This window comes from Lathyrus oleraceus, chromosome 6 (genome assembly GCF_024323335.1).
Source record: "Lathyrus oleraceus cultivar Zhongwan6 chromosome 6, CAAS_Psat_ZW6_1.0, whole genome shotgun sequence".
NCBI lineage: Eukaryota > Viridiplantae > Streptophyta > Magnoliopsida > Fabales > Fabaceae > Lathyrus > Lathyrus oleraceus.
The window spans coordinates 444,271,770-444,415,948 of NC_066584.1; the positions used below are offsets into that span (position 1 = coordinate 444,271,770).

The window sequence follows — 144,179 nt, forward strand, 5'->3', positions numbered from 1 at the left end:
AAAACAAGTCAAAGGATGTGAGGTTTGTGCCCCAAGGAAACCCTAGTTCATCTGTGCACCATAATGCCTTGCTCTTGAAGCAACCTCAGCCCATGATCAAATACAATCAAGGGAAGTTCTTTAATTCTTCATTTAATGCATAGTTGAACTTATTTGAGTGTCCTCAATCATCAATTCATCAAGATATGAGTCATGGACTTGAGAAATTGATCAGTCAATTCATCTGACTATTCTGAAATGCATTGAGACCTAACGTTTTATGTGTTGGTCAAATGAAGATGGTTCCAAAAGCAAATATGTTCTTAAGGACAATATGAACAACTTTAATGTTCATCAAAAATTTATTTGAATCTTGGAAGGCCATCTCCCATTCCAATACATTATAGGCATTTTGACTGAAACCCTAATTTTCGGTCAACTTCCCAAGGGCATAACTCATTCATTTTTTATGATTTTGAGATGGGATCAAATGCATTGGAAAGCTTAAGATATTTACCTCAAATTTTATGTTGAACAAAATTTCAAAATCTCAAAGTAAATACATGTGATAATGCAAGACATTATAGGTCCTTTTGGGCCAAATGCATTAAAAGGCAAAAAAGTCCAACTTCAAGTGCCCATAACTTCTTCATCAAAAATCCAAATGATGCAAACTTTAAGTCCATTTTTATTGTCTTGAAAAGATATGTAACTTTGATGATGGAGGTGTTTTCATTTGAGGCTTGCATCATCAAAACAGAAGGGCTTGAACATTGGCCAAATTTAGAAACTTTGCCTTTACATGTTTTGCACCTTGCACTTTAAACTCCAATTTCACCCATTTCCTCACTTCAAATGGATTTTTTCCCAACATAACAATTGTTCCTTACATCAAAACCTTTCCAACCATTACTCACATGATCATATTTGGATTTGGCAATTGGTATTTTAGAAGAGGGGAAGTTTTTGGTTCAATTATGCATAACATGGTGAAACTTCATATGAAAGCAATTGGAGTGCAAACCACACATCCAAACCTTCTCCAAATCATTTCAACATCCATTTGAATTGGCTTTTGGGACCTCCATGCGCCTGTACAGGCCCATGCATGGAGGCCTTCAACTTTCATGCACACGAAATTCACCTTGCTTGCATCAGGTTTTGCTATAAATAGATGTGCATACCTTCATCATAAACCAACCTAAAGGCGCCTGAAACCCTGCTGAAGTGATTCCCCAACCTCACCAAAGAAGCTATTTCAATTTTTCTTCAAATTTTTCAGATCCAAAATTCAACTACATCTGGTTGAATCCTTGGATCTAAAGCTTCTAGACCTTCATCCTTTACTCCATTGATCTTCTGCTTTGGCAAAGGAAGCAAGGAATCAAGCTCAAGTTTCCAGAAATCAAGGTTGTTATGCAACTGGTTTTTCCTTCGAAACTCATTATGTATTGATCTATTTGATTGGATATTGTGTTGGCTGAAGTCCTCTCCATAGAGGCATCATTGTTGTGCATTCAATTTTCAAAATCTAACAAGTTCATGATGAACATCATCAAGCTTCAACCTCTGATTTCTCTCACTATGGGAATCTAGAGTAGAAGTGGATGGTACAGGGGTGATGTACATCACCCCAACTTTAATTTGATATATGGATCGTGCGTTTTAATTAAGGTTTGAAAACCTGCAAATGTCACCGGATTCTGACTTCTCACCGGAGAAGAAGGTGGCTCCGGTGGCCGTCTCCTTTCCAGATTGATTGTGAGCCACACAATGCGTTTTCCAGATTTGATCCTAGCGCTCCAATGTTATGACTTTTATTTAATATCTGTGTGGCTAATTTGACTGGAGTGTTTGGTGCGCGCGTATACCACAACCGTTTGAGGATCCAGCTCAATTAATGAGCTTAGATCCAATGCGTGTGGATTTTCCGTATTTTCCAATTTCTGATTTTATTTTCTTTATTTCCTTTTATTTCAAAAGTTCATATCTCTTTTATTATTGGTCCAAAAATTATGGGACCAATTGCATTCTTCTCCAAATAATTTCTAGTTTCAATTTCTGATTTTTAATATTTTTTATTTCATCATTTGATATTTTTTTGTGAATTTTCTCTTTTCTGGTTATTTTTAATTCATTTAAAATAGTTTTTGATATTCAAAAAATACAAAAAATATTTTCCTAATCTATTTGAATGATGATGGATCTATGAAAAATATTCTCATCAATTTTTTAATTGATTTGAGATTTTAGTTCAATTAGGTTATTTTTATTCATTTTTAATTGATTAAAAATAGTTTCTGACTTTTAAAAATGCTGAAATTTTTTGTCAAACTTTGTTTGACCTTGTTGAGCTTAGGATAAATTACTTGGACCTTTCAAGGTTGATTTGAAGTAATTTTGAAGTTTGACCTTTTCTTTTATTTTTAATTCAAGTTTACTTTAAATATTAAAAAATGCCAAAAATAGTTTATTCATTTCTTGACTCCCAATCTTCATCTCATTTCTCTTAAGATCAATATGATCTTAAGAGAGGAACTCCTTGTGTGGTTTTGATTCTTCATCCCTTCTTCTTTTTTTTACTTAGGTCAAACAATCAAAAACAGAAGTGAGATGAAGATTGGGAGTCAAGAAATGAATAAACTATTTTTGGCATTTTTTAATATTTAAAGTAAACTTGAATTAAAAATAAAAGAAAACGTCAAACTTCAAAATTACTTCAAATCAACCTTGAAAGGTCCAAGTAATTTATCATAAGTTCAACAAGGTCAAACAAAGTTTGACAAAAAATTTCAGCATTTTTAAAAGCCAGAAACTATTTTTAATCAATTAAAAATGAATAAAAATAACCTAATTGAACTAAAATCTCAAATAAATCTCAAATCAATTCAAAAATTGATGAGAATATTTTTCATAGATCCATCATCATTCAAATAGGTTAGGAAAATATTTTTGTATTCTTTGAATATCAAAAACTATTTAAAATGAATTAAAAATAACCAGAAAAGAGAAAATTCACAAAAAATATCAAATGACAAAATAAAAATTATTAAAAATCAGAAATAGAAACTAGAAATTATTTGGGAAATAATGCAATTGGTCCCATAATTTTTGGATAAAAAATGAGAGAGATATGATTTTTTGAAAATAATTGGAATTAAAGAAATTAAAATCAGAAATAAGAAATTAGAAAAAACAAGGAGCGTTGGATGACTTCATTAATTGACGTGGCAACATCCAATGGATCAGGAGCGCGCGCGTACCGTAGTCATTAGTCAACTGAGAAGTACAATGCATTAAATAAAGTCATAACATGGAACGGTCCAGATTAGGTCTGGAAACAAGATCGTGTGGCCAGGATTCGAATTGGAAATGATGAAGCCACCGGAGCCACCGTCTTCTCCAGTGAGCTTGGATTTTCCGGCCAAAATGCAGAAATCCAAACCTTAACCAAATCATGCGATCTATACATCATTAGAAAGCTGGGATGATGTACATCATCCCTATACCATCCATTTTCATTCTAGATTTCTATAGTTTGAGAAATCAGAAGTCGAAAAATCTGGTGTTCATCATGAACTCAATGAATTTCAAAAATTAAAAGCATAAACATGATGCCTCTATTGAGAGGACTACAGCCAACATAAAATCTAAGCCAATAGGTCAATGGATTAGGAGAATCGAAGAAAATACCAGTTGGAATGTAAGCTTGAGTTCTGGTAATTTGAACATGATGCCTTGCTTGCCTTGCTAAAACAGAAGTTCAATGAGATAAATGATGAAGGTTTAGAAGCATTAGATATGAGAATTCAACCAGATGAAGTTGAATTTCAGATCTGAAAAAAATGAGAAAAGTGAGCTTGCTTCTTTAGTGATGGCTATGGAAAGAATTCTGCAGCATTTCAGGTTGAATTAGGCGTATGAAATGAATGGAATAAGGTCTCTATTTATAGAGGAAATGGCAAGGAGAGTGTGAAATGATCCGTGTGCATGGCATGTGAAGCTTCATTGCATGGGCTTGCATGATCATGCACAAGGCCCAAAAACAATGCCAAATGAACTCTGAGCATCAGCCAAATGGAATTGGACGTGTGACTTGCAAGGCAATTGCTTATGCACCAAGTTTTGAAGTGAATTCCTCATTTGTACCTAAACATTCATCTCTTCGAAAATACCATTTAGCAAATCCAAACATAAGCATGTGGGTAATGGTTGGAAAGGTCTTTGTATAAGGAACAAATGTTATGTTGGACAAAAACTCATTTGAAGTGTGGAAATTTATGAATTTTGAGTTTAAAGTGTGATGTGCAAAACATGCCAAGGCAAGGTTTCTAAAATTGGCCAATTTTCAAGCCCTTCTGTTTTGATGATGCAAGCCTCAAATGGAAACACCTCCAACATCAAAGTTGTAGATCAGTTCAAGACACTCAAAATGGACTTAAAGTTTGAATCATTTGGATTTTTTATGAAAGAGTTATGGGCACTTGAAGTTGGACTTTTTTGACTTTTAATGCCTTTAGTCAAAAAGGACCTATAATGTCTTGCATTATCACATGTGTTTCCTTTGAGATTTTGAAATTTTGTTCAACATAACATTTGAATTAGACATCTTAAGATTTCCAATGCATTTTATCCCACCTCAAAATTATAAAAAATGAATGAGTTATGTCCTTGGAAAGTTGACCCACAATTAGGGTTTTAGTCAAAATGACCTATAATGTATTGGAATGGAAGATGGCTTTCCAAGCTTCAAAGCAATTTTTGATGAACATGAAAGTTGTTCATATTGTCCTTAAGAACATTCTTGATTTTGGAACCATCTCCATTTGACCAACACGTGAAAAGTTAGGTGTCAGTGCATTTCAAAATAGTCAGATGAATTGACTGATCAACTTCTCAAGTCCATGCCTCATATCTTGATGAATTGATGATTGAGGACACTCAAATAAGTTCAAATATGCATGAAATGATGAATTAAAGAACTTCCCTTGATTATATTTGACCATGGGCTGAGGTTGCTTCAGGAGCAAGGCATTATGGTGCACAGATGAATTAGGGTTTCCTTGAAGGACAAGACCTCAAGCCCTTTGATTTGCTTTGATCAAAATGATGAATTGAGGTACTAGGGAGGCACATTTGATGGGTGAGAGCTTTGGGAACCATTACCATGCTTACTATCATCTCCTCATGACCATATCTTTGTACCAATGATCTCCTAGAAGCTTTTGACCTTGTGATTGCTCAAGCTACAAACAAAAGATGTTAGTGACATATTTTTGTGCTTTTGGTTAGTAAATAAAAATGAGAAAGGCAATAATATACAATTCAAGCATTCTTGGTGATCTCAAACCACTCTCAAGAAGTCCCACCCAAAGTCAAAGGGAACCAAGATGCTAATGATCCTTGATGCAATGCAAATGCAATGTTATGATGCCATGAGGGATCTTAGGGCCAAAATTGGGGTCTTACAGATGCCCCTATTTAAGGTCATTCTAGCCGGAGAAGTGAAGGTTAAAATCTTTGTCTCGACGGGGTAGAATGGGCTTAAATAATAACAATGAGACGAAATTTGGTCCCTAAGAGACCTCATGATGCAGATGTATGTATGCAAATAGTACGAACTCTGTGGGGATATGTATCCACAAAGGAGAAAAGAAATCCGAAGAGATCAACAATCCATATGAGTAATACACTCACTAGGGATATAGAGACTCTGGGGGGAGTAAAGGGTGAAAATGCTTGAGCAGGTTACGACTCGAAACTTGGGGAATAGAATTCCAAAGGGAGTAAATCCAATGGAAAGACTCGAGCTGACTCGAAGGTGCATGTGTTGGGGAATATGCCAACACAGCAACACTATCCACAATGGATACTTCGGATAAAAATCCGGACTCAGGTGAGGATAATCCACTAAGGGACCTCATTGGGGTTATCCAAAAAAGGACTCTCCTGGGGAAACAACGGGATGAGGTATTACCGGTTACTGGGTAATAAGCTCAAAGAGACGTGTGATCTGATCACCGGTATAAGAGTGAAAGAACAACAAGCTCGGGAAGAATGAATATCTAAGACCGGTATAAGGGTGAGAGATATCAATCAACCAAATCATCTGAGGAAGACCTAAAAAGGTATATCTCTACTCAGGAAAATCTGACTCCACAGGGGACAAAAGTCATAATAGGGAGCAGAAGGAAGGAACACCAGGGATGCCGGTTACTGGGCATATAATAGGTGACCAACCAAAGCGTGAATTGGGGAATATTCCCAAAACACTCATCATCCAAAAAGAGGGTGAAAAGCAAACTCGATTAAGGGATGGACATTCGATTCCGCAACAGGGATACGAATCTTACTCGACTGGGGAAGAACAAGAGGCTTCGACCAAAGAGTGCATGAGATATATTATCTATTACCGTCAGAACATAGATAATACACTCGCATGGAAGATTATCCACAACCGGTTACAGGATAAATCGTCCGAGAAAGAAGGGCATCGGGATACCGGAACTAGGTATATAATGATGACCAATCAAAGGGAGCAACCAACATTACCGACGATCGGTAAATGAAAGAGGGATTGCTGGGGATAAAATTGCCTAATCAGAGAAATTATCCAAAAGAATGAGGGAATGTCAATACCGAATATTAGATAATGATAACCGTCAAAGAGGGATTACATCTACCGGATACTGGGTAGAAAACCACGGAAGAGTAATCGTCATCAACTAGGATGAACCACAAGGTTAACTCTACAAAGGGGAGAAAATAGGGTTTACAACTACCGGTATAAGGGTAGAAAACCACAGGCTCTGCCGGGGATAAGATGAATGATTACCGATTAATGAGTAATTATTCATTTATTCCGCAGGGAAACACAGGAAACAGCCACAAGAGGCCAATTTAGGATCAAACCAAAGAGGCAAACTGAATCAAGACTCTTCCTAATGAGGATATAACTCAATAGGGGAACCCATCCCAATATATGTGTTGGGAGGAAGCTAAAACAAACCTTCATCCACGAGGATATAACTCAGTGGGGAGTGTGGAAGGAAAGATAAATACTTTCTGCTTAAGGGGCTGACTCTATATTAAGGGATCAAACACCGACATCTGCTTGGGAAATATGTTATTAACTAGCAGGGAGATAACAAACAAAGGTATATGGAAAAAAATGCAATATGAATATCTGCATGTTTGGAAATATGCGCACATATGCGTGGTTTATGTATGATGAATGCTGACAAACAGACATTTCTGACACAAACAGCTCCAAAGGAGCAGGTACACAACCGTCTAGTACTACATCTCAAGAGAGAAAGCCCAAAATTCCAAGGGGAGTATCCAATCTGCCGGGGATCAGAGATATCAAGAAACAACAAGATCTCTGCAGGGGATCAATCATCAGTCATAGCTGGGGAAAAAAGTTCATTGCACAGGTAGAATCTGCCACATAAGCAACTCTACTGGGGGATCTATCCGAGGGTTAAAGGGATTCCGGGGGTCAACCACCAAGTACCGTACCCATCAAGGAGATTATATCCGCTGAGGAGGAAAGATCGCTACTCCGCTGAAGGGGAAAGTGGTGAACATCTCAACAAGCATACCACTCAGTAGGATAAACCATAAAAGGGGCTCCGGAGGAAGAAGATACAGTCATGCCAGAAATATGAACAAATGTCTTACCCTGTTGGAGATCATACGGGAGAGCACTGAGGATCTCCTAAGTATCTTTTTGTCATTGTGAATGTTCACTTTGTTTAAAAATAGGTTATATAAAATTCGTTTCTTCAAAACAATGATATTTTCTCAATTAAAACATGCAAAACATTTGTTGAAATAGAAACAAATAGGAGTGCAAATAATTGGATAAAGGCTCAAATTTATTTGATGGAATGGTAGTCTGCAAATGGCGAGACTCCATAGATCTTTACAAATTTGAAATTGGTGATATATATTGGAAAAGGGGTACATTGAACGTAATGACCATTTCTCCACCAATTCTGAATTCGATGTATTCGAAGCTTTGGTTGATGACGAATGAACAAGAATCTCTAACGGATGATAATTGTAGAACAAAATCTTGTCAGGATGCAGTTACTTGCCAAATCCCTAATTTTTGCCTAGATTGCCCTAGGGAGAGGTACTCAACCTAGCGGGATACAAATATTCATTTTTCAATGTCTCTAACTTTTGCCTGGACCACCCTTTCGGGTTTTCAATCCACCGAGACGCTCATTTTTGCCTAAGCCGCCCTTTCGGGTTTTCAACTTAGCGAGCTATTCTATTTTTATTTTTAGGCGAAGTATTTCTTGACTGCATCTGAGTTCACAAGACTCCTCCCCATCCATAGTTGTAAGCATTAAAGCACCGCCTGAAAAGGCTCTCTTAACAACATATGGACCTTCATAGTTTGAAGTCCACTTGCCCCTGGAATCGGGCGCGAAAGACAAGACTTTCTTGAGCACAAGGTCACCTTCTCGGAACACACGAGGCTTGACCTTCTTGTCAAAAGCTTTCTTCAATCTTTGCTGATATAATTGACCATGGCACATGGCCGTCAATCTCTTCTCTTCTATCAAACTCAGTTGGTCATAACAACTCTGAACCCATTCAACATCAGTCAACTTGGCTTCCATCAAGACTCTCATTGACGGGATCTCCACCTCTACTGGGAGTACAGCCTCCATGCCATAAACAAGAGAGAAAGGGGTTGCACCTGTTGAAGTGCGGAGAGACGTACGATATCCATGCAAAGAAAATGGAAGCATCTCATGCCAATCTTTATACGTGACAACCATCTTCTGGATAATTTTATTGATATTCTTATTAGCAGCTTCAACAACCCCGTTCATCTTGGGTCTATAAGGCGAAGAATTATGGTGTGCAATCTTGAACTCACTGCACAACTCTTTCATCATTTTGTTATTCAAGTTAGATCCATTATCAGTAATGATCTTATCTGGCACACCATAACGTCATATAAGGTGATTCCGGATGAACTTCACTACCACTTGTCTGGTCACATTTGCATATGACGCTGCTTCCACCCACTTGGTGAAGTAATCAATTACTACGAGAATGAATCTGTGTCCGTTGGACGCTTTGGGCTCTATCATGCCAATCATGTCAATTCCCCACATGGAGAAAGGCCATGGTGATGAAATCACATTCAGAAGTGTCGGAGGAATATGAATCTTATCTGCGTAAATCTGACACTTATGGCATTTCTTCACGTATTTGCAGCAGTCAGACTCCATTGTCAGCCAATAGTAGCCTGCTCTCAACATCTTTCTAGCCATGGCATGTCCATTAGAATGAGTACCATATGAACCCTCATGGACCTCAGTCATTAATAGGTCTGCTTCGTGTCTATCCACGCATCTGAGCAGGACCATGTCGAAATTTCTCTTATAAAGCACTTCGCCATTGAGGTAGAAACTGCCTGATAAATCTCCTCAAAGTCTTCCTATCTTTCACAGATGCCCTAGGCGGTAAACCTGGTTCTGAAGGAAACACTTGATGTCAAAATACCATGGTTTATCATCTTTCGCTTCTTCTACTGCAAATACATGAGCTGGTCTGTCTAAGCGCATCACAGTGATATTGGGGACTTTATTCCAAAGTTTTACCACAATCATTGAAGCAAGTGTAGCAAGGGCGTCTGCCATCCGATTCTCATCTCGAGGAATATGATGAAAGTCAACCTCAGTAAAGAATGTTGAAATCCTCCTCGCATAATCTCTATATGTAATGAGACCAGGCTGATTCGTCTCCCATTCACCCTTAATCTGATTGACAACGAGGGCCGAATCACCATAAACATCAAGATGCTTGATCCTTAGATCAATACATTCCTCCAATCCCATAATACAGGCCTCATATTCAGCCATATTATTCGTGCATTTGAAAGTTAGCCTTGTTGTAAAAGGAATATGTGTGCCCCGAGGAGTAATAATCACTGCCCCAATACCATTTCCATACTGATTTACATCACCATCAAATACCATACTCCATCTGGAACCAGGCTCTGGCCCTTCATCGAGTGTAGGCTCATCGCAATCTTTCATTTTCAAATACAGAATCTCCTCATCCGGGAAGTCATACTGAACTGACTGATAATCCTCAATCGCCTGATGTGCCAAATGGTCAGCCAAGATACTACCTTTAATAGCCTTCTGAGCTCGATACTCAATATCATACTCAGATAACAACATCTGCCAACGGCAAATCCTCCCTGTTAAAGCAAGCTTCTCGAAGATATACTTGATTGGATCCATTCTGGATATCAACCAAGTCGTTTGATTTATCATATACTGGCGTAAGCGCTTAGCAGCCCAAGCCAAGGCGCAATATGTCTTCTCAAGCATTGAATATCGAGACTCGCAATCAGTGAACTTCTTGCTCAAGTAGTAAATAGCATATTCCTTCTTTCCTGATTCGTCTTGCTCATCAAGGACACAACCCATTGACTCTTCAAGAACTGTCAGATACATGATCAAAGGTCTCCCTTCTACGGGCCGAGACAGGATTGGAGGTTCAGACAGATACTCTTTAATACTGTCGAAAGCTTTCTGGCAATCCTCGGTCCAATCATGAGACTGATCTTTCCGGAGGAGCTTGAATATCGGCGCACATGTGGCAGTCATGTGGGATATGAATCTGGAAATATAATTTAAGCTGCCAAGAAAACCTCGGACTTGCTTCTCAGTTTTGGGCGCAGGCATCTCTTGTATTGCTTTGACCTTTGTAGGATCAACCTCAATACCTCTTTCACTAACAATGAATCCCAATAACTTACTGGAACGGACTCCAAATGTACACTTGTTGGGATTCAGACGAAGCTTGTACTTCCTCAAACGCTGGAAAAGCTTCAACAAGTGCTCTACATGTTCAACTTCCGTTCTCGACTTAGCAATCATATCATCAACATATACCTCAATCTCCTTGTGCATCATATCATGAAATAAGGTGGTCATAGCTTGTTGATACGTGGCTCCGGCGTTCTTCAAACCGAAGGGCATCACTCGATAACAGAATGTTCCCCAAGGTGTGATGAATGTTGTCTTCTCCATATCCTCGGGTGCCATCGTGATCTGATTATATCCGGAAAATCCATCCGTAAATGAGAAGACATTGAATTTAGCTGTATTGTCTGCCAACATATCAATATGTGGTAGAGGAAAATCATCTTTCGGACTAGCTTTATTCAAGTCCCTATAGTCCACGCACATCCGGACTTTTCCATCTTTCTTAGGCACGGGCACAATATTGGCCACCCATTGAGGATATGTAGAAGTCACCAGAAACCCGACATCTATTTGCTTCTGAACCTCTTCTTTGATCTTCACTGCCATATCAGGATGAGTTCTTCTGAGCTTCTGCTTCACAGGCACGCACTCAGGCTTAAAGGGTAGGAAATGTTGCACAATATCAGTATCTAGACCTGGCATGTCTTCATATGACCAAGAAAAGAAGTCAACGTATTCTCGTAGCAATTCGATCAACCCCTTCTTAACAGATTCTTCAAGGAGTGCCCCGATCTTCACTTCTCGCACACAATCTTCAGACCCCAAGTTGACTGTTTCCAGATTCTCAAGATGCGGCTGAATGATCTTCTCTTCATGCTCAAGTAGACGGGTAATCTCATCAGGAATCTCTTCAACATCATCGTCTTCTGCCTCGAATACTGTAAGAGCAAACTGTCATACAACATACAATCATAGGTTTCGATGATGACAAGTGACCACCATGGATGAATCGGCAATGTCGATTCCACCTCTACAAAACAAATGCAACGTGTCACCTATCATATCCTTTTCATTGCTCATCTATACTGTTATATTTTGTACAACATATATGGATAAAGTGTGGTCATGACAAAAGGCATGAAAACCACAAAAATGTTATTTTTTGCAGATTTGCAGGGGATGAGTCGACCGTAGGGTCGGCGCATGACATAGTACATTCCCCACGGGTCAGCGCATGAACACATCGCTTTTCCCACGGGTCAGCGCACAAGATGCTTGTGTCGACCGCAGGGGTCAGCGCATGAACCACGGGTCAGCGCACGCCGACCTATGGTCGACGCATACTGAAGCATTTTTCAGTCTGACTAAAACTGCAGGCCATGCGTCGACGCATAGTCCTGCTATGGTCAACCGTTCGTGCGCAAATTCAGTTTTCTGATGTTTCCCACTCTGTTTGAAAAGTTGTTAAGTGGGTTGGTTGGTTGGTTACTATAAATAGAATTTCAAGTTACTTGTATTAAACAACATTTTGATTTTTGATTCAAGTGTTCAAAGAACAAGAAAAAGTGAAATAGGTGTCCAAGATTCTTCATCTTCATCTTCAACATCTCACAACACATCAACTACACACAACCATTTTTGAAGTGCTTTGTGATTGGCTAAAGGTGATAAGGTTTGAAGCCGTGATTGGGGAATCCGGTTCGGGTTGAAGCTTGTGATAGGTTTTTTCTTGAATAAAACCTTTAGGGTTTTGTCCTCCAAGATAGGTTTGATTTTGGGGGTTTTTGGACGAATTGCTTCATCAATTTTCAGCTGAGCGAAGGTGATTGAGAAGAGGAAGTCTTCATCAGTCTAGTAGCGGATTCAGTGATATTGAAGGGAAGAATTCGGGTTCGATTTGTTGTAGTTGAGATCAGCCGGGCCGAGGGTTTGAAGAACTGAGGGTTATTCAACAAAGGGGCTGGAATCGGAGGTCTATCAACAACAATCGAAGGACTTGATTCATCTTGAATCAAGGAACAAGGAGTGGAAGCAACATTCAGCGTCTTGAGAGTTCTGTTGTATATTTGCTTTGCAATCCTTGTATAAACGGTTAAATTCAACAGGTGATATCTATTAAATCATCTCAATTCTAGTTTTAGAATTGAGGGCAGACGTACCCCGAAGCGAGGACGGCGGGGGAACTGCCTCATCAAATCTTTGTCTTCTCTAATTTTCTGCATATTCGTTTTAGCTTTAAAATTAAGTGATTTTTGTATAAGCACTTTTATCAAACTTTGATATTAATTGAGTAAGAGGTTAGAACTCTGTTTTTGAATCCAAAGTACAGTAGTATAGTGTACTAGATTAATTGGAATCACTTACTCAACATAAATATCACTTGGAGCGTTTTACACACCAAGTGTTTGATAATTTGCCTAAACCAAAATTATCTTAGTTGTGTACCTAGTTTTTGGTTTGCTCCTTGAATCATTGGAACTAGGAATCCTAGTTAGTGAAACAAATCTTTGATAGAGTGACTAGTGTAGTGATTCTCATTCCACATTATCACTAATCCATAGGCTTGACGCATATCCGGTTTTCCAATAACAGTTTGTTTTAGACTATATTTTCCTCGGCCGCTTCCGCACTTAAAACAATTTTTCAAAACCAATTTTTAATTGGTAGCGCCAACTTATTTTTTAATTGGGATCTATTCAACCCCCCCCCCCCCCCCGGTTCTAGATCCGTGCCATAGTCTAACAAGTGGTATCAGGAGCTCCGGTTCACTCCGTGCTTCAAAATATAACTTTGATAGAAAATGGCTAACGAACCTAAATGGGCTTATAATAGAGCTCCCGTTTTCAATGGTGAAAATTATAGTTATTGGAAAGACTGTATGCGGGTGCAAATAAATTCCATAGATAGAAAAATATGGAACGTCATTCTCAATGGTCCAATTGAAATAACCATGATCAATGAGAATGATGAATTAGTGCCAAAGCCCGAAGCACAATGGACTGATGATGATGAAAGAAAATACAATTACGATTGGAAAGCCAAAAATATCCTAATCTCCTCACTAGGTGTAGATGAATATTATCGTGTATCCCATTGTCCTACTGCTAAGGCCATGTGGGATTCACTACAAATCGCCCATGAGGGGATGAACGATGTTAAGTTGGCAAGAATCAACACACTAACACAAGAGTTTGATCTCTTTTTCATGGAGCAAGGGGAAACCATTGCTGACATGCAAAAGAGATTTACTCATCTCATCAATTGATTACACTCATTAGGTAGGCCTATTTCCAATGATATTGCTACTAATAAGATCTTGAGATGTCTTAACAGGGAATGGCAGCCGAAAGTGACCGCCATCAAAGAAGCAAATGATTTTACCATATTAGACTTGACAACATTATTTGGCAAACTACAAGAGCACGAACAAGTACTCTTGAGCCTAGAACAACACGAAAAGAAAGAAAAGAAGGACAAAGCAAAGGTGAGTGAAAAGAAATCAATAGCTCTAAAGACTTCCTCCTCAAAGTCTCAAGCAAAAGAGCAAAGTGATTATTCCTCGAGCGACGAAGAAGAAGAGGACAAGAGCGAAGATATGGGGTTGTTCGTTAAACGTTACAATCGTTACGTGAGAAAGAATGGCATCCAACATTCCGAGAAGAACTTGGTAAACTTCCGGAAACAATCTAGGTACTCTAAAAATGATGACTCAAAAGGTAAAATGACTAGAGGGTCGTGCTATACGCGTGGAAAGCCCGGTCATTACAAACCGGACTGTCCGATGAACAAGAAGACAAAGGAAAATGAATCATACAAATCACACAAGAAATCATCAAAGCCAAGGAGAGCATACATAGCTTGGGAAAGCGATAGCGACTCCTCCGATGATGAAAGTTCTAGTGATGAAGATGAAAATGCAAACCTATGTCTCTCTGATCATCAAAAGAACAAAAAGAAACAGGTACGACATGCTAAATATGAAAAATCCTCTAGTATGTCTCATCATGAATTACAAGCTGCATTTGATACTTTACACTGTGAAGCTAAAGAGGCCTTTAAAAGGCTTGCCTCAAATAACAATTTTTTTACTCATTTAGAACAAAAAATTCGAGAATCCGAAAGGAAACTTGAGGCACTTAAGGCTTCTATAGTAGAAAGCACAAAAGCAGGTTGTGAGGACCTTAGAAGTAGAATGATGAACTTTAGGTGTGATACTTGTTATATTTGGCAAGGTGAAGTAAGAAACCTAAAGGCCAAACTTGACAAGGCTCTTGAGCCCAAGATTACCTTTGCTATCGATAAATCAAACTTTCGAAAAAGTATGGTTAATCCATATCAAAAATATAAATATGTTATAAAGGATGAAGATAGCAAAGGCAATCAAAATGTAAATTTCTCTTGTCTTTATTGTTGCAAGAAAGGTCACTCCATTGCTAAATGCAGGTTTAGGAGATTTTTAGTTCCTAAAGGCATTTATCAATGGCTGCCCAAATGCAACCATTTCGTTACTCACCATTCAGGACCCAATAAGCCATTGGGTACCTTCTCGTGTTAATTGCATTTCCATAGGTACAATGCCTCGAGACTACCGAGAGAAGATGGGTTCTCGACAGTGGATGCTCAAGGCATATGTCAGGAGACATATCACTCTTCATTGACTTCGTGGCTAAGAAGAAAGGATATGTAACCTATGGTGACAACAACCGTGGAGCAATACTTGGTAAAGGTAGTGTAGGTAACCCTTCTTCCACTACTATTTCTGATGTATTGCTTGTCGAAAGTCTTAAACACAATCTACTTAGCATCAGTCAATTATGCGACAAAGGATACAATGTATCGTTTTCAAAAGATTGTTACAAAATTGTACATAATGATGACAAGAAGAGTATGTTTAATGGCCTGCGAGTAAATAATGTCTATATGTTAGACTTGAACGAAGTATCGTTAACAAGTGACAAATGCCTTGTAACAATGAGTGAAGATTCATGGTTATGGCATAGGCGTTTAGCACATGTTAACTTTGACTTACTAAATAAAATAGTCTCAAAAGATCTAGTCCTAGGTCTCCCCAAAATAAAGTTCACCAAGGATCACCTTTGTGATGCTTGTCAAAAAGGGAAGCAAACGAGGATCTCATTTAAATCCAAAAATATTGTTTCAACAACGAGACCTCTCGAACTTCTTGATATGGATTTATTTGGGCCGTCTAGGATTAAAAGTCTAGGAGGAAATTATTACGGTTTCGTAATAGTGGATGATTTTTCTAGATTTTGTTGGACTATCTTTTTAGTAAGCAAGAGCGATACGTTCGCCGCCTTTGAAAGGTTTGCTAAGCTTTCCCAAAATAAATTAAATACAAACATTGTTTCAATTAGAAGCGACCATGGGGGTGAGTTCGAAAACCATTTATTTGAAGAATATTGCGGTAACCATGGTATTGATCATAACTTCTCTGCTCCACGTACTCCTCAACAAAATGGGGTTGTGGAGCGTAAAAATCAAATTTTGGAAGAATTGGGAAGAACAATGATTAACTAAAGTGGTTTACCGAAATATTTTTGGGCCGACGCCATTAGTACGGCTTGTTATGTTTTGAATAGGGTGCTCATTCGCCCCATTCTAAATAAAACACCGTATGAGCTTTTAAAAGGGCGAAAGCCAAATGTTTCTCACTTACATGTTTTCGATTGCAAATGTTTTGTATTTAAATAATGGAAAGGAAAACTTGGGCAAATTCGATTCCAAGGCCGACGAAGGTATCTTCCTCGGATACTCTCAATCGAGTAAAGCATATAGAATATATAACAAACGATTACTTGATGTGGAAGAGTCTGTACATGTCACTTTTGATGAATCCTATCCGAGAAACATCGGAAAAGGTAGTGTTATTCATGGTGCAGGTACATCTACGGAAGATATACTCAAGGGTGGCGAGCCGGGGATTGATCAACCCGACAAAGTCAAAGTTGAGGAGGATAAAAATGTACACCATGAGGAAACCGAGGTAGCTCATCCGCCTTCAAACGATGATCTCCCTCAAGCTTGGAAGTCTTCCAAAGACCATCCAATTGACAACATTCTCGGAGATATCTCAAAGGGTGTTACAACTCGATCGAAGCTAAGTAATTTCTGTTATCACTTCGCTTTCGTTTCACAAATAGAACCTAAAAACCCTAAAGAAGCCATACTCGATGAACACTGGTTTTTGTCAATGCAGGAGGAACTAAATCAGTTTACTAGAAATGAGGTTTGGGACCTTGTCCCTCCTCCGCGAGGTCATCGAGTAATCGGCACCCGATGGGTGTTTAGGAACAAGTTGGACGAAAACGGGGTAATAACCCGTAACAAGGCGCGTTTAGTCGCGCAAGGGTATAACCAAGAGGAAGGCATCGACTATGAGGAAACTTATGCGCCGGTTGCCCGACTCGAGGCTATACGCCTTCTCCTTGCCTTCGCTTGTGCGAAAGACTTTAAACTATTCCAAATGGATGTTAAAAGTGCGTTCCTTAACGGTCACATAAATGAAGAGGTCTACGTCGCACAACCTCCGGGTTTTGAATCTCATGAGTATCCCAATCATGTTTACAAACTAAAAAGGTCTTTATATGGTCTCAAACAAGCTCCTAGAGCTTGGTATGAGCGACTAAGTAAATTTTTGCTTGATCAAGGTTACTCAAGAGGAAATGTTGACACAACACTCTTCATTAAACGTAAAGGAAAGCACTTGATATTAGTACAAATTTATGTTGACGATATTATATTTGGGTCTACTAACATGAATCTCATGAGAGAATTTTCTGATCTTATGCAGGGTGAATTCGAGATGAGTATGATGGGGGAGCTCACATACTTTCTCGGTTTGCAAATTAAACAACTCAATGAAGGAACATTCGTGAGTCAAACAAAGTATTGTTTGGACCTTATCAAGAGATTTGACATGGCAAAAGCTAAGGCCATTGACACCCCCATGCCAACATGTGCAAACTTGAATAAAGATGAAAACGGTAAGTGTAACACCCCGATAAAAATAAGATAATTATTTAATTTAAGTTAATATTATATTTATTAATTTAATTAAATAATTGGAATTTTTGGATTATTATTATTATTATTGGAATAATAATTATTGGAAATATATATAAGTTGGAAATAAGAAAAAGAGTTCATTTTGGTAAATAAAGGTTTTCACGTGAAAACAGAGAAGCGGCAGAGAAGTGGAGAAAGGGCAAAGAGGCAGAGCAAGAGGAAGAAGGTTGGAGAAGAGAAGAGCTTGAGGCTAAAGGATTGCCGGATTAACTCAGGTAAGGGGGGTTTATCGTCGTTTAATGGGTATTATGGGTTAACATGTAATGGGTAGTGATGAACCGTTGAATTGACCCTAATTGGGATGTTGAATGCTGAAAAATTGTGTTGGATAAGTTGTGTTAAAGCTGTAATTGAATCTGTATTTGTGTGAGTTGTAATTTCCCGAACTATAGCTTTTTACGGAATCGGAATCGGAGGTCCGGAAGTCCTCCAACGGCAGAAAATGCGGAGAATTCTGCATTCTGCTTCGTGTTAGCGCAGGAACAGCTTTCTGTCTTGCGTTAACCGGTTAACCCAGGGTGTTAACCGGTTAACACTGTTATGAACTGTGAAAATATTGCTGTTTTGCTTGCGTTAACCGGTTAACCCAGGGCGTTAACCGGTTAACACTGTTGTGGTTTCTGAGAAATTGCTGTTCTGTCTGCGTTAACCGGTTAACCCAGGGCGTTAACCGGTTAACACTGTTAAGTTTTGGCAGGAAGCGTGTTTTGGTCTGCGTTAACCGGTTAACCCAGGGCGTTAACCGGTTAACACTGTTGAAAAGTGGGAAAATTGGTATTTAAATGTTGTGTACATATTTGATGGTTGGCCTATATCGGTATGTGATATAGTAGGGATTATTCCCCGTTGTTTTGAGTAGTATAGGTATTAGTAGAGTGTGCTAATACTGTGATTGATTAATTGGCATGACATGATATGATTATGTGATAAATATGCTGATGATGTGTGAAAGTATGCATAATGTTGTGAATGTATATATTATGCATGTGTTGGTGAATGGACTGTTTTATGGCTTAGAGTGTGAGCATATGTCCATTGTAGATTATTGTTGTTGATGTTGCATGCTAGGTGATTTGGCATAGCATAATGTGGCCTTTATGGTGGTAGCTAATTCCCATGGTGAGGAATTAGTGATGTTAGTCATTTGGACTGTTGTTGATGTTTGCATGCTAGGTGATTAGCGTGCATAGCATGGCCCTTGGGGTGGTAGCTAATTCCCATGGTGAGGAATTAGTGATGTGAGTCACTAGGTCTCAAATGAGTGGGACTAGTGAGCTTGGTAGCCGTACCTGGATTTGGTCGGTGAAGTTGAACTATATGTTCACGAATAGTCGGTACCGCATGCATGGAGTCTCATTGCATAATGTATGTATGACGTATAATATGAATGGATGTATTCCAATATTATACGTGTGTTTGTGGTTGTGTTGAGTATGTGTATGATCATGGGTGGATGTTGTCGTTGCTGAAGTTGTGATATGATTAGGGTGATGAAATGTATTATTTACTTAACATTACATGATATTTTATAATGCTTATTATATCGATTGAGGAACTCACCCTTACAACTATTTTTCAGGTAACGAGCAGTGATTGAGTAGAAGCTAGTGCTTGGAGTCTAGTGTAGTCTCCTTAGTGGGTCGTGCTCTGATAGATGTAACATCGGGACGGGATGTTTTACCTTGTTGAATAATTTTACATGTAATGTGTTACATGTTTTGAATGATCGATTTGATCTCTATCCGCTGTGTATTGTGCAATGCTTTATGTTTTGAATTAAATAATGAGCATGACTAAATATTATGGTGAATGGTGTGAAATGATTGTGTGACACCCTTAATTGCATAATTACTCTGATTGATATATTGCTATTTTGATTAAATATTTGGGGTATTTTAGAAGGGTGTTACATTAGTGGTATCAGAGCATAGCTGGTCGAGTCGAGTCGTAATTATTCTGTTTCCCCTGTACGGGATAGGTGTTGTGTAACCCTATCAGTACTTATTGTTTAGCTTGTTGGGTTTTCAGAATAGAGATGGCTGGAAGAGGTAGAGATGATGCTGCGATTGCTGAGGCTCTGGGTATGCTAGCTGGAGTACTTGGAAGGAATCCGAATGTTGCGGGAATGGGAGCTGCTCGTCAACTGAGTGAGTTCCAGAAGAACAATCCTCCAATGTTCAAGGGAGCATACGATCCAGATGGTGCTCAGAAGTGGTTGAAGGAGATCGAGAGGATCTTCCGAGTGACTGAGTGTGCCGATAACCAGAAGGTCAGGTTCGGTACGCATATGCTGTCAGAGGAAGCAGATGATTGGTGGGTTGCTGCCCGCACTGAGTTGGAAGTTGTTGGGAGTGCTGAGATCACTTGGGCTGTGTTCAGAGAGAGATTCCTGAGGAAGTACTTTCTAGAGGATGTCAGAGGAAAGAAAGAGATAGAGTTCTTGGAATTGAAGCAGGGCAATCGGTCTGTTACTGAGTATGCTGCCAAGTTCACAGAGCTGTCGAAGTATTACACTCCCTATGATGAGGCTACTGGGGAATTTTCGAAATGTGTGAAGTTTGAGAACGGGTTACGTCCCGAGATCAAGCAGGCTATTGGGTATCAACGGATTAGAGTGTTTTCTGATTTGGTTGACTGTTGCAGGATTTTTGAACAGGATACCAAAGCCAGAGCGGAGAGCTATCAGCAGAGGGTTGATAGGAAAGGCAAGAATCAGAATGATCGTGGGAAACCGTATGCAGCTGGCAAAGGTTTCCAGAGACAGAGTGGGATGAAGAGACCTAGTGGGGGAGACTCCAGTGCCCCTGCTAAGTGTTATAGATGTGGTCAGGCTGGACATCATTTCCATGAGTGTACCAGTGCTGAGAAGAAGTGTTTCAAGTGTGGAAAAGGTGGTCACTTGGCTGCAGAGTGCCGGTTGAAGACTGTGACTTGTTTCAACTGTGGAGAGGTGGGTCATATTAGCCCACAGTGTCCTAAGCCGAAGAAAGAGAACCAGTCGGGAGGCAAGGTCTTTGCTTTATCGGGTTCTGAGACTTCTGCAGATGATCGTTTGATCCGAGGTACGTGTTATATTAATGGCTTTCCTCTTGTAGCTATTATTGACACAGGTGCGACTCATTCCTTTATATCTTTGGATTGTGCTGTGAAACTTAAGTTAGAGATATCTGAGATGCATGGGAGTATGGTGATTGATACTCCTGCGAAGGGTTCAGTGACTACTACTTCAGTTTGTTTAAATTGTCCTTTGAGTATTTTTGGTAGAGACTTTGGGATGGACCTAGTGTGTCTTCCACTAGTGTAGATTGATGTTATTCTGGGTATGAACTGGTTGGTGTTTAACCGAGTCTATATCAATTGTTTTGATAAGACTGTGATTTTTCCTGAGATTGAGGAAGGAAAGAGTTTGTTTCTATCAGCAAGGCAGGTGAATGAGACAGTAGCAGATGGGGCAGAGTTGTTTATGCTGTTAGCGACTTTGGAGGCTAAAGATAAACTGGTGATTTGCGATCTAGCTGTGGTGTGTGATTTTCCTGATGTGTTTCCGGAAGAAGTGAATGAATTACCGCCAGAGCGTGAAGTTGAGTTCTCGATTGATTTGGTACCTGGTACTAGGCCGGTGTCGATGGCTCCGTACCGTATGTCTGCTGTTGAGTTAGCTGAATTGAAGAGTCAGCTGGAAGATCTGTTGGATAAGAAATTTATTCGTCCGAGTGTGTCACCGTGGGGTGCACCAGTGTTATTGGTTAAGAAGAAAGAAGGTACTATGAGGTTGTGTGTGGACTACAGGCAACTGAATAAAGTGACGATCAAGAATCGGTATCCTTTGCCGAGGATTGATGATTTGATGGATCAGTTGGTTGGTGCGAGTGTGTTCAGCAAAATAGATTTGAGATCGGGGTATCATCAGATACGTGTGAAAACTGAGGACATTCAGAAGACTGCTTTCAGAACAAGGTATGGACATTATGAGTATTCTGTAATGCCTTTTGGTGTGACTAATGCGCCTGGAGTATTTATGGAGTATATGAATAGGATTTTCCATCCGTATCTAGACAAGTTTGTTGTGGTGTTTATTGACGATATTTTGGTGTATTCGAAATCGGAAGAAGAGCATGCTGAACATTTGAGAGTGGTTTTAGAAGTTCTACGAGAAAAGAAGTTATTTGCTAAACTGTCAAAGTGTGAATTTTGGTTAGAAGAGGTTAGTTTTCTTGGTCATGTGATTTCAAGAGATGGTGTTGCTGTTGATCCTTCTAAGATAGAAGCGGTATCTAAGTGGGAAGCTCCGAAGTCAGTTTCTGAGATAAGGAGTTTTCTTGGACTTGCAGGTTATTATAGGAAATTCATTGAGGGATTTTCTAAGTTGGCGTTACCGTTGACGATGTTGACTAGGAAGGGGCAAGCGTTTGTTTGGGACTCAAAATGTGAAGAAGGTTTCCAAGAGTTAAAGAGAAGGTTGACTACTGCTCCTATTCTGATATTACCGAGTTCGTCGGAATCATTTGAGGTTTACTGTGATGCTTCATTGTTGGGTTTGGGTGGTGTGTTGATGCAGAACAAGCAGGTTATAGCTTATGCTTCGAGACAACTGAGGGTTCATGAGAGGAACTATCCGACACACGATTTAGAGTTGGCAGCCGTGGTATTTGTTCTGAAGTTATGGAGGCATTACTTGTACGGGTCAAGATTTGAGGTTTTCAGTGACCATAAAAGTTTAAAGTATTTGTTTGATCAGAAAGAGCTGAATATGAGACAGAGGAGATGGTTAGAGTTTCTTAAGGATTATGACTTTGGTTTGAATTACCATCCGGGTAAAGCAAACGTAGTGGCTGATGCATTGAGTCGGAAATCATTGCATATGTCTATGTTAATGGTTAAGGAATTGGATTTAATTGAGCAGTTTAGAGACTTGAGTTTGGTGTGTGAGAGTACTCACAATAGTGTTAGATTGGGAATATTGAAATTAACGAGTAGTATTCTGGATGAGATCAGAGAGGGTCAGAAATCCGATGTGCTTTTGGTTGATAAGTTGACTCTAGTGAATCAAGGTCAAGGTGGTGAATTCAGAGTTGATGAGAATGGTGTTTTGAAATTTGGTAATCGGGTGTGTATTCCGAATGTTACCGAACTTAAGAAGAGTATTCTTGAGGAAGGACATCGTAGTGGCTTGAGTATTCATCCTGGAGCTACGAAGATGTATCATGATTTGAAAAAGTTATTTTGGTGGCCGGGAATGAAGAGAGAAATTGCGAGTTTTGTTTATTCTTGTTTGACTTGTCAGAAGTCAAAGATTGAGCATCAGAAGCCGTCTGGGCTAATGCAACCGTTGGCTATTCCAGAGTGGAAGTGGGATAGTATCAGTATGGATTTTGTTTCGGGTTTACCGAGGACGATTAAGAATTTTGAAGCTATTTGGGTGATTGTTGACAGATTGACAAAATCGGCTCATTTCATTCCGATCAGAATGGATTATCCGTTAGAGAGATTAGCTGAGTTGTATATTGAGAAAATTGTAAGTTTGCATGGTATTCCGTCGAGTATTGTTTCGGACAGAGATCCTAGATTTACATCGAAGTTCTGGGAAGGTTTGCAGAGGGCTTTGGGAACTAAGCTGAGATTGAGTTTTGCATATCATCCGCAGACTGATGGTCAGACTGAGAGGACGATTCAATCATTGGAAGACCTTTTGAGGGCTTGTGTTTTGGAAAAGGGAGGTGCTTGGGATTGTTATTTACCTTTAATTGAGTTTACCTACAACAATAGTTTTCATTCGAGCATTGGTATGGCACCGTTTGAAGCTTTGTATGGTAGGAGATGTCGGACGCCTTTATGTTGGTATGAGTCCGGTGAGAGTGTTGTGGTTGGACCGGAGATTGTTCAACAGACTACGGAAAAGATTAAGGTGATTCAGGAGAAGATGAGAATTGCTCAGAGTCGTCAGAAGAGTTATCACGACAAGAGGAGGAAGTCACTTGAGTTTCAAGAGGGAGATCATGTGTTTCTTCGTGTCACTCCGATAACTGGGGTTGGGCGAGCTTTGAAGTCGAAGAAGCTGACACCTCGATTTATTGGTCCTTATCAGATTTTGGAGAGGATAGGGGAGGTAGCCTATCGTATCGCTTTACCGCCGTCACTTGCGAATTTGCATGAGGTTTTTCATGTGTCTCAGTTGAGGAGATACATTCATGATCCGTCGCATGTGGTCCAAGTAGATGATGTACAGGTGAGAGATAACCTGACTGTTGAAACATCACCTATGAGGATCGAGGATCGAGAGTTGAAACAGTTGCGGGGTAAAGAGATTGCTTTGGTAAAGGTAGCTTGGGGAGGACCAGCAGGTGGCAATGTGACTTGGGAACTTGAGAGTCAGATGAAGGAGTCCTATCCTGAGTTATTCGCTTGAGGTATGTTTTCGAGGACGAAAACTCTTTTAGTGGGGGAGAGTTGTAACACCCCGATAAAAATAAGATAACTATTTAATTTAAGTTAATATTATATTTATTAATTTAATTAAATAATTGGAATTTTTGGATTATTATTATTATTATTATTGGAATAATAATTATTGGAAATATATATAAGTTGGAAATAAGAAAAAGAGTTCATTTTGGTAAATAAAGGTTTTCACGTGAAAACAGAGAAGCGGCAGAGAAGTGGAGAAAGGGCAAAGAGGCAGAGCAAGAGGAAGAAGGTTGGAGAAGAGAAGAGCTTGAGGCTAAAGGATTGCCGGATTAACTCAGGTAAGGGGGGTTTATCGTCGTTTAATGGGTATTATGGGTTAACATGTAATGGGTAGTGATGAACCGTTGAATTGACCCTAATTGGGATGTTGAATGCTGAAAAATTGTGTTGGATAAGTTGTGTTAAAGCTGTAATTGTATCTGTATTTGTGTGAGTTGTAATTTCCCGAACGTATAGCTTTTTACGAAATCGGAATCGGAGGTCCGGAAGTCCTCCAACGGCGGAAAATACGGAGAATTCTGCATTCTGCTTCGTGTTAGCGCAGGAACAACTTTCTATCTTGCGTTAACCGGTTAACCCAGGGTGTTAACCGGTTAACACTGTTATGAACTGTGAAAATATTGCTGTTTTGCTTGCATTAACCGGTTAACCCAGGGCGTTAACCGGTTAACACTGTTGTGGTTTCTGAGAAATTGCTGTTCTGTCTGCGTTAACCGGTTAACCCAGGGCGTTAACCGGTTAACACTGTTAAGTTTTGGCAGGAAGCGTGTTTTGGTCTGCGTTAACCGGTTAACCCAGGGCGTTAACCGGTTAACACTGTTGAAAAGTGGGAAAATTGGTATTTAAATGTTGTGTACATATTTGATGGTTGGCCTATATCGGTATGTGATATAGTAGGGATTATTCCCCGTTGTTTTGAGTAGTATAGGTATTAGTAGAGTGTGTTAATACTGTGATTGATTAATTGGCATGACATGATATGATTATGTGATAAATATGCTGATGATGCGTGAAAGTATGCATAATGTTGTGAATGTATATATTATGCATGTGTTGGTGAATGGACTGTTTTATGGCTTAGAGTGTGAGCATATGTCCATTGTAGATTATTGTTGTTGATGTTGCATGCTAGGTGATTTGGCATAGCATAATGTGGCCTTTATGGTGGTAGCTAATTCCCATGGTGAGGAATTAGTGATGTTAGTCATTTGGACTGTTGTTGATGTTTGCATGCTAGGTGATTAGCGTGCATAGCATGGCCCTTGGGGTGGTAGCTAATTCCCATGGTGAGGAATTAGTGATGTGAGTCACTAGGTCTCAAATGAGTGGGACTAGTGAGCTTGGTAGCCGTACCTGGATTTGGTCGGTGAAGTTGAACTATATGTTCACGAATAGTCGGTACCGCATGCATGGAGTCTCATTGCATAATGTATGTATGACGTATAATATGAATGGATGTATTCCAATATTATACGTGTGTTTGTGGTTGTGTTGAGTATGTGTATGATCATGGGTGGATGTTGTCGTTGCTGAAGTTGTGATATGATTAGGGTGGTGAAATGTATTATATACTTAACATTACATGATATTTTATAATGCTTATTATATCGATTGAGGAACTCACCCTTACAACTATTTTTCAGGTAACGAGCAGTGATTGAGTAGAAGCTAGTGCTTGGAGTCTAGTGTAGTCTCCTTAGTGGGTCGTGCTCTGATAGATGTAACATCGGGACGGGATGTTTTACCTTGTTGAATAATTTTACATGTAATGTGTTACATGTTTTGAATGATCGATTTGATCTCTATCCGCTGTGTATTGTGCAATGCTTTATGTTTTGAATTAAATAATGAGCATGACTAAATATTATGGTGAATGGTGTGAAATGATTGTGTGACACCCTTAATTGCATAATTACTCTGATTGATATATTGCTATTTTGATTAAATATTTGGGGTATTTTAGAAGGGTGTTACAGTAAGGACGTAGAGGTAAAAAGGTATAGAGGTATGATTGGATCTCTTCTCTATCTTACTGCTTCTCGTCCCGACATTATGTTTAGCGTGTGTATGTGCGCAAGATACCAATCATGCCCCAAGGAATCCCATCTAAAAGCTGTCAAACGGATACTTCGATACCTATCCGGTACTCCGAAGTATGGACTATGGTATTCCAAAGGAAATGATTGCTCATTGGTAGGCTTCTCTGATTCCAATTTTTCCGGTTGCAAATCGGATAGGAAAAGCACTAGTGGCACTTGTCACTTATTTTCAAATTCTTTGGTCAGTTGGCATAGTGTCATACCCCGATTTTGGCCCTGAAAATTTTTCCCCATCAATCACTCGTTTGCATTCTTTCTTCATTCACCTTCATATCCTTCATTCATGTTCATGTTTACTATTTCATATTTTTTTACATTTTTCACTTTCCAAATTTACATTCATATTTTCTTCATTCGCATTGAAAAAATTCCATTCAATATTCAAGAATTTCCACATATTCATTCATATTTCAATTACGTCATTCATCCATCTACATGGCATGTGGATAAGGTATCTCATCACCAGAACACCGTTGAAGAAAAACACAATGAGTAAAGCAATGAAAACTTCTCTTCTTCTATCCTTTCTCATTATTTTCTCACACTTTGTGATTGAAATCCACGAAAAAACAAACAAGTTGGAACTCTTGACAGTCTTCACAAAGCAAAATACATAGGAAATTCAGAAATTGATAAGAGTGAATTTGAAGTACAAGAAATTGTGTAAGACATTGATGCCGTTGCTGATACTCAAAAGGGTTTCAAAGAGAATGATAGAATCAAAAAGCTTCCTGGTCAACCCTTTATGAAATTCTCTTAATTTGAAGGATCCTGAAATATTTAATACAGGGTGCAATATACTTAAACGTGTGTCCAACAGTGCACTTTGGCTCCTGAAATCTCCTGCAGCAGGCGAAATGAGACTGAGGGCATATGCTGCTGCACAAGGGGTGCACCGCCACCTAGAATGGTTATAGTGCAGCAATGCAGTCGTGATAAGGGTGTATTAGAAGTTCCATGCAACTACGCATCTCCGTCTAAAAAATCTCAACCTTCGAAGAATGTAATTGGCTTTTGTACTGCCGTTTTCATTGAACTTTTGGGGACTGTTGTGACTGTTGATGATGATATTGTCAAGAGAATACTTCCTTTTGTGGTCTCGGGTCTTCAGTCAAGTGTTAAGGGGCTTTCAGATCACAAGGCCAGTTCATTGATGACAGTTGGCTTACTTGGGAATAAAGTTGCATTGGCTTCTAAACTTTTGAATATTTTGATACGTTCAGTTGCCGAGGTTGCTCGGGAGGAGGCTAATGAGTTGATAGATCTTCATTGGTTTCGGTTGTCCCTTATTGCCTTAATCAATCTTGTCCGGTCCCAAAATGTTCAAATACTTCCAATAAAGGCCTTGGAGATTTTAAAGGAACTAAGGGATTTGCCAGGGGTTTTATTAGAATTGTCCAAGGAGTTCAACATTGAAAAGTTTCTTGTTGTTTTATCGGACTCCCTAATTGACTGCAGTTCTAAAGATGAATACTGCCAGCAGGCTTTGCTGTCCTTGATAGAAAAGGTCCCCATAAATGATTTTGTTCATCATGTGGTCACCAAAATCCTATCAACTTGTGTGAAACTATCGCAAAAGTTGATGACTCGATTTCTTTGATGTCAGCAGAATCGTCAGGCAATCGGCCGGATGATAGCATGATAAAGGATCTGTTTGTATTTTTTGCTTCCTCAAAGTTCAAACATGCATTCCATGAACACCTCCATTTCTTAGTTGCACAGTGCAGTGTATCACCTGCCCGCCTATTATCTAAGTTTTTCATAGATGAAGGTGTTCCTGCTGCAGTTCAGGTTGAAAGTCTTCAGTGCTATGCGTTTCTATGTAGTCTGTCGCAAGATAAATGGCAAACTGAACTTTTGGCCGAATTTCCTTCTATTCTCGTTCCATTGGCTGGTGATGATCAGACTGTAAGGGTTGCAAACTGATTGGAAAATACACAATCATCAAACCAAAGCTACCCTGCATAATTGAAGAAAATGAAAACGTGGATGAGATTGCTGGTACATTCCAACAAGGCATTGGTCCAGAAGGAATGAATGAGTCCTTAATTTAAGTAGTGATTCCAATACCGTTAATCATGCTACAGATGCCATAGAATGATTGAGTCCCATTGCAAGTTCAGTTGCCATAGTTTGATAATGTTGTTAGGAAGCTTGGTGTGAGAGCACAGTTTTGACTACGACCAAAAGCCATTCTGCATAAAACCGCCGAACCTGCAGAAACAGAACAAGTTAAAGGAAAATACCAAAAGTTCTTGCCGGTAGTAGAAGGAACAGGGATCGTATCATTGGAGAGAGGCAAACTTTTCTTGAACTTGTTGATTATATTTCAGCTGTGAATTCAAAGTTCAGTGAAGCGACAATGCAGGAGATCACTAAGATGGCAGCGGCAAAATTGTTTCGAACTCTACCGTGTTCGAATCATGATGGTAAGCTTGCGGAAGCATATGATCCTGAAGAAGAGGAACCTGCATTGGAACCGGCATGGAGCCATCTTGTATATTGGTGATTATAAAGAGGAGGCTTTTGTTAGCTTAGGGAATCTTAAAAATCTTGGTTTCAGAGAGCTCCAACATGCAACGGATAATTTCAGCTCCAAGAATATACTCGGTGCTGGAGGTTTTGGCAAAACTTATTGACGGGGGAAGAAACAAGGCTGCTACAGAGTTTTCAATCTCTTTTCTTCAAACCCTGCTCATTGACGAACCAAAAGTTGTTTCAGAACTTCACAATCTTATCGATGCTTTGGCAAAGCTTACTACAAAGCCTGGATACCCCGAATCGTTGCAACAACTCATTGAGATGATCAAGAATCCTGTTGCTTTATCTGCTAGTAATGCCGGAAAGGAAGATAAATTGAGGCTATCTAGAGACAATAAGGGTCCTAGTCTGCTAGTTGGAAACCGGGAAGAGTTAAATATTGTAGATTCTGCCAAACTTGATCCTGCTGGATTCCGTGAATAGGTGTCCAAGTTATTTGCTTAAAGGTATGGGATATGTGAACTTCCTGTTGCCATTAATAAATCAGCTACCCACTTCATCGTACAGTTGCATCAGAGTGGGCTGCTCAAGGGGTTTATGGGGATAACTGCTCTTATATGTATCAAGGTTATGGATATACACCATATGGAGCGTATGCTTCACCCAATTCCTCCTCTCCAATGTTTCAACATGATGGTCAGCTGTATGGGCTGCAACAATATCAGTATCCTTGTTCTTATTACAACTCTCCAACTTCTGCCGATGTGTTTGCTCCAAATAAAAACCAGTGTTGCACAATGGGAAATGTCAACTGCGGCTAATGCGGACCGTGTTCCTTCTAATGTTATGAATAATGGAAACTCTGTTGGCATATTCAAGGGTGATTGTACAAACCAAAGTGGGTTAGAGTCATTTCTGAGTACCTCGGAGAGGGACCACCATTGTATTTTGTTGTGAAAGACTACAATTACAGTTTGGAATCGAAACATACAAACCAGCTATGCTCCATTAGAAACTGTGATTCAAATTCTCTTTTAAATGAGCTGCTCATCTTGTGTTATAAGAAGTGATATCTAGAGCATCATTGGCACCGAAGTCAAGCTACACTGCCAAACCTGCTGCCTCATGGCTTGATGATTTCCTTGTATGGATATCACCTGAAGCTTTTAGTTGCTGTCGGAAATTCACAAATGACATTGTCCACGAGTCTTGACTACTTAAAGTCTGAGTTAGCAGTGTACACTGCTCAGTGTAAAGCACTAATTGATCAAAATAGTGTAACAATATCAAAGCTTAAGGAACACAAGAGTAGGACAGAAAATGTCAGCAATTCTTCTTGCTTGCGTGAAAGTGAGTGTCGGCTTAAGGTCGTAAGGCTGGGGCAGTTGATGGAAAGTGTTTGTAGAGATGGTGCAGGACTGTTTTTATCAAATGTAGAAGCTGAAGCCAAATGTATAGTTCTCCAAGGAAAATTGATTGAACTGGAAACTGCAATTACCTCATTGAAACAATTAAACCAACTTGAATGGAGTGCATGGAGCTATGAAATGCTTGGTTCTTCTCTCTGCCGATTTGGATGATAGAGTGGTCCCGACATTAATACCTGATTTGTTCCCAAGTTTGCTGACCATTGTATCCTCTCCGCAGATATATGATACATACATACGAACCAAGGCCCTTTCAATAGTCTATTCTTGCACATCTATGCTGGGGGCGATGAGTGGTGTTTATAATGCAGAAACAGGTTCTCTAGTAGTTCCTTTATTTAAACCATGGATGGAGCAATTTTCTTCTATGCTGGAAATTCCAGTTCAGTCTGAAAATCCAGATGATTGGAGCATCAGAATGAAGGTTCTGAAATGTTTGAATCAGTTTATTCAGAATTTCTCAAGTCTAATTAAAAGTGAATTTGAGGTTGTGTGGGACGATCTGTGTTGTGATCTAACTGCTAGTTTGAGTAAGCTGCTTGATGTCTCGGATAATACATTTTGGAGAACTGGATGGGTTCATTTCAGGGTGCAGCATCAAATGGCATTCATTTTCAATGGTCAAGGTAATAGATACATCACTACCTTTTAGAAGCAACAATCATAGTAAGATTTTGACTGTTAGTCCAATTGCTGTACCAACATCAAAGAGAGCTCAATTTTTCTGTTAAAAGTGTAAACCTAATGCACCCTGCCACAAGGTTAATGTGTGCTTTAGAAGGAAACTATCTGGTGTGTGAAGATGCTCATGAGTCAACAGATCAATACTCCAAAGAGCTTGATGAACTTCAGTGCATTCAGTTTTCATGTTCGGTCCCTGTGACGAATGGAAGAGGATTTATTGATATTGAGGACCAGGGCTTGAGTAGCAGCTTCTTTCCTTTCATAGTGGCAGAGGAGGATGTTTTCTCAGAGATTCGTGTGCTTGAGCCTTTACTTGAACTAAGTGAAACTGATCCAGATATTGAAGGGACTGGAAAAATTAAAGCCAAAAGTCGAGCTAGGGATTTCATTCATGAAATGGGCTGGCTTCTTCACAGAAGTCAATTGAAATATAGGATGTTCCACTTGAGCTCTGATGTAGATCTCTTTCCATTAGAACGGTTCACGTGGCTTATGGAGTTTTCCATGGACCATGATTGGTGTGCAGTGGTAAAAAAAAACTGTTGAATGTACTGCTTGATGAGACTGTGAACAAAGGAAATCACCTTACCCTGTATCAAGCACTGACAGAAATGGGCCTCCTTCACAAAGCCGTAAGGAGAAATAGCAAAGCAGTTAGTAGAGTTTGCTCCGAGAGAATGTTACGCTCCAAGTTTCGGGGTCCTTTTGAACATACTCTTTTCGATGCTGTTGTAATTGATGAAGTTGCCCAAGCTCTTGAGCCAGCTACTCTAATTCCTCTTCAGCTTTTAAAATCAAATGGAACCCAATGTATTATGGTTGGTGACCCAAAGCAGCTTCCTGCAACTGTCTTATCAAATGTTGCAAGTAAATTTCGTTATGAGTGCAGCATGTTTGGACGTTTACAAAAGGGGTGGGCATCCTGTTATTATGCTTACTGAACAGTATAGAATGCGTCCGGAGATATGCAAGTTTCCTTCGTCGCATTTCTATGACAACAAATTACTAAACGGTAGCCAAATGTCTAGCAAATCAGCACCATGTCATCAGACCGAGGGTCTTGGGCCTTACACATTCTACGATGTTGTTGACAGTCGGGAGGCTCATGAAGAAACTCTGGTGCAATGTCGCTTTGTAATGAATGTGAAGCTGATGTTGCGGTTGAAATACTAAGTTTTTCAAGAGAAGATACCCAGCTGAATTTATTGGTGGAAGAATTGGCATTATTACTCCATACAAATGGTAGAGAGGTCGATATATTGTTACTCTCTACGGTAAGAGCAGCTCAGTCAAGCAGTGCTACATCTCAATTAAGCTATTGGCTTTGTTGCTGGTATGAGACGGATGCGAACGGAAGCACCACGAGTACCTGAAAACCAACAGAATTTTAAAAGAATGAGCAAAAATAACTAGCAGTGAATAATCATTTACCGGTAGTAAAAATGCACAAGCAACAAAAATGAAACATTTTCACAGAAGAAGTACAAGCTACATGTTACCTTTTTAAGAATAAACACCAAAACAGGGTAGACAAACTGGCGACACCAAAAGCACTTCCAAGTTTGACATCCCTTTGGTCTCAGCGGCCAATTTAAAAGACCCTTGTAGTGTGACTATAAAAGAGATGCCACTGTTCATAAGGAGAGGGCTGAAAAACCCTAGTTTTTTTGGAGAGGATTGGCGGCTACCATTCAGAAAAGAAAAGGAGAGAATTGAAGGCAACGCTTGTCTACGTTCACTTGTCGAGCTCGCCGCAACCGGTTAGCTTCCTTTTCGAGCTTTATTTCTATTGTTTCGATTCTGCTTTGCATCCTTTTCGAGGAAACCATGGTTGTTTTCTGATTCGATTTCATCGAAGCCTCCATGTTTGATTTAACAATACCGTCGCCATGTTTGTTTGTGATGTTATCTGGCTGTTAAAATTGATGTTTCAAAATGGAAAGAAAAATATCGCTGGATGAAGATGAAAATGTTTATAAGAACCTGCTACTGTTTTTTTAACTTTGTGCTTTATTTAAGAGTTTGGTTCATTTTTATCTTATGTATTATTGCTTGAGGTCATACAACAAGGATGCTTGTATGGCTGAGTTGGTAAAGGGATGCTTTGGCAAACCCTTGGTCTTGGGTTCAATACTTGTGGGTGCCATATTTGATTTTATAGCATTTTTAATTTCTATTTCACATTTTGTTTTAATCACCTCATAATGTTTACCCTTTTATTTTATTTGAATTGTTAAACATCGATTTTAATTTATGGATTCAACGATTTCCATGTTGTTCATCCATGATTATTTTTATCGATATATTTATAGTATTTCGCCGCGTTTCGATTAATCGCATATGACATTTCAATTGTTGTCAACATGCGCAAACCGGCTTTGAGCACATTATTTAGGTTTTGTGTGTCCCTCAATTTCCATTCGTGCAAATCCCGATTTTATCCTTTTTTTTCGATTTAATTTTTAAAGTGTTTTGTAAATATAACTTGTTGTGTTATTTATTTTCTTCACATGGCTTACTCTTGGGCCTTCTTACAATGAGACAGTTCTCTTGCACTTACACTCATACATTGCATTATTTGTTGTTTGGGCCCGATTTAATTATTTCATGACTTTGAATCCCCATTTGACAAAATGTACCCCACTCCCCCGATGTGTAATAATTTTGTACTGTTTTATTTCTTTATTTGTTTGACTGTTTAGTTAGCGACTAACACAAGAATAAAATCAACCATTTCCAAAAATATCAAAAATAAGACTCGATCCAACGTCGAGTATTTTCTCAATAAACAAATCAATTCATTTCTTTTTCCCCATTCTATTCCATTCCTTTCAAACTTTCATCAAACGCTTGATCCAACGTCAAGCCATTTCTCATAATAAAAACTCAAAAAACATTAATTCCTATCTAAACACTTTTCAATAAGATGGAAGTGGAACGTGGTGTATACCGCGCACTCCTGAGATTAAGATTCGAGACGTATGCCTCGCCTATCTTAGCTCTCGCCATCATCCAAATTTCTCTTAAACGTCCATCAATACTTGATCTAGGGTCAAGTCATTTTCACAACAAAACTCAAAATACCTAATTCTTATTTAACACTTTTTCAATAAAGGTGGAAATGGAACATGGTGTATACCGCGCACTCCTGAGATTAAGATTCGAGGCGGATGCCTCACCTATCTTAGCTCTCGCCATCATTTAAAATTGTCAATGCGGTTTCTTCAAACCCTTTCTCAATCAAACCTCAAAAACACTTAATGCTTATTAAACATTTTTGCAAATAAGATGGAAATGGAACGTGGTGTATACCACGCACTCTTGAGACTAGGATTCGAGATGGATATCTCGCCGATCCTAGCTCTCGCCATCATCCAAATTTATCTATTCTATTTCTCTCAAACACTCATTCAAATCTTTCTCAATCGCTCATCAAATGCTTGATCTAATGTCAAGTCATTTTCATAACAAAAACTCAAAATACTTAATTCCTATCCAAACACCTTTCAATAAAGATGGAAATGGAACGTGGTGTATACCACGCACTCCTGAGATTAAGATTCGAGGCGGATGCCTCGCCTATCTTAGCTCTCGCCATCGTCTAAAATTTTCAATGCGGTTTCTTCAAACCCTTTCTCAATCAAATTCAAAAACACTTAATCCTTATTAAATACTTTTGCAAATAAGATGGAAATGGAACATGGTGGATACCACGCACTCCTGAGACTAGGATTCGAGATGGATATCTTGCTCATCCAAGTTCTCGCCATTATTCAAAACACATCAAACCAATCAATTTCTTTTTTCGCCGCAGTGCAATTGACCTCTTAAACCTTTTCACAAACGAAAGGTATTTTGTTTCAAAAGAATGCAAGGCAATGTTTCTCCACCTGTTTTGGGTAGTCCAACAATGTTTTCGTCGATTTGACACAAAGTAGCTTTCGCTAAAATCGACCAACAAACAAACATTTTTCTACCCAGAACTACGTAAGCCTTGATTTCTCTAATGAGATACGTAGGAGCAGGATTTGTAAATCTTGTCAGGCCCACTAATAAAAAACTTATGTTTAGTCTTTCGTCAAAAATCCAAAAACATTTCTTCTCTATCTATTCTTTCTTTCCCACCTAATAACTTGAAAAGCCTAACATTTAAACTAACACTAACGCGCACAACTGACCTAATGGTTCCCGTTGAGTACAACGGACGTGAGGGGTGCTAATACCTTCCCCTTGCGTAATCGACTCCCGAACCCTGATTTGGTTGCGACGACCATAATCATTGTTGTTCTTTCTTGGGTTTTATCGATATTTCCCCTTTCTTTTTTAGGAATAAATAAAGTTCGGTGGCGAATCTGTTCAGTCCATCATTGCGAGCGTGCGATCGCACTTCGCTTTAGGTCGTATTCCCATATTTTTCATTGAGGTACGACAGATGGCGACTCTGCTGGGGATCGAACCCAGAATCTCTGGTTGAGTCAAGCCTAGTTAGGACGTTTGTGTGCCTTTGTCTATTTAATTGTGTGGCTTTTCCTTATTTATTGCTTTTCATTATCTTTAATATTATATTGATATATTTGTTGAATATTGGTTCCACTGTGTTGGGTACTTGGGTATTTGATTGCAAACCATGTGGGAAAGACTCTACACCCGAGTCTAGAGTGAAAAAAACATAAGATAGGACGATGGTTGAGTAGTACGGACTCCCGAGGTGAATACTTTGTAAGAGTCGGTACGAGAACCTCACTTAGAGTAGATCCTTTTGCAAATATTGTCGCCCGAGGTGTATACCTCGTAAGCTTCGATGTTTCAAAGGGGTCAATGACTCTAAGAACCTTTTAGAATATTGAACCATTGGCCAACTAGAAATGATGGTTGCGTAGTATGGATTCCCGAGGTGGATACTTCGTAAGAATCGATACGAGAACCTCGCTCAGGATAGATTCCCTAGATGGAGTTGATGACCGGAAAGTATTTTCCGTAAGCGTCAAACAGTCTTTTGAATCCATGACTCTGAGTACCCTATCTAGAACCCAGTGGATGGTTGCGTAGTACGGACTCCCGAGGTGAATACTTCGTAAGAGTCGGTACGAGAACCTCACCCAGAATAGATTCCCTTGATAGAGTTGACGACCGGAAAGTATTTCCCGTAAGCGTCAAACATTCTTGTGAATCAATGACTCTGGGGATCCTTTGTAACAAAGCCCTAGATCATACCCGGTGAGAACCCCGTTTTGGGAAGCAATCAAATTTATCCATACCTCGGACCTTTGAACCTGTCCAAAAAAAAAACATTGCATCCATCCATTCATTGCATATGCATAAAAAGCAAAACTCTTGGTTTTTATCAAACAAAATGCATCCATACATGCATTCATACATTTTCCAAATAGAGTCTCATTCCGCCCTTTCTTCCCCCAGTTTCACGCTGAATTTTCAACACCAGTATAATACTCGCGCCAGAGCAAGACAGAGAATGGCTGAACAAGAACAAGAGAGCGCCTGAGTTAGAGCTGAACTAGATGAAATCAAGGGAGGCATGTCCCAGATGCGAGAAATGCTGCAAGCTTTAACCTTCAGGTTCGAGATTCCACAAGCGACCGTGATTTCAGAGACCACGGGCCCAGCAGTGGAAGTCCCACCTCAGAGGACGTTACCCTCAACCCTTCCTCCATATGGGCTACCCTATGATTTCGTCCCCCGAGCGGAGGTGGTGCACGAAATGGGGCAATCTGTCCAACAAGCTGTGCCATTACCAGTTTACACCGACGCACGTCCAGTCATCCATATTGTGGTTCCACCAGCCGCCTATGCTAGGCATGTTGCTCATTATGAAGATCAAAACCATATGTATCAGACTGTTGACTCAACTGTTGCTGGTGACGAAGTAAGGTTTGAGGACTTCAGGGAGGTAAAGGAGAACATGCAGCTCCTTGAGAAGAAATTCCGAGATCTAGAAGGAGACCACGTCTTTGGATCTGCTGCCAAAGAAATGTGCCTTGTATCCGGGTTGGTGATTCCAGCAAAATTCAAAACTCCGGACTTCGACAAATACAAGGGGCATACTTGTCCTAAAAGCCATCTCATCATGTATTACCGCAAAATGGCTGCACACGTGGAGGACGACAAGCTAATGATCCACTGTTTTCAGGACAACTTAAGTGGGGCTCCTTCCAAATGGTATCTAAGTCTGGATCATAATAGGATCAGGTGTTTCCAAGACCTGTCAGACGCGTTCATAAAACATTACAAATATAATATGGACATGGCGCCTGACAGAAGAGTGTTGCAGAGCATGTTTCAGCATGATAAGGAGTCCTTCAAAGAGTACGCTCAGAGATGGAGGGAGCTGGCTTCTCAAGTCAAACTACCTCTAGCTGAGAAGGAATTGGCTGAACTGTTCATCGACACTGTCCAACCCCAATTCTACGAGAAGATGGTTGGAAGTTCTTCTTTGGGATTCTCCGAGCTTGTTGCTATAGGAGCTCGTGTGGAATATGGTGTAAGGAATGGCAAACTGGCGGCTGTAGCTGGAACTTCAAACGCTAATCAAAAGAAGTTCTCTGGAGGGTTTCCCAGAAAGAAGGAAGGGGAAACAAATGATGTGACTGTTGGTCAGGGAAGAGCTCCTCCAAGAAGGAGACCACAACAATATCCACCTCAGCAGTATGTTCAACAACCAATTCCCTATCAACAACCCATGTATCCCGTCCAATACGCTCCTCAGCCGTACGTAGCCGCTGTGACGCCTGCATTGAATCAACAGCCTGCTCAGACTTATCAAGCGCCTCCAGCTTATCGACCAGCGTCGGTTCAACCACGTGCCGCGGCTCCTCCAGCTTATCAACAAGCACCAGCAGCTCCTGTTTATCAACAACCGAGAGCTCAAGCGCCGAGGCAAAATGCTCAAAACCAAAACAGAAGGCAAGGGGAGAGGGCGACCTTCAATCTAATCCCAATGTCGTACACTGAGCTTTATCCCTCCTTGTTGCAAAAGGGGTTGGTGGTTCCCAGACCATTGGGACCTCCACCTGATCGTCTTCCTCCATGGTACAATCCTAATGCACATTGTCCTTTTCATGAGGGTGCCCCCGGGCATGACCTAGAGGGTTGCTACGCTCTAAAGCATAGGATTCGGGAATTGATTGAGAGCAAGATCTTGTCTTTTAAGGACATGAGACCGAATGTGAAGAGAAATCCTCTTCCTCCCCATGGAGATCCTGCGGTGAACGCCATTGAAGATGCATCTACTGTTGTTATGGTTGAGAAGGTGGATGATGTAAAGACTCCTTTGGCAGCATTCCATGCCCGATTGCTGGAAGTTGGCCTGGTTAATGTTGATCATGACAATTGTGAAGAGTGTGCCACACACCCAAGAGGATGTCAGGTGGTACGAGACAATATCCAAAACTTGATGGATGAAGGAGTGCTTCAAATATCCAGTGCTGTGAAGAACGAGGATGTGTTGGTGATTGAACCTTGTTTCAATTTACCTGAACCAGTTGAAATCCCATATTATAGTGGTGGAGTGGTTCCAGTGAATAGTAAGTTGTCGCCTGTCGAGATATGTATGCCCACGCCTTTTCCATACGAGAGCACCAAGGTTGTGCCTTGGAAATATGAGATTACCGCTGTGGAAAAGGTGGTTGAAGGAAGTTCAGACGCTGAAGTGACAAAAGCTGTAGGTGAAGACGTCACCAATATTGCAGGAATGAGCAGAATGACCCGTAGCGGTCGAATCTATACGCCCGAATTCAACGTGACTCCTCAAGGGTCGGCCAAGGAATCAACAGTTGTAACTCCTGCTAAAGAACCCGAAGTGGTCCAATCCGAAGATGCTGTGGAATTCTTGAAGTTAATCAAGAGAAGTGACTACAAGGTTGTGGACCAGTTGCATTAAACGCCGTCTAAGATCTCTATTTTATCTCTGTTGTTGAATTCCCAAGCCCATAGGGAGGCTTTGTTGAAGGTGCTTGCTCAAGCTCATGTAACACAAAGCATAACAGTAGACCAGTTTGATGGAGTTGTGGCAAATATCTCAACTTGCAATACTTTGAGTTTCAGTGGAGAGGAATCACCTGAGGTTGGACAAAATCATAATCGTGCCCTCCATATCTCGGTAAAATGCAAAGATGATGCTTTGGCAAGAGTGTTGGTTGATACTGGATCTTCTTTGAATGTTATGCCAAAGAGAACACTCGCCAAATTATCTTATCAAGGACCAGCTATGAAGCCTAGTGCCTTGGTAGTGAAAGCTTTTGATGGTTCCAGGAGAACAGTGATTGGAGAGGTTGAATTACCCATATTGATTGGCCCTCATATATTCTCGATTAATTTCCAAGTCATGGATATTAATCCAGCGTATAGCTGCTTATTGGGGCGTCCCTGGATTCATGCTGCAGGGGCAGTTACCTCCACCTTACATCAGAAAATGAAGTTTGTAGTGGACAATCAATTAATCATCATTTCTGGAGAGGAGGACTTTGTGGTCAGTCACCTTTCATCCTTCAGATACATTGAGGCTGATGAGGACGCTTTGGAAACTTCTTTCCAAGCTCTTGAAATAGCCAATGCCACTTTTGTGGAAATGAAGGACCCTGTTGGGAAAGCTTGTTCGTCTTTGGCGTCTCTGAAAAGCGCAAAGTCTAGTATTGAAGGAGGAAACCATGAAGGTTGGGGTTAACTTATTGATATTCGTGAGAAGCATGATCGCTTTGGTCTGGGATATGTGCCTTCCGCTGCGAAAGGAGCCCGAGTCCCTACAAAGGACAACACTCAAAGCATCCAGGAAGTATTCCTCAGCACAGGATTCATCCATGGAGATCAAGTCAATGCAGTTGAAGATAGCACCACAAATGAAGATGAGCCATGTTTGGTTTACCGGTGTGAGACAGCTTTGAACAACTGGAAGGCGGTTGAGATCCCCGAAATTTTTCCTTTGTCAAAGTAATAATTGTTGTATTTTTTCCTTTCAAATCCTTAGCTCTGCCCAAGGCTAATGGATCACGTTGTAGGGCCCCTTTTTCATTTTCAAATAATCATTATCAATGAATGAAAGACATTTTGTTAAACTCTTTTTTCATTTACTGGGTTTTCTTATAAAAAAATGGCAATCTTTTCAAAAACAAAAAAATATTTCATTTATGCATTTTCTATTTTTACTTTTCTAAAAGAAATCAATCATTCAAACATGCAGAATAAATGATAACCCCGTTGAATCCAATGACTTTACTACCTCTCATAACTTTGACTCCCCTATCTACCAAGCGGAAGAAGAGGGTGAAGAAGATTGTTACATCCCCGACGAATTGGCAAGGCTGCTCGAGCACGAGTCCAAAGCCCTTCAGCCACATGAAGAACCAGTGGAAACAATCAACCTTGGCACAGAGGAAGAGAAGAAAGAAGTTAAAATTGGCACCACACTTGAAGCAAGTGTCAAGGAGAGATTGGTTAAGCTGCTACAAGAATATGTGGATGTATTTGCATGGTCATACCAGGATATGCCAGGTCTAGACACCGACATCGTTGAGCACGAGCTGCCACTTCAGCCAGATTGCCCGCCAGTAAAACAGAAACTCCGAAGAACGAGACCAGATATGGCTCTGAAGATTCGTGAAGAAGTCAAACGACCAGCAGTGGCGAAGTACCCACAATGGGTAGCTAATATTGTACCTGTGCCCAAAAAGGATGGTAAGGTGAGGATGTGTGTTGACTATAGGGATCTAAACAGAGCTAGTCCAAAAGACGATTTCCCTCTACCACACATTGATACTTTGGCAGACAACACTGCAATATTTGTTGTCTTCTCCTTTATGGATGGTTTTTCTGGATACAATCAAATCAAGATGGCTCCAGATGACCTGGAGAAGACCACTTTTATCACCCCTTGGGGCACTTTTTGCTACAAGGTAATGCCTTTCGGTCTCAAAAATGTTGGGGCAACTTACCAAAGAGCTATGGTCCCTCTTTTCCATGATATGATGCACAAGGAGATAGAGGTCTATGTTGACGACATGATCGCCAAATCTCAGAATGAAGAAGATCATATGAGCCATCTGAAGAAGCTGTTTGAATGCCTCATAAAGTTTAGATTACGATTAAACCCTGCAAAATGCACATTTGGTGTCCGTTCAGGGAAGTTGCTTGGTTTTATCGTTAGTCAACGAGGAATTGAGGTGGACCCTGACAAGGTCCGAGCTATACAAGAAATGCCTGCTCCATGCACCGAGCGAGAAGTTAGAGGTTTCCTTGGACGTTTGAATTACATCTCAAGGTTTATCTCACACATGACGGCCACGTGTGAGCCTATCTTGAAATTGCTTCGAAAAGATCAGGCTGTTGAATGGAATTCTGATTGTCAAAATGCTTTTGAGAAGATCCATCAATACTTGCAAGAGCCTCCTATTCTGATTCCACCTGTCCCAGGAAAGCCATTAATCATGTATATGACTGTGCTTGAAGGATCAATGGGATGCGTGCTGGGGCAACATGACGAAACTGGTCGGAAAGAACATGCTATTTACTATCTGAGTAAAAAGTTTACTGATTGTGAAAGTCGATATTCACTTTTGGAAAAGACTTGTTGCGCGCTAGCATGGGCCGCTCGTCGTTTGAGGCAATACATGATTTGCCATACTACTTTGTTGATCTCAAAAATGGATCCAATAAAGTATATCTTTGAGAAACCTGCCTTAACTGGAAGACTTGCCCGTTGGCAGATGCTTTTGTCAGAGTACGACATCCAATACGTAACCCAGAAGGCAATCAAGGGAAGTGTGTTAGCAGAGTATCTTGCTCACCAACCAGTTGAAGACTATCATCCATTAAAGTTTGATTTCCCCGATGAGGATATAATGGTGATAAAGGATTGTGAGACCCCAGGCCCAGATGAAGGACCAGAACCAGGGTCTCGATGGAAGCTCGCGTTCGATGGTTCTTCCAATTACAGTGGTCATGGTGTGGGAGCTATTTTGATGAATCCAAATGGTGGCTTTGCCCCTTTCACAGCAAGGTTGTGCTTTGATTGTACGAATAATGTCGCAGAATATGAAGCTTGTATCCTTGGTCTTGAAGCCGCAATTGATCTCCGAATCAAGATCCTTGAGGTGTATGGAGATTCAACCTTGGTGATCTATCAAGTCAAAGGTGAATGGGAGACCCGTGATGCGAAGCTGATCCCGTATCGTGCTCATGTTGTGAAGATGATAGAATACTTCGGCGATATCACTTTCCATCACATCCCAAGAGTAGAAAATCAAGTGGTTGACGCTTTGGCAACATTAGCATCAATGTACCAAGTCAGATTCCATAATGAAGCTCCACTTATTCGAATCGAACGAAGAGATGAGCCTGCCTACTATCAGCTGATTGAAGAAGAAACTGATGGTAAACCTTGGTTTCATGATATCAAGCGATATCTTTTAAGTCAAGAGTATCCAGAAGATGCTACACTGTTGGATAAGAAAACTCTGAGGAGGTTATCGTCCAAATTCTTTTTGAGCAATGATGTGCTTTACAAGAGAAACCATGACATGGTTCTGCTCAGATGTGTGGATAGACACGAAGCAGACATGTTAATCAAGGAGATTCATGAAGGATCCTTTGGAACCCATGCCAATGGACATGCCATGGCCAAAAGGATTTTGAGAGCTGGCTATTATTGGTTGACCATGGAATTCGATTGTTTCAGCTATGCTAGAAAATGTCATAAATGCCAAATTTATGCTGATAAGGTGCATGTACCGCCAACACTGTTGAATGTTTTAACATCACCTTAGCCTTTCTCAATGTGGGGCATCGACATGATTGGTGCTATAGAGTCGCCATCGATTACTTTACTAAATGGGTAGAGGCTGCTTCCTACGCCAATGTGACGAGACATGTGGTTGCTCGCTTTATCAAGAAGGAGATTATCTGCCGCTATGGAATTCCAAGCAAGATCATCACCGACAACGGTTCAAACTTGAACAACAAGACAATGACAGAATTATGTGAGAGTTTCAAGATTGACCACCATAATTCTTCTCCATATCGTCCAAAGATGAACGGTGCTGTTGAAGCTGCCAACAAAAATATCAAGAAGATCCTGCAAAAAATGGTGAAAACTTATAAGGATTGGCACGAGATGCTGCCCTTCGCTTTGCATGGATATCGGACCTCAGTCCGCACTTCAACAGGGGCAACCCCATTTTCCTTAGTGTATGGGATGGACGCAGTTCTCCCAGTTGAAGTAGAGATACCTTCAACGAGAATATTGATGGAAGCCAAGCTGGACAAAGCTGAATGGATCCAGAACAACTATGATCAACTTAACCTCATTGATGAGAAGCGTATGACCGCTCTGTGCCATGGACAATTGTACCAGCAACGAATCAAGAAGGCATTTGACAAAAAGGTCCATCCTCGAGAGTTCAAGGAAGGAGATCTCATGCTCAAGAAGATCTTGCCAGTACACAAAGATTCACGTGGGAAGTGGACTCCCAACTATGAAGGCCCATACGTTGTAAAGAGAGCATACTTTGGAGGTGCTCTATTCCTCACAACTATGTGTAGCACCTCAAATTTGCACCTCTCATTTTGTACATTCATTTTCATTGTAGGTCATTAACATTAACATTGTCCACTGCATAGCATTGCATTGTCCATTGCCTAGTGCAAGTCATCAGTCAAGACTAGTCAGGAGATCCAATTGTGCAAGCAAGCAAGTGCATTTCCTATTGAAGCAAAGCCCTAGGGTTGGTTCATTGAGTTCATGAGACCTAGGGATCATTTTGAAGTGGTTTGGCCAAAGGTTGGATGCTCAAAGCTCATTAGTCATTGCACAATGCATCTGAAACCCTAGAAAGTCAACCAAAGTCAACTGTGCATGAAATCATGGATTTGAAGGTGGGAGATGGTTAGAGAGGCCTCATTCATGTCCATACAAGTCTCATTTGACATTTCAAACATCAACAATGAAGAATTTGAGGTCAGAAGAGAAGTTTCCAAAAATAGTAAGTGACCTGTAATTTGAAATTGCCAAAAATGGAAAGGTTTTCTCCTCACGATTACATCATCAAGAAAGCTTCAAATTAAATTTTGTCCAACATGAAAGGTGTAGATCTTGCTCTCCCATTTCCAAAAAGTCCAAGAACATGAATTTCTCATGTGTGGTTGAAAAGTTATGGATCAATCATTGCCAAGTCAATTTGAACTTCAAGCTTGCATAACTTTTGAACCATAAGTCCAAATGAGATGGTTCTTTTTGTAACATTTCTATTTTGACATGAGCTATCTAAAACGTACATCAAAAACCATGCATTCTCATCACATAATTTTTTGATTTTTCACTTGATTTTTGGATGGAATTTTCAAATTTTAAAGTAATGCATTGCTTACACATTTCAACACTTCCATTGGCTTACAAATAGAATTTTGAGTGGATTTAGGCCCAATTTCGTGTACTGTTCCATTCATACCATGCATAGAGGTGGAAATATCAATTTTGCATAAACACTTGTTTTCACTAATTCCACTTACCAGATGGCTGAACATGATTAAGAACTTGATTAACAGATGATATATAAGTGAAACCCTAACAGATTTCATCATTAACACATCAAAATCTCAGATCTAGATCTATTTTGCAAAATCTCTTCAAACTTTTGCTCTCACTTTTCCTGCGAATTTCTTCACAAACATTGCTTGGTTCTTGATCAAATCATCCTCCACAAGCATTTTTGAACAAGGTTGAGGCAATATTTCAAGGATTTCGAGCTGTTTTGGGAACTGTTGAAGCTAGCATTCATCAATGGCAGTTGAGGATTTGAGCTGCATCAAGCACAATTGAGCATTGAACCTTCATCCATCACACTGTACAAGCATTGGAGAGCCGCTGTTTGGACTTTACAAGGCTTGAAAACAACAAATCCAGTTCTGCACTTCAATTAAGGTTAGAATTCGATCATCACCATTCATGAAATTAGGATATGCATGTGGTAGATCTTTGAATGTAGAATGCACTGAGCTTCGTATCGTGGAATTTCATCAAGAAATGAATGAGTTATGTCGAATCTAAGTTTAAAGTATGAATGTTCTTGCATGCGAATCTTTGAACCTAGGATGATTTAGCATAATCCAAGCCTCGATCCATGTTGTGTTTTGAAAGATGAAGCTAATGGTGTATTCATTTTTGATTTCTGGTACAATTGTTCTTGAGCGTATGAATCTGTGATGAACACGATGAACATCCTAGGGTTTTAGTTTCCAGATTGCTTTTGATCCAGCAGGCGCGCGTTTGCATGGATTTTCATGTTAATCTTCATGTAGTGGTACAGCGTGGCAGTTACATGGCGTCTTGATTGGTTCTCAGTCACTCACCTTGCCACCTCAACTTTAATGAAACGCGGCGTTTCATTGTAAACGCACTAGTTTCAAATCCCAACACACTTCGATTCCCCGCTCTGGACAGTTCAAACCATGCTTTAGCATTTTTGGTCATTATTTCCTCCATGTTCATGCTTTGTGCTTCATTGTTTTTTAATTTTTTCTCCATTTCAAAAATTCATAAGTCCATGAATAATTGTCCAAATGAGATGGGATTTTTTGCATGATGTCCCTCAAGATGTCTAGTATTTTATGGTTATTTTCTAAAAATTGTGCACGCATGGATTTTTATGTTGCTTAGGGAATGTATATACATGTGCTATCTTGTACCTTGGTTGCCATTTTGATCATGCAATGATGGATTTTAATCCAATGATTATGAAACTTTGCATGCTTAAACTAGACACCTTTAGGGATTATTTAGTATAGAGTTCGCATTTTTCTCATTTCTGGTTGTGGAGATATGCTTTGGTTAAGGTAGGTGTGACAATGTGTGTCACACCTTTGCTTGCTTGACTTGTGGATTTTCTTTGCCATGCCAATTCAATGCCAATTGATGTGATTTTTTTCATGATGCTACCTTTGGATGTTAGGATTGATTGTGAATTTTGGTAGAATTTTTGAATGTATTTCCAATTTGTTTGAGATTTTCTTTGCTGATTGGTCATGTTTGGACTCTTTGAGAGTCATGAACTTAGATGATTTGTGAAATGGTGGATGTTTATCATATGAACTTGAAATTTTGCACATGTTTTCTAGACACTTTGAAGTTTGTCTTGGCTTTGGTTTGATGTCCATATCATGTTTGGATTCTGTTTTAGGATTATGTTAAGATGATGCATCCAATTGTGCCTTGTTTGAGCTTGTTTGTGTATACCTTGCCTTTATGAATTTAATTGCCTTGCTTAAACTTGTCCAAATGCCTTGAAATTTGGTATGATGATCATGTTATGAGTGATGTTTAGCCATGATTTTTCTTGGGATTTATTGAGTCATTCTTGAGTTTATGTGGATTGGTTCATTCTGTTTGCTTCTATGAGCTTTCAAATTGCATGCCTTGCCATGTTTGCTTTATGAAATGAAATTGGTGTATGATATGAATGTGAGACTTTTTGGATGATGTTCCTAATTGATTGAGCTTGCTTCTTGTCAATTTTCATGTTCTGTTTTGGATTATTTCTCCCACTTTGACCCTAGGCCTTGTCCTAGTGGTTTGTGCTTATGGTTGAGTTGTGTTTTCAGGACAAGAAGCATATGGCCTTGAGGAATTGGTTCATTGGCTTGAGCTACCTATTTGATTGATGTTGATTAACATTGAGTTGTCTTGTAGGTGTATTAGCTCCTTTGAGTTGAGCTTGTGCTTCGCTTCCTGTGCTTTGATGCTTGTCTGTTTAATTGTGTACTGTTGACTGTTGACCACTAGTTTGTCTGTTTGACTTTTGTTGACTTGTATACTGATTGTGTTAGATTGTTTTCAGGTACCTTAGTTGCTATAGTTCCTTTGTGAACTTGCTTTTGCTTTGCTTGATAGCTTGAGCATTGAGGTATATTTTCTTTTCTCCATGTAGTCTGGAAGACCTGGCCTGTTATGTGGTCAGGCACCTGCCTGAAGTCCTCCTTAAGAGGCAATGTTTGTGATTGTTTATCTTTGTCCCCTGTACATATCAAAGACCTCCTAAGTGAAGAGGCATTGGCAGATACAAGAGATGTGTAGTCCATCTCCTGCTAATCAGTGAGTCATCCACTTTGCTCACACACCTTGTGTTGATGCATTGTGGATAATAGCTCAAGATCTTTGTTGTGTCAGTCATGTGGATAGAAGAGTTCCAACTTTCTGAACTCCCACACTTTCATTTGTCTGAAGCTCTCCCGGGCCAGGGATAAGAGCTGTGAGGCACACCCCTCACTTCCTATTTCATCTGCTTCACCCTAACTCTCAATGTTAGGGTTAAGAGCTAACATCACCCTGTTACAGTGGTTTGTTTGTCGAGGTTGATATGACCCCTCGACTAAAACCTAACCTTGATTGAGCCAACTGATTGCATATAGTGTGTGCTATTTGTGCTTGTGTGTTTGTGTTTTTTTAGTTTAGCTTGCTTCCTGTGCAAGTTAGGATTAGTTTGGCTTGCTTCCTGTGCAAGTCATGTTTAGGTTAGCTTGCTTCCTGTGCAAGTTAGATAGCAACCTTAACATAGGGCTATGATGCATGACAACTTCTAGGCTCGAGTCGTAGTCTCCCTAGTAGTTTGTGTCTCCCTTTGTATCTGGTTAGGCTAGTCCTTTGTCCCTGCGTAGGGGAACTACGTCGCCATGATCCTCATACCAGATGAGGTACGTAGGCAGGAGATGAGCTGATCTCTCCAGGCGCCCTTTTTGTTTTGTTTGTGTGAGTTGTTTCTCCTTTTCTGGTTGGAGTCCGATGTAAGTCCAGCGATTGGCATTCGGTTTCCATGTTGGAGTCCGACGTAAGTCCAGCGATTGGCAGTTGGTTTCCAGTGTGTGTTTATTGGTTCGGAGTCTGATGTAAGTCCAGCGATTGGCATTCGGTTTCCATGTTTGCCTGTTTTGTGTGGAGTTTGACGTAAGTCCAGCGATTGGCAGTCGGTTTCCTGTGTGGTTTTGTTTGGCGTGCGTTAGCCGAGCTACGAGTGCTCTGATTCTTCTTTAGTCCGAGAAGATACGTATGCATAGGATGCGACATCCTAGCGAGCACGTTTTCCCCTGTCCCGAACTACGTCGACTCTGATGTCTGTTCCTGACAGACTACGTAGGCCCAGGATGCGATATCCTGCCGAGTTAGTTTCTTTTGTCTTTCCTGTGTCTCCTTTCAGCCAGTGTTTGATGTTTGAGCAGTGTTTAGCAACCTTTATCCTTCCTTTTGTGCGTGGATCCCGTCGAGTACGACGGATGCGTAGGGGTGCTAATACCTTCCCTTCGCATAACCGACTCCCGATCCCATCTCTCTTTGGTCGCGAGACCATGTCTTTTCCAGGTTTACTTCGAGCGTTTCCTTTCTCTCTTTTGGGATAAATAACGCACGGTGGCGGCTCTGTTGTCTCTTTTTCCCGCCGGTTTTTCGCGTAATGCGACAGCTGGCGACTCTGCTGGGGACAAAGAGAAGTTGACCTCTTGCTGGTCCATCTTCCCTAAGCGAGTCTCTCCTAGCGCTCTCTAGGTTAGGGTTTTGGTTGCTTTTGCTGTTTTATTTATTGCATTCATTTATTTATTGTTTGCATTTATGTTTGCATTTATGTTTGTATTCATTCATATTCATCTGTTCATCTGGCTGGCTGGTTGTCTGTTTCTCTCTGTTGGGGTGGGAGTTACATGAGGTAAAAGGCCCAATACCCAGGCCATGAGTGAAATCTAGGATACTTAGGAATATAGTGATTCATGGGAAGCGGGTGGTATTGCGCCACTTAGCGGAACATTGATATCACGAGCAGTTCAGACCCTGATAGGATATTATCGTTACATACTTCGGGTGTGTATATGATGATATTCTATGAAAGGTTATTTATGCTGCGTTTCTCTCGACCTTACCCTGGCCTAGATGACACCCGTGAGTGGGGAGGGAATGATCATTATTACAGGTACAGTTGGTGACTTGTTGGTGACTTGTGATCCTGTTGGTGACTATGGGTTCAGATGACAGTTTCTCATATGACTTTGGGTTTCAGATGAATTGTGGTTCCGAGTTTAAGCCGAAGCTTCGATCCTGTGTTCTGAGATACACAGCCAACCAGTCTTGTCTGCATCATTTGCATCATAGCATGTTTATTTTCAAAAAAATAAGCAATAAAAAAAAAGAATTGAAAAAAGAGAAAAAAGAAAAGCTAATCTCTGCATGCATATCATTTCTCAGGTACATTCTAGAGTCTATTAACTGATAGAGATGGCAACGGTCCCAGAGTTGAAGCGGAAGACTTGCTCCTACAGCTTTTGTCATACCCCGATTTTGGTCCTGAATGTTTTATGTTTTTTATTTTTGTTTAGCATGCTTGGCCTAACCTTACTTTGGTTTTATATGAGGATTGGTCTTGATCCAAAGTCATGGTGTTGTTCATGTGATTGTTAATGCACATATGGTCTTGGTCATCCGAACAACCAACCTTCTTGTGTCACAAGCCAATTGCCCATCATGCCACTTGATTCATGAATATCCCTTTCAAATCCTAATCTTATACCATCATTTCATGGCCTTGTTAAGACACACTACCAGTCAAGTCATGTTCTTTTCAAAGTCAAGCACTCAAGTCATAAAATAAACCAATTGTAAAACAAATTTCAAACCATTTCAATTCATTTCACATCATTCTAAACCATCACATTTGATTCTACATAAGAAAAAAGGGTACAAGTCTTGACAGTTTTGACCAATTGTTGACTTTGGTCAACAGTTGACTTTTTGGTCAACATTGACCAAAGTCACACAAAACCCAAAAGCCTTAATTTTCACCACAATCATCAATCATTTATCCATTTACAAGAAAAATGCAAATAAAATTGAATTTTAACCAATTGTTGACTTTGGTCAACAGTTGACTTTTTGGTCAACTTTGACCAAAGTCAACCCTATGCCATTGGTCATCCCTAATCACTAAGTGACTGGACATAACTCTCATTCCATTATCCATGTCCATCTTATCTTTGGTTTAACCACTTGTGCTTGGCTTCTTCACTTTAATGTCAACATGGTCACACCTTGAACCTTTGGAATCTTGCTTTGCCAATTAACTTCCATCATGCTGCATTTGCCCTGCTATACCAACCTGCTGCAACGCCTAACCTGCACAGACCAAAGTCATAACCAACATTAAGGTAAATCCATGAAGTGTTGCTAATATGCCATGACCTAAAACCATAAGTGTTGTCAATGGCCAAGCATAAACCTGCTGTGAGCATGAGCCAGCAGGACCCAATTCAAAGGTTTTAACCAAACTTCTCACTCTAAGATCACGAGAAGAACGATGGATTCTCATGATAATCATTCAGCTAGAGTTCATCAAACTACAACCTGCAAAACAACAGCACCCCACACACACAGAAGCAAACCGCAACAGTAACTAACATGTCGGAGAATTCAGTACAGAGTTTATTTCATAACTTTGAGAAAGTTGCAAATTTTGTTCAACATCACGTATCTAATTTCATAGGCCATCATATCCAGTCATCAGGAACCTCTGGTATAGGCTTTGTCAATGCCTCCATCAAAGCCCCATTTGTGAAAACTACATCTTCTGTACAACCACGTGATCCTGTTGTCAAAGGTAAGTCCTCTACCCTTGTGACTAAAGAAGACCTTGGAAGGGCTACATGGACTTTTCTTCACACTCTTGCTGCTCAGTATCCAGACAATCCTACAAGACAACAGAAGAAAGATGTAAAAGAACTGGTACAGATCTTGTCTCGAATGTACCCTTGCAGTGAATGTGCAAATCATTTTAAAGAAGTTCTTAGATCAAATCCTGTACAGTCGGGGTCACATGCTGAATTTTCTCAGTGGCTATGTCATGTGCATAATGTTGTCAATAGAAGCATCGGCAAACCAATTTCCTGCATGAAAAGGTCATGGCGGAATTCTTCAAGAATTAATTCATGAATTGTTCGACCCTTTAGCTTCCCTCAAAATGGTGATGGAACAGTATCAATCCAAACATTCCTGCAGCATACAAAAGAACAACCAGCGCAACCAATAGTTTGCCTGCAAGAGGACCAACCAAGTTTCACTTACCATCCTCATCAACACATTTAACATTGCCTTGCAAACACCCTGCAGGAACAAGCAAACATGTCTGCAACCATCAAACCTGGACAGGTCAAGTGCACATCATGCCGCAAACACCTAGCATACAAATGGCATCCAAGAAACATTCAACCATGCATCATCCAGCATATACTCAGACCAGGAACAATTGCATCATGTGGTACTACAAAACATACTGCACAAATACATCATCATAATACTACACCAAGTTAAATATGTAAGCTCAGTCTTGAAACTTAGCCCACTTTGCATGTTGATTAACAACCAGAGGCATACACAAAATCCACAAGCCATGCTTACCTGCAAGTAAACAAACCAAAAGTCTGTAGCAAGATTCATGCAAATATCCCAACAAAGCAGTCAACAGTTAATGCAAGCCATGTGATTGCATCCCACTTAAGCCAGAACAATGCCAATTATGCCACACAATAAGCCAAAGAGTCATACCTGCATAAGACATGGCAATGCTAACACCCTAAAACCAACTGGATAACCAGCCTTAAGCCAAGTGAGCATGTTGCAACATATTGTCAATATCCTGCAGAACAGGATACCAGGCATGACCAAACACCAAGCCTATTCACATCAACTTTTGACCATTACCAATGCATCATAACAATTCGTATAATACAAGCATGGTAATGGGTTCCAAACAGATAGCATTGCAAACCTCCACAAGTCAGAATCCACAGCAGAATCCGTAGCAGAGCTTGGCTCACAAAAACTCAATATGTCAAAGCACCTACATGATACACCACTAGATAAGATGCCATTGGCAGGTTTGCTAGCATCGTATAATCCTCCAACATCAACCAAACCGCAACATCTTCAAGTATTCAAAACAATCTGCAAAAGTGATTTGTCTGGTTCATTTGGCGGTGAACTCTGCAGGATTAGTGTCTGTTGTAGAGTAGGTAAAACATGCAGAACTTCCTTCAACTGATGTTATGCAGTAACAAACCAATGGCAGGCTCTGGTTATTCAAAAGCTTGAAAATGAACAAATTTGATTGGGACCATCCACTCCACTTGTAACCAATTTTCACTGCGTTAAAAGAAAAACAGCAAGGCAGTTAAATTCCAGAAAAAAATCCCAAAATGGAATAGAGATAAAATTCAAAGAGAAAGTATGAGTCCATATTACCGTTTCTAGTCTAGCATCAAACAGGCAATTTGATTCTGAGAACACCCAAAGCGCTTTGCAGAGTTACTCTTCTGGAACACAAAAAACACCAATTGAAACCCTAGCTGCAGAAATATAAAAGGAGAAGCGAATCAGGAATTGAGGACAGAAAAAAACTTGGAGGCGAAAATCTCAAACAAAAACCCTAAAATCCCAAAATCGGATACCTGGATTGGGAGGCCAACTTCTTCACGCCTTTCACCGCCGCCGTGACACTTTGTGAGAATTTCTTTCCTTTTTCCTTTTATCATTTTCATGTATTTGTTGATAGATTCGGTGAGAGTGATGAGAGTAGAGAGTCTCGTCTGAGAGAGAGCGATTGAGTGAGAGAGGTACGGTTGAGAGAATAATTTTGGTTGGAGTTTGTGAGAGTGGCGCGATTGAGAGAGGGTTTCGTTGAGAGGAACGTGAGGTCGCGTGTGAGAGAGATTTCGTTAAGAGATTGAAAGAAGCGTGAGAGAGAGGAGCGTTTGAGAGATTGGAAGAGAACGAGGACGAGGGTCTGTTAGTTGGTTTCCATTTTCCTTTTTTTTTAAATTTATTTTTAAATAAAGATAAACATTGAAACAATAAAAATTTTATGTTTTAAATTTCCTAAGTTTTCATTTGATAATATTTTCATTTAATATATTACATTAACATTTTTTGATTCCCAATTTACTAGCCTCTAGAACCCAACAGCCAAGCGGTTGGGTTTATTAGGATAGTCCAACAGACTTTTTTTTTATTTTAGTTTTTTATTCTAATGTTTAATCTATTTTGGTTTATATATTTAAAGTAGCATCAAAATAATAAATAACCATGAGTGGTCTGGTGGAGAGGGGTGGTTTCTAAGGTCTTTAGTGTAGTGGGTTCGATACTCGTATTGAGCATTTTATTTCTTTCAGCATTTGCATTTTATTTTCTTTTAGCATTTTATTTTATGTTTATGTTTTTATTATACTCATGGTTGATCTGCTTTCTTTTAATTTCATCATTCATTCAAAGCCATTTTTAAACTATAAAAGTCATATTTTTCTCGATTTAATATCGAGCCCTTTTTTCCACACCCTTGTAAGTCGATTGCTTTTTAAGCATCGCCATCAACCTCACATAGCTTACTCTTGGGCTTTCTTACAATGAGTCGGTTCTCTTGCACTTACACTCATATTTCGCATCATTTTGTTGTTAGGGCCCGATTTAATTATTTCATGTTTTTTGACAACCCCCATTCATAACAAATGTATCCCTCTCCCATGAAATGTATAATATTTATTCTTTCATTCTTTATTCATCTGTAAATACAAGAATTAAAGTGAACATTCGATAACCATTTCAAAGCAAGATCAAAACCTCGATCGAACGTCGAGTAATCATTTTTCAAAACCTAACAGAACCAGCACGTATTCATCCCCTTTTGTAAGTCGATTGCTTTATGCGTCGCCATCAACCTTGTAAGTCGATTGCTTCATGCATCGCCATCTACCCTTATCCCTAACACTTCTCCTCGCTCCATTCGTCAGCTCTTGTTCCGATTAGGTACCACCCATTAGATAGAACCCTTTGTATGATAACATAGGTAAGATTCCCATATCCTTTTGTATGATAACATAAGTAGGATTCCCATATTCTTTTGTATGATAACATAGGTAGAATTCCCATATTCTTTGCATGCTAACATTAGGTAGATATTCCCACTTGTAAATCCTAAACACTTAAATACATATTGCATGACAACTCTAGGGCAGAGCTTCCCCCACTTCTAGACCTTTCTGAGCGTCTCCGATCTTGTGGCATGTAGTCCGTTCTATTGCAAAGAGGTAACTGCCTAAGACTTGATTCAGCGAGCTGCGACACCTACTGCTAGGACGTGAACACATCGCCCACTCTCCTTTGACACAACTGGTGTCCTCCTTTTGTAAGTCCATATTCAGATGGCAATCCCTATGTAGCCGAACTACGGCAACTCTGATTCTCATGTTCAGATGAGATACGTAGGCACAAGATGCGAGGTCTTGCCGAGTTTGATTAACGACTAACAACTAATCCTTGTTTGCTTTCGCCCTTATTGCGATCCTTTCTCTCGCCCTCGTTGCGATCGAGACCTTCCTTTTCTCTTGCCCTAGTTGCAATCGAGACCTTTGTTCCCGTAGTTAGCTGAACTACGTTTTGCTCTGATTCCCATTCCCGATGAGATACGTAGGCATAAGACGCGACGTCTTAGCGAGCACACATCTCTTTCACCCCTAGGTAGCCGAGCTACGAAGACTCTGATTCTCATATTCATATGAGATACGTATGCAATGGATGTGATATCTATGCGAGTCGTTTTTCTCTTGACCCTTTTAGTAAATAGTACATTAGATAAACACACACCCTTTAGACAAGAACAACAAGAGTGGATCCCGTAGAGTACTACGGATGCGTAGGGGTGCTAATACCTTCCCTTCGCATAATCGACTCCCGAACCCAAGATTTGGTTGCGAGACCTTGTATTTCCCTTTCCTTTCGCATAATCGACTCCCGAACCCAAGATTTGGTTGCGACTCTTCTGTCATCTTTTTCTTTCGCCGGTTGTTTTTTTCGCACCCTTGTATTTTTCAGGTTGCGACAGCTGGAGACTCTGCTGCGGACCCGGTTTCCCTAAGCGAGTCCCTCCTAGCTTTTGTAGGTTTCTTGTTTGTTGAGTGTTTATTCTTTTGTACAGTTATTTATTTCCAAGCATTTATCTACTTTATTCTTTTGCATTGTGTACATATCATTGTTGTGTCTGTTGGCTCTGTGGGATTGTCTGTTTGTTGGGATGAGATATTTTATGAGAGATAAGCCCACTACCCAGGCTTTGAGTGTACACATAGGTGTTAGTGTGGATAGTCATGAGGCTTGCGTGGCATGTTGCTATGTTAAGTTGTTCATGAGACCCACATTCCAGACGAGGTTTCTATTGGATATATTTTGTCCTATGGGTGTTCCATAACGACAGATATTCCTTTAGAAATCGTCGACTCTGGTGACCATTTCCCGAGAACTCAGTCGAGGTCTCTCCTCCGAGATGCGTTTAGGTCAGCTCTGGTGGGCGCATTCTCGCTGCTCAATCCGAGGACCCTGAGACTGGGAACTTGCTTTAGGATATCCTGTTGAGGGGAGTCAGCGGAGGTCTTTTATCCCGTAATAATGCCAAACCTTCAGTGGTAAACGTATTATTCTCGACTGAAGGGCTGAAGCTGACAAACTTCTGTTCTTAGAACCTACCAGTGAGGGGCGGGCTAAATTCAGGGAACCTTAACCTCCAACCAACCCGGTTTTCTGGAGCAGAGTTTTGATCTTATATTATATTCTTCAGTGGGTTTTCTCTTCAGACAGTGCAACCCGACAGATGTTCAAGCAGATACAGCAGTCCTGATTTCCATGTCACTGCATTGCATCACATCATTCTGCATTCATATCATTTAACACATGTTTATCCATTTCTAAGGGGTTTACATCTTCTTCTTGATTCCGGTCGGGGTTTTATGGTTCTCCAGAGATGGATATTGGCAGAAAGAGACACGTCGCTTACAAGTTTCCAGTGGTTTGTTTGGAGCCTATTCAACAACTGATGAAGTTAATGAATCACGATTCTCTAGAAGGATTCCGGAAGGAGTACGGTTTGATTCTAAGTTTCATCACAGTTCTTTCCAAGAATCAACATGATGCTCTCTTTACACTGCTGCAGTTCTATGACCCTCCATTGAGGTGTTTCACATTCCCGGATTATATTTTGGTCCCTACTTTGGAGGAGATTGCCAGTTTTCTCAGAGTTCCTATCAAGTCACAGTTGTTGTTCTATAGTTCTGAGTTTCTGCCCGATCTCAGCATGGTTGCTTCGGCCACATATTTGGGGAAATCAGTCTTGAAGGCTAACATGTGTCAGAAGGGAGGAGTCAGTGGTTTTCATTTGAGTTTCTTACTGGGAGAACCAAAGAAGAAACTTGAAGATGGTGACCAGAGGGGTTTCAATGCTGTGTTGGCTCTTTGTGTGTATGGGATTGTCCTGTTCCCTAATGTTGCCAAATTTGTGGACATGGACGCAATACGCCTCTTCGTGTTGGGAAATCCGGTGCCGACCTTGCTAGGAGAGTTCTTTCATTCAGTGCACCACAGAAATGAGAATAGAAAAGGAGGGTTGTTGAATTGTTGTGCGCCTTTGTTTCATAAGTGGTTCAGATCTCACCTACCCAAATCAGGAGCGTTCGTTGATGTCGAGGACTCGTTGAGTTGGTCGAAGAGATTGATGGGGTTGAGAGCTGAAGATATTTCTTGGTGGTCTGACCGGAGCTTGCTTCGGGCGGATATTATTCACAGTTGTGGGAACTTCCCAAATGTACCGTTGGTAGGAAGAAGAGGAGGAATCAACTATAATCCTTCTCTAGCAGTCAGACAGTTTGGATATGCTTTAAGAACTCCGCCTTTGGAAAAGGATGTGGAAGAATCTCTGTTTTTCCATTCTTCGCCTGATTTAACTGTATCCCGTAAGGCAGCTGAGGCCTGGCTCAAGGTGATCAAGAGAGGAAGAACTGTGCTTGGAAAAGGAGATTGTAGAACTTACCCTCAGTATGGAGAGTGGCTTCAAGGAAGAGTCGAAGAGTTGGGTCTGCCGTTTCCTATAGAAGAACCTTTGTATCCACCTACCCCTGCGCAGTCAACAATGGTGAGCCGAGAGGAGTATGACAAATTGAAGAAAGCCATGGAGGAGCTTCAAATTGAAAACTCGGAGTTAAGTGTAAAGTTGCAAGACTATATGCATCAATTCCATGAGGCAGAATATCAGAAGGGGGAAGCCGTCAAATTGCAAGGGGAAACAGAAAGGAAATTAGCTGTGGAGGTGGACTTCTTCAGGAAGACAGACAAGGCCTTGGGATCATCCAGTTCTGAGTTGAAGCGAGTTAAGCAACAATTAATGGATGCTCATGGTAAATTGGCAGGGTGGCAAGAGCGATGGGATGCATTTTCAACTTCTCGGAAGGAAAAGGAGGAGGAGATGGTGACCGAACTGACTGGTCAGATGGAGAAATTGAAGACTTTGCTGAAGGAGAAGAACAATGAGCTTCTGTGCGCCCGTTCTACCAATGGTTACATCACCGATCAACTCAATGAGGCTCGAGGACATATTGAAGAACTTAAGGTGTTGGCAGGTTTGAAGAAATCCAGACTTGAAGAGGTATTCGGAGAAGATGACGGGAATTACTACAGAGAGCACATCAACGAGTTGGATGGAGTTATTCACCAAAGGAATCTGCTTATCCGGCGTTTGATAGAATTCCCAGATCATCCTGACAGGATAGCATTGCTGGCTGAAGTGAGGAGCAGTCCTCATGGTTTGTACACAGGAGGCTGAGTCCTGATTATTGCTCCTCCCTTTACTTATTGCTTTGTTGTTGTGTAGTGATGATCCACAGGCTTGTTGTGGAGATCCTCTTTTGATGTATTTTCGGCTAAGGCCCCTTTCCTTGAACTTGTTTGTATGGTGGTTTCCCTTTATTGCATATTGATCTCGGAAGTTTATCCATGACTCGGTCTTCTTGCACTATTCACCTGATGTGAGACTGGAAACAAGGGGGTAGAATACCTTTTGGATTTGATAAACATGTCATTGCATTTACATATTCATGTTCATATCTTGCATAACAGGTACCGCTGCGGTGTTCTCATATTATTTGGTGTTCCACTAGCAGGATTGCTGATTCAGGAATTCACCGGTACGGTACCCGCAGAAACCAGCAGAAAGCTATGGAGGGTCTACAAGCAGAACTTGCCGAGATGAGGGTCTGCATGAACCAATTCATGGATGTGGTTCAGGGAGTAGCGCAAGGACAGCAAGAGATTAGACAAATGATACAAAGGAATCTCGCAACTACTCAACCAGAGGTCGTGACTGATCCTCCAATTGCAGAGGTTAATGGACCGGGGCTTGTCCCGATCCCACATAACAACCTTGATCAACAACCCATTCACGATTATCAAGATGATCAGTTCTTGCTGCCAGAAGACTTTGGTTTGGGCCATGGCATGGATCCCATGTTCAGGAGATTAGAGGAGAGGCTGAAGGCGGTGGAAGGACAAAACCCTCTGGGGGTAGATGTTTCTGACTTGGGATTGGTCCCAGGCATGAGGGTCCCACCGAAGTTCAAAGTCCCAATCTTTGACAAGTACAATGGTAGCTCTTGCCCGAAAACCCATGTGCAAGCCTACTTCCGAAAGATGGTTGCATATTCTGATGACGAGAAGCTACTTATGTACTTCTTCCAGGACAGCCTAGCTGGGGCATCCTTGGAATGGTACATGAGGTTGGATAGAGCCCACATCCGTTGCTAGAGGGATTTGGCGGAAGCTTTTGTGAAGCAATACCAGTATAATGCAGACATGGCCCCAGATAGAACTCAACTCCAGAACCTGTCTCTTAAAAGCAATGAGTGCTTCAGGGAGTACGCTCAACGCTGGAGGGAGACAACTTCCCGTGTTCAACCTCCCATGTTGGAAAAGGAAATGGCCAACATGTTCATGAATATGTTGCCTGGACCTTACCTGGAGCGTCTGGTGGGGTGCAATGCCTCCAACTTTGCTGATGTGGTCTCTACCGGAGAGAGGGTAGAAAATTACCTGAAGACCTACAAGAGCCACAATGGAGGTGGATCTTCATCAAGAGTAAAGAAGCCGTTTATGGGAGGACAGAAGCAGAGGGAAGGGGGTGTGAATTCTGTATCTTCATATCAAAATAGGAATAACCAAGGGAATAACTTTCAAAACTATCATCGGCAACCGTTTGTTGCAGCTGTGACTATCCCGGCTGCAGCACCACTACAACAACAACAACCACAACGTCAGCAAACTCAGTATCAACAACAACAACAACCAGGTAACAGACCCGCCTATCAACAGAGGCAGAGGATGATGGACCGGCGTTTCGACACTCTTCCAATGTCGTGCGCTCAACTGCTTTCTAGTCTTCAACAGCTGCAACTTGTGCAGTCACGCACTCTGGCTCCTCCGGTTGGTAGACTTCCGGTGGGTTACGATGCCAATGCTAGGTGTAGTTTCCACTCTGGGGCACCTGGCCACAACATTGAGAACTGCAAAGCTTTTAAGCACGTAGTTCAGGACCTCATAGATTCAAAGGCTATCAACCTTGCACCGGCTCCTAATGTCTTCAACAATCCCATGCCACAGCATGGTGGTGCAAACGTGAATATGCTGGAAGAAGAAGCCAAGTCCGTTAAGGATGTGTCGAAGTTGAAGACTCCATTGTTGGAAATTAAGGAATGCTTGCTGAAGGCCGATGTTTTCCCCGGTTGTGGGAAAGGTTGTTTGGATTGCGCTACACAGGGTAAGGATTGCTTGAAGCTGCAGCAGGGTATCCAGGTCTTGCTTAACAATGGTACCCTCCAAGTTGAAGACTTGTCTGTCAAAGAGTTTGCTGAAGGGGTAGTTGAAGAGGTGTTTGAAGATGCTGTTGAAGAATTCACAGATGTTGTTCCTGCTGATTGTGTATTTCCCATTGATGTATTTAATTTTTCAAATGTTGTTGCTGATATACCAAACAATGTGTCTGATTTTGATGTAACTGAACTTGATTCCGGTGTTCCGGATGTTTTTGTTTCAATGAATGAAATTCCTGAGTATGACTATGATGACGCTACTATCACCATCTTTTACCCGACTAATCAGATCAGTGTGCCAGAAGCGCAACCAGTGCCACCAGTGCGACCGGCCGCTATGACAATCACAACCCCTGGTCCTTTACCTTTCACCAGTGAAAGGGCCATTCCGTGGCATTATGGGGGGAGTGTATACACACACGATCATGGGGTGGAACGACCTTTGAAGGTAGAAGAGGGTCAAAAATCTGAACTCGAAGTTGAAGGTCCCGCAGTGGACAATGTTGGTGGAATCGGGCGATTCACCTGGAGTGGCAGACTATTCTCGCCACCCGTTACCCAAACTGAGAGCACTGATGCCGCAGTTAAGGCCAAAGGCAAACAAGTCGTGAATGAGGGTACCTCTGCACCCCGAGCTGGTTCTGAGCCCACTTTTGCGAAGGATGTGGACGAGCTTCTGAGAATCATAAAGAAAAGCGACTACAAGGTAGTTGATCAGTTGGTTCAGACGCCGTCCAAGATATCCATTCTCTCACTCCTGTTGTGTTCCGAGGCCCACAGGGAGGCACTTCTGAAAGTCCTTAATGCTGCATATGTGCCTCAGGAGATCTCAGTAAACCAACTAGAAGGGATCATTGCAAATGTTCATGCAAGCAACGGGTTGGGTTTTACTGATTCTGACTTAACACCAGCTGGACGCAATCATAACAAGGCTTTGCATATCTCAATGGAATGCAAAGACACCGTGTTATCTCACGTTCTGGTGGATACAGGTTCCTCTCTCAATGTGCTACCCAAGAGAGCCCTGTCAAGGTTAGAAGTAGAAGGTTTGATCTTGAAACCTTCCGATCTCATGGTGAGAGCCTTCGATGGTTCTAAGAGGCCGGTGTTTGGAGAGGTAGAATTTCCAATTCAGATTGGATCACAAACCTTCAACACTGTATTCTATGTGATGGATATCAGTCCCTCGTACAGTTGCCTTCTGGGTCGTCCTTGGATCCACAATGCTGGGGCAGTCTCCTCAACACTGCATCAGAAGATCAAGTTCCCAGTCAATGGAAGAATTGTCACCGTTTGTGGTGAGGAGGACATACTGGTAAGTAACCTGTCTACCTTCAAGTACGTAGAGGTAGAAGGTGAAATTCATGAGACTCTCTGTCAGGCCTTTGAATCAGTTCAGATCAAGGATGCAGCTCCGGTGGAAGAGGTTAAAGAAGGTGCCTCTATCTCATCCTTCAAGCAGGCATATGCCTTGGTGGATTCAGGTGTTGCTCCCGGTTGGGGACGTCTGTTGGAGTTACCAATGAAAGATGACAAGTTTGGGATTAGGTATCAACCATCGCTGACTTCTACAACTTCAGCACTTCAGACTCGTCAGGGGCCGATTACTTTCTCCAGTGCTGGCGTCATCCAATATGGCCAGATCTCGGCGATCAACGATGAAGATGGGGATAGTGATTGCGACATCGACAACTGGGTGCGTCCGAGGATCCCGGGTGAAGTCATCAACAATTGGTCTTCCGAGGAAATTGTCCAAGTCACTCTTCTAGAGGAGTAATTTTTCTTTGTTTATTCATGCATGTCCAAGTCTTACGTTCCGCCCAGGGCGTAATGACTCATTGTAGGGCTCATCTATGTGAATACCTGCATTGTTTATCATAAATGAAGGACGTCTTTTGCATTCAAGTTTTTTGTTCACTGTCTTTCTATTTTTGCAGTTTTCAAAATTTCAAAAGAATAAAAATATTTGGCAATGTTTTGTTTAGTTTTCACTCACTGTTCACACTCATAAGCACATACCATCACTCATGCAGATGCACATCACCGGATCCTATTGATAACAATTCTGCTATGGCTCGCTTCGACTTCGAAAACCCAATCTTCCAAGCTGAAGAAGAGGGTGATGAAGACTGTGAACTCCCTGAAGAACTTGCCAGGCTGTTAAAGCAAGAGGAAAGGGTCATTCAACCACATCAAGAGTCTACTGAAGTGATTAATCTCGGCACCGAGGACGCCAAGAGAGAAATCAAGATAGGGGATGCTTTGGAAGATGATGTGAAGAAAGGGCTGATTGAATTGCTGCAAGAATTTGTTGACATCTTCGCTTGGTCTTATCAGGACATGCCAGGGCTTGACACAGATATTGTGGTACACCGTTTGCCTCTCAAAGAAGGTTGTCCTCCGGTCAAGCAGAAGCTCAGAAGAACAAGACCAGAGATGGCTGTAAAGATAAAGGAAGAAGTGCAGAAACAGTTGGATGCAGGGTTCCTAGCGGTTACCAATTATCCGCCATGGGTCGCCAACATCGTTCCAGTACCTAAGAAGGATGGAAAGGTACGGATGTGTGTCGACTACCGGGATCTGAACAGAGCTAGCCCTAAAGATGATTTCCCATTACCTCACATCGACGTTTTGGTGGATAATACAGCTCAGTTCTCGGTATTCTCTTTCATGGATGGCTTTTCTGGCTATAACCAAATCAAGATGGCACCAGAGGACATGGAAAAGACAACTTTCATAACCCCATGGGGCACCTTCTGCTACAAGGTGATGCCGTTTGGCCTGAAGAATGCTGGGGCAACATATCAACGAGCTATGGTGACTCTGTTCCATGATATGATTCATCATGAAATCGAGGTTTATGTGGACGATATGATTGCCAAATCTCAGACAGAAGAAGAACATTTGGTGAATCTGCAAAAATTGTTTGAACGGTTAAGGAAATTCAAGCTGAGGCTTAATCCGAACAAGTGCACTTTCGGGGTGAGATCTGGAAAATTGTTGGGTTTTATTGTTAGCGGAAAAGGGATTGAGGTGGATCCTGACAAAGTGAAAGCAATACAGGAAATGCCTGAGCCAAGAACAGAGAAGCAAGTCCGTGGTTTCTTAGGGAGGTTAAACTACATTGCAAGGTTCATCTCTCACCTAACAGCCACGTGTGAGCCAATTTTCAAATTGTTGAGGAAAGATCAGGCTATCAGGTGGAACGACGATTGTCAAAGGGCTTTTGAAAAGATAAAAGAGTATTTGCAGAATCCTCCTATCCTTATGCCTCCAGTCTCAGGGAGACCGCTGATTATGTACTTGACAGTACTTGACAATTCTATGGGTTGTGTTCTCGGTCAACATGACGAGACAGGTAGGAAAGAACATGCCATCTACTACTTGAGTAAGAAGTTCACAGATTGCGAGTCGAGATACTCAATGCTTGAGAAGACATGTTGTGCACTTGCATGGGCTGCTAAGCGATTGAGACAATATATGCTGACTCACACAACTTTACTGATCTCCAAGATGGATCCAGTAAAGTATATATTCGAGAAGCCAGCTCTCACCGGAAGGGTTGCTCGTTGGCAAATGGTACTGACAGAGTATGATATCCAGTATACATCCCAAAAAGCCATCAAGGGGAGTATTCTTTCAGACTATCTTGCTCAACAACCGATTGAAGACTATGAGCCGATGAAGTTTGATTTTCCAGATGAAGACATCATGTTCCTCAAGATGAAAGACTGTGAAGAGCCAGTTGTTGGGGAGTGTAGCGGTGTATTCGTCGCTATATGATTTATCGATTAAACCATAAGCAAAGCATACAATGAATTCGAGTCGCCACCGCACTTTTATTTATCCAAAGGACTGGCTAAAAAGCGAACAAAAGCCTAAGAAGTTTTACGCGTAGAAAACTAATGAAAAGATCAGAGAGTCTGGGTAAGGGGTAAATTACGCAATGGGAAGGTGTTAGGCACCCATCACGTCCTAGGTACTCCTAGGGAGCCCTTTTCACACTTGTTGTATAAAATTGTTACACCAAACCCTTTTAAGTTCCTTGAAAATTTTCTCTTTTCTGATGACATGAAGTGTGGATGAATGCGTGAATGCATGAATGCAACAATCACACTCAAGGATCAAGCAAGTCACACCAAACAAAGGTCATGGGAAAGCTCATTGTATCCCTAATATCAATCATCCATTTTGGTGGATTTAGGTTTTCACCTTATCGACACCCAAGTTCCATTGATATTAACGGTACATGAACCGGCTCGGACATCCTTAATATCAACCATCCTTTTTGGGGGATTTAGGTTTTATACCCGATCAACACCCAGGTTCCATTGATATTAAGGTTGTCTGAACGACTCAACCACGAATCACGGGTTTGCTGAGAGTCACGAGCATGGAGTTTCGGTTAAGAACCACCCAAAGGGAGTGTACTAGGGTTTAAACCTGCCAGCCATGTTCTACCAGAGGTTCCCATAATCATCGTTCCATCTTTCGAATATTATCGGAGGAACGAATACTCGTATTCCAAGAATATTCTCAAGAGAAACTCTTATGAGTGTAGTATCGCGTAACAATCGTGTCAGAACTTACATCTGAACGACCTCCGCACTACGTTCCTAAAAATAGGCCAAGATGGGTTTGGTAAACTAAGGTCCTTGGCTTCTGCGGAACATGATTGAAAGAATAATGCCTAACCACAAATAACTTGTGTGACATTATTAAATCAACATGACCTCCACCAAGTGAATGGACTCGCAAGTCAACTGGCTAAGGAATACTCCACACCAGTCAACAAGACTATGCCATTCTCCTATCCTAGAGTGCACTCGAGTTCGGGTAAAGAACTCATCTCACAGATCACCAAAGCACACAACAATTGTATATCAAGCAATTCAAGCATTACAATCAATACAGTTATCCCAAATGGTACAAAAATATGTCATATAACAAATAACAATATAGCACACAAGGGTGAAAAGTAGGCAATACAACCAGGGATAGATAAATTCCCCAGTGGAGTCGCCACTTTTCTGTAGCGGTGTATTCGTCGCTATATGATTTATCGATTAAACCATAAGCAAAGCATACAATGAATTCGAGTCGCCACCGCACTTTTATTTATCCAAAGGACTGGCTAAAAAGCGAACAAAAGCCTAAGAAGTTTTACGCGTAGAAAACTAATGAAAAGATCAGAGAGTTTGGGTAAGGGGTAAATTACGCAATGGGAAGGTGTTAGGCACCCATCACGTCCTAGGTACTCCTAGGGAGCCCTTTTCACACTTGTTGTATAAAATTGTTATTTGTTATGAAATATTTATTGTGCAAACATGATTGGGATGATGAGAAAAGAATATACAATTTTTATTGTTTTTGTGTTCGAACGGATGAACCCGTTGCCTACGTACCTTCCATCAAAGGTAAGGATCAAAACGCCGTAGTTCGGCTAAAAGATTTCCAAAAGGTTTGTGAGTTCAATTTTAAACAATAGCACTTGAGGCTTTTCATTATCAATGGGAGAAAACTCGACCAAGACCAACATCCACCATGCGAGGATAGCTTCGACGTACTAGAGGGGTTAACCCTATTTTCAGTACGGAAGTCTTATAGTCGACTCACTAAGGATAGGGTGAGGTTTACATCAACCACAATGATAATTGAAACCTATGGCTAATGCATGAAAACATAGTAGGAATGGACAAAGCCAAAACAATTGAATGGGTGAAGTTAATTGATTATGAGTGTTCATGAAAGCAGGGTCAAAGTATGATTAAGATTGATTCAAAGAAGTATTATGAAATGGAGTTTGAAAAAGTCAAGGACTTGGGGTCCAGGTTTTTAATTTGAAAACATGAAGATGTTTGCACAATATCTATCTCAAGTTTGAAAGTAATGTGTGAAAAGGTTTAGGACATAATGGGGATGAATGGATGAAAATGGATTGTAAAACTTCCTAGAATGTTCACCTCTTGAAAGCATATTGAAGATGACTCAAGTGTGTCCTTTGGAATAGGCAATGAGCAACAACAAAATAAGCAAACAAGTGATACCGGATGCCACTCAATGGTCTTACTCAAATCTCACAAACAAAAGCGGATACCGGATACCAATAGATGGATTTACACCAATCTCCTAAACAAAGAAACAAGGATGTCGGAAGCCAATAGCTGGACTTATTCCAATCTCCCTAAACAGAACGAAACTTGGATACCGGATGCCAATCTGTCTGGGCTTATACCAATATCCAACATATGATCATAGGAAAGCAAATGCCAACTTGCAGGGACTTACAATCGCATCCTCACATACAACAAATGCAAATGCATCAAGCAAAGAGAAGATGAGTGGCCAATGAGATGGTCTTATACTCACTTCCATATCATAGGAACAATGGCCAAAGGATGGTCTTACAGTTGTCCTCAATGGGCAATCAACAAAGATATGTCACAGAGATAAATGAAATGATCATGCACTAATGAGTAATTGATGATGATAAATGCACAAAGCATGCAAGCAAACATGTGTATATGAAGTGAGCAATCAAACAATTGAAGTCATTCAGCACACACTATAACTAAACAATCAGGCTCATACAAAAGGGTTAGGCATTGAAGCCAACTGGAATAGGGTTAATGGTGCTCTTAACCTTGCCATTGAGGGGCTAAGGTGAAGCAGATGAAAAGATATGAGGGGAGTGCCTCATTGCTCTTATCCCTGGTCAGGGAGAGCATTGAATATCAGAAGGTGTGGGAGTTCAGAAAGTAGGAACTCTCTCCACAGATTATTGACTCGATAGATCTTGGGTAATTACTCACTATGCATCAAACACAAGTAGTGTGAGGAATGTGAGTGACTTACAGAATAGTAGGAGATAGGTTGCATATCTCTTGGATTCTACCAATTGCCTTATTTAAAGGACTTTTCCTGCTTGGGACAAATGTAAACACACACAAGCATTGCCTCCTAAGGAGGACTTCAGACAGTTGCCTGGCCAAGTAACAGGCCAGGTCTTCCAGACTACATGAAGATAAGAAGTTATACCTCAATGCAAATTTCTATTAAAGCAAAGCAAAGCAAGTTCTTAAAGAACTAAGCAACTAAGGGTACCTGAAACCAGTCAAACAGAATCAGTACACAACTCAAAGTCAAACCGAAATAAGATAGGGATCAACAGTCAACACAATCAGTTAAATGTGCAATGCACAAAGCTCAAAGCATGTGAGCCAAGCAACCTACAAAACAAACAAGTTAGTCATGATAATCAATCAAGCTCAATCAATTTGTATTGATCTCTTTGGGTATTTGTTGCTTAACCTGAAACAACAAACTTAAACATGAGCAACATGACCACTAGGACAAGCCTAGGGTCAAAAAGAGATAAGAAAGTCAAAACAGCAAGTGACAAGTGTCCAAAATCAAGTTCAAACAATCAAGAAACAAACTCAATTGGTTTCATGTTCATATCAATCATCATCATCATTTCATAAGCAAATTAGGTCAAAGCATGGCATATAGAAGCTCAAAAGAGTCAACAGAATGATTTAGCTCAAAACCAATCTCAAACATCTCAATAAATTCTCAAATAATTCATGATCAAACATCATCCATAACATGATAAGCATACCAAATTTCAGCTCATTTGGATAAAGGGAAGTAGGTCAATGAAAATCATAAATTCAAAGCAAGTTCAAGCATGCTCAAAGAAGTCAACCAAACATGCACCAACTTTAATAAATCATAAAACAGTTACAACATATGAGAAATGAATGGGATCAAAACCATGACAAAGCTTAATATGTCTACAAATCACATGTCAAATTTCAAGTCCATCCAATTGAGTATGAGAATTTCACAAAACATATGAGAACATGTGTCACAAAAAGTCAACATATGACCAAACAGGGGAGAAAATCCCAAACAAAAAGGAAATGCCATCAATAATTCCAGAAAAATTGACATGCAAAATAGATATCCGCAAGTATGTTCATGCAAAAATTCAAACCAATTTGAGTTCAAGAAGCATGGAAAATAAAATCATGAAGTTGGACATCAATGGTGTGACACAAATTGTCACACCCTAATTCAAAAAATCATAACTCCACAACCAGCAATGATAAATTCACAAACTCTACACCAAAATCACCATGAATGTGTCTAGTTTAAGCACAAAAAATTTGGGAAGCATTGGATAATGTATCATCATTTCACAATTGATTTGGCAAGACATACATAAAATGGACACATATGACAAACCCTAGCACATTTTAAAATCCATTCATGCAAAAAATCTGGAAAACTCATGATAAAAAACTAGAGATCAAGATGAACATTTTGCAAAAAAAAACCATGAAATTTGGATCAAAAATGAGTGTGCTATGATTTTTCTAAGATTGGCCATGCAAATGAAATAAATATTGCAAAACAAAATGATTTAATTGATTAAATAAATGGTCGGTGGCAAAGTTGTAATAAAGCGTTCATGTTAATGAAACGCTGCGTATCAAAAAGAAGCGTGTCACGTGATTACAGGCTCATGGCGATGGAACAGTAGGAAATTCATGCAAAACAAAATGCTACAGCCAAAACACGATCTGGACTTTTGGAAATTAGGGTTTACTGTTACTGTTCATCATCATCAAAATCGTGATGAACATTTTTGTCCAGAAATGGAAAACAAGCACCACATTCAAATCATCTCAACATGCTAATCAATAATCCAACACTAATTTTTGCTAACTCATGCTAACATGGATGAACCAAGCGAAAACATATTCACATGTGAAACTTCATGTCAACATAACTTTCAAAATACACAACCAAATGTCACGATTTAAAGTTCATTGAAACCAGCATGAAGAGATCTATTCAAAGCATGGCATGATTTTGGAAATAGAGAGATTCGAAACCTTACCAAAATTGGAGCACAGTGATGATTCAGATGCTGTTTGGCTGTGATGTGTAGAAACAGATGCACTATGTTGTTTGTATTGATGAATGGTCGAAGAATTTTAGCTCAGCAATGTTGATTCTAGCTCAAAACCAAATTTGCCATGGAAATGCTTTGATATAACAGTGGTAGAAAGGCTTTACAGCTGAGGTTTGATGCTTGCTACAGCTTCCAAATGTTGGTGAAATGGTGGAACAAACAACCAAGGCTCGTGTTCTTTGAGAATTTTCAGCAAAAGTTTCACATGAAGAAATTGAATGTTTTGAGAACAAGAGAGTTTTTGATCTGTTTAGAATGTTGTGGCTGCTAGGGCTTTTCAGCAGAAAATTGAGCATATATACTGTGATTAATGAAGCTAAGTTTTGGTTAATTTGAGTGGTAATTATGGTTAGCTTAAAATGAAGTGTTTTTGGTTAATTTGTGGATTTCACTCAAAATTGCATGGGCATGGCTTACAGCTGCGAATTGGGCCTTTAGACAATCTCCAAACATGATTTCTGAACTTTGGCAAGTGGTAGAATGTGTTGGAATTGGTTATTTTGAAAGTCCATTTTTTCACCTCACTTAATTTAATTCAAACCACTTTAAAAATGCCATTTTGCTTGGTTGAGTTTTGGTAAAATGTGATGAAAGATTTGGGTGAGCACATCAAATATGACTTGTAGCAAAAAACCCCACCCAATTTGGCCAAATGGTTTGGAAGTTATGGCCTTTTGAAGTTCAAAAATGTTTGAGAATGATTTGATCATAACTTGCCAACCATAAATGAGAAATGAGTGTTCTTGGACTTTTTGAAAATGGGAGAACAAGATCTTCAAATTTCATGTTGGGCAAAAATTCATTTGAAGCTTGTATGATGATGTAATTTTGAGGAGAAGAAGTTTCCATTTTTGGCAAATTCCAATTACAGGTCAACTTTCTATTTTTGGAAATTTCTTGTCTGACTTTATATTCTTCACTGTGGATGCTTGACATGTTATATGAGGCTTATATGGACATGAATGAGACCTCTCAGACCAATTCTCATCATCAAACCACTGATTAAATGCACAGTTGACCAAGGTTGACTTCAGTTGACTTTGCTAGAGTTTTGCTTGACTGAACCATGTTCTGATGAATTCCAAGCCCCTAACACTTGATATCTTGATCCAAAATGATGTCACAACTCATATGAACTCTTGATGAATGATCATGGTGCTCAAATTCTTCAGGAATGGCCACCATCTATCTCAATGACTGACTTTGACTGATTGACCTAGTTTGCTTCATCTGCAAGTAACATGGTTAGATGACAATATTTTTGTACTTTTGGTTAGCAAACAATATGAAAAGCAATGATATACAAATGCAAAACATGCTTGGTGATCAAGAACCACACTCACAAGGTACCCACCCACTAGGAGGGAAACTAGGGCATGCAATGATCCTTGAGGCCATGATATGATATGATATGGGCCATGAGGGATCTTGGGGACAAAATTGGGGTCTTACAGATGCCCCTATTTAAGGTCATTCTAGCCGGAGAAGTGAATTTTAGAAATCTTCATCTTGACGCGGTAGAATGGGCTTAAATAACAGTAATGAGACAAATTTTGGTCCCTAAGAGACCTCATGATGCAAATGTATGCATGCAAAAGACACAAACTCTGTGGGGAATATGGTTCACACAGAAGAAAGACGATCCATCGGAGTAATACACTCACCAGGAACAGAGACTCTAACAAGACTCTTGTTGGGGGTAGTAAAAGAAAAAGAGTGCGTGAGCAGGACACGACTTCAAGTTAGGGAAAAACAAAACTGACACAGCGTGAACAAGACACGACTCTGGTTAGGAGATAACGGAAATCAGACTGGAGACCTCACTGGGGAGTGAAGGACTCACACTGGGGAAAAGAATTCCAAAGGAAAATAAATCCATTGGAGAGACACAAGCTGACTCCTGGGGAGAAGCAACAGAAAACTTCACTGAGGAAGCACCAAAGAATGAGATGTTACCGGTATAAGGGCAACAAACTCAGGAAGAATGAATATCTAAGACCGGTATAAGGGTGAGAGATATCAATCAACCAAACATCTGAGAAAGACCTGAAAAAGGTACATAAACTCAGGAAAATCTGACTCCACAAGGGACCGAGGTCATAATAGGGAGCAGAAAGGAAGGAACACCAAGGATACCGGGTTGTAGGTATGTAACAGGTGACCGACCAAAGACGTGAGTTGGTGTGTGTTCCAAAACACTCATCATCCTGAAGAGAGCGAAAGCAAACTTGTTTATAGGATGGATATTTGATTCTATAAAGAATGCAAATCTTACTCAGTTGGGGAAACAAACAAAGTGTTCGACAAAAGAGTGCATGAGATATATTATCTATAGCCGTCAAAACGTAGATAATGTACTCGCATGGAAAATTATCATGAACCGGGTTGTAGGTTGTTTATAGGATAAGATCCGAAATCGTGAATTGGTTTGTGTTCCAAAACACTCATCATCCTGAAGAAAGCTAGAACAGCAGACTTGTTTATAGGACGGACGTTCGATTCCACAAGGAATACGAAACTTACTCTGCGGAGAAAACAATCAAAAGATTGACCCAAGAGTGAACGAGATATAATACCCATTGCCGTCAGAACGTGGGTAGAATACTCACATGGAAGATTATCCTGAACCGGGTTGTAGGTTGTTTATAGGATAAAAATCCGAAATCGTGAATTGGTTTGTGTTCCAAAACACTCATCATCCTGAAGAAAGCTAGAACAACAGACTTGTTTATAGGACGGATATTCGATTTCGCAAGGAATACGAATCTTACTCGACTGGGGAAGATCAACAAAGGACTCCAACCAAAGAGTGCATGAGATATATTATTCATAGCCATCAAAACGTGAATAATATACTCGGAAGGAAAAGACACCAGAGATACCGAAGTATATAATAGGTGACTAACCAAAAAGAGAGACAATCGATACCAAGCATACGGGTAAACGAAAGACAATCTCAAAGGATAAATTGCAAGCATCCGGCAATTATCCGACAACAAAGAGATATTCGATTCCGCAAGGGGAAAAAGCGAATCTTACTCGACCAGGGAAACACGAAAGGCTTCGACTGAAGAGTACATGAGATATATTATTCATAGCCGTCAAAACGTGAATAATAACCTCGCATGGAAGATTATCCTTAACCGGGTTGTAGGTTGTTTATAGGATAAAATCCGAAAAGAAAGGCATCAGGATACCAAACTAGGTATATAATGATGAACAATCAAAGGGAGCAACAGACCTTACCAACAAGAGGGTAAATGAAAGAAGGCTCACTGGGAATGCATTGACGAAAATCAATGATCCGGGGAACACAATCACTGACAAAAGGTGAAAGGACCCGCTGGGGATAAAATTGCTAGCATACGACAATTATCCACAAAAGACTTGCTAGGGATATAAGTGATTATCTGAGCAACTTATCCAAGCGAAAGGAAGATCAACATCAAGTATTGAATGAAGATAACCACAAAGAAGGGATTGTCATCGGTTGGGATGAACAACAAAATTAACTCTGCAAGTGGAGAAAACAGGGTTTATGACTACCGGTTCGTAGGTAGAAAAAACCGCAAAGATAGGACTTACGACTGCTGGTTTGTAGGCAGAAGGCCAAACTCTGGTGGGGATAACCACAAAATTAGGGTTTACATCTACCGAATACGGGGTAGAAAACCAACAACTCCGCGTGGGGATAGAACAAATCACAAATCCGCACGGGAAACCAAAATAGGGCTTACAACAAACCACAAACTGCCGGAGAGCAGGAAAATAGGATTTACAACTACCGACTGTTAGGTAGAAAACCAAAACTACTCCGCTGGGGGAACAACCCACTGGGAAGCACAAGACTTTTGACAAATAGCCAGTTCGGGAATAATCCGAAAAGACAGACTGAATCAAGACATGTCCTAATGAGGATGTAACTCAAATAGGAAAATCCATCCCAATATATGTGTTGGGAGGAAACGGAAGAAACCGTCATCCACGAGGATATATCTCAGTGGGGAACTGCAGAAGGGAAGACAACAGACACTTTCTGCTTATGGGGCTGACTCTATATGGAGAGATTTAGACACCCGACATCTGCTAGGGGAGATCTATTAGGGATCTGCATCACCCGTTGCAGGAGACACAACAATCAAAAGATATATGGCAAACAATGCAACATGAATATCTGAATGTTTATGATTATGCATGAATATGTGTGATTTTATGTTTAATGAATGCTGACAAAACAGACAATTCTAACACAACCGGTCCAAGAATCAAACGCCCGGTATTATACTTCCAGGGGAAAACCAACTAGAAAGCCAATCTGCGGAGATCTATATGCTGAGAAGCAAAGATCTGCGGGTACTGTTGAGGAAGCAAAGGATCAGAGATATCAGGAAACACCAAATCTCCGAGTGACGGATCAGCAAACAAACCGATCAGGGCATAGAAAGTCACAACAGGCAAAACAGCCACCAAGACGAATCTGTAGAGGAACAAGAGAAAACCCAAGATATCTGCAGGGGATCCCAGTGTCAACTGAGAAACAAAAGGTGCATTGCACAAGCACGAACTGCTGTAGAAGCAACTCCACATAATTCCGCTGAGGGACAACCCACCGAGGGAGAATGTACCACACAAGTAGATTCTGCAACAAGCCACTCTACTTGGGGAGAATACACAAAGCAAACTGATCGCAACAAGTAGATTATGCAATATAAGCCACTCTACTGGGGATCACGAGCAGTCAGGAAATCAATCCGTTCTCTGAATGCTAGAGCCATCATCCGACCATACTGGGGATTGAAGAAGTATTCAACAGGCGAAACTGCCACAACAAACGTTCTGCAGACTAGGCTGAGGAAAAGATGGTTGAAATACTGGGATGTCAACCCAATCAACCACTGAATAGGAAAATAAATCCTGCTCTGCTGAGGAGAACAAACACTCTGATAGAGAGACAGCAACAACTCTACAGACGACTTCGCCGGGGAAAAGGTAAAGTACCGGGTGTCAAACCACCGACTTACCGAGTCTTTTAAAAGGAAAACGACCGTGCTGAGGAAACAGACAACTCTGCTGGCACCTGCACTAGGGAGAGTGACAACAACTCTGCTTGCGAATGTGCTGAGGAGACAAATAAAGTCTGGGGATGTCGACCCACTGGAGAAAGTGACAGGGCACCAAGATGACAAACCATCAATCGCCGAATCTTCTTTAAGAAGAGCACCCATGCTGGGGAAAATTGCTGCTGGAGAAAACGAAGTCTTCAACAACACTCTGCTTGCGACTATACTGGGGAACAACCCCAACAACAACTCTGCTTGAGGAACAACCCCAACAAAGATCTGAAGAAAGAAGATACAACCAAACCAGGAATATGAACAAATGTCTTACCTGTTGGAAATCATGCCACCCTCGGGAGAGCACTGAGATATTCTTGAGTATCCTTTCAATATTGTGAATGTTCACTTCGTTTAAAACAATATTTTGAAAAATTTGATTTGTTTAAAAACAATGATATTTTATCAATTAAAACATGCAAAACATTTGTTGAATTGAAACAAATAAGAGTGCAAATAATTGGATAAAAAGCTCAAATTGATTTGATGGAATGGTAGCCTGCAAATGGCAAGACTCCATAGATCTGTATAAATTTGAAATCAGTGATATATATTGGAAGAGGGCTACATTGAACATAATGATCCTTTCTCTACCAATTTGAATCTCGATGTATTCGAAGCTTCAGTTGACGACGAATCGAGAATCTTCTGACGAAATGACGACTGGTGAACAGAAAGTCTTGTCAGGATGCAGTCACTTGCCAAATCCCTAATTTTTGCCTAGATTGCCCCAGGGTGAGGTACTCAATCTAGCGGGATGCAAATATTCTTTTTTTTCAAGTCTCTAATTTTTGCCTGAGTTACCCTTGCGGGTTCTCCACCGAGACGCTCATTTTTGCCTAAGCCGCCCTTTCGGGTTTTCAACTTAGCGAGCTATTCTGTTTTTCATTTGCATATACTTTTTTTTCTAGGCAAAGTATCTCTTGACTGCATCTGAATTCACAGGACGAGTGAAATCCTCCCCATCCATTGTTGTAAGCATCAAAGCTCCGCCTGAAAAGGCTCTCTTAACAACATATGGACCCTCGTAGTTTGGAGTCCACTTGCCCCTGGAATCGGGCGCGAAAGACAAGACTTTCTTGAGCACGAGGTCACCTTCTCGGAACACACGAGGCTTGACCTTCTTATCGAATGCTTTCTTCATTCTCTGCTGATATAACTGACCATGACACATGGCAGTTAACCGTTTCTCTTCAATCAAATTCAATTGGTCATAACGACTCTGCATCCATCCAGCATCAGTCAACTAGGGACTTGAGGATATAATTTTTCTTTTTCTTTTGAAGAAATCTTGAAAAAAAATTTGCTGATTTTTAATTTTTTCATCTTTTTCACCCTCTCTCTTTTTTCTTCTTCTTTTTTTTTCTTTTTTTCTTTTTTTACATTACATTTGTAATGCCCCAGTTTGACTGTTTTGCTGATTCTCATGATACAGCTGAATGAGCTTCTCTAGTGCTCAAGAAGGCGGGTAATCTCATCAGGAATCCCCTTCAACATCATCTTCCTCTGCTTCGAATACAAAGAATTCAAGATTGGGAGATGGCGTTGGATCATTATGTTCAATGGGTTTAGAAATCCCTGCATAATGATTCTGGATAATGAAAAGCTTTTGAATTTAAACAAGCAAATCATTTATGCAGATGAAAAAGCTGTTCTTGTTTTTCAGGGTTTTTTGTGATCACTGATTTCATGCAAAAGCAAAAAGTGAAAACAAAGGAAAAACAAATGTTAAACAATGCATTAATTGAATGAAACATCATTGTATTTAAATGCTGCCAACAATGTCATCACCTCTCCTTTTGGCATAGGAGAAGGGTTTTGCACAAAGTGAACAAATCACGCTGACTTATGAATGACCGTAGGAACATCTACAGCGACCCAATTGTGGCAGACACCACCAGGAATAACGAAATTGTTCACATCCTCTGCATCCTCTTCCAAGATAGCAGCAGCTTCCTCTTCGGGTTGATCATTATGGATGAATCCTCCACTCGTGAACAAACCTTGCTCATTACATACCCCAGAACAGTAGCCAATGCCAGCCCGGGATCTATTGTCTTCAAGTTCAAGCACCTTCCCTAAACCAACGACTGCACCACATTCAATGGCCAGCTTAGCAGCACGGTAGGAAGCGAATGAAGGAGGCTTCTTCTCGATTGGTTCATCAATAGATAAAGCTTGGAACTGAGTTCCAACTTCATCCTCTGCGTTAATGTACGAGAAAGAAGACAGATGGCTAACCAGGAGAGCCTTTTCTCCCCCTACTACAACCAATTTCTTGTTTTTCACAAACTTCAACTTCTGGTGTAGGGTGGATGTCACGGCGCCAGCCTCGTGAATCCATGGTCTGCCTAAGAGACAGCTATAAGATGGGTGGATATCCATTACTTGGAAAGTAACCTGGAAATCACTTGGTCCTATCTTGATTGGGAGATCAACTTCCCCAATCACGGTCTTGCGCGACCCATCGAATGCTTTCACAACAACCCCACTCTGCCTCATAGGAGGACCTTGATACGACAATCGAGAGAGTGTGGATTTTGGCAATACATTTAGAGAAGATCCAGTGTCCACCAACACATTGGACATTGCATCAGATTTGCAATTCATGGAGATATGTAAAGCCATGTTGTGGTCTCTTCCCTCCTTAGGGAGATCAGCGTCACAAAAGCTCAAAGTGTTGCAAGCGGTAATGTTTGCAACGATACTATCAAACTGCTCAAGGGTGACGTCGTGATCTACATACGCCAGATCCAAGACTTTCTGCAGAGCCTCCCTATGGGGTTCTGAATTCAGCAGCAAAGAAAGAATGGAAATCTTGGATGGCGTTTGTAGAAGCTGGTCTACAATGTTGTACTCACTCTTTCTGATGAGCTTCAGCATCTCATCAGATTCTTCATCTACAATGCCACTCGGGCCAACTGAAGAAACAGGAGTCTTTTGTACGGAGGAGGATGGTTTGGCAACATCAAGTGCCGGATTCTGAATATTAACAGCGGTCCCCACAGGACGCTCAACAGTATCAGAAGCAACAGCCTTAGGAGGCGCAGAAAATACACGACCACTTCTGGTCAACCCACTTACATCAGCGGTAGTGGTTATGGAAGTGGAAGGTAAAGGCACTTCTACCCCATCTTGGACAGCAACAGGGTTATATCGGAATGGTACAGCTTTATCAGATGAATAAGGCACAGGGCCGGCAGGTTTAATGATCAAGGAAGGGGAAGCCTTCGGCTTGTTGCTATTGTAACGAATAACAACGGGCTCAGGCAGCTTGAACACCGGTGATATGACGTTTACTTCAGGCTCAGCTTTATCAACATTGCGATTCTGCAGAATCTCAATGGTACCCTCATCCAACAGCTTTTGAAGCTCTCTGCGTACTTGGTCGCAACCCAAGCGGTTAACCGAACAGACGCGGCACTTGTCGTGGTTATGCTCCAAGTAGCTGTACTGACACAGCAAACGGTGTAATTCAACCAACGACTGCCTGATGTGGCTCACATATTTGACCTTGTACTTCCCAAGGCATTCCTGAATCATATTGACTGATTTCCCATGCGAAGGCAATGGGTTCTTGGTGACATTTGGACCTGAATCTTCAAAACTCAGAATACCACATCTCACAAGGTCCTGAACCTTGGTCTTCAGCTGAAAACAATTCTCTATATCGTGGCCTGGAGCGCCAGAATGATAGATACAGTGCAAGTCAGGCTTATACCACCACTGAGGGTTGACCGGTATAGCCGGAGGATCTCTTGGAGTAATCAGCTTCCGCTCTATTAGAGAGGGATATAACTCTGCGTAAGACATGGGAATCGGATCAAAACTGATCTTCTTCCTATCATAACTCACATTCGCTTGATTACTTGTGCTACCACGAGGCTGGTAAGCCTGTTGCTGTGGACGAGACTGTTGTTGTTGGTACTGAGGTTGTTGATATTGTTGCTGATGCTGATACTGTTGATGTTGATATTGCTGATGTTGCTGAGCATTGTCTTTGAAGACAGGTGCTATATGAGCCACCTGGTGCTGATGACCGGCACGACGTGTAGGCTTCCTCTGAACAGAGGGTCTTCTATGCTTGGGCTGGGATTGCACAGCATGTGTTTCCCCTTCTTTCCTCTTAAACGCTCCATATCGTTTAGAAGAAGAACCATCATCCTTTGCCAATCGTCCTTCACGGACACCTTCTTCGAGACGCATCCCCATGTTCACCATCTCGGTGAAATCAGAGGGAGCGCTTGCTACCATCCTCTCATAATAGAATGAGCCAAGAGTCTTCAGAAAGATCTTGGTCATTTCCTTCTCCTCAAGCGGTGGAGTGATCTGAGCTGCCAGCTCTCGCCACCTCTGGGCGTACTCTTTGAACGTTTCCTTGTCCTTCTGCGACATGGACCTGAGTTGATCTCGGTCAGGCGCCATATCGACATTGTACTTATATTGCTTGACGAAAGCTTCGCCAAGGTCATTGAAGGATCTGATGTTGGCACTGTCCAAGCTCATGTACCATCTGAGCGCTGCACCGGACAAGCTATCTTGGAAATAATGAATCAGAAGTTGATCATTATCCGTCTGGGTAGACATCTTCCTGGCGTACATGACCAGGTGAGCGAGTGGACAGGTGTTCCCTTTGTACTTTTCAAAGTCAGGCACTTTGAACTTGATCGGTATCTTCACACCGGGAACAAGGCATAACTCGGCAGCAGACTTGCCGAATAAATCTTTGCCTCGAAGAGTCCTCAATTCCTTTCTCAGCTCAAGGAATTGGTCGTTCATGGCATCCATCTTTTCATGAACATCGGAGCCCTCAGACGGCTCGGAGTGATAGATGGTGTCGTCTACCCTTGGCATGGTATGCACGACAGGAGGAGCGGGAACAGGGACCGGGCTAGATGCCGGCATGTGAGCAAATGTTGGTGCTGGCAGATCAGGCATAAAACCTGGAGGCATCCCCCAAGGGAACCCGGGCGGCATAGCATTGGGCGCATGAGCGCTGACTGGCACAGTCGAAGTGGAGACTTCTGAGATGACTATCCTCTGAGCAGGCGTTGCGGGCGGCGGAGTAGGTTGATTTTGAGCAGCGAGGAGTTGCTCCATCAAAGCGCCAAGTCTGGCGACCTCTTCCTTCAATTCTCGGTTCTCTTGTTCCAGTTGCTCCATGACTCTTGCAGAATTGACTCGCGTATAATACCGGTGAGTCAGCTTGTCTTCAAAATAAATGAAGAACGCAAGGTTAGGACAAGAAGACCAGAAACAAAGGGTACCTGCTTATGCAAAAATGATGCATGAAATGCTTGTGCATATGCTTTGTTTATTTTCAAGGAACCCTTAGGGTATTATTTGCAATATTTTGAATAGTTAAAGCATTTTAATTTCTCATGGAAAATATTTCATTCAATATATTGAGACAAAGAAGTACATCATTTTTTATTATTACAAAGAGAAAAGGGAAATAACATCCTATGGATCCCTAGAAGCTCGGGATGCTGGAAGACGAGAAGTACACAGCTTCTTGATCTCTCTCTCATAGGCCGCTTCCATGTCTGCTTTCTCCTTTGCAAGTCGATCATACCTCCTCTTCCAGAATTTGGAAGACTGAGGAAGCAGAGAGGTCCAAGTGTCGTTCGGATCGTCGATCACTCGATGCTCGAGGAACTCAATCATAGCATCCTTCTCCTTGAGCTGCTGAAGCAATTCTTCTCTTTCACGGATCCAAGCACGTGAAAGGTCTTCTTCTCTCAACTCCTCTACACGTTGGGTAGGGAGGGTTGAAGGCCCAGCCACATCCAACGGTGTAGGTCTCGGATGGTCGTACGGCATCAAGTACACGGCAGCCCTCTGTCTGACCCAAGAGGTGTATGGCTCCAAAGCAATGCAGTTCTTTGGACCCAACTCGTTCCTACTCTTCTTGTGAATACTGCGCCAAGCACGGACAAATCTGGCTTTCAGGCCTTGGGGATCTTTACCCTCCTGAAAGAACACACCTTCTAACAGAATGTTATTAGGTTTATCCTTCAGGGGGAACCCAAGCTGACGTCGTGCGAGAATAGGATTGTAGTTGATCCCACCACATGTGCCAAGAAGAGGCACATTAGGGAATTCACCACAATAATCAATGATCTGGACGGTATCATACACACGATCATACCAAGTGATATCATCATTGGTGAGAGACATGAGTCTCTGAGACCACCGTAGACATCCCTTGTTCTCCTTGAAAGCAACTGTCTGCGGCAAGTGCGAAATAAACCACTTGTACAACAGAGGTAGACAGCAGACAATAACTCCTCCACCCTTTGCGTTCCTCAGATGCAAAGAGACATAGGCATCGCCCAACAAAGTCGGAACGGGATTAAGAACTGAGAAGATCCTAATAGCGTTCATGTCCACGAACTTGTCGATGTTGGGAAACAACACCAATCCATAGATAAGCAGCACAAACAAGGCCTCAAAGGCATCCTCACTCATGGCCTTCCCATAAAAGGTAGCTTGAGCAATGAGGAACTCGGAAGGAAAACCCTGAATTCCGCCTTTGGTAGTCAGATTAGCCCTAATCAAATCTTTTTCTATGTGCAACAAACTGGCAATCTCTCGAGCAGTCGGAATACTCTCTAGGCCACTGAACGGCACTTGATCCAGAATCGGAATCCCAATGAGGTGAGAATACTCCTCCAAGGTTGGCAGCAACTAGAAGTCCGGAAATGAGAAGCAATGATACAGCGGATCATAAAATTGGGCTAGAGTACTCATCAGCCCTTCGTCAACCTGAGTAGTCAGCAGAGGTAGGAGCTTCCCATAGCAAGCTTTGAAACCCAAGGGATCTAATACATAAGATGTCAGATTCCTTAACTCTTTTACATCGGGCTGTTTAAAGCTGTACTTCTTTGTATGCCTTTTTGGTCTTTCCATGTCTGAAAATTTTGCAAATAAACCCTTTTAAGTTCCTTGAAAATTTTCTCTTTTCTGATGACATGAAGTGCGGATGAATGCGTGAATGCATGAATGCAACAATCACACTCAAGGATCAAGCAAGTCACACCAAACAAAGGTCATGGGAAAGCTCATTGTATCCCTAATATCAATCATCCATTTTGGTGGATTTAGGTTTTCACCTTATCGACACCCAAGTTCCATTGATATTAACGGTACATGAACCGGCTCGGACATCCTTAATATCAACCATCCTTTTTGGGGGATTTAGGTTTTATACCCGATCAACACCCAGGTTCCATTGATATTAAGGTTGTCTGAACGACTCAACCACGAATCACGGGTTTGCTGAGAGTCACGAGCATGGAGTTTCGGTTAAGAACCACCCAAAGGGAGTGTACTAGGGTTTAAACCTGCCAGACATGTTCTACCAGAGGTTCCCATAATCATCGTTCCATCTTTCGAATATTATCGGAGGAACGAATACTCGTATTCCAAGAATATTCTCAAGAGAAACTCTTATGAGTGTAGTATCGCGTAACAATCGTGTCAGAACTTACATCTGAACGACCTCCGCACTACGTTCCTAAAAATAGGCCAAGATGGGTTTGGTAAACTAAGGTCCTTGGCTTCTGCGGAACATGATTGAAAGAATAATGCCTAACCACAAATAACTTGTGTGACATTATTAAATCAACATGACCTCCACCAAGTGAATGGACTCGCAAGTCAACTGGCTAAGGAATACTCCACACCAGTCAACAAGACTATGCCATTCTCCTATCCTAGAGTGCACTCGAGTTCGGGTAAAGAACTCATCTCACAGATCACCAAAGCACACAACAATTGTATATCAAGCAATTCAAGCATTACAATCAATACAGTTATCCCAAATGGTACAAAAATATGTCATATAACAAATAACAATATAGCACACAAGGGTGAAAAGTAGGCAATACAACCAGGGATAGATAAATTCCCCAGTGGAGTCGCCACTTTTCTGTAGCGGTGTATTCGTCGCTATATGATTTATCGATTAAACCATAAGCAAAGCATACAATGAATTCGAGTCGCCACCGCACTTTTATTTATCCAAAGGACTGGCTAAAAAGCGAACAAAAGCCTAAGAAGTTTTACGCGTAGAAAACTAATGAAAAGATCAGAGAGTTTGGGTAAGGGGTAAATTACGCAATGGGAAGGTGTTAGGCACCCATCGCGTCCTAGGTACTCCTAGGGAGCCCTTTTCACACTTGTTGTATAAAATTGTTATTTGTTATGAAATATTTATTGTGCAAACATGATTGGGATGATGAGAAAAGAATATACAATTTTTATTGTTTTTGTGTTCGAACGGATGAACCCGTTGCCTACGTACCTTCCATCAAAGGTAAGGATCAAAACGCCGTAGTTCGGCTAAAAGATTTCCAAAAGGTTTGTGAGTTCAATTTTAAACAATAGCACTTGAGGCTTTTCATTATCAATGGGAGAAAACTCGACCAAGACCAACATCCACCATGCGAGGATAGCTTCGACGTACTAGAGGGGTTAACCCTGTTTTCAGTACGGAAGTCTTATAGTCGACTCACTAAGGATAGGGTGAGGTTTACATCAACCACAATGATAATTGAAACCTATGGCTAATGCATGAAAACTTAGCAGGAATGGACAAAGCCAAAACAATTGAATGGGTGAAGTTAATTGATTATGAGTGTTCATGAAAGCAGGGTCAAAGTATGATTAAGATTGATTCAAAGAAGTATTATGAAATGGAGTTTGAAAAAGTCAAGGACTTGGGGTCCAGGTTTTTAATTTGAAAACATGAAGATGTTTGCACAATATCTATCTCAAGTTTGAAAGTAATGTGTGAAAAGGTTTAGGACATAATGGGGATGAATGGATGAAAATGGATTGTAAAACTTCCTAGAATGTTCACCTCTTGAAATCATATTGAAGATGACTCAAGTGTGTCCTTTAGAATAGGCAATGAGCAACAACAAAATAAGCAAACAAGTGATACCGGATGCCACTCAATGGTCTTACTCAAATCTCACAAACAAAAGCGGATACCGGATACCAATAGATGGATTTACACCAATCTCCTAAACAAAGAAACAAGGATGTCGGAAGCCAATAGCTGGACTTATTCCAATCTCCCTAAACAGAACGAAACTTGGATACCGGATGCCAATTTGTCTGGGCTTATACCAATATCCAACATATGATCATAGGAAAGCAAATGCCAACTTGCAGGGACTTACAATCGCATCCTCACATACAACAAATGCAAATGCATCAAGAAAAGAGAAGATGAGTGGCCAATGAGATGGTCTTATACTCACTTCCATATCATAGGAACAATGGCCAAAGGATGGTCTTACAGTTGTCCTCAATGGGCAATCAACAAAGATATGTCACAGAGACAAATGAAATGATCATGCACTAATGAGTAATTGATGATGATAAATGCACAAAGCATGCAAGCAAACATGTGTATATGAAGTGAGCAATCAAACAATTGAAGTCATTCAGCACACACTATAACCAAACAATCAGGCTCATACAAAAGGGTTAGGCATTGAAGCCAACTGGAATAGGGTTAATGGTGCTCTTAACCTTGCCATTGAGGGGCTAAGGTGAAGCAGATGAAAAGATATGAGGGGTGTGCCTCATTTCTCTTATCCCTGGTCAGGGAGAGCATTGAATATCAGAAGGTGTGGGAGTTCAGAAAGTAGGAACTCTCTCCACAGATTATTGACTCGATAGATCTTGGGTATTTACTCACTATGCATCAAACACAAGTAGTGTGAGCAATGTGAGTGACTCACAGAATAGTAGGAGATAGGTTGCATATCTCTTGGATTCTACCAATTGCCTTATTTAAAGGACTTTTCCTGCTTGGGACAAATGTAAACACACACAAGCATTGCCTCTTAAGGGGGACTTCAGACAGTTGCCTGGCCAAGTAACAGGCCAGGTCTTCCAGACTACATGAAGATAAGAAGTTATACCTCAATGCAAATTTCTATTAAAGCAAAGCAAAGCAAGTTCTTAAAGAACTAAGCAACTAATGGTACCTGAAACCAGTCAAACAGAATCAGTACACAACTCAAAGTCAAACCAAAATAAGATAGGGATCAACAGTCAACACAATCAGTTAAATGTGCAATGCACAAAGCTCAAAGCATGTGATCCAAGCAACCTACAAAACAAACAAGTTAGTCATGATAATCAATCAAGCTCAATCAATTTGTATTGATCTCTTTGGGTATTTGTTGCTTAACCTGAAACAACAAACTTAAACATGAGCAACATGACCACTAGGACAAGCCTAGGGTCAAAAAGAGATAAGAAAGTCAAAACAGCAAGTGACAAGTGTCCAAAATCAAGTTCAAACAATCAAGAAACAAACTCAATTGGTTTCATGTTCATATCAATCATCATCATCATTTCATAAGCAAATTAGGTCAAAGCATGGCATATAGAAGCTCAAAAGAGTCAACAGAATGATTTAGCTCAAAACCAATCTCAAACATCTCAATAAATTCTCAAATAATTCAAGATCAAACATCATCCATAACATGATAAGCATACCAAATTTCAGCTCATTTGGATAAAGGGAAGTAGGTCAATGAAAATCATAAAGTCAAAGCAAGTTCAAGCATGCTCAAAGAAGTCAACCAAACATGCACCAACTTCAATAAATCATAAAACAGTGACAACATATGAGAAATGAATGGGATCAAAACCATGACAAAGCTTAATATGTCTACAAATCACATGTCAAATTTCAAGTCCATCCAATTGAGTATGAGAATTTCACAAAACATATGAGAACATGTGTCACAAAAAGTCAACATATGACCAAACAGGGGAGAAAATCCCAAACAAAAAGGAAATGCCATCAATAATTCCAGAAAAATTCACATGTAAACTAGACATCCACAAGTATGTTCATGCAAAGATTCAAACCAATTTGAGTTCAAGAAGCATGGCAAATAAAATCATGAAGTTGGACATCAATGGTGTGACACAAATTGTCACACCCTAATTCAAAAAATCATAACTCCACAACCAGCAATGATAAATTCACAAACTCTACACCAAAATCACCATGAATGTGTCTAGTTTAAGCACAAAAAATTTGGGAAGCATTGGATAATGTATCATCATTTCACAATTGATTTGGCAAGACATACATAAAATGGACACATATGACAAACCCTAGCACATTTTAAAATCCATTCATGCAAAAAATCTGGAAAACTCATGATAAAAAACTAGAGATCAAGATGAACATTTTGCAAAAAAAACCATGAAATTTGGATCAAAAATGAGTGTGCTATGATTTTTCTAAGATTGGCCATGCAAATGAAATAAATATTGCAAAACAAAATGATTTAATTGATTAAATAAATGGCCGGTGGCAAAGTTGTAATAAAGCGTTCATGTTAATGAAACGCTGCGTATCAAAAAGAAGCGTGTCACGTGATTACAGGCTCATGGCGATGGAACAGTAGGAAATTCATGCAAAACAAAATGCTACAGCCAAAACACGATCTGGACTTTTGGAAATTAGGGTTTACTGTTACTGTTCATCATCATCAAAATCGTGATGAACATTTTTGTCCAGAAATGGAAAACAAGCACCACATTCAAATCATCTCAACATGCTAATCAATAATCCAACACTAATTTTTGCTAACTCATGCTAACATGGATGAACCAAGCGAAAACATATTCACATGTGAAACTTCATGTCAACATAACTTTCAAAATACACAACCAAATGTCACGATTTAAAGTTCATTGAAACCAGCATGAAGAGATCTATTCAAAGCATGGCATGATTTTGGAAATAGAGAGATTCGAAACCTTACCAAAATTGGAGCACAGTGATGATTCAGATGCTGTTTGGCTGTGATGTGTAGAAACAGATGCACTATGTTGTTTGTATTGATGAATGGTCGAAGAATTTTAGCTCAGCAATGTTGATTCTAGCTCAAAACCAAATTTGCCATGGAAATGCTTTGATGTAACAGTGGTAGAAAGGCTTTACAGCTGAGGTTTGATGCTTGCTACAGCTTCCAAATGTTGGTGAAATTGTGGAACAAACAACCAAGGCTCGTGTTCTTTGAGAATTTTCAGCAAAAGTTTCAAATGAAGAAATTGAATGTTTTGAGAGCAAGAGAGTTTTTGATCTGTTTAGAATGTTGTGGCTGCTAGGGCTTTTCAGCAGAAAATTGAGCATATATACTGTGATTAATGAAGCTAAGTTTTGGTTAATTTGAGTGGTAATTAAGGTTAGCTTGAAATGAAGTGTTTTTGGTTAATTTGTGGATTTCACTCAAAACTGCATGGGCATGGCTTACAGCTGCGAATTGGGCCTTTAGACAATCTCCAAACATGATTTCTGAACTTTGGCAAGTGGTAGAATGTGTTGGAATTGGTTATTTTGAAAGTCCATTTTTTCACCTCACTTAATTTAATTCAAACCACTTTAAAAATGCCATTTTGCTTGGTTGAGTTTTGGTAAAATGTGATGAAAGATTTGGGTAGAGCACATCAAATATGACTTGTAGCAAAAAACCCCACCCAATTTGGCCAAATGGTTTGGAAGTTATGGCCTTTTGAAGTTCAAATATTTTTGAGAATGATTTGATCATAACTTGCCAACCATAAATGAGAAATGAGTGTTCTTGGACTTTTTGAAAATGGGAGAACAAGATCTTCAACTTTCATGTTGGGCAAAAGTTCATTTGAAGCTTGTATGATGATGTAATTTTGAGGAGAAGAAGTTTCCATTTTTGGCAAATTCCAATTACAGGTCAACTTTCTATTTTTGGAAATTTCTTGTCTGACTTTATATTCTTCACTGTGGATGCTTGACATGTTATATGAGGCTTATATGGACATGAATGAGACCTCTCAGACCAATTCTCATCATCAAACCACTGATTAAATGCACAGTTGACCAAGGTTGACTTCAGTTGACTTTGCTAGGGTTTTGCTTGACTGAACTATGTTCTGATGAATTCCAAGCCCCTAACACTTGATGTCTTGATCCAAAATGATGTCACAACTCATATGAACTCTTGATGAATGATCATGGTGCCCAAATTCTTCAGGAATGGCCACCATCTATCTCAATGACTGACTTTGACTGATTGACCTAGTTTGCTTCATCTGCAAGTAACATGGTTAGATGACAATATTTTTGTACTTTTGGTTAGAAAACAATATGAAAAGCAATGATATACAAATGCAAAACATGCTTGGTGATCAAGAACCACACTCACAAGGTACCCACCCACTAGGAGGGAAACTAGGGCATGCAATGATCCTTGAGGCCATGATATGATATGATATGGGCCATGAGGGATCTTGGGGACAAAATTGGGGTCTTACAGGGATGGACCTGATCCAGACGAAAAGTGGACTTTGTTATTTGATGGGGCCGTCAACGCCAAAGGAAGTGGAATTGGCGCTGTCATTACTACTCCGAAAGGTGCCCACATGCCTTTCACCGCTCGTCTGACTTTCGAGTGCACCAATAATGAAGCTGAGTACGAGGCCTGTATCTTGGGTATTGAGCAAGCCATTGATTTGAGAATCAAGACTCTGGACATCTTCGGAGATTCAGCTCTGGTGATCAATCAAGTGAATGGTGATTGGAATACTCTCCAGCCCACTCTGGTCCCCTACAGAGATTACACGAGAAGACTATTGACTTTCTTCACAACAGTAAAGTTGTATCATATACCTCGTGATGAGAACCAGATGGCAGATGCTCTTGCTACTCTATCCTCCATGATCAAGGTGGTTCGGTGGAATCATGCTCCTAGGATCGATGTTATGCGCCTTAATAGGGCCGCGTATGTGTTTGCTGCTGAACTAGTAGTTGATGACAAGCCCTGGTATCACGACATCAAGTGCTTTTTGAAGAATCAAGAGTACCCTGCAGGGGCATCCAACAATGACAGAAAAACTTTGAGAAGATTGGCAGGCAGTTTCTTCTTGAACAAAGACGATGTGCTGTATAAGAGGAACTTCGACATGGTTTTGCTCAGATGCGTGGATAGACACGAGGCGGACATGTTAATGCAGGAAGTTCATGAAGGTTCCTTCGGTACTCATGCCGGCGGACATGCAATGGCTAAGAAATTGTTGAGGGCGGGTTATTATTGGATGACCATGGAATCAGACTGTTTCAAGTATGCTCGGAAGTGTCATAAATGCCAGATTTATGCTGATAAGGTGCATGTACCGCCGAATCCTCTGAATGTGATGTCTTCGCCGTGGACGTTTGCTATGTGGGGCATTGACATGATTGGAAAGATTGAGCCGACTGCTTCCAATGGGCATCGCTTCATCCTTGTTGCCATCGACTATTTCACCAAGTGGGTCGAAGCAGCGTCGTTTGCGAATGTCACCAGACATGTGGTTGCCCGATTCATTAAGAAAGAAATCATTTGTCGTTATGGGGTTCCTGAAAGAATCATCACTGATAATGGTTCCAATCTCAATAACAAAATGATGAAGGAGTTGTGCCAGAACTTCAATATTCAGCACCACAATTCTTCCCACTATCGTCCTAAGATGAACGGTGCTGTTGAGGCAGCAAATAAGAACATAAAGAAGATTGTGCAGAAGATGGTCATCACGTACAGAGATTGGCACGAGATGCTACCCTTCGCCTTGCATGGGTACCGAACTTCAGTACGTACGTCGACCGGGGCGACCCCTTACTCCCTGGTGTATGGTATGGAAGCAGTCCTACCTGTTGAAGTGGAGATTCCTTCTCTAAGAGTCCTATTGGATGTCAAGCTAGATGAAGCTGAATGGATTCAGACAAGGTTCAATGAGTTGAGTCTTATCGAAGAGAAGCGAATGGCAGCCATTTGTCATGGGCAGTTGTATCAGAGTCGGATGAAGAGAGCCTTTGACCAGAAAGTGCGCCCTCGATGTTTCCAAGTCGGAGATTTGGTGTTGAAAAGGATCCTTCCTCCTCAGACGGATCACAGGGGCAAGTGGACTCCTAACTATGAGGGACCGTATATCGTCACCAAGGTTTTCGATGGTGGGGCCTTAATGCTTGCAACGATGGATGGTGAAGACTTCACTTCCTCGGTAAACTCAGACGCAGTTAAAAAATACTTCGCATAAAATAGACCCGCTGGACGGTAAAAAGAACAGTCCAGACAAAAATGGGCATCCCGACGAACCAAGAAAATGAAAAGGTTCAGGCAAAAATTAGGGATTTAAAAATGAAAAGATCGTACATCCGGTAAGTTGAAAACCTGAAAAGGCAACTTAGGCAAAAAGGGGTATCCCGTTGGATTGAAAACCCGAAAAGGGCGATCCAGGCAAAAGTTAGGGATTAAGCGAATGACTGCGTTCTGAGTTAGTTCTGAATCTCATCTCATGTCAATGACTGGAAACTTTCAAAAGGAAGAAAACAATCTAATCACCTTTTCAGAAGGCTGATCATCTGGAAGATCTTGAAAACGGGCAAGTCATAGCAGAATTGGAACCCAATAGAAATCCATTTCACATTGCCATTAGATTAATTCTTGTTTTGCGATTACCTATTTCCAGGGATTGCTTCCTGATGTAAATGCCTATTCAGAGGCCATTCAATCAATAAAATCATGTTATTCAGTATATCTCTATTTTCATTTTCATTTTACTGTTTTGTTTGCAAAAATGACGTCCGAATTTTTGATAAACATTGCATCATGACACATAAGGGCTTTACAGGTATATGCTTAATAAACATTTAAAGTTGATGTGAATTTTAAGTGCTTTGGATCATCTATTCAGAACAGATACCCTCGGGGCATTTCCTAAGCATGCGTGTCAGACTATACACTCCCCAGCGGAGTTGACAGTACCAGACTGTATCTTCCCAGCAGAAGCAGCTGCTCCTCAGAGTTCGATGCCAGATCGAGGATTTCAATCCCAGATTGATGATCTCTTTCCTGGAAGCATAACCTCGGTACCGTATCGGTGTTTGCTCCCCCCCTGCTGAGTCATCTCTCGTAGATTATGGTTGCCAGAACCACTATCGCTTCCCCCAACAACAGGTTTGCAGCGCCGTTCTCTCCCTAGTCAGAGTCTCGGTATCTCGTCATTGCCAGAACACCGCGTGGCCGGTCATTTCCCCACATAGTTCAATATGCTGTGCATCTCCAACAGTAGTGCCAGGGTCCAGAAGATTGTGATCATTTCCCCAACAGGATTCCTTGCTTCAGCTTGGCATTTTCCCCAGCATTTCGCATCCCTGCATGTAGAATCATATTGCATTGCATCCTCCCAAATCGCGTAGCATTTCCATTTTCATGGAACATTACGCCATCGCAAAATTCAAACATACGCATGTAAGCATAAAACATTCTCGGTATCCCAAGTGATAAGCCAGAAGTTTGTTTCCGGTGCTCAGACTGAAGGTTGTTCATGACTTATTATCCCCAGCATGGGTCGTTGGCCCACGTGCCGCCTCAATTATTATTGTTCCCTATTTCTGCCGATGCTGACAGGCATGAAGTTTCCGGTATCCAGACCGAAGTGGCATTCAGGCCAGTTTCCGATTTTCAGATCGAAGAAGTTTCCGACATTCAGGTCGATGCAACTTGGGGCATTCAAGCCAGTTTCCGGTATCCAGACCGAAGTGGCATTCAGGCCAGTTTCCGATTTTCAGATCGAAGAAGTTTCCGACATTCAAGTCGATGCAACTTGTGGCATTCAGGCCAGTTTCCGGTATCCAGACCGAAGTGGCGTTCAGGCCAGTTTTCCGATTTTCAGATCGAAGAAGTTTCCGACATTCAGGTCGATGCAACTTGTGGCATTCAGGCATGAAGTTTCCGGTATCCAGACCGAAGTGGCATTCAGGCCAGTTTCCGATTTTCAGATCGAAGAAGTTTCCGACATTCAGGTCGATGCAACTTGTGGCATTCAGGCCAGTTTCCGGTATCCAGACCGAAGTGGCATTCAGGCCAGTTTCCGATTTTCAGATCGAAGAAGTTTCCGACATTCAGGTCGATGCAACTTGTGGCATTCAGGCCAGTTTCCGGTATCCAGACCGAAATGGCGTTCAGGCCAGTTTTCCTATTTTCAGATCGAAGAAGTTTCCGACATTCAGGTCGATGCAACTTGTGGCATTCAGGCATAAATTTCCGGTATCCAGACCGAAGTGGCATTCAAGCCAGTTTTTAGTTTTTTCCGATTTTCAGATCGAAGAAGTTTCCGACAATCAGGTCGAAGTACTTATGGCATTCAGGCCAGTTTTTTCTGATTTTCAGATCGAAGAAGTTTCTGACATTCAGGTCGATGCAACTTGTGGCATTCAGGCCAGTTCCCGGTATCCAGACCGAAGTGGCATTCAGGCCAGTTTCCGATTTTCAGATCGTAGAAGTTTCCGACGATCAAGTCGAAGTACTTGTGGCATTCAGGTCAGTTTTCCGATTTTCAGATCGAAGTGGTGTTCAGACCAGATTTCCGGTGATCAGACCAACATTGATACTCTCATATTTCGATGCTTAGTGATCAGACTAACGTGCGGCGTTCAGGCCATGGGTATTCCTGTGTTACCATTTATTTTGGTATCCAGGTCAACTTTCTGTTTCGGTACTCAGGCCGATTTTCACCGTACCAGACGGATTCTTCTTTTGGGATTGCTTCTTTGCCGATTCTGACAGGCATTGTTGATTATTTCATAGGGATTCAGGATCAAAATCCGGGTCTTCTTAGTATTTAATCATCTCCCACTATGATCATATGAAGAACGTCCTGCTTCATATTCTCTAGTTGAAGACGCTTAAATAGGGGCAACTGTCATACCCCGATTTTGGTCCTAAATTTTTTATGTTTTTTATTTTTGTTTAGCATGCTTGGCCTAACCTTACTTTGGTTTTATATGAGGATTGGTCTTGATCCAAAGTCATGGTGTTGTTCATGTGATTGTTAATGCACATATGGTCTTGGTCATCCGAACAACCAACCTTCTTGTGTCACAAGCCAATTGCCAATCATGCCACTTGATTCATGAATATCCCTTTCAAATCCTAATCTTATACCATCATTTCATGGCCTTGTTAACACATACTACCAGTCAAGTCATGTTCTTTTCAAAGTCAAGCACTCAAGTCATAAAATAAACCAATTGTAAAACAAATTTCAAACCATTTCAATTCATTTCACATCATTCTAAACCATCACATTTGATTCTACATAAAAAAAAAGGGTACAAGTCTTGACAGTTTTGACCAATTGTTGACTTTGGTCAACAGTTGACTTTTTGGTCAACATTGACCAAAGTCACCCAAAACCCAAAAGCCTTAATTTTCACCACAATCATCAATCATTTGTCCATTTACAAGAAAAATGCAAATAAAATTGAATTTTAACCAATTGTTGACTTTGGTCAACAGTTGACTTTTTGGTCAACTTTGACCAAAGTCAACCCTATGCCATTGGTCATCCCTAATCACTAAATGGTTGGCCATAACTCTGATTCCATTATCCATGTCCATGTTATCTTTGGTTTAAACACTTGTGCTTGGCTTCTTCACTTTAATGTCAACATGGTCACACCTTGAACCTTTAGAATCTTGCTTTGCCAATTAACTTCCATCATGCTGCATTTGCCCTGCTATACCAACCTGCTGCAACGCCTAACCTGCACAGACCAAAGTCATAACCAACATTAAGGTCAATCCATGAAGTGTTGCTAATATGCCATGACCTAAAACCATAAGTGTTGTCAATGGCCAAGCATAAACCTGCTGTGAGCATGAGCCAGCAGGACCCAATTCAAAGGTTTTAACCAAACTTCTCACTCTAAGATCACGGGAAGAACGATGGATTCTCATGATAATCATTCAGCTAGAGTTCATCAAACTACAACCTGCAAAACAACAGCACCCCACACACACAGAAGCAAACTGCAACAGTAACTAACATGTCGGAGAATTCAGTACAGAGTTTATTTCATAACTTTGAGAAAGTTGCAAATTTTGTTCAACATCACGTATCTAATTTCATAGGCCATCATATCCAGTCATCAGGAACCTCTGGTATAGGCTCTGTCAATGCCTCCATCAAAGCTCCATTTGTGAAAACTACATCTTCTGTACAACCACGTGATCCTGTTGTCAAGGGTAAGTCCTCTACCCTTGTGACTAAAGAAGACCTTGGAAGGGCTACATGGACTTTTCTTCACACTCTTGCTGCTCAGTATCCAGACAATCCTACAAGACAACAGAAGAAAGATGTAAAAGAACTGGTACAGATCTTGTCTCGAATGTACCCTTGCAGTGAATGTGCAAATCACTTTAAAGAAGTTCTTAGATCAAATCCTGTACAGTCGGGGTCACATGCTGAATTTTCTCAGTGGCTATGTCATGTGCATAATGTTGTCAATAGAAGCATCGGCAAACCAATTTCCTGCATGAAAAGGTCATGGCGGAATTCTTCAAGAATTAATTCATGAACTGTTCGACCCTTTAGCTTCCCTCAAAATGGTGATGGAACAGTATCAATCCAAACATTCCTGCAGCATACAAAAGAACAACCAGCGCAACCAATAGTTTGCCTGCAAGAGGACCAACCAAGTTTCACTTACCATCCTCATCAACACATTTAACATTGCCTTGCAAACACCCTGCAGGAACAAGCAAACATGTCTGCAACCATCAAACCTGGACAGGTCAAGTGCACATCATGCCGCAAACACCTAGCATACAAATGGCATCCAAGAAACATTCAACCATGCATCATCCAGCATATACTCAGACCAGGAACAATTGCATCATGTGGTACTACAAAACATACTGCACAAACACATCATCATAATACTACACCAAGTTAAATATGTAAGCTCAGTCTTGAAACTTAGCCCACTTTGCATGTTGATTAACAACCAGAGGCATACACAAAATCCACAAGCCATGCTTACCTGCAAGTAAACAAACCAAAAGTCTATAGCAAGATTCATGCAAACATCCCAACAAAGCAGTCAACAGTTAATGCAAGCCATGTGATTGCATCCCACTTAAGCCAGAACAATGCCAATTATGCCACACAATAAGCCAAAGAGTCATACCTGCATAAGACATGGCAATGCTAACACCCTAAAACCAACTGGATAACCAACCTTAAGCCAAGTGAGCATGTTGCAACATGTTGTCAATATCCTGCAGAACAGGATACCAGGCATGACCAAACACCAAGCCTATTCACATCAACTTTTGACCATTACCAATGCATCATAACAATTCGTATAATACAAGCATGGTAATGGGTTCCAAACAGATAGCATTGCAAACCTCCACAAGTCAGAATCCACAGCAGAATCCGTAGCAGAGCTTGGCTCACAAAAACTCAATATGTCAAAGCACCTACATGATACACCAATGGATAAGATGCCATTGGCAGGTTTGCTAGCATCGTATAATCCTCCAACATCAACCAAACCGCAACATCTTCAAGTATTCAAAACAATCTGCAAAAGTGATTTGTCTGGTTCATTTGGCGGTGAACTCTGCAGGATTAGTGTCTGCTGTAGAGTAGGTAAAACATGCAGAACTTCCTTCAACTGATGTTATGCAGTAACAAACCAATGGCAGGCTCTGGTTATTCAAAAGCTTGAAAATGAACAAATTTGATTGGGACCATCCACTCCACTTGTAACCAATTTTCACTGCGGTAAAAGAAAAACAGCAAGGCAGTTAAATTCCAGAAAAAAATCCCAAAATGGAATAGAGATAAAATTCAAAGAGAAAGTGATGGGAAAATAGCAAGTGTACTATTTTTCTCACTGTAGAAATAAAAGGGAAATTCCCCGTTTGTCGATCTCAAGGACTGCTTGACGACACAAAGTTTATAGATTGTTTCAATTAGACAAAAGCCTTTGGTTTTTGTGTTGTGATTAATTATACTACCAATTGCAGATAAATAAAACAAGTAAAAAGGTTGAGCGAGATACAAATGAGAGAAGATTGCTAGGGTTTAGTGAATGAAACTTCTTGCAACAGATATAATTTATGAAGGTTTAGACAATATTCCTGTCCAATTAAGTCCGGTCCTCCAGATTATCTATTCCTAATTCCTTAGTGAAAAGACCTTTGATTATGTAACCTAATTACTATGTCCATAAATAATTAAGTTCATACTCAAGCATTCAAATATCAAGAATTACCGGTCAGATAGAAAATCCCTAGTCCTAGGTTATTTTTACTATCCAAAGTTCTTATCCAAATCAATGAATAATCGCTGTCCAGCTTAAACTATTCATATTAATCATCATTCGTTGGTCTGACGAATAAAGCATAAAGAACAGTAATAAGAACAAATCAATGGAAAAGAAGAAATAATCAATGCATTCATAAACATCAAATCTATCACATTCAGAATCAGGGTCACCCCCCTAGCAATGGGGGGTTTAGCTACTCATAATCGAAATAAAAACAAAGATTAACATTGTTGTCATTACAGAATTTCGTGAGGAATCAATCTTCAATCGTCGGAAAACTCTTGAACATATGAATCCTTCGATAATCGTAGAGTCTCCAGCTCTCAAAACGCGTCTCTTTTCTCTCCAAATCGTTCAACCACCGGAAAATCGTGTTCTGCCCTCTTAATAGTTATTCAGTTGGACTTTTCCTGATTTTATGCTCCATACGCGTACTGAGCTGTCCCATACGTGTAATGCACGTAAGACAGCCTCTGATACGCGTATTGCCCAGGCTGGTACGCGTATTGCCCAGTCTGGTACGCGTACTGCCCAGTCCCATACGCGTATCACCAGAGGCTTGCTATTTTGCTTGATTTTCCATCCCTCTGGTCATATGCGTATGCTACGCGTACTGGGCAGGTCCATACGCGTATCATGTAAGGCCATACGCGTATGGATAGCAGGTTCTCCAAAAATTGATTTTTTCTTCCGTTTTCTTGCTCGGGCTCAATTTCGCATCTGACGTTTGATTCCCTGAGCTTCCAAACTAGTTTTTTTTACCTGCTAACATACCAAAAAGTGTAAAATATCCTCAAGAAACTCATAAGTAACAACACACTTAATATTATAGAATTGAGCTTATATCCAACTAAAAATGCTTCAGTTTACACAGTTTACCTGACTTATTTACGGTTAAATAGTGGAATGTCTAGCATAAATGGTGACTGATCACAACCCCAAACTTAGCTTGTTGCTTGTCCTCAAGTAACATTTTATTACCATCAAAGGTCATGTCACCCCAAACTTACTGTAAAACAGTTCTTACCACAATACTGCCGAAATCTTTCGCACTGGACCTCTTGATGTTTTTCAGGTTTTCTGATTCTTCCACATAACCAACGAGCTAGAAACTCTTTCCCTCAGAGATATGACTTTACCTGTCAGCTTATATCACACTCTCACCAAGTCTCTCTGGGTTAAAGTGTTATCACTCTCAAATCACAATATGCAATATCAAATCAGAAGTTTGAATAAATTCTCTCATCCTATCAACATGTACAATGACACACACTTTTTGAGGTCTTTTAGGGTTGTAACGGGGCTTTGGTTTAGGTAGGGCATGAAATTGGAACAAGGGTTTTTTTTTTCTTTTGGGTTGTAACGGGGTTTTGGTTTAGGTAGGCTATGAACTTTGAACAAAGGTTTTTGGGTTCAGAGTACATGAAATCATTCTCTCACTACGTTTCTTTTCTATTATTCCTGTAGGGTTATGCAATCCTCTTTTCCTTTTATATATAGTGAATGTAGCATCTTTCAAAAGTTGTTCTTTTATTGTTTTTCGCTTTTCTCTTTCTTTCTTTTCATGTTGTTGTTGTTTTTTTCTTCTTTTTTTTTTTTTTTTTCTTTTATACTACATTCACTTACTATTCACGTACTGCAAAGCTACCCCAAATTTAAAGGTTGTTATTCCAACAGCAACCCCAAACTTAGATAGAAACGTAGAGATGAAATCAATCCTCACATACTCTGAACAGGGTAGGATAGGTACAAGGTCATGGCTTTTAGAAAAAAAAACGGGTATATCATAAATAAATGATTAACAGGCTCAACAGGGTAAAACAATGGATAATAATAATAATAAAGGGATGGCTAGAAAGGCTCTAGGTGATAAACAAAAACATGCCTCAGTGTGTGTATTCGTACAGCTAATAATAACAAAAGAACGTACGCAAACCAAGATTGATAAAGACATACCTGATATCTCTCATATGATGATAAGTGTTTGGCTTTTTATGATCTCACCAGGACAGGTTAAGCTGACTTGTTCTATCATACCTCTGAGTTCAAAGTTCATGCTCGTGGTTCTGATGTTAATCTTAACCAGTGCGTCCAATCATAAACAACAGTATCTACAGTCAGGGGACTGAAAGAGAGGACGCCCCAAGTATTTGGTGTAAGTGATCAAGAAACCCAATAGCCAGACATAGTCACGTATCTAACGAAATAAACAGGAAAATGGAGGTAAACCAAATCAAATTCATTAGATTAAGACAACCTATAATAGGTGATTACATCAAAGCAAAATAAAATAAAAACTGAATAAACGTAAAAAAAACAAAAATACATAGAGAAAACCAAAAGTACAAAAAAAACATAATCAATCACCCAGTCCATCGTCCTGCATATGGGTATCAAAGTCAATCTCATCTGTCGGATCCAACATAGTGTGCCCTCGTGCGAAGGCAGAGATAGGCGTCAACGTCTCTGTGTGACCCGACGGAGTATGCTGCTGCTGAGGTGGTGTCTGGTGCGGTGGCTGCTGCGGTGGCTGCTGCGGAATCTCTCCCCCTATCTGAACTGGCTGGTTCCACCAAGGAAAGGTGAACTGGCCAAAGTGAGGTGCTGGAGGCGGTCCGGAGAATCTATCTCTAAAGCGCTGTGCCTCCTCCCAAAGATCTGTCTGATGAGTAAGCACTCTCCCTGACAGTCCATACTGAAAGCAGAAGTCCTGCATAACACAAAACTGTGACATCTGCATCCGATACTCTTTGGAGTTCTCATCAATCGGAGGAGGCTGAGGTGGCTGTGTCTCTGCTGCAGTCGGCTGAGCCTCCTGGTGCGGAGCACTGGTGCTTCCCTCCCTGTCTCGTGGTCGCCTCAGAGGTCGGGGTGGATCATCTGTGACCGTCCTCTCCTTCATCCAATGGGCGTTCAGCGGTGCAGCCGGTCGCAACATCAGTGAATCAGAGAAATCCGGAACCCCGGCTTTCTTGCACAGCAGGTAAATCACAGTCACATGGCCTAAGGATTTCTTAGGCGACTGAGCGATGTCATCCATATCAGCAGCGATGATCTGTCCAATATTCACTTGTTTCTGATGCAGGATCTGATGAAGAAGTAGGGCACGCTCTGATATCAATTCCGACCCGCTCCGATTAGTGCTCAAATTATGATGAATGAAATATGCCAATGCCTTAGGAATCGGAGCTAGATCAACTACCATAATCTTCGCCGGAGAGATTTTTGAAGTGGGTGCCCAATCGTGACCTGGCCTAATCAGTGAGTTTTTCATATCAGTGTATGGCCAGTAGTTCTTGTCAGACCGTTTCATTTCGGTAAACGGGCAAACAGAATCATAGAATTTGCATTTTCAACACACTGTTAATCGTCTTCCCATCATATTTGATTACTTTGCCCCTTACCCATGAAACGAACGCTGCATTCCCTGTGGGGTCTTCTTCATCAGATATTACCCGTAGTGCATTAACGTAGAACTCCCATATCAGATCAAGTGAAACCGGTTGGATTTTGTCATTGAAGTAGATTAACTTCTGCTTTTTGAGAATATTAGTGACCTCTGGAAACGTATCATTCTGATACATCCAGTGTTTTTCTTCGACCATGCTTCGACTCTTGATTTGCTCATATCTATCTTCATGGTATGTGGTACGGAATTGGTTGACATCGTTTGGTGATTGAGACATGATATAGATCTGTAGCCTGAATGAAAAAGAAGAAAACAGAGAAAAAACAAGCAATACGCACAAAACACGTAACGAAAACAGTGAGAAAATGAAGTCCGTACAGATAAAAACTATATAAGCATGCCCACAAAATGATACGCGTATGATACGCAGCCAATACGCGTATCTGGCTCCCATACGCGTACCATACGCGTATTGATCTACCATACGCGTATCATACGCTGCTCAAATCAGTGCAAAACGTGATCTGCGTAACAGATCACGTATCAGAATGTGATACGCGTATGGCCTGGTCCAATACGCGTATCATACGCGTATTCTTCTCTTTTACGCGTATCATACGCGTTTCACCAGAGGAGCGCATTTTTGCTGTCCAATACGCGTATCAGGAGATCCATACGCGTATTGGCAGATTCTCATTTTCATTTTCAACATTTTTTTTTCTATTTTAATAAAAAAATTCTTTTTCTTAAAAAAAAACTGACTCGGGAAAAATAAAATGACAAAACCAATCAAACCTCCCTTGGGTTGCCTCCCAAGCAGCGCTTCGTTTAACGTCGCATGGCTCGACGGGACACCTCATACTCAGATGAGTTTAACAGTTTCAATTGGTCCCCCTTCACCGGGATTGTATGGTTTCAACCTCTGACCATTAACTTTGAAGGTGTCGCCATTCTTCTCATTTTTAAGCTCTATTGCTCCATAAGGAAGTACTTTGTTAATGACGAACGGTCCAGACCATCTTGACCTCAATTTCCCTTGGAACAGCTTCAACTTGGAATTAAACAGCAGTACAAGTTGTCCCTCCTGAAATTCCCTCTTCTGAATCTTTTGATCATGCCACTTTTTTGTTTGTTCTTTGTAAATTTTGGCATTTTCATAAGCTTGATTCCTGAATTCTTCCAACTCATGAAGTTGAAGAATTCGGGATTCACCAGCTTTGAAAAGATCACAGTTGAGGAATTTGGAGGCCCAGAAGGCTCTGTGCTCGAGTTCGAGTGGTAAATGACAAGCCTTACCGTAAACTAATTGATAGGGGGACATACCTATTGGTGTTTTAAATGCAGTCATGTATGCCCACAATGCATCATCCAGCTTTACTGACCAATCTTTCCGAGAAGCACTTACCGTCTTTTCTAAGATCTGCTTTATTTGACGGTTGGATACTTCCACTTGCCCACTCGTCTAGGGGTGATATGGTGTGGCTATCTTATGTTTGACATTATACTTCTTCAACAGATTCTCCAAGAGTTTATTTATAAAATGCGTACCTTGGTCACTAATTAAAGCCCGTGGTACCCCAAACCTAGAGAAGATGTTATGCCTCAAGAACTTCACCACCACTTTAGCATCATTTGTTGGTAATGCCACAGCTTCTACCCACTTTGACACATAATCGACCGCAACCAATATGTAATTCTTACCAGATGATGGCGGAAACGGTCCCATAAAATCAATACCCCAAACATCAAACAGCTCCACTTCTAGCATGGAGTTTTGCGGCATCTGATTCCGCTTTGTAATGTTACCTATTCGTTGGCACCTATCACATTCTCGGACTATAGAATTTGCATCCTTGAAGAGCGACGGCCAATACAAACCCGATTGGAGGACTTTTGCTGCAGTTCTATCTCCACTGAAATGTCCACCATACTCCGAATTATGACAAGCTTTCAGAATGTCGGCTTGCTCTCTTTCTGGAACACATCTTCTGATCAAACCATCCACTCCCTTTTTATAGAGAAATGGTTCATCCCATAGGTATAACCTGCAATCATAAAGAAACTTTTTCTTTTGGTGAGAATTAAAGTCATCAAGTATAACCCCACCTACGACATAGTTGGCATAGTCAGCAAACCATGGTATCTCCTGAACAGCAAGTATTTTCTCATCAGCGAATGTGTCCTGAATCGGATGTTCCTCCTCCGTTTCTTTGATTGGGGACATGCGAGATAAGTGGTCCGCGACCGTGTTCTCGCACCCCTTTTTGTCTTTGATTTCCAAATCAAACTCCTGAAGGAGGAGGATCCATCTCAAAAGTCTCGGCTTTGATTCCTGCTTAGCAAACAAATACTTTAAAGCAGCATGATCAGTATACACAATAACTTTTGAACCAAGCAAATACGATCTAAATTTGTCAAAAGCATAAACCACGGCCAACAACTCCTTTTCGGTAGTTGCATAATTCATTTGGGTCGGGTTAAGGACATGACTAGCATAATAAATCACATGCAATAATTTGTCCTTTCTCTGTCCTAGGACAGCCCCCACAGCAAGGTCACTTGCATCACACATTATTTCGAAAGGCAAGGACCAATCGGGGGCGATTACAACAGGTGCACTGATCAACTTACTCTTTAAAGTTTCGAAAGCTACCATGCAGTTTTTATTAAAATTAAATTGCTTGTCCTTGACTAGCAAATCAGTCAATGGTTTGGCCACTTTTGAGAAGTCCCTGATAAACCTGCGATAAAAACCTGCATGACCCAAAAAACTCCTTATCCCTTTTTCATTCACCGGAGGTGGGAGGTTAGCTATAACCTCCACTTTGGCTTTGTCCACTTCAATTCCTTTGTGGGAAATCTTGTGTCCTAGCACAATTCCTTCTTGCACCATGAAATGACATTTCTCCCAATTGAGAATAAGGTTAGTTTCCTGACATCTTTGCAAAACAAGAGACAAGTTAGCTAAACAATTATCAAAAGAAGAACCAAACACAGAGAAATCATCCATAAACACCTCCATATACTTTTCAAGCATGTCGGAGAATATAGATGTCATACACCTCTGAAAAGTAGCTGGGGCATTGCATAGCCCAAATGGCATCCGTTTGTAAGCGAAAATACCATAAGGACATGTAAATGCAGTTTTTTCCTGATCTTCCGGGGCTACAGCAATTTGATTGTATCCCGAATATCCATCCAGAAAGCAATAATACTCATGACCTGCAAGTCTTTCTAACATTTGATCAATAAAAGGGAGAGGAAAATGATCCTTTCTTGTTGCTGTGTTCAGTCTTCTGTAATCGATGCATACTCGCCACCCTGTCACTGTGCGAGTTGGGATCAGTTCATTCTTTTTTTAAAATTACTGTGGTTCCTCCTTTCTTTGGTACCACGTGCACTGGACTTACCCACGAGCTGTCAGAAATGGGGTAAATCATTCTCGAATCTAACAACTTTACAACCTCTTTCCTTACCACTTCTTTCATTGCTGGATTTAACCTCCTTTGTGGTTGTACTACTGGTTTCTGATTATCCTCCATCAGTATCTTATGCATGCATAATGTGGGGCTAATACCTTTTAAATCCTCAATAGTCCACCCAATAGCACTTTTATGTTTCTTTAGTACCTGCATCAACGTTTCCTCATCTATTGCATTTAGCTCAGAACTGATAATAGCAGGATAATTTGTTCCAGATCCTAGAAAGACATATTTAAGATTTACAGGTAATTGTTTTAATTCAAAATTTATACCTGGTTTACATACCTTTTCATTTTCTGATTCTGGTGAAGATCTCAGATCCTCCCACCGGCGTGGTTTGGATTTCATCCAAAGAGGTTGTGTATCCAGCATGGCAAGCACTTCTTTTTCTTTTTCATCATCATTCTCTTCAATCTCTCTGACCGACAGACTAAGAACTCTTTCCAAAGGTAATTCAGGAAACTTCCTTTGCATTGTGCTAGTTACCATTTGATCAATTACTTCCACAGAGTGATTTGTACACATATCCTCTTTATGTTTCATAGTATCTCGGACATCAATTCTGAGCTCTTCATCATATACCTTTAGGGTCAAGGTACCTCCCTCAATGTCTATCATGCATCTACCTGTTTCTAAGAAAGGTCTGCCCAGAATCAGAGGTATCTCTTCATCTTCTGGCATTTCCAAAATTACAAAATCAACAGGAAAAACAAATTTATCAACTTTGACCAGAACATCCTCAACTACCCCAAAAGGTCTCTTCACTGAGTGGTCAGCAAATTGAAGTGTCATTCTGGTATCTTGAACATTTCCAATTCCTAGCTTCCTGTAAATAGACAAAGGCATAAGGCTAACACTAGCCCCCAAATCAATCAGCGCCCTTTTAAAAGACCTATCTCCAATGGTACACGGGATGGTCACAGAACCTCTATCTGGCTTCTTTACTGGAATCTTCATACCCTGCAAAATAGCACTACAAGTTTCAGTTAATATAACAGGGTCAGTGTCAGTGGTGCGCTTCTTGGAGATGATGTCTTTCATGAACTTCGCATAGATAGGCATCTGCTCGAGTGCCTCAGAGAATGGAATATTGATTTCTAATTTCCTGAACAACTCCATGAATTTCTGAAAAATTTTCTCATCTTGCTTCTTCTTTTTGTTTCTTTGTGGGAATGGAAGCTTAATGATGGGTTTTGGTTCAGGTAGCTTTTCTTGTACCACCGGCAGTGTCACACTTTCTTCCTCAGGTGGTGTCTTGTTTTCTAAGATTTCCAGGTCCACTTCAAGCAATTGATCTTCTTCTTCATCCTTCTTCTTAAGATCTTCAACAGATTTCCCGCTTCTTGTTGTTACCGCACTCACATTATTGTGCTCCCTCGGATTTGTCACTGTTGCACTAGGTAATGCGCCTGGTGTTTGGGAATTTGTTATCTGTTGTGCTACCTGACCCAATTGAATCTCCAGATTTTTAATGGATGCATTGGTGCTCTTCTGATTATTTCTGGTTTCTTCCTGAAATTGCATACTCTGAGTTGCCATCTTCTCTATAGCAATCTCCCAATCCGCTTTCTTAGGTACTTGTTGCTGATAAGGTTGCTGTTGGTACGGTGGTTGTTGTTGTGGAGGTCCTTGGTTCTGAATATTACCTTGCTGATCTTTCCAAGAGAAATTAGGATGATTTTTCCACCCCGGATTATAAGTATTTGAGTAGGGATTATTCTGCCTCAGGTAATTTATTGCTTCCACCTGTTCTGCGGTTGCAACACAATGCATGGTAAAGTGTGGTCCACTACAAATCTCACAAATCATGGTCGAAACCGGTTGCACTTGAGCAACAGTCTGGGTACCTAAATTCATAGCTTTCAATCTTCTTTCAACCTCAGCAGCAACCTGGTCTTCCATTTTCACTACCTGATTTGCTAATTTCAAGTCATTTTTCCCTCCGGCTGATTCACAGTACGGTCATATAATTCCAAATGCTCATTCGCTGCAATAGCTTCGATGATCTTTTTGATACCGGTTGCTGTTGAAAAATTAGATGAACCACCAACAGTTGTATCAATGAGTTGCTTAGTCTTCATCTTCAGCCCGTTTACAAAATTCTGCATTTGTTCAGTTTCATCTAGATTATGTGTAGGACATGCAACTAAACATCTCTTGAATCTTTTGTATGCATCTCCAAGTGTCTCTCCGTCTTTCTGTTTAAAATTCACAATGTTATACCTCTTACGGATATACACAGAAGCAGGAAAATACTCGTTCAAGAATGTTGTTTCCATTTGTTGCCAAGTAGTAATGCTTCCTGCGGGTAGGGAATAGAACCATTCCTCAGCGTCCTCAGATAACGTGAATGGGAACATGACCAATCTCTTTGCCTCTTCAGAATGCCCATCAATTTTTAATGATGTAGTCATAGTCAGAAACCTCTGCAGATGCTTGTTTGCATCCTCATTGATCTTTCCTGCAAAAGGTTTGCTTTCTAACTGACGGATAGTTGAGGGGTGTAACTGGAAGTGAGCAACATTAACAGGTTGGTTAACAATGGTCAACCGCACTGCTGGGTTATTCTGTCTGCCATAGTCACCTAAAAGTCTTTCCACTGGGGGTGGATCTGCAGCCATGTTTACAGTGTCTGGATGTGAATCTGTGTCTGACTCAGATTTTTCGGAGTGAACAGAGACTGGTGTGCCAGGTGTGACCAGTTCTTCGGTGTCAGAGTTTGCCAGTTTCTTTCTTCTAGCTTCTCTGAGCTTTGCACGCAATGTTCTCTCTGGTTCTGCGTCAAAATGAAAATCAGCTGAGGCCTTACCTCGCATACACAGATTAGAAAGAAATTAGTTATAATAACAATAAAAATGAAAATAAAATTAGCAGTAAATAAAATTTTGGATGCAGAGCAACAAAATTCTAATTAAAAATAAATTAATAAACTCTATTATCTTTGGCAGTCCCCGACAACGGCGCCAAAAACTTGATGGGAAAATAGCAAGTGTACTATTTTTCTCACTGTAGAAATAAAAGGGAAATTCCCCGTTTGTCGATCTCAAGGACTGCTTGACGACACAGAGTTTATAGATTGTTTCAATTAGACAAAAGCCTTTGGTTTTTGTGTTGTGATTAATTATACTACCAATTGCAGATAAATAAAACAAGTAAAAAGGTTGAGCGAGATACAAATGAGAGAAGATTGCTAGGGTTTGGTGAATGAAACTTCTTGCAACAGATATAATTTATGAAGGTTTAGACAATATTCTTGTCCAATTAAGTCCGGTCCACCAGATTATCTATTCCTAATTCCTTAGTGAAAAGACCTTTTATTATGTAACCTAATTACTATGTCCATAAATAATTAAGTTCATACTCAAGCATTCAAATATCAAGAATTACCGGTCAGATAGAAAATCCCTAGTCCTAGGTTATTTTTACTATCCAAAGTTCTTATCCAGATCAATGAATAATCGCTATCCAGCTTAAACTATTCATATTAATCATCATTCGTTGGTCTGACGAATAAAGCATAAAGAACAGTAATAAGAACAAATCAATGGAAAAGAAGAAATAATCAATGCATTCATAAACATCAAATCTGTCACATTCAGAATCAGGGTCACCCCCCTAGCAATGGGGGGTTTAGCTACTCATAATCGAAATAAAAACAAAGATTAACATTGTTGTCATTACAGAATTTCGTGAGGAATCAATCTTCAATCGTCGGAAAACTCTTGAACATATGAATCCTTCGATAATCGTAGAGTCTCCAGCTCTCAAAACGCGTCACTTTTCTCTCCAAATCGTTCAACCACCGGAAAATCGTGTTCTGCCCTCTTAATAGCTATTCAGTTGGACTTTTCCTGATTTTGTGCTCCATACGCGTACTGAGCTGTCCCATACGCGTAATGCACGTAAGACAGCCTCTGATACGCGTATTGCCCAGGCTGGTACGCGTATTGCCCAGTCTGGTACACGTACTGCCCAGTCCCATACGTGTATCACCAGAGGCTTGCTATTTTGCTTGATTTTCCATCCCTCTGGTCATATGCGTATGCTACGCGTACTGGGCAGGTCCATACGCGTATCATGTAAGGCCATACGCGTATGGACAGCAGGTTCTCCAAAAATTGATTTTTTCTTCCGTTTTCTTGCTCGGGCTCAATTTCGCATCTGACGTTTGATTCCCTGAGCTTCCAAACTAGTTTTTTTTACCTGCTAACATACCAAAAAGTGTAAAATATCCTCAAGAAACTCATAAGTAACAACACACTTAATATTATAGAATTGAGCTTATATCCAACTAAAAATGCTTCAGTTTACACAGTTTACCTGACTTATTTACGGTTAAATAGTGGAAGGCCAACTTATTCACGCCTTTCACCGCCGCCGTGACACTTTGTGAGAATTTCTTTCCTTTTTCCTTTTATCATTTTCATGTATTTGTTGATAGATTCGGTGAGAGTGATGAGAGTAGAGAGTCTCGTCTGAGAGAGAGCGATTGAGTGAGAGAGGTACGGTTGAGAGAACAATTTTGGTTGGAGTTTGTGAGAGTGGCGCGATTGAGAGAGGGTTTCGCTGAGAGGAACGTGAGGTCGCGTGAGAGAGAGATTTCGTTAAGAGATTGAAAGAAGCGTGACAGAGAGGAGCGTTTGAGAGATTGGAAGAGAACGAGGACGAGGGTCTGTTAGTTGGTTTCCATTTTCCTTTTTTTTTTTAAATTTATTTTTAAATAAAGATAAACATTGAAACAATAAAAATTTTATGTTTTAAATTTCCTAAGTTTTCATTTGATAATATTTTCATTTAATATATTACATTAACATTTTTTGATTCCCAATTTACTAGCCTCTAGAACCCAACAGCCAAGCGGTTGGGTTTATTAGGATAGTCCAACAGACTTTTTTTTTATTTTAGTTTTTTATTCTAATGTTTAATCTATTTTGGTTTTTATATTTAAAGTAGCATCAAAATAATAAATAACCATGAGTGGTCTGGTGGAGAGGGGTGGTTTCTAAGGTCTTTAGTGTAGTGGGTTTGATACCCGTATTGAGCATTTTATTTCTTTCAGCATTTGCATTTTATTTTCTTTTAGCATTTTATTTTATGTTTATGTTTTTATTATACTCATGGTTGATCTGCTTTCTTTTAATTTCATCATTCATTCAAAGCCATTTTTAAACTATAAAAGTCATATTTTTCTCGATTTAATATCGAGCCCTTTTTTCCACACCCTTGTAAGTCGATTGCTTTTTAAGCATCGCCATCAACCTCACATAGCTTACTCTTGGGCTTTCTTCAATGAGTCGGTTCTCTTGCACTTACACTCATATTTCGCATCATTTTGTTGTTAGGGCCCGATTTAACTATTTCATGTTTTTTGACAACCCCCATTCATAACAAATGTATCCCTCTCCCATGAAATGTATAATATTTATTCTTTCATTCTTTATTCATCTGTAAATACAAGAATTAAAATGAACATTCGATAACCATTTCAAAGCAAGATCAAAACCTCGATCCAACGTCGAGTAATCATTTTTCAAAACCTAACAGAACCAGCACGTATTCATCCCCTTTTGTAAGTCGATTGCTTTATGCGTCGCCATCAACCTTGTAAGTCGATTGCTTCATGCATCGCCATCTACCCTTATCCCTAACACTTCTCCTCGCTCCATTCGTCAGCTCTTGTTCCGATTAGGTAGCACCCATTAGATAGAACCCTTTGTATGATAACATAGGTAAGATTCCCATATCCTTTTGTATGATAACATAGGTAGGATTCCCATATTCTTTTGTATGATAACATAGGTAGAATTCCCATATTCTTTGCATGCTAACATTAGGTAGATATTCCCATTTGTAAATCCTAAACACTTAAATACATATTGCATGACAACTCTAGGGCAGAGCTTTCCCCACTTCTAGACCTTTCCGAGCGTCTCCGATCTTGTGGCATGTAGTCCGTTCTATTGCAAAGAGGTAACTGCCTAAGACTCGATTCAGCGAGCTGCGACACCTACTGCTAGGACGTGAACACATCGCCCACTCTCCTTTGACACAATCGGTGTCCTCCTTTTGTAAGTCCATATTCAGATGGCAATCCCTATGTAGCCGAACTACGGCAACTTTGATTCTCATGTTCAGATGAGATACGTAGGCACAAGATGCGAGGTCTTGCCGAGTTTGATTAACGACTAACAACTAATCCTTGTTTGCTTTCGCCCTTATTGCGATCCTTTCTCTCGCCCTCGTTGCGATCGAGACCTTCCCTTTCTCTTGCCCTAGTTGCAATCGAGACCTTTGTTCCCGTAGTTAGCTGAACTACGTTTTTCTCTGATTCTCATTCCCGATGAGATACGTAGGCATAAGACGCGACGTCTTAGCGAGCACACATCTCTTTCACCCCTAGATAGCCGAGCTACGAAGACTCTGATTCTCATATTCAGATGAGATACGTATGCAATGGATGCGATATCTGTGCGAGTCGTTTTTCTCTTGACCCTTTTAGTAAATAGTACATTAGATAAACACACACCCTTTAGACAAGAACAACAAGAGTGGATCCCGTAGAGTACTACGGATGCGTAGGGGTGCTAATACCTTCCCTTCGCATAATCGACTCCCGAACCCAAGATTTGGTTGCGAGACCTTGTCTTTTCCTTTCCTTTCTCCAGGTTTACTTCGAGCGTTTCCTTTCCCTCCTTTGGGATAAATAATGCACGGTGGCGACTCTTCTGTCATCTTTTTCTTTCGCCGGTTGTTTTTTTCGCACCCTTGTATTTTTCAGGTTGCGACAGCTTTCACGGTGAGCCTTTGACGTCTCTGATAGAGTTGAGCAACCTTGTAACCGGTGGTAATCAGAAGGGGTTTGTGGATCAGTATGGGGATATTCTGACATTGTTGAAGATGGTAGTTGATACGGTGCCGTTGCAGACTCTTTTACAGTTCTACGACCCAGAGCTTCGTTGTTTCACCTTTCAGGATTATCAGTTGGCGCCTACTCTCGAGGAGTACTCTATTCTGCTGAATGTTCCTATCCAGTATCAGATTCCTTTCTTGGACGTGCCTAAGGAGGTTGATTTCAGAGTGGTTGCCAGGGCTCTCCATTTGGGTATCAAAGAAGTCAGTGATAGTTGGAAGTCCAGTGGGGATGTTGAGGGTTTGCCTTTGAAGTTTCTGTTGAGGGTAGCTAGAGAAGAAGCAGAGAAAGGAAATTGGGAAGCTTTTCATGCTCAGTTGGCCATCATGATCTATGGGATTGTATTGTTCCCGAGTATGCCCAACTTTGTGGACTACGCTGCAGTTACTATTTTCCTTGGAGGAAACCCGATTCCTAATCTGTTAGCTGACACTTATTATGCTATTCACAGTAGGCATGGTAAGGGTGGAGCTATCAGATGCTGTCTCCCACTTTTGCTCAGATGGTTCATGTCTCTCCTGCCAGTCAGTGGACCTTTTGTGGATGCTCAGAGCACACATAACTGGACTCAGAGGGTTATGTCTCTTACCTCCTATGATATCAGATGGCAATCTTACCGGATGGATGTGCGTAACGTCATTATGAGCTGTGGAGAATTCCGTAATGTGCCACTCGTAGGGACTGAGGGTTGCATCAATTACAACCCGGTTCTTTCTCTTCGCCAGTTGGGGTTTGTGATGAATAGAAGACCACTTGATGCTGAGATAGTTGAAAGTGTGTATTTTGAGAAGCAGAGTGACCCGGCTAGATTGGAGCAGATAGGAAGAGCTTGGAAGACTATTGGTGTGAAGGATGGATCTGTCTTAGGGAAGAAGTTTGCCATTGCTATGCCTGATTACACTGAGTGGGTCAAGGAGAGAGTGGAGACTTTGTTGTTACCCTACGATAGGATGGAGCCGTTGCAGGAGCAACCACCTTTGATCCTTGCTGAGAGTGTGCCTGCTGAGCACTACAAGCAAGCCCTGATGGAGAATCGCCGGTTGAGAGAGAAGGAGCAAGATACCCAGATGGAGCTTTACAAAGCCAAAGCTGATAGGTTGAACTTGGCTCATCAACTCAGAGGAGTGCAGGGAGAAGACGCTAGTAGATTGAGAAGCAAGAAGAGATCCTACGAGGAGATGGAAGCCATGTTAGATGCAGAACACCGAGAGTGCTTGAGGCTACGGAGAGCTGAAGCCAGTTATCAGAATAAGATCAGAGACCTGGAGAAGCAACTCAGAGACAAAGACATCCAGTTGAAGAAGGAAGTAGACTTGAGACAGGCATCAGAGAACCATCTTGGAGGAGAAGTGGTAGAGCTCAGAAGACAACTGAAGGAGAAGATCACTCCTTTGCCAGAATGTTCAGAATGCGCCCTGTTGATAGACCAGTGTCAGTACTTGAAGACTCTCATTCCGGGAGACCGTTTGTCTTAGCTTGTATCTTTGATGTGTATGTTGAGAATCACCTCCAGGCTTGTTGGATGGGCTTCACTTGTTGTACCCCGATTATGTGGATCTTTGTTGACTTTGTTGTATGAGCCTGTTGCTCTTATCTATAGATGAGGTTGTTGGTTTCACCTTGTACTCATCACTCTTGTGTATGTTGTTTCTGTGCTTCTACGTTGTTCTTGTTGCAGGTTGCCATCTTTTGAGGATGAACCAGGCTCTTTGAATGCCTGAGAAATGAACATATCATGTGCATCATATGCATCATTAGCACCATACTCATATCATTTTGCATAACAGGTGTTCTTATTCGTGACTTCTCACCTTGGTTCCTGTGTTCAGGCAGGATAGTTGATCAAAGACCGCATCGCTACTCAACCAGACTGAATCATCAGAGGAATATGGATCAAGTGCAAGCTGAGTTAGCTGAGATGAGGGCTAACATGGCCCAGTTCCTGCATATGATGCAAGGGGTTGCGCAAGGTCAAGAGGAGCTTCGAGCTCTAGTTCAGAGACAAGAAGCTGCAATTCCACCAGTCAACCAAGCTCTGCCAGAGGGAGGCCCGATCAATGACCCTGCTACTGCGGCTGTGCCCATCAACAACTATGCTGTAGGGGATGAGTTGAGGGGTATTCGAATCAACGGTCAACCTATTGCTCCAGATGCTGCTAATGCCAGAGTAGTCCGTGCTCCGGCCCGTAATCCTGCTCCGATTGTTGACAGACAAGAGGATATGTTCACTCTGCTCAGTGAAGACGAAAACGTTGTGGGAAGCATTGATGAGAGGGATCGTAAAGTTGATGCCCTTGCGGAGAAAATCAGAGCTATGGAATGTCAGAATTCTCTTGGTTTTGATGTAACCAATATGGGGTTGGTAGAAGGGTTGAGGATTCCCTACAAATTCAAAGCACCCTCGTTCGACAAATACAACAGTACTTCTTGCCCTCGCACCCATGTGCAGGCTTATTATCGGAAAATCTCTGCTTACACCGATGATGAGAAGATGTGGATGTATTTTTTCCAGGATAGTCTATCTGGGGCTTCCTTGGATTGGTACATGGAACTGAAGAGAGATTCTATCCGCTGTTGGAGGGATCTGGGTGAGGCCTTCTTGAGGCAATACAAACATAACATGGACATGGCGCCTAGCCGGACTCAGTTGCAGAGTCTTTGTCAAAAATCAGGTGAAAGCTTCAAGGAGTACGCCCAGAGGTGGCGTGAGTTGGCTGCAAGAGTACAACCCCCTATGCTGGAGAGGGAGTTAACTGACATGTTCATTGGTACATTGCAAGGAGTTTTCATGGATCGGATGGGAAGTTGCCCATTCGGTAGTTTCTCAGACGTGGTGATCTGTGGTGAGAGGACTGAAAGTTTGACCAAGGCTGGTAAGATTCAAGATGTAGGTTCTTCATCGTCTAAGAAACCATTTGCTGGGGCACCTCGCCGGAGAGAGGGTGAAACCAATGTTGTACAACACCGAGGGAATGTGTACAGAGGAAGTGTGAATAGAAATCAGTATCGCCCGGTTGCTGCTGTAACCATCCCAGCGCCTCCACCTCGTCAACAACAACAACAACCAAGAGTTCAACAACCTCAACAACAACAACAACAACAACGTCTGTATCAGCCCAGACAGAGGATGCCTGATCGACGTTTTGATCCGTTACCAATGTCGTACGCCGAACTGCTGCCCGAACTACTCAGGTTGGGATTTGTTGAGTTGCGTACCATGGCTCCGCCAACAATATTGCCTCCTGGGTACGATGCCAATGTCCGTTGTGATTTTCACTCTGGGGCACCAGGACACCATACCGAGAAATGTCGGGCTTTCTAGCACAAATTTCAAGATTTGATCGACTCCAAGACGATCAACTTCACTCCAGTGCCTAACGTCGTGAACAATCCTATGCCTCATCATGGTGGGCATAGAGTGAACAATGTTGAAGGGGGAGAAGTTGAAGACTTGGTGGTTAGTGTTGAGGAGGTCCAGACTCCGTTGATGGTTGTGAAGGGTCGTCTGTTGGAAGGTGGAGTATTCTCGGGTTGTTGTGAGGGCTGTGTAGACTGTGCAGAGTCAGAAAATGGTTGTGATCAGTTGAAGACTGGTATTCAGAATCTGATAGATGAGGGTTGTCTACAGTTTGTTCGGGCTGTTAAAGATAATGGGGTGGTGTCGACCGTCACCATTTATTTCAAACCGTCCGAGGGACGTGGCCAGAGAAGTGCCTCTACAACTGTTGGTACCCCAGTTACCATTGCCGCTCCTGTGACCATCAGTGCTCCAGCTACTATCGTTGCGTCTGGAAGAAGACCGGTTGAGAATAGTAGGGTTGTGCCATGGAAATACGATAATGCCTACCGCAGCAACAGAAGGGCTGAGAATCAGATTAGGCCAGTAAGTCAAGCGCCTATGACAATCGGTGTGCCAGTGAAAACTCCTGTGGTTGTGAGTCCCGTTGTGGACAACGTTGGTGGACCAGGAGGTTTTACTCGAAGTGGACGTTTGTTTGCTCCGCAACCTTTGAGAGATGCTAATGCTGAAGCTTCTGCTAAGTTAAAGGGCAAACAGGTTGTGGTTGACGAAGAACCGGCTCAGAAAGAGGTGCCTGAGGGCTCATTCGAGAAGGACGTGGAGGAGTTCATGAAAATAATCAAGAAGAGTGACTACAAGATTGTAGACCAACTTAATCAGACTCCGTCCAAAATTTCAATACTCTCGTTGCTGCTGTGCTCTGAGGCACATCGTACCGCCTTGTTGAAGATGTTGAATATGGCGTATGTACCTCAAGAGATTTCCGTCAACCAGTTAGAAGGAGTGATTGCCAATGTGAGTACCAGGCATGGTTTGGGGTTCACTGGCCTGGATTTGACACCTGAAGGGCGAAACCATAATAAGGCCTTGCATATCACGATGGAGTGCAAGGGTGTTGTGTTGTCGCACGTGCTGGTCGACACTGGCTCGTCCTTGAATGTGCTGCCCAAGAAGATTCTGGGTAAGATTGATGTGGAAGGGGTTGTGCTCACTCCTAGTGACCTGATAGTGCGTGCATTTGACAGATCCAAACGGTCTGTTTTTGGTGAAGTCACTTTGCCGGTGAAGATAGGTCCAGAGGTCTTTGACATCATCTTCTATGTAATGGACATCCAGCCCGCCTACAGTTGTTTGTTGGGGCGTCCGTGGATTCATGCAGCTGGGGCAGTTTCGTCAACTCTCCACCAGAAGCTGAAGTATGTCTGGAACGGTCATATTGTGACCGTGTGCGGTGAAGAAGATATTCTGGTGAGTCATCTATCCTCTTTCAAGTATGTAGAGGTGGATGGCGAGATCCACGAAACCTTATGCCAGGCATTCAAGACTGTTGCTATTGAGAGGGTGGCTTTTGCTGATCAGAAAAAGTCGGGTGCTTCGATTGCGTCTTACAAGCAGGCCAAGGAGGTTGTTGACTCTGGCAAGGCTGAAGGCTGGGGCAAGATGGTGGATTTTCCTGTCAAAGAAGACAAGTTCGGTATTGGTTATCAACCTCTCCAAGCAGAGCAGAGTGAGCAGACAGGTCCAAGTACCTTTACCAGCGTTGGGCTGATGAATCACGGTGACGTCTTTGCAACCGGTAGTGAAGACTATGACAGTGACTGCGATCTAGACAACTGGGTTCGCCCGTGTGCACCAGGGAGTCTATCAACAACTGGACGGCTGAAGAAGTGGTCTAAGTTACTCTTCAGACAGAGTAATTTTCTTTTGTTTTTCATTTTTGCATGAAAACCCTACGTTCTGCCCAAGGCGTAGTGGTTCATTGTAGGGCCTCATCATGTTTTAATGATTATCATTAATAAAGGACGTTTTGCAAACAATTTTGTGATCCCTGTCTTTCTATTTTTGTTTTTACTTTCATTTTTCAAAAAAAAAAAAAAGTAAAATAAAATGGCAATGTTTTTGTTTTTGTGACTTTCTTGAACTCTTTTTTCTAAAATAAAGCATTAAACATGCAGAAGTGATGTCACGGAATCCACTATGAACAGTTCTGTTATGGCTCAGTATGATTTTGATAATCCCATCTACCAAGCCGAAGAGGAGAGTGAGGAAGACTGTGAACTCCCCGCAGAATTGGTCATATTGCTGAAGCAGGAGGAAAGGATCATCCAACCTCATCAGGAGGAGTTGGAGATTGTTAATCTGGGTACCGAGGACGCCAGAAGAGAGATCAAGATCGGGGCTGCTTTAGAGGACTCTGTCAAGAGGAGGCTGATTGAGATGCTGAGAGAATATGTGGAGATATTTGCCTGGTCATATCAAGATATGCCTGGGTTGGATACAGACATTGTGGTGCATCGACTACCCCTCAGAGAAGAGTGTCCTTCGGTCAAGCAGAAGCTTCGCAGAACTAGTCCTGATATGGCTGTCAAGATCAAGGAAGAGGTTCAGAAGCAGTGGGATGCGGGTTTTCTGGCTGTTACCAGTTATCCCCCGTGGGTGGCCAACATCGTTCCCGTGCCGAAGAAGGATGGCAAAGTCAGAATGTGTGTCGATTACCGGGATTTGAATAGAGCGAGTCCGAAAGATGATTTTCCATTACCTCACATTGATGTATTGGTTGATAATACGGCTCAATCCTCGGTTTTCTCTTTCATGGATGGTTTCTCTGGATATAATCAGATCAAGATGGCGCCAGAGGACATGGAAAAGACGACATTCATTACACCTTGGGGCATGTTCTGCTATAAGGTGATGCCATTTGGGCTGAAGAAGGTCGGTGCTACCTATCAGAGGGCTATGACGACTCTCTTTCATGACATGATGCACAAAGAGATTGAAGTGTACGTGGATGATATGATTGCGAAGTCGCAGACAGAAGAGGAGCACCTGGTTAATTTGCAGAAGCTGTTTGATAGGCTGAGAAAGTTTAGGCTAAGGCTAAATCCGAACAAGTGTACATTCGGGGTGAGATCTGGGAAGCTGTTAGGCTTCATTGTCAGTGAGAAAGGGATTGAGGTTGATCCAGCGAAAGTCAAAGCTATTCAAGAGATGCCTGAACCGAAAACTGAAAAGCAAGTCCGTGGGTTTTTAGGGAGGTTGAACTACATTGCAAGGTTCATATCTCACCTAACTGCCACGTGTGAACCAATTTTCAAATTGCTAAGAAAAGATCAAGCAATCAGGTGGAATGATGACTGTCAGAAAGCTTTTGACAAGATAAAAGAGTATTTACAGAAACCTCCAATCCTGATATCTCCAGTTCCAGGGAGACCTCTGATAATGTACCTATCAGTGACTGAGAACTCGATGGGGTGTGTATTGGGACAGCATGACGAGTCTGGTCGAAAAGAGCATGCCATATACTACCTTAGCAAAAAGTTTACCGACTGTGAAACAAGATATTCACTGCTCGAGAAAACTTGTTGTGCTTTGGCCTGGGCTTCTCGCCGACTGAGGCAGTATATGTTGAACCATACTACCTTGTTGATTTCTAAGATGGATCCAGTAAAGTACATCTTTGAGAAGCCGGCTCTCACCGGACGCGTTGCTTGATGGCAGATGATTTTAACAGAATATGATATTCAGTACACGTCGCAAAAGGCCATTAAAGGTAGTATTCTGTCAGACTACCTTGCCGAGCAACCGATTGATGATTATCAGCCGATGATGTTTGAATTCCCTGATGAAGACATCATGTATCTTAAGATGAAAGATTGCGAAGAGCCTCTTGTCGAGGAAGGACCGGATCCTGATGACAAGTGGACACTGATGTTTGATGGGGCCGTGAATATGAATGGCAACGGTGTTGGGGCATTATTGATTAATCCCAAAGGTGCACATATACCTTTTTCTGCCAGGCTGACTTTTGATGTGACCAACAATGAGGCTGAGTACGAGGCTTGCATTATGGGTATAGAAGAAGCCATCGATCTGAGAATCAAGACTCTTGACATCTATGGGGATTCCGCTCTAGTGATCAATCAGGTCAATGGAGATTGGAATACCAACCAGCCGCATTTGATTCCTTATAGAGATTACACCAGAAGAATACTGACGTTCTTCAAGAAGGTGAAGTTGTATCATGTCCCCCGGGACGAGAATCAGATGGCTGATGCTTTGGCTACTTTGTCTTCTATGATCAAAGTTCATTGGTGGAATCATGTGCCACATGTTGCGGTGAATCGACTTGAGAGGCCTGCGTATGTGTTTGCAGCCGAGTCTGTTGTTGATGAGAAGCCGTGGTACTTTGACATCAAGAACTTCCTCAAGAGTCAGGAGTATCCTGAAGGTGCGTCGAAGAATGACAAGAAAACCCTGAGAAGGCTAGCTGGAAGTTTTTATTTGAATCAGGACGATGTATTGTACAAGAGGAACTTCGACATGGTTCTGCTCAGATGCGTGGATAGACACGAAGCAGACATGTTGATGCAAGAAGTGCATGAAGGTTCGTTTGGTACCCATGCTGGTGGTCATGCAATGTCGAAGAAATTGTTGAGAGCCGGTTATTACTGGATGACTATGGAATCCGATTGTTTCAAGTACGCTCGGAAGTGCCATAAATGTCAAATCTATGCTGATAAGGTGCATGTACCACCAAGCCCTCTGAATGTCATGAATTCGCCTTGGCCGTTTGCCATGTGGGGCATTGATATGATTGGCAAGATTGAGCCTACTGCTTCTAATGGACATCGCTTCATCCTGGTTGCGATTGACTACTTCACCAAATGGGTGGAAGCAGCTTCCTATGCTAACGTTACCAAACAAGTGGTTGCCCGGTTCATCAAGAAGGAAATCATCTGTCGTTATGGAGTTCCTGAGAGAATCATCACTGACAATGGTTCGAATCTCAATAACAAGATGACGAAAGAGCTGTGTAAAGATTTCAAGATTGAACATCACAATTCTTCTCCTTACAGACCGAAGATGAATGGTGCTGTAGAGGCGGCAAACAAGAATATCAAGAAGATTGTGCAGAAGATGGTCGTGACGTACAAGGATTGGCATGAGATGCTGCCTTTCGCTTTGCATGGGTACCGTACCTCAGTACGTACGTCGACCGGGGAAACCCCGTACTCCCTTGTGTATGGTATGGAAGTTGTCCTACCAGTTGAAGTGGAGATCCCTTCTCTGAGAGTTTTGTTAGATGTCAAGCTGGACGAAGACGAGTGGATTCGAACAAGGTTTAATAAGTTGAGCCTTATCAAAGAGAGACGGCTAGCAGCCGTTTGCCATGGGCAGTTATATCAGAGAAGGATGAAAAGAGCCTTTGATCAGAAAGTGCGTCCTCGAAGCTATCAGACAGGTGATTTGGTGTTGAAGAGGATCCTTCCTCCCGGTACAGATAACAGGGGCAAGTGGACTCCTAATTACGAAGGTCCATATGTTGTGAAGAAGGTATTCTCCGGTGGAGCCTTGATGCTTACAACTATGGATGGTGAAGATTTCCCGTCCCTTGTTAACTCAGATGTAGTCAAAAAATACTTCGCGTAAATTGACCCGCTGGACAAAAAGAATAAAAGAGTCCAGGCAAAAAAGGGCATCCCGGCGAACCAAAAAACAGAAAGAAAAGGTTCGGGCAAAAATTAGGGATAAAATGAAAAGAATTTGTACACCCGGTAAGTTGAAAACCCGCAAGGGCGGCTTAGGCAAAAATGGGTATCCCGGTGGATTGAAAACCCGAAAGGGCGATCCAGGCAAAAGAGGGATTAGAGCGAAGACTGCAGTCTGAGTTATTTGTACTACATCGCGCTTTGTCGTCAGCCATCTTGAAAGATGTGATCGGTCCAGTCATTCTTCTCAGAAAGCAAGGAAGTTGGGAGGAAAAATGATGATCTGTGAGTTATAACAGAATTGGGAAATAGTGGATGCCGTGTTCACATTGCCATTAGGATAGATTTTTCCTTTTGTGCGCAATTACTTCTTCCTAGGAATTGCTTCCTGATGTATTTGCCTTTTCAGGCCCATTTTTCAATCAATAAAAGTCGTTATTCAGTTAAATAGCTCTCCTGTTTTTATTTTACTGTTTTGTTTGCAAAAAACGTCCGAACTTTTGATAAACATTGCATATAAAAACATGAAGGCTAAACAATAATGTGCAGAAAGATAAAACATTTGAAAATCATTTTTGAATGTTGAGGACGCTTGAGCGTATCTTGTCCATGCATCCCCTGGGGCATGAATGTCGTGTTGTTTTGCAGGTTGTCATCTGTGAGGACGTTTCCCCAGCAGATATTTCCCCAGTTGAGTTCCCAGCTGAGTTTGAAGTTTGATTATCCCCACTAAGTTGGGTAGATGTTGTATCCCCAGCGAAGGTGTCAGTGGAGTGTTGTTCCCCAGCAGTCTGGTTTGAGGTACTGCTATCCCCAGCGTGGTCGTAAGCGCTTACCCTCATCAGGGTCGTGAAAGTTTTCCCTAGCAGGTCTCCTGAGCAGAGGTTTGTGTGGATGGTTTTTTCCCAGCAGTTTCCCCGGGCGGATCAGGTTCGGTGGAATTTATCTCCAGCAGAGTTTATCCTACCTGTGGGTAGCTCTCCCCAGTGGAGTCGCCTTGTTTGTTCCCCCAAGCGGAGTCTCTGAGTGGATTGGGATCTTTTCCCAGCAGCAGTTTTATGTCCCCAGCATGAGTGAGAAGTTGGTGTTGTTCTCCAAACAGAGCCTCCCTACAGAGATGGAGTATCTAATCGGTTTGCTCCCCAGCAGGAGTTCATCATTTGCATTTTGCATGTAGTAATCATTGCATCCTCAAAATCGCGTAGCATTTCCATTCAATATGGAGCATTACGCCACGGAAAAATTCAAACATATGCATTCATGTGTTAAACCTAACCAGATCGTATCCCCGGCAGAGGCGGATCATTTGTTCAACGTCTGTACAGCACGATTGCTACAGTTGCTCCTGACAGCATTCAGGATTGATATTCCTCAGAGAGGTTTATTTCCTCACCCGTCCGCGAACGGAAAGCTTGTTTCTCCCCCAGTGAGATCCCCAGCAAGTGGTTAGCCATGCTTTGATGTATTGAAGATGTCATCCTTGGGATACCGGTAAGTGTCATGTCAGCACCCGCGTGTGTTCTTTCTTTGGTGTCGGTAAACACCATTTTCTCGGTGTCGGTAAACATCGAGTCCTACCCCAGTCATCGGTAAATGTCTGGTCTTCTTTGTTGATGTCGGTAAACATCATCTTTCGATGTTTGTAACATCTTTATCGTTCCCCACAGAGTCTCCTTTTCCGTTGGTGTCGGTAAACATCGAGTCCTACCCCAGTCATCGGTAAATGTCTGGTCTTCTTTGTTGATGTCGGTAAATATCATCTTTCGATGTTTGTAACATCTTTATCGTTCCCCACAGAGTCTCCTTTTCCGTTGGTGTCGATAAATGTCGAGCTTTTCCCTTTCGTCCGTTGACGTCTGGTCGAGTCCTTTTCCCCAGTCATCGGTAAATGTCTGGTCGCATTTTTTTGATGTCAGTAAACATCATCTTTCGATGTCGGTAAACATCGAGTATTTCCCCAGTCATCGATAAATGTCTGGTAATTCCCCAGCTAGAGATCCCCAGTAGAGTCGTCGGTAAATGTCTTATCTGGTTTCCGGTTGCAAGTATTTGTTTTCCTTCCCCAGTGAAGTGCTCACCTCTCCGTTGGTGTCGATAAACGTCGAGCTTCTCCCTTTCGTCCGTCGATGTCTGGTCGAGTTCTTTTCCCCAATCATCGGTAAATGTCTGGTCACCTTTTTTTGATGTCAGTAAACATCATCTTTCGATGTCGGTAAACATCGAGTCTTGTTCCCAGTCATCGGTAAATGTCTGGTCGTGCTTATTTCCTTTGATAAAAATCAAAAAATCCCCAGGAGTCGTTGGTAAACGTCTTGTCTGATTCCAGTTGTAAATATCTTGTTCCTCCCCAGGTGGAGATGCCATCGGTAAATGGCCCCGTTTGCTTCGATATCAGTAAATATCGAATGCCCATTTTAGCCGCCATCGGTAAATGGCCTTGCTTTCTTCGATATCGGTAGATATCGAATCCTCAGTCCCAGCAGCCATCGGTAAATGGTCTCGCTGAAGTTGATATCGGTAAATATCAAGTTTCCAGTATTTAGCCATCGGTAAAGGGTTTCGCTTTCCTGAAGTTATCGTGCAGCCGTCATCGGTAAATGACTTGGCTTTTCTTGGTATCATATCCCGCAGAGTGCAAATTTCTACGGTTCTTTGGTATTCAATCCCTGTTTACCCTGAATGTCTGACAGCCGTTGCTCTCATCCATTCGGATTCCCAGTTGATTGAATAGGGGCATCTGTAGCACCTCAAATTTGCACCTCTCATTTTGTACATTCATTTTCATTGTAGGTCATTAACATTAACATTGTCCACTGCATAACATTGCATTGTCCATTGCCTAGTGCAAGTCATCAGTCAAGACTGGCCAGGAGATCCAGTTGTGAAAGCAAGCAAGTGCATTTCCTATTGAAGCAAAGCCCTAGGGTTGGTTCATTGAGTTCATGAGACCTAGGGATCATTTTGAAGTGGTTTGGCCAAAGGTTGGATGCTCAAAGCTCATCAGTCATTGCACATTGCATCTGAAACCCTAGAAAGTCAACCAAAGTCAACTGTGCATGAAATCATGGATTTGAAGGTGGGAGATGGTTAGAGAGGCCTCATTCATGTCCATACAAGTCTCATTTGACATTTCAAACATCAACAATGAAGAATTTGAGGTCAGAAGAGAAGTTTCCAAAAATAGTAAGTGACCTGTAATTTGAAATTGCCAAAAATGGAAAGGTTTTCTCCTCAAGATTACATCATCAATAAAGCTTCAAATGAAATTTTGTCCAACATGAAAGGTGTAGATCTTGCTCTTCCATTTCCAAAAAGTCCAAGAACATGAATTTCTCATGTGTGGTTGAAACGTTATGGATCAATCATTGCCAAGTCAATTTGAACTTCAAGCTTGCATAACTTTTGAACCATAAGTCCAAATGAGATGGTTCTTTTTGTAACATTTCTATTTTGACATGAGCTATCCAAAACATACATCAAAAACCATGCATTCTCATCACATAATTTTTTGATTTTTCACTTGATTTTTGGATGGAATTTTCAAATTTTAAAGTAATGCATTGCTTACACATTTCAACACTTCCATTGGCTTACAAACAGAATTTTGAGTGGATTTAGGCCCAATTTCGTGTACTGTTCCATTCATACCATGCATAGAGGTGGAAATATCAATTTTGCATAAACACTTGTTTTCACTAATTCCACTTACCACATGGCTGAACATGATTAGGAACTTGATTAACAGATGATATATAAGTGAAACCCTAACAGATTTCAGCATTAACACATCAAAATCTCAGATCCAGATCTATTTTGCAAAATCTCTTCAAACTTTTGCTCTCACTTTTCCTGCGAATTTCTTCACAAACATTGCTTGGTTCTTGATCAAATCATCCTCCACAAGCATTTTTGAACAAGGTTGAGGCAATATTTCAAGGATTTCGAGCTGTTTTGGGAACTGTTGAAGCAAGCATTCATCAATGGCAGTTGAGGATTTGAGCTGCATCAAGCACAATTGAGCATTGAACCTTCATCCATCACACTGTACAAGCATTGGAGAGCTGCTGTTTGGACTTTACAAGGCTTGAAAACAACAAATCCAGTTCTGCACTTCAATTAAGGTTAGAATTCGATCATCACCATTCATGAAATTAGGATATGCATGTGGTAGATCTTTGAATGTAGAATGCACTGAGCTTCGTATCGTGGAATTTCATCAAGAAATGAATGAGTTATGTCGAATCTAAGTTTGAAGTATGAATGTTCTTGCATGCGAATCTTTGAACCTAGGATGATTTAGCATAATCCAAGCCTCGATCCATGTTGTGTGTTGAAAGATGAAGCTAATGGTGTATTCATTTTTGATTTCTGGTACAATTGTTCTTGAGTGTATGAATCTGTGATGAACACGATGAACATCCTAGGGTTTTAGTTTCCAGATTGCTTTTGATCCAGCGGGCGCGCGTTTGCATGGATTTTCATGTTAATCTTCATGTAGTGGTACAGCGTGGCAGTTACATGGCGTCTTGATTGGTTCTCAGTCACTCACCTTGCCACCTCAACTTTAATGAAACGCGGCGTTTCATTGTAAACGCGCTAGTTTCAAATCCCAACACACTTCGATTCCCCGCTCTGGACAGTTCAAACCATGCTTTAGCATTTTTGGTCATTATTTCCTCCATGTTCATGCTTTGTGCTTCATTGTTTTTTAATTTTTTCTCCATTTCAAAAATTCATAAGTCCATGAATAATTGTCCAAATGAGATGGGATTTTTTGCATGATGTCCCTCAAGATGTCTAGTATTTTATGGTTATTTTTCTAAAAATTGTGCACGCATGGATTTTTATGTTGCTTAGGGAATGTATATACATGTGCTATCTTGTACCTTGGTTGCCATTTTGATCATGCAATGATGGATTTTAATCCAATGATTGTGAAACTTTGCATGCTTAAACTAGACACCTTTAGGGATTTTTTGGTATAGAGTTTGCATTCTTCTCATTTCTGGTTGTGGAGATATGCTTTGGTTAAGGTAGGTGTGATAATGTGTGTCACACCTTTGCTTGCTTGACTTGTGGATTTTCTTTGCCATGCCAATTCAATGCCAATTGATGTGAGTTTTTGCATGATGCTACCTCTGGATGTTATGATTGATTGTGAATTTTGGTAGAATTTTTGAATGCATTTCCAATTTGTTTGAGATTTGCTTTGCTGATTGGTCATGTTTGGACTTTTTGAGAGTCATGAACTTAGATGATTTGTGAAATGGTGGATGTTTATCATATGAACCTGAAATTTTGCACATGTTTTCTAGACACTTTGAAGTTTGTCTTGGCTTTGGTTTGATGTCCATATCATGTTTGGATTCGGTTTTAGGCTTGTGTTAAGATGTTGCATCCAATTGTGCCTTGTTTGAGCTTGTTTGTGTATACCTTGCCTTGATGAATTTAATTGCCTTGCTTAAACTTGTCCAAATGCCTTGATATTTGGTATGATGATCATGTTATGAGTGCTGTTTAGCCATGATTTTTCTTGGGATTTATTGAGTCATTCTTGAGTTGATGTGGATTGGTTCATTCTGTTTGCTTCTATGAGCTTTCAAATTGCATGCCTTGCCATGTTTTCTTTATGAAATGAAATTGGTGTATGATATGAATGTGAGACTTTTTGGATGATGTTCCTAATTGATTGAGCTTGCTTCTTGTCAATTTTCATGTTCTGTTTTGGATTATTTCTCCCACTTTGACCCTAGGCCTTGTCCTAGTGGTTTGTGCTTATGGTTGAGTTGTGTTTTCAGGACAAGAAGCATATGGCCTTGAGGAATTGGTTCATTGGCTTGAGCTACCTATTTGATTGATGTTGATTAACATTGAGTTGTCTTATAGGTGGATTAGCTCCTTTGAGTTGAGCTTGTGCTTTGCTTCCTGTGCTTTGATGCTTGTCTGTTTAATTGTGAACTGTTGACTGTTGACCACTAGTCTGTCTGTTTGACTTTTGTTGACTTGTATACTGATTGTGTTAGATTGTTTTCAGGTACCTTAGTTGCTATAGTTCCTTTGTGAACTTGTTTTTGCTTTGCTTGATAGCTTGAGCATTGAGGTATATTTTCTTTTCTCCATGTAGTCTGGAAGACCTGGCCTGTTATGTGGTCAGGCACCTGTCTGAAGTCCTCCTTAAGAGGCAATGTTTGTGATTGTTTATCTTTGTCCCCTGTACATATCAAAGACCTCCTAAGTGAAGAGGCATTGGCATATACAAGAGATGTGTAGTCTATCTCCTGCTAATCAGTGAGTCATCCACTTTGCTCACACACCTTGTGTTGATGCATTGTGGATAATAGCCCAAGATCTTTATTGTGTCAGTCATGTGGATAGAAGAGTTCCAACTTTCTGAACTCCTACACTTTCATTTGTCTGAAGCTCTCCCGGTCCAGGGATAAGAGCTGTGAGGCACACCCCTCACTTCCTATTTCATCTGCTTCACCCTAACTCTCAATGTTAGGGTTAAGAGCTAACATCACCCTGTTATAGTGGTTTGTTTGTCGAGGTTGATATGACCCCTCGAATAAAACCTAACCTTGATTGAGCCAACTGATTGCATATAGTGTGTGCTATTTGTGCTTGTGTGTTTGTGTTTTTTTAGTTTAGCTTGCTTCCTGTGCAAGTTAGGATTAGTTTGGCTTGCTTCCTGTGCAAGTCATGTTTAGGTTAACTTGCTTCCTGTGCAAGTTAGATAGCAACCTTAACATAGGGCTATGATGCATGACAACTTCTAGGCTCGAGTCGTAGTCTCCCTAGTAGTTTGTGTCTCCCTTTGTATCTGGTTAGGCTAGTCCTTTGTCCCTGCGTAGGGGAACTACGTCGCCCTGATCCTCATACCAGATGAGGTACGTAGGCAGGAGATGAGTTGATCTCTTCGGGCGCCCTTTTTGTTTTGTTTGTGTGAGTTGTTTCTCCTTTTCTGGTTGGAGTCCGATGTAAGTCCAGCGATTGGCATTCGGTTTCCATGTTGGAGTCCGACGTAAGTCCAGCGACTGGCAGTTGGTTTCCAGTGTGTGTTTATTGGTTCGGATTCTGATGTAAGTCCAGCGATTGGCATTCGGTTTCCATGTTTGCCTGTTTTATGTGGAGTTTGAAGTAAGTCCAGCGATTGGCAGTCGGTTTCCTGTATGGTTTTGTTTGGCGTGCGTTAGCCGAGCTACGAGTGCTCTGATTCTTCTTTAGTCCGAGAAGATACGTATGCATAGGATGCGACATCCTAGCGAGCACGTTTCCCCTGTCCCGAACTACGTCGACTCTGATGTCTATGCCTGACAGACTACGTAGGCCCAGGATGCGATATCCTGCCGAGTTAGTTTCTTTTGTCTTTCCTGTGTCTCCTTTCAGCCAGTGTTTGATGTTTGAGTAGTGTTTAGCAACTTTTATCCTTCCTTTTGTGCGTGGATCCCGTCGAGTACGACGGATGCGTAGGGGTGCTAATACCTTCCCTTCGCATAACCGACTCCCGATCCCATCTCTCTTTGGTCGCGAGACCATGTCTTTTCCAGGTTTACTTCGAGCGTTTCCTTTCTCTCTTTTGGGATAAATAACGCACGGTGGCGGCTTTGTTGTCTCTTTTTCCCGACAGTTTTTCGCGTAATGCGACACTGTGGATGGCGAAGAACTCATTCATCCTGTGAACTCTGATGCAGTCAAAAGATACTATGCCTAACAAATCCCGGTGGACTGAAAACCCGAAAGGGCGTCCAGGAAAAAGTTAGGGATAATAAAAAATGGTAGCTCGCTAAGTTGAAAACCTGAAAGGGCGACTTAGGCAAAAAGGAGCGTCCCGGTGGATTGAAAACCCGAAAGAGCGATCCAGGAAAAAATTAGGGACAAAAGGCATAGACTGCATCGGTTCGTCACTGATCAACACAGAAGAGCTACAAATGAAAGATCAATCTAGTTACTCCCTTCAGAAGCGAGGTCTCGTGGAGTCATTGTTATTAGGGATAATAGTAGTCATTGTGATTCAATGTAAACCTTTCCCTATTGCCATTTTCAAATTTGTAACATTCCATGGAGCTACGCCATTTGTGTGCTACCATTCTTGAATAAATACAAGTTTGCCCATCAAATTCTATCATTTGCTGTTTTTCTCTGATTTTCTTTGTTATGCAAAATGTCATTTATTTGTTAATAATGAAATTTTGAACTCAAAAAAGAATTTTTCAACATATTGAGAAACACAATTTTGCTTTGACATGTGGAAATATTAAAAGGAAATCTTTCGTCTTTCCCCGCAAGTCTCAAGTTGCAAGACTCCCCTTGGATGATCAACATCTATCTCTAGAGAGCACAAATTTATCATTCTCTGGAAGAATTATTGGGCCAGTTGTAACTGTTCAGCTTGATAGATCCTCCTTTGATGCATTTACTCACTCCTTCGGTTGAGTTATTGGTGTTGAGGATTCAGCACCTCCATAAAGCTTTCCCTAATTTCCAGTCTGTATATTGTGAGCCTTTGCATTTCATGATCATTCATACATCATGCATATAAGCAAAAATCCAAATCATGCATAGCCCGAAGTGCTTCGCGCTCATTTGCATAATCTCAGGTCTCGTTGTTGATTGTATCCCTTGACCTCTGAGACCAGTTGTTACTGGCATCGTCTGTTAAGTCTGGTTGTCACCAATGTCTTTGACCAAATCCCGTTGTAACTGGTATCCTTTAAGGTAGGGTTGTAACCAACATTTATTTTAAACCCAATTGTCATTGGCATCACTGTCAGTCTGTTTGTAAATACATTTGTGATTGATATCTGAAGTTTGGTTGTCGCCAACATCATTCCAAGTCCAGTTGTTGCTGGCAAACTCCATTGTAGCCGGTAATTGTTTACTTTTGGCTTTCATCAAGTCCAATTGTTGTTGGCAAAATCCGTTAAAAAATCTGGTTGTACTCCATTGCTTGCGGTCAACGTCCAATTGTTGTTGGCACGTACAGAGAGTTTGAATACTTGTCTTTCCTGATGGTTCCGTGAAAGTCATGTGTGACTCACCATCTTGAGGAGTTCCCAGAAGCTTGGAGGTTTTTCGTGTTGGAAAACTCCAATGATGGAGGTTTTGTTTGTTTTTCTCTGTAAAGAATCATCGTAGCCTTTTTGCGTGGATAATCTACTTATAAGAAGACTCCCGTTTATCTTTTGCATAAATTCCCTATTAGGAATCTCCAAAGTCTGTGATTGGATGAATTTCTTGTGAGAAATCTCCAGAACTATCAGATGTATTCTAAAGTGTCAGGTCATGTATGAACCTATTGTTGAAACTTGCTTTGTATGTTTTCCAATATTCTCAGGTCATGTATGAACCTATTGATAAAACTCCCTTGATTTTTTCCAAGTGTTGTCAGGTCATGTATGAACCTGTTGTTGAAAATTATTTGAATGTTCTTGTTTTGTCAGGTCATGTATGAACCTGTTAATTGAAATTCTTTGAATGGTCAAGTGTTGTCAGGTCATGTATGAACCTGTTGTTGAAAATTCTTTGAATGTTCCTGTTTTTTCAGGTCATGTATGAACCTTTTAATTGAAAATTCTTTGAATAGTCAAGTGTTGTCAGGTCATGTATGAACCTGTTGTTGAAAATTCTTTGAATGAACCTGTTGTTGAAAATTCTTTGGATGTTTCAGCATTGTTAGGTCATGTATGAACCCGTTGCTGTTGAGCTTTTATTCCAATATTCCCAGGTCATGTCTGAACCTATTTTTGAAGAATCTTTCCAATGTTGTCAAGTCATGTATGAACTTGTTCTGGAAATTTTCTCAAAATGTTCAAGTTTGTTATCAGGTCATGTATGAACCTGTTGATATACTCTTTTGGAATTTTTCTGAGTTTGTTAGGTCATGTCTGAACCTGCTGTCAGAACTTCTTGATATTCCCCAGCATTGTCAGGTCATGTATGAAGAACTTCTTGGCGAGCCGGGGATTGATCAACCCGATAAAGTCAAAGTTGAGGTGGATAAAGATGTACACCATGAGGAAACCGAGGTAGCTCATCCGCCTTCAAACGATGATCTCCCTCAAGCTTGGAAGTCTTCCAAAGACCATCCAATTGACAACATTCTCGGAGATATCTCAAAGGGTGTTACAACTCGATCGAAGCTAAGTAATTTTTGTTATCACTTCGCTTTCGTTTCACAAATAGAACCTAAAAACCCTAAAGAAGCCCTACTCGATGAACACTGGTTTTTGTCAATGCAGGAGGAATTAAATCAGTTTACTAGAAATGAGGTTTGGGACCTTGTCCCTCCTCCGCGAGGTCATCGAGTAATCGGCACCCGATGGGTGTTTAGGAACAAGTTGGATGAAAACGGGGTAATAACCCGTAACAAGGCGCGTTTAGTCGCGCAAGGGTATAACCAAGAGGAAGGCATCGACTATGATGAAACTTATGCGTCGGTTGCCCGACTCGAGGCTATACGCCTTCTCCTTGCCTTCGCTTGTGCGAAAGACTTTAAACTATTCCAAATGGATGTTAAAAGTGCGTTCCTTAACGGTCACATAAATGAAGAGGTTTACGTCGCACAACCTCCGGGTTTTGAATCTCATGAGTATCCCGATCATGTTTACAAACTAAAAAGGGCTTTATATGGTCTCAAACAAGCTCCTAGAGCTTGGTATGAGCGACTAAGTAAATTTTTGCTTGATCAAGGTTACTCAAGAGGAAATGTTGACACAACACTCTTCATTAAACGTCAAGGAAAGCACTTGATATTAGTACAAATTTATGTTGACGATATTATATTTGGGTCTACTAACATGAATCTCATGAGAGAATTTTCTGATCTTATGCAGGGTGAATTCGAGATGAGTATGATGGGGGAGCTCACATACTTTCTCGGTTTGCAAATTAAACAACTCAATGAAGGAACATTCGTGAGTCAAACAAAGTATTGTTTGGACCTTATCAAGAGATTTGACATGGCAAAAGCTAAGGCCATTGACACCCCCATGCCAACATGTGCAAACTTGAATAAAGAGGAAAACGGTAAGGACGTAGAGGTAAAAAGGTATAGAGGTATGACTGGATCTCTTCTCTATCTTACTGCTTCTCGTCCCGACATTATGTTTAGCGTGTGTATGTGCGCAAGATACCAATCATGTCCCAAGGAATCCCATCTAAAAGCTGTCAAACGGATACTTCGATACCTATCCGGTACTCCGAAGTATGGACTATGGTATTCCAAAGGAAATGATTGCTCATTGGTAGGCTTCTCCGATTCCAATTTTGTCGGTTGCAAATCGGATAGGAAAAGCACTAGTGGCACTTGTCACTTATTTTCAAATTCTTTGGTCAGTTGGCATAGTGTCATACCCCGATTTTGGCCCTGAAAATTTTTCCCCATCAATCACTCGTTTGCATTCTTCTTCATTCACCTTCATATCCTTCATTCATGTTCATGTTTACTATTTCATATTTTTTTTACATTTTTCACTTTCCAAATTTACATTCATATTTTCTTCATTCGCATTGAAAAAATTCCATTCAATATTCAAGAATTTCCACATATTCATTCATATTTCAATTACGTCATTCATCCATCTACATGGCATGTGGATAAGGTATCTCATCACCAGAACACCGTTGAAGAAAAACACAATGAGTAAAGCAATGAAAACTTCTCTTCTTCTATCCTTTCTCATTATTTTCTCACACTTTGTGATTGAAATCCACGAAAAAACAAACAAGTTGGAACTCTTGACAGTCTTCACAAAGCAAAATACATAGGAAATTCAGAAATTGATAAGAATGAATTTGAAGTACAAGAAATTGTGTAAGACATTGATGTCGTTGCTGATACTCAAAAGGGTTTCAAAGAGAATGATAGAATCAAAAAGCTTCCTGGTCAACCCTTTATGAAATTCTCTTAATTTGAAGGATCCTGAAATATTTAATACAGGGTGCAATATACTTAAACGTGTGTCCAACAGTGCACTTTGGCTCCTGAAATCTCCTGCAGCAGGCGAAATGAGACTGAGGGCATATGCTGCTGCACAAGGGGTGCACCGCCACCTAGAATGGTTATAGTGCAGCAATGCAGTCGTGATAAGCGTGTATTAGAAGTTCCATGCAACTATGCATCTCCGTCTAAAAAGTCTCAACCTTCGAAGAATGTAATTGGCTTTTGTACTGCCGTTTTCATTGAACTTTTGGGGACTGTTGTGACCGTTGATGATGATATTGTCAAGAGAATACTTCCTTTTGTGGTCTCGGGTCTTCAGTCAGGTGTTAAGGGGCTTTCAGATCACAAGGCCAGTTCATTGATGACATTTGGCTTACTTGGGAATAAAGTTGCATTGGCTTCTAAACTTTTGAATATTTTGATACGTTCAGTTGTCGAGGTTGCTCGGGAAGAGGCTAATGAGTTGATAGATCTTCATTGGTTTCGGTTGTCCCTTATTGCCTTAATCAATCTTGTTCGGTCCCAAAATGTTCAAATACTTCCAAAAAAGGCCTTGGAGATTTTAAAGGAACTAAGGGATTTGCCAGGGGTTTTATTAGAATTGTCCAAGGAGTTCAACATTGAAAAGTTTCTTGTTGTTTTATCGGACTCCCTAATTGACTGCAGTTCTAAAGATGAATACTGCCAGCAGGCTTTGCTGTCCTTGATAGAAAAGGTCCCCATAAATGATTCTGTTCATCATGTGGTCACCAAAATCCTATCAACTTGTGTGAAACTATCGCAAAAGTTGATGACTCGATTTCTTTGATGTCAGCAGAATCGTCAGGCAATCGGCCGGATGATAGCATGATAAGGGATCTGTTTGTATTTTTTGCTTCCTCAAAGTTCAAACATGCATTCCGTGAACACCTCTATTTCTTAGCTGCACAGTGCAGTGTATCACCTGCCCTCCTATTATCTAATTTTTTCATAGATGAAGGTGTTCCTGCTGCAGTTCAGGTTGAAAGTCTTCAGTGCTATGCGTTTCTATGTAGTCTGTCACAAGATAAATGGCAAACTGAACTTTTGGCCGAATTTCCTTCTATTCTCGTTCCATTGGCTGGTGATGATCAGACTGTAAGGGTTGCAAACTGATTGGAAAATACACAATCATCAAACCAAAGCTACCCTGCATAATTGAAGAAAATGAAAACGTGGATGAGATTGCTGGTACATTCCAACAAGGCATTGGTCCAGAAGGAATGAATGAGTCCTTAATTTAAGTAGTGATTCCAATACCGTTAACCATGCTACAGATGCCATAGAATGATTGAGTCCCATTGCAAGTTCAGTTGCCATAGTTTGATGATGTTGTTAGGAAGCTTGGCGTGAGAGCACGGTTTTGACTACGACCAAAAGCCATTCTGCATAAAACTGCCGAACCTGCAGAAACAGAACAAGTTAAAGGAAAATACCAAAAGTTCTTGCCGGTAGTAGAAGGAACAGGGATCGTATCATTGGAGAGAGGCAAACTTTGCTTGAACTTGTTGATTATATTTCAGCTGTGAATTCAAAGTTCAGTGAAGCGACAATGCAGGAGATCACTAATATGACAGTGGCAAAATTGTTTCGAACTCTACCGTGTTCGAATCATGATGGTAAGTTTACGGAAGCATATGATCCTGAAGAAGAGGAACCTGCATTGGAACCGGCATGGAGCCATCTTGTATATTGGTGATTATAAAGAGGAGGCTGTTGTTAGCTTAGGGAATCTTAAAAATCTTGGTTTTAGAGAGCTCCAACATGCAACGGATAGTTTCAGCTCCAAGAATATACTCGGTGCTGGAGGTTTTGGCAAAACTTATTGACGGGGGAAGAAGCAAGGCTGCTACAGAGTTTTCAATCTCTTTTCTTCAAACCCTGCTCATTGACGAACCAAAAGTTGTTTCAGAACTTCACAATCTTATCGATGCTTTGGCAAAGCTTACTACAAAGCCTGGATACCCCGAATCGTTGCGACAACTCATTGAGATGATCAAGAATCCTGTTGCTTTATCTGCTAGTAATGCCGGAAAGGAAGATAAATTGAGGCTATCTAGAGACAATAAGGGTCCTAGTCTGCTAGTTGGAAACCGGGAAGAGTTAAACATTGTAGATTCTGCCAAACCTGATCCTGCTGGATTCCGTGAGCAGGTGTCCAAGTTGTTTGCTTAAAGGTATGGGATATGTGAACTTCCTGTTGCCATTAATACATCAGCTACCCACTTCATCGTACAGTTGCATCAGAGTGGGCTGCTCAAGGGGTTTATGGGGATAACTGCTCTTATATGTATCAAGGTTATGGATATACACCATATGGAGCGTATGCTTCACCCAATTCCTCCTCTCCAATGTTTCAACATGATGGTCAGCTGTATGGGCTGCAACAGTATCAGTATCCTTGTTCTTATTACAACTCTCCAACTTCTGCCGATGTGTTTGCTCCAAATAAAAACCAGTGTTGCACAACGGGAAATGTCAACTGCGGCTAATGCGGACCGTGTTCCTTCTAATGTTATGAATAATGGAAACTCTGTTGGCATAGTCAAGGGTGATTGTACAAACCAAAGTGGGTTAGAGTCATTTCTGAGTACCTCGGAGTGGGACCACCATTGTATTTTGTTGTGAAAGACTACAATTACAGTTTGGAATCGAAACATACAAACCAGCTATGCTCCATTAGCAACTGTGATTCAAATTCTCTTTTAAATGAGCTGCTCATCTTGTGTTATAAGAAGTGATATCTAGAGCATCATTGGTACCGAAGTCAAGCTACATTGCCAAACCTGCTGCCTCATGGCTTGATGATTTCCTTGTATGGATATCACCTGAAGCTTTTAGTTGCTGTCGGAAATTCACAAATGACATTGTCCACGAGTCTTGACTACTTAAAGTCTGAGTTAGCAGTGTACGCTGCTCAGTGTAAAGCACTAATTGATCAAAATAGTGTAACATTATCAAAGCTTAAGGAACACAAGAGTAGGACAGAAAATGTCAGCAATTCTTCTTGCTTGCGTGAAAGTGAGTGTCGGCTTAAGGTCGTAAGGCTGGGGCAGTTGATGGAAAGTGTTTGTAGAGATGGTGCAGGACTGTTTTTATCAAATGTAGAAGCTGGAGCCAAATGTATAGTTCTCCAAGGAAAATTGATTGAACTGGAAACTGCAATTACCTCATTGAAACAATCAAACCAACTTGAATGGAGTGCATGGAGCTATGAAATGCTTGGTTCTTCTCTCTGCCGATTTGGATGATAGAGTGGTCCCGACATTAATACCTGCTTTGTTCCCAAGTTTGCTGACCATTGTATCCTCTCCGCAGATATATGATACATACATACGAACCAAGGCCCTTTTAATAGTCTATTCTTGCACATCTATGCTGGGGGGCGATGAGTGGTGTTTATAATGTAGAAACAGGTTCTCTAGTAGTTCCTCTGTTTAAACCATGGATGGAGCAATTTTCTTCTATGCTGGAAATTCCAGTTCAGTCTGAAAATCCAGATGATTGGAGCATCAGAATGGAGGTTCTGAAATGTTTGAATCAGTTTATTCAGAATTTCTCAAGTCTAATTAAAAGTGAATTTGAGGCTGTGTGGGACGATCTGTGTTGTGATCTAACTGCCAGTTTGAGTAAGCTGCTCGATGTCTCGGATAATACATTTTGGAGAACTGGATGGGTTCATTTCAGGGTGCAGCATCAAATGGCATTCATTTTCAATGGTCAAGGTAATAGATACATCACTACCTTTTAGAAGCAACAATCATAGTAAGATTTTGACTGTTAGTCCAATTGTTGTACCAACATCAAAGAGAGCTCAGTTTTTCTGTTAAAAGTGTAAACCTAATGCACCCTGCCACAAGGTTAATGTGTGCTTTAGAAGGAAACTATCTGGTGTGTGAAGATGCTCATGAGTCAACAGATCAATACTCCAAAGAGCTTGATGAACTTCAGTGCATTCAGTTTTCATGTTCGGTCCCTGTGACGAATGGAAGAGGATTTACTGAGATTGAGGACCAGGGCTTGAGTAGCAGCTTATTTCCTTTCATAGTGGCAGAGGAGGATGTTTTCTCAGAGATTCGTGTGCTTGAGCCTTTACTTGAACTAAGTGAAACTGATCCAAATATTGAAGGGACTAGAAAAATTAAAGCCAAAAGTCGAGCTAGGGATTTCAGATTTTTTTTGCCTTTTTCATCGTTGGAGGACTTTCGGACCTCCAATTTCGATTCCGTAAAAAGCCAAACGTTCAGAAAATTATAACTCATACAATACTCTAAGTATATAACGTTAATTTGCAGTTTTAACACAATCAAGAATACTCATCAAAACCTAACGATTTCAAACAACCATACAAAATTAGGGATTTTAACCTAAACATACATCTATCCATTGACCCAATCATACTAACCCATAATAATAAGGATTCTCCCCCTTACCTCTTCAATTTTCTGGAAACCCTAGCTTCCCTCTTGTTCTTCCCCTCTTCTCCTTACTTTTCCTCTTCTCTTTCTCTATTGTTGTCAAATGATCAAATGAATCCTAATTCTCACTTTCCTCACCTCTTATATACTAGTATTCCATTTGGGCTTAAAGAGTGATACCTCTAATTTAATTATTAGGCCCAATAAGACCTAGTATTATAATATCTCTATTTAATTCAAATAAATTAAACCAACTCAATATGCACACCAAGTTAATTAATTCAATTATTCATTATATCTCATATCAACTAAATAATTAATTAACACACCAAATTAATTAATATAATCAATCACTATACTACCTAACAACCAATTAATTAATTAACACTCTAAATAAATAAAATAAAATATAGTAACAATAATATAAGAAATAATTACTAAAATTGGGTTGTTACAACTCTCCCCCACTTAAAAGATTTTCGGGCTCGAAAATTTACCTCAAACGAACAACTCCGGATACGATTCCTTCATCTTATCCTCGAGTTCCCAAGTAATATTGCCATTGGCGGCTCCGCCCCATATCACTTTCACCAAAGCAATCTCCTTACCACGAAGCTTCTTCACTTCTCGATCTTCAATTCGCATAGGTGATGTATTGTTAGATGCCCAAAAGTGCTTATTAGAGCTATCATATGTGGGCATCTTTCACTCTTTTTCCTTGCTAAAACTGTCAAAACCACATTTGTTTTACATGGAATGCATTACATTGATAAACAAGCTTGGTGCCTTTGATTTGTGTGTTATTGTGCAGGAAAGACATGAACTAATTGAAAATGAAGACACAAGAAAATTGGCAAAGGAACCAAAGAATACAAGCATTTCATCAGCCTGCTCGCTAGGCGAGGCTGTGGCGAAGCATTGGTTCGCTAGGCGAGTTCCAGGCGAACAACTCCAGTAAATTGTCAAATTAATTCGCTAGGCGAGCTGAAGGCGAAGGTGGTAGCGAGTTCATTCTGTTTTGGTGAAAAACGCAGCCAGCACTCACTCGCTAGGCGAAGCTCTAGCGAGTCCCCAGTGAGCATTCCAGTAGCAAAACCTCTCAACCTCGCTGGGGCGAAGGTTGAAGCGTGTCCTTCGCTAGGCAAAGGTATGTTCGCTAGGCGAACATCACAGTTCAGCAGGCCCTGTTTTCTCTGGGCGCAGGGGCCTTATGTGCCCATTTTTGACCCTCGCTAGGCGAGCCATTATACTCGCCTAGAGAACATGACAGCCCAGCAGTGGTCTATAAGTAGCAGGTGCCACTTTTGAGCACCATACCTCATTTTTACCAACTTTTTCCACTTTTGTACTTTCTTCTAGATATTTTTGCAGCATTGTTCTTGGGATCTTTATGCCCTAGTTTTCATTTTCTCTTCATCTTAGAACCATCTTCTACAAAAAGAAGGTGGATTCCCATCCAACTTCGATTATCCGACTTGGATGTTGATCAACCTTCTTTCCTTACTTGCCGACCAAGCTACCATGAAAATGAGTAGCTAAGTCATCCATTTGTCAAGGTTAGATGTAGGTGATTACTAGCTTTGTGTGTAAATGTAAGGATCCTCATATGTAAACTCTTTAACGGTAAATATATGATGAAAACTTTGTTTCTATTTAAAACTCTTTGTGTTGGTTTATGATCGAGAGATGTTTACCGACTCTTGACCTAGGTTTTCATCCAAACTTGTTTGTTAGCTAGAGATAGTAACGAATGATTTTGTTCACCATAAGGTTGAACCAAAAAGTTGTCATTTTGATAGATTGTGTTCGAGAGAAACAATGGATCAAAATGGCAAAACTCACAATATGTGTTCGAGAGAAACATATTGAGAGGACTTTGTGAAATGATTTATCATCTAAAGGAGTTTATAAGATTGTTGACCGAGCAAATACATGCAAAGTGATCATTGAAACCTAACTTTGACAATATTTCTCATTTAATCAAACCATAACTTTTACCGTAATTTATTACTTTTTATGCAAGATAACTTGATTAAAACCAAAACCCTATTGTTACATTGAGCTAAGATTAATACAACCATCGAAAGGCGGTGATATCTTACAATCCCTGTGGATACGATAACAAAAACCCGACACGAAATATACATTTCAACAAAATGGCGCCGTTGCCGGGGATTGTAAATTGATATTGCGAGCATCGCAATGGTTGTTTAAGTTTTAGCTTGTGAATTTTTGACTTGTGCTTGTAATTTGTTTGGTTTAGTGTGCAGCTTACGTTTTATGCGAGGGCAAATCCCGGTGGACGAACTTCTTTTTGATCCTGAGATCGAGAGAACCGCAAGGAGGCTCAATAGCAAAACGAGACGTAGGAGGCAACAGGCTAGACAACGCCAAGAGCAAGGAGAAAGTTCTTCAACCACAAATCCACACCCATTCATACCAAACATGGAGCCACAACCACCACCACCACCTATCTCTACTCCATGTATCAATAGTCCAAGGAACACCGCTCAGTTTGCCAACCACACAGGAAGGCAAGCTGAGATGAAAACGGGAACTCTGAATTTATTATATGGGAGTCCATTCACCGGAATGGACCATGAAGACCCATTTGCTTTTCTCACAAAATTTTATGAGATAGCATTGGCTGCCGGAGTGGATCAGGCTCAGAAGCTTCCGTTGTTCAGACGATTATTTCCCCACGCTTTGCTCGGTAAAGCAAAGGATTGGTATCTCGATCAAACACCAGCCGTAATGACAGACTGGAACGTGTTAGAAGAGAAATTCATTGAAAGATTTTTCTCCCATAACCGATTCATGGAATCAAAGACGGCCATCTCGGTGTTTTCTCAAGGAACCAGTGAATCTTTGAATGAAGCGTGGGAGAGATTCAAGTCCATGCTTAGGAAATGTAAAGGGCATGGATTTGATGAATTAACTCAAATCCATATCTTCAGAAATGGACTTCAACCAAACTGCAAAACGTTGTTGGATGCCACCTCGGGTGGCTCGTTGATGTCAAAAAGTGCCGAAGAAGCCACCAACATTATCAATCGAATGGCTCTAAATGATCTTCAGAGTCAAAGTCGTGGAAATTCTTTGAAGAAGGCGGGAGTGCTTGAGTTAGGGACGAATGATGCCATCCTTGCCCAAAACAAGCTCATCTCACAACAAGTGGAACTCTTAACGCAACAAATCAAAGAGTTAAGAGAACCGTCAAAAGCTAAACAAATAGCTTGTTGTGAACTTTGTAAAGGTGAACATGACACCAGATTTTGTCCACCTCCCGGTTTTGACGAAGTAAACTACATGGCCAATCAACGGGACTATCAACCGAGACAACAACAACCTTATCAACCGCACCCTCAACAACAACAACAATTCCAAGGGAACCAAGGGTTCCAACCTAGAAGCAACTATTATCATAACCAAGGTTATGGAGGTGGTTCTTCTAGCCGTCAAAACCCTCCCCAAAATCCGTATCAATCTCAACAACCGCCGGTCGTCAATTCTAAATTGGAAGAGACATTGACGCAGTTCATGCAAATGTCAATGGCCAATCAAAAGAGTAATGACGCGGCCATAAAAAATCTCGAGACTCAGGTTGGGCAACTTGCCAAGCAACTCGCTGAACAACAAACCGGTCCTTCTTTTTCGGCTAATACGCAAACAAATCCTAAGGAGCATTGTAAGGCGATTATGACGAGAAGTGGGAGGGAGTTGGGTAGTGAGAATGAAAAAAGAGTTGAGAGTGAACAAAGAGAGAAAGAGAAAGAAATTGAGGAGGAAATAGTGGAGGAAAATGTTGATGGTGAAATAGGAGTGTGGAGTGATGAGGAAGTAGTTGAAAAGAATAAAAATAATGGTGAAGTTGAAAAAGAAAAAGGTGTGGAGATTGAGGAAAATAAAAGTGATGAGGTAATAAGGGAGGTAGTGAAGAAGCCTAGATGGAGAAGTGCTAGAATTGCAAAGGGAAAGGAGGTAGTGAGCGCTACTCCGGTCCAAAATCTTCCTTATCCTCATGCTCCTTCCAAAAGGGAGAATGAACGGCATTACGCCCGGTTCATGGATATTTTTAAACAGTTGCAAATCAACATTCCGTTTGCTGAAGCCTTGGAACAAATGCCAAAGTATGCCAAATTCATGAAGGACATACTAACCAAAAAGCGGAGGTATACGGAACCGGAGACCATCGTCCTTGATGCGAGCTGTAGTGCCATTATTCAAAGGACGCTTCCTAAGAAAGAGGTTGATCCGGGAAGAGTTACATTGCCGGTTAAAATTGGTGACGTTTATGTCGGGAAGGGACTTATTGACTTGGGGTCGAGCATTAATCTTATACCTTTGTCAATTATCAAGAGGCTTGGCAACATCGAGATTAAGTCCATCCGAATGACATTGCAATTGGCGGATAAGTCGACGACCCATCCTCATGGCGTAGCCCAAGATGTGTTGGTGAAGGTCGACAAATTCTTTTTCCCGGTGGATTTTATTGTAACTGATATGGAGGAAGATGATGATGCTCCGCTCATATTGGGCCGACCATTCATGAAGACCGCAAGAATGATGATAGATGTTGATGACGGTTTAATGAAGGTGCGAGTTCAAAATGAGGAAGTCACATTTGATCTATTCGAGGCGATGAAGCATTCCAAGGATAGAAATGATAGCTTTCGCATCGATGTGATCGAAGACGCTATTATAGAGGTTTCAAAGCATATTCATGAGATATCTCCTATGGAGTTAGCTCTTGACGACTCATTGGAGGTTTTCACTGTTGAAGAGGAGCTAGCTCTTGAGGAATGCTTAAAGGAACTTGATAGTTTGGAAGACCTACAACCGTGGGAAGTAGAGGAAGAAAACTTGAAGAAGGAGGTCATTGACGAGAAAGCGCCAATTGAATTAAAAGAGTTACCTTCGACTTTGAAATATGTGTTTCTAGATGAGACCGAGGCAAAGCCGGTCATCATAAGCAACCTCTTGACAAAAGAAGAAGAAGCCCGTCTAATCATTGTGCTAAAAACCAATCAAGAAGCTATGGGTTGGACTCTTTCCGATCTAAAAGGAATTAGTCCATCCTATTGTATGCACAAGATTTTGATGGAGGAAGATTTTAAGCTGGTGGCTCAACCACAACGCCGCTTAAATCCTACGATGAAGGAGGTTGTAAGAAAGGAAGTGGTGAAGCTATTGGATGCGGGAATGATTTACCCGATCTCGGATAGTCCGTGGGTTAGTCCCGTGCACGTGGTTCCGAAGAAGGGTGGAATGACCGTAATCCGAAATGACAAAGACGAATTGATCCCGACTAAAGTTGCCACGGGGTGGAGAATGTGTATAGATTATAGACGGTTGAATACCGCGACTCGAAAGGACCATTTTCCACTCCCATTTATGGATCAAATGCTCGAAAGACTATCGGGCCAACAATACTATTGTTTTTTGGACGGCTACTCCGGGTACAACCAAATTGCGGTTGACCCGGTTGATCATGAGAAGACGGCTTTCACGTGTCCGTTTGGAGTGTTCGCATACAGAAAAATGCCCTTTGGGCTGTGCAATGCACCGGCGACCTTCCAACGATGTGTCCAAGCCATTTTTGCCGATCTGATAGAGAAAACAATGGAAGTCTTCATGGATGACTTCTCGGTATTTGGTGGGACGTTTAGTCTATGCTTGGCAAATTTGAAGACGGTGTTGGAAAGGTGTGTGAAGACCAATTTGGTGCTAAATTGGGAAAAGTGTCACTTCATGGTGACCGAGGGGATCGTGCTAGGCCACAAAGTCTCTAAAAGGGGGCTTGAAGTGGATAGAGCTAAGGTTGAAGTAATTGAAAAATTACCCCCTCCGGTGAATGTGAAGGGCATCCGTAGCTTTTTGGGGCACGCGGGGTTCTACCGGCGCTTCATCAAGGATTTCTCAAAGGTGGCTAAACCTTTGAGCAATTTGCTCGCCAAAGACCAGGTATTTCTCTTCACCGAAGATTGTTTGCAAGCTTTTGAGGTTTTAAAAGAAAAATTGGTTACCGCTCCAATAATAGTCGCTCCCGATTGGAATGAAAATTTTGAACTAATGTGTGACGCGAGTGACTATGCTGTTGGAGCGGTACTTGGCCAAAGAAAAGACAAAACTTTTCATGCGATACATTATGCGAGTAAGGTTCTTAACGAGGCTCAAATAAATTATGCCACAACGGAAAAAGAACTACTCGCAATAGTGTATGCGCTAGAAAAGTTTAGGTCTTATCTTATAGGGTCTAAAGTCGTTGTGTATACCGACCACGCGGCGATTAAGTATCTGCTAACCAAGCCGGATTCGAAGCAAAGGCTCATCCGTTGGATCCTCTTGTTACAAGAATTCGATGTCGAAATCAAAGATAAGAAGGGGTCGGAAAACTTGGTAGCGGATCATTTATCCCGCTTAGTGAATGTCGAGGTTACCGCATCTGAAAAGGAAATCCGGGAAGAATTTCCTGATGAAAAACTGTTTAAGGTTCAAGTTAGGCCGTGGTTTGCAGACTTTGCAAACCACAAGGCTAGTGGTTTTGTGCCTGCCGACCTAACTTCGAACCAAAAGAGGAAGTTCCTTTCGGATGCGAAGTATTATGTTTGGGATGACCCATACTTGTTTATGTTGGGTAGCGATAACCTGTTAAGGAGATGCGTAACTGGTGATGAAGCCCAGAGCATCCTTTAGCATTGTCACAACTCGCCTTATGGCGGACATTATAATGGGGTTAGAACGGCCACTAAAATTCTTCAATCGGGATTTTATTGGCCAACTATTTTCAAAGACGCACATATCCATGCGCAAAGTTGTGACAGCTGCCAAAGAAGCGGTGGGATAGGTAAGAGAGATGAGATGCCTCTCCAAAATATCCAAGAAGTGGAAGTGTTTGATTGTTGGGGCATAGATTTCGTAGGACCTTTCCCACCCTCTTATGGGAATGAGTACATGCTTGTTGCTGTTGATTATGTCTCTAAGTGGGTTGAGGCGATTGCCTCACCTCGGGCGGATGCCAAAACGGTGATAAAATTTTTAAAGAAAAACATATTTTCCCGTTTTGGAACCCCCCGAGTGTTGATAAGTGACGGAGGGTCACACTTTTGCAATGCACCTTTGGAAACAATTCTAAAACATTATGGTGTATCGCATAGGGTGACAACTCCGTACCACCCTCAGGCTAACGGGCAAGCGGAGGTCTCTAATCGAGAGATTAAGAGAATCCTAGAAAAAACCGTGTCTAATTCTAAAAAAGAGTGGTCCCAAAAATTGGATGAAGCATTATGGGCCTACCGTACGGCCTTTAAAGCTCCAATTGGCCTAACTCCCTTTCAATTGGTATTTGGTAAAACTTGCCACTTGCCGGTTGTAGCGGTGTATTCGTCGCTATATGATCTATCGATTAAACCATAAGCTATGAGATACATTGAAAAATTTCGAGTCGCCACCGCACTTTTATTTATCCAAAGGATTGGCTAAAAAGCGAACAAAAGCCTAAGAAGTTTTACACGTAGAAAACTAATAAAAAGATCAGAGATTCTGGGTAAGGGGTAAATTACGCAATGGGAAGGTGTTAGGCACCCACTACGTCCTAGGTACTCCTAGGGAGCCCTTTTCACACTTGTTGTAAAATATATTGTTATTTGTTATGACATAAACATTGTGCAAACATGATTGGGATGATGAGAAAAGAATATACATTTTTATTATTATTGGGTTCGAACGGATGAACCCGTTGCCTACGTACCTTCCATCAAAGGTAAGGATCAGAACGCCGTAGTTCGGCTAAAAGATTTCCAAAAGCGGGTTAGGTTCAATTTTAAACACAAACCCTAGGTCTTACGTTATCCACGGGAGAAAACTCAACCTTATACAACCAACAACGTCCACCATGTGAGAACAGCTTCAACTGGCCAGGGAGGGGTTAACCCTATAATAGGCGAGGAAGGCTTACAATTCAATCACTAAAGACAGAAGCTGAGATTAACATCAACCACTAAGATAAATCAAACCTATAGCTCATGTATGAAAACATTAATGGACAAAGCCAAAACAAGTGAATGAGTGAAGTTACTGATTATGATTATGAAAATGAGGTCAAAGTATGATTAGGATTAATTCAAATAAGTATTATGAAATGGAGTTTGAAAAAGGGTCAAGGACTTGAGTCCAGGTTTTTAGTTAGAAAACATGAAGATGTTTGCACAACACTTATGTCAAGTTTAAAAGATAAAGTGTGAAAAGGTTCTAAGACGTAATGAATGATGAATGGATGAAGATGGATAGTAAAACTTCTTAGAAGGTTCACTTCTTGAGATCATATGGGGAATGATTCAAGTGTGTCCTTTGGAATAGCAATCAATAATAACAAACAAAGCAAAAGAAAAGCGGATATCGGATGCCAATCAATGGTCTTATACCAATCTCCTAAAACAAAACGGGATGTCAGAAGCCACTCAATGGACTTACACTAATCTCCACAGGCAAAGAAATAAAAGCGGATACCGGATACCAATAGATGGATTTACACCAGTCTCCTAAAACAGAACAGGATATCAGATGCCACTCAATGGACTTACACCGATCTCCTCAAAAGAAAAACAAAGATGAAATATGGAAGTTAACTGCCAATCTATCTGGACTTAGGTTAACTCCACAGTATGCTCACAGGAAATCCAATGCCACATCACAGGGACTTACAATGGATCCTCACATACAAGAAACAAAAGCAACAATATGATCATAGGAATGCAAATGCCAACTTACAGGGACTTATAATTGCAACCTCTCACACAAACAGATGAACAAACTATGATCACAGGAAAGCAGATGCCAACTTACAGGGACTTATAACTGCAACCTCACATACAACAAACAGATCAAATTATGATCACAGGATAACAGATGCCAACTTACAGGGACTTACAACTGTATCCTCACATACAAACAGATAGATCAAACTATGATCACAGGATAACAGATGCCAACTTACAGGGACTTACAACTGTATCCTCACATACAAACAGATAGATCAAACTATGATCACAGGAAAGCAGATGCCAACTTACAGGGACTTATAACTGCAACCTCACATACAACAAACAGATCAAATTATGATCACAGGATAACAGATGCCAACTTACAGGGACTTACAACTGTATCCTCACATACAAACAGATAGATCAAACTATGATCACAGGATAACAGATGCCAACTTACAGGGACTTATAACTGTATCCTCACATACAAACAGATAAACAGAAGATATGAGTGACCAATGAGGTCTTACACTCTATCCTTCCATATCACAGGAGCAAATGCCAAAGCAATGGACTTACAATTGTCCTTAATGGGCAAACAACAATGATAGCATCACAAAAAGCAAATGAGATGAACATGCACTAATGGCAATTGATGATGATAAATGCATAGCATACAAGCAAACAAGTGCACATGAAGCAATCAATCAATCAATGAATATCAAACAGCACACTCTATAGCCAAACAATGGGGGGCTCACACAAGAGGGTTTGACTTTGAAAGTCCACTGTAATAGGTGAAGGTCGCTCTTAACCTGGCCATTGAGGGGCTCAGGTGAAGCAGATGAAAAAGGAGATGAGGGGTGTGCCTCATTGCTTCAATCTCATATCAGAGAGAGCATCAAATAGAAAGTGGGGGAGTCCAGAAAGATGGAACTCTTTCCCCTTATTGACTCGATTAGATCTTGGGTTTTTATCTCAATGCTTCAACCATGTAATGGGAGCAAAGAGAGGACACACTGAATAGTGGGGGATAGATTGCTTATCCCTACCTTCCACCAATTGCCTTACTTGAAGGACTTTTCCTGCTTAGGACAAATTTAAACAAACACAGGCATTGCCTCTTAAGGAGGACTTCAGACAGTTTGCCCGGTCAAATAACAGACCGGGTCTCCAGACTACATGAAGAAGAAGTAATTATACCTCAAAGCAAATGCTAAAAAGCAAAGCAAGCAATCAAGTTCAAAGAACTTAGGCAACTAAAGTACCTGAAAAAGTC

General features: G+C 41.0%; 2 protein-coding genes across 2 annotated transcripts; both read left to right on the forward strand.

Moving 5' to 3' along the window:
- Nucleotides 1–36,514: 36,514 nt before the first annotated feature.
- On the forward strand, nt 36,515–38,866 carry LOC127096168 (uncharacterized). Its single transcript, XM_051034778.1, has one exon. It carries the CDS (start codon nt 36,515–36,517, stop codon nt 38,864–38,866), a length of 2,352 nt encoding a protein of 783 aa, XP_050890735.1.
- An 11,493-nt stretch (nt 38,867–50,359) lies between these two features.
- On the forward strand, nt 50,360–93,190 carry LOC127096169 (FAD-linked sulfhydryl oxidase ERV1). Its single transcript, XM_051034779.1, has 2 exons — nt 50,360–50,511; nt 92,770–93,190. Exons 1-2 carry the CDS (start codon nt 50,402–50,404, stop codon nt 93,188–93,190), a joined length of 531 nt encoding a protein of 176 aa, XP_050890736.1. The 5' UTR covers nt 50,360–50,401.
- Nucleotides 93,191–144,179: the final 50,989 nt, after the last annotated feature.

What these genes read in the sequence shown, in the direction of transcription:
- LOC127096168 (XM_051034778.1), top strand. Translation starts at nt 36,515, where the DNA reads ATGCGAGAAATGCTGCAAGCTTTAACCTTCAGGTTCGAGATTCCACAA.
- LOC127096169 (XM_051034779.1), top strand. Translation starts at nt 50,402, where the DNA reads ATGTCGGAGAATTCAGTACAGAGTTTATTTCATAACTTTGAGAAAGTT. An exon ending in CATATCCAGTCATCAGGAAC is followed by an intron (nt 50,512 to 92,769) that starts CTCTGGTATAGG and finishes GTCATCAGGAAC; the next exon opens with CTCTGGTATAGGCTCTGTCA.